Below are 144,179 nucleotides of genomic sequence, written 5' to 3' on the forward strand. Positions count from 1 at the left end.
TGAGATTAAAGGTGTGTGAGATTAAAGGTGTGTGACTTAAAGATCAGATTTAGAGACAAGACCTAAGGGCATGATTAAAGGTGTGACCAAAAGGCATGGCTTAGAAGTGAGACATATAAAGGCAAGAGACAGACAGCAGAGACATAAGAGAATCAGACACTTTAGAGAGTACAACTTAGAGAAACATTTTGGAGCAACAGAGATTCAGACACTAGGAGTAGGAGTAGACATTAGACACTCGGAAGAGAACAGAATGAGTACAACTAGGAACTAGGAACTAGGAACTCAAGACTTGGGACTTGGACTAGGAAGAGAGACTGAAGAATAAATGGAATTGAAACACACTCTGTCTGGTCTCCATTCTTCGAGTCCATCCTCACTCTCTCTCTCTTGCTGAACCCCGACCCGCAGACTGGAGCGGCAGCTTGGGCTGGGATACAGTGGCTGCCAAGCACGGAGTGGAGAAGGCCCCAACATTTTAGGCCGCCCAAAGTGAGGCTCCAGCTCGGGCCCCAACACAGTTGTCTGCTCTCAGAGTCTCCATACAAAGAAAAATAAGCACAAATGTTGATGAACAAATCACATAGCTTATAAGCTCACAAGCTTCAGTAGTCTCACTTACTCTTCCTTGTTCAGGAGGTTCATGAGTCTTTACAGTCTCATGCTCAGACTTCCTGGTAGTTCTCAAGCTCACTGTGCCTTGTATTCCTTATGTTCAATTTAGAAGTCAGAAGTATGTGGCAGGAGTTGCTTCAGAATCTCTTCAGCGGAACTTTTTTTTGGCCACCTTCTGTACTCAATCCTTCCTCATGCTAAAAGAAGTTTTCTGCCTAACAGTGAGTGATATCTTTATGTACATTCTGGTTATCACTCCATTCTGTGTAAGTCCCTCTGCAGCACCATAATCCACCTTTCTATTTTACCAGTTCCAATCAGCATGCAAGCATGGTGTTCATGTCCCTTAAGTTAAAATACATCATTCTTTGACATCCATGTGCTCTCGTCTAGCAAGACAGTTCTCTACTCAATTTATGAGCCCTTGTCTTCATTCATTTCTCTCTCTCTCCCTGCTCACAATACTCTTTAACACACACATGTGCAGCCTCCGTGCCTACCACTTTATGGAACCAGTTCTTACCAAAGAAAATAAAAACCAGCAGGTTTTCAAATCCCCCATTTACTCCCATATTCTTTGGCTCATGGCAATGTTGATTCATTTGCTAACCATTTCCCTTTTGCCTCCTCTGGCTAAGAACCTTCTCCTTTTTACTCTTGCTTGCTGACTATTCCTCTCTATATTAAAGGGATTAGTTCTTGGAACTTAGTTTTATCTAAATTCTTTATACCATAGGTGATCTCTCTGTTTCTGTCTCTCCCTATCTCTGTCTCTCTCTGTCTCTGTCTTTGTCTCTCTCACATCTCTTTACCTAATATATATAGTCTATTACTTGTGGCTACTTATTTTTACCCTAAAATACAGATACATGACTGGCTTTTTAACTGTAACCTGCATTGAAGAAAATTTCAACACCTGCCATTTTCCTGCATGTTTCCACAAATAGAACTGCCATCTTTCGAATGACATTATCTACAAATGTGGTGTCATTGTTTAATAGTGTCTTCACAATATTTCTGTGTGAAGTACTCAGACCCAGTATATCAAAATTTGGCCTTATTTGAACAGTAGGCTTCTCTATCCATACAGCCTTCCTCTCTTATCCACCGGGGAATGTCGGAAGACCCACAGCATATTCACGAACTCTTGGACAGAAGTTGCTGTGGAGTCAATGTAGTTTTTCCGCTCTCCCATTGCTTCATTCTGTTTTAAATATATTCAACATCGTGAAGTATAAAGGATGAAAGCCAATATGAATATAGTATTTAAGTGACTTTGTGAGGTGACTAGAACTAGATAAACTCATTAAAGTTAAAATTGTCCTGAGTATTATAATTCTATAAGAAAGAGAGTCAGTGTTAATTTGGTCAAATGTGAGCACTCCACTCTTCTTCCCATGTCATCCCTTCATCCTTGAGGCTCTGCCAGCAAGTTCAGCACACATTTCCTAACCTTTGCTGCCTATAATTCCAGCCACAGGAAATCTGAAAGTATTTCCTGGTTCTACCAGTATGAGTACACACACACACACACACACACACACACACACACACACACAGAGAGAGAGAGAGAGAGAGAGAGAGAGAGAGAGAGAGAGAGAGAGAAAGAGAAAGAGAGAGAGAGAGATACACACATATACATATACAAATAAATAATAAATAAATCTTATAAAGCAAAGAAATTGTGTGTGTGTGTGTGTGTGTGTGTGTGTGTGTGTGTGTGTGTGTTATGCTAAGCTAGATTCCTGAAGTTTTGCTATACAGTACCAGCATCAGTCTGTCTTTCCATGTTTTTGTCTTGGTGCCTCTTTCTGTCATGATTCCTCTTGCTTTGGCAGGTAGCATAGACAGTGTAAATATGACCAACAAAGGGATCATTCCCATCTTGCACATGAAAACGTGAGATTTTTCTCAAAATATTCAGAATAACACACAAACAAAGACTTAATGAATTTTGGGAAGAAGCATAAAGTTGAGTATCTTTTACACTCTCAGAATAACCAGCATGATGGAAAGCTTGATCTAAGACTACACTCTAGAACAGCAATACAACACATTCCTCTTGCACAAGCCACGAGCTAAATTGTTAATCTCCCATTTATATGTCAAAACTAATTTCCAATGCTACTGTATTCAGAAGAAGATCTTTGAGGAGGTAACTAAAGTGAAATGATATCAGATGAGAGGGTCCTAATGCAGTAAGTAGGGTGTGCACAAAAGAAGCCATGCTAATACAGAAATCTGATGCTGGCTACAAACCCCAATTCTAATCAGGAATGATATTTGTAGACACTGTGACCATGGAATTCTAGCATTCAGCAGTGCAAGAAAGCATATTACTATTGTTTAAGTCACTCACTTTATATGGTATTTTATTAAGTGGCCCCAACTAATAAATTCAGATAGTCAGTTGGTGACTTGCAGGAAGTAACATACCTAGGATATCTCTGGCTACTTTCCTTTTTCCTAACTCCAGACAGCCAACCATAAGACATATCCTTTTAGCTTTGCCTCCAAATTCTGCCTAGAATCCTTCTGCAGTGTATTTCCAAAGAGCCATCACTATCCTTGTATGTGTTCTTATTATTTTTGCAACATTTCTTTGAGACAGTGTCTCATTGTATAACTTTAGCTCTCCTGGAACTCATTATGTAAACCAGGCTGTCCTGGAACTCAGAGATCCTCTTGCCTCTGCCTCCTATGGAGTGCTGGGATTAAAAACCTGTGCTACCATGCCCAGCAACTTTTCTCACCTTTAAAACTGGTCTTGTTTCTTTTCTTCTTTGTATATTTTTATTTTTCATATTTACTTCAGTCCCTTCTCCCTCCTCTCCTCCAAGTGCTCTCCACTTTCCCCATTCCCCCTTCATTCTTCCTTCCTTTCTCTTCAAAAGCATTCAGGCATCCCAACCCCAGAAAATCAAGTTGCAGTAAGACTAGGCAACTCTCCTCCTATTGAGGTTAGAGGAAGCAACATAGCAGGAAGAAAGTGTCCCTAAAGCACACAAAAGAGTCTCACTGCTAAGAGTCCCACATGAAGATCAAATCACAGAACTGTTATATGTGTGTAGAAGGATTAGGTCAGATCCAGTCAGGCTCCCTGGTTGGTAGTTCAATCTCTGCGAGCCCCTGTGAGTCCAGGTTCCTTGATCCTGTGGGCTTTCTTGTGGTGTCCTTGTCCTCTTTGGCTCCTAAAATTTTTCTTACTCCTCTTCTGCAGGATTCCCCTGGCTCTACCTAATGCCTAGCTGTGGGTTTCTGCATCTGCACCTATAATTTGTTGGATAAAGCCTCTTTCATGGCTTTAGTAAGCTTTATATTCCCATTGTCTATGCAGTAACCAAAGTGGTCTCCATGAGGTGTGTTGTATTGTTGTCTTGTCTGAAACTCTCCACAGCATTTTGTCATACTTACTAGTTATTGATAATATATAAGAAATGTGTTTTCTAAAAACTGGTTTGAATACATCTATCTTGCTAAAACTTTTCTTTAAAAGAAAACAAAAACACCCTGGTGAAGTTTTATCATTTCCAGTATAGTTCTTTCCCTGATCAAAAAGTATCCTAAGAACACAATGTCATGCCTGGAAGCATTCATGAACCCCAAAAGACCACCAAGGAGCCATTTCAGATTAGGGTGTCTTTATTACACATTTCAGATTAGGGTCTCTTTATTACACACTTGGGTTTGGGCTCTCCTCCAACTCAACCCTGGCACAGGACAATGGGAAGGCAGAGCAATCTCGAATCCTCAGCAGGACAAGATTTTATAGGGAATGGGAGTAAGGGGTGTCCAGCCTGGCAAGCATCTAACAGAATGACTATTGTAAACTGAGAGGTAGGTTCCCTGAAGCAAGACTGTGGACAATCACAAATGGTCTAAAAGTACATCTGAAACAATCAGACTAATCTTTGATTAACTGTTGCTATGAATTATCTAGGGAGTAACTCTGGGGTATAGGCAAAGGACAAGCCATGGGGTCCTTCCTGTTACTTGGGTGCAGCTTAGGTTCAGCTGCAGGTCAAATTCTCAGAGTTTTTTCTTTAAAGATGGAGGCCAGTCCCAAGATGAAGTAGGTTTGGCTTCTCAACAACACCATATTTATTTGCACATATATTTTGGTTTTTGAATAAACAAATAAATAAATGCTCTTAAGCAGGTTGAATATGTAGCTATTTAGTTTATGACCACAGTCTGAACAAAAAGCATTATAAAATGAGAATAGAGATTGGTCTTTCCTCTTTTCAGATTCCAGAGAACAAAGTAGAACATTGTTACATGTTTATTTTTTAACAAAACAAAATGAAAGACATAAAACTCTAATGGCAGCACATAGTAGCTTTTAAATGAAGGTAAACATGATGGAAAGGCCATTTCTAGCTAGCTTTTGCGGGTTTTTCCTGGATTTAGACTCAATATCAATATCACAAGGTAAAGAAGCAAGGTGGACATTAGAAGAAGCAATTTCAGTGAGGCTCAGGAGCTTTGAAAGTACAGTGAAGCTGCCTTGCTCTTTGAGCTGGTATGCCTTTGAATTGGCTGTTTTTTTTTTCAAATATAAAGGCAGTTAGCAAACATCTTTCTGATCCTTGAAGGGAAAGAGAAGACTTTCTATATTTAATACAGATGTAAAGACTCACTATGGACAAACAAAACCATACATTTATTTACATTTAAATTAACTAACAAAAACATACTGAAAAAGAAACAAAAAAGTCAAAGGGTGAGACATATGGACAAAATATTATGAAAAATCAATAAAAAAAAAAACCCTTAGATTCGTTAACTTAGGAATTTTTATCCAAATGATTCGTACTCCACTTTTAAGAGGGAAATACATATTTCCTGTGCATCATCATGAATAGTAATTGAAAATGGAAATACTAGTTGCTTGGAAAATTTGAAGTCTCTATACAAAAAAAATAGTTTATAACAATTTAAAAAAATCTTTTAAAATAGTAAAATATGCTCAAGGTACAGAGTATACTTATATGAAAATACTCTTGTATAACCCAATGGTTTGTACAATTAGTACAAAGTACTGAACATAATTTATCAGTTAAAAGTGAACTCCTTAAAATAACTAGAATCATGTAATTAAATACTTAAAAATTTTTATTGGTAATTTTATTTATTTACATTTCAAATGTTATCTCTCTTTACAATTTCCCCATCACAAACTCCCTACCTACCCCCTCCACTGCAATAAAATACTTTTAATTTATTAGTAGTATTAAATTATGTGTATATATGATCTTTTAGTAGAGATGAGGAACTTTGTTATTATTTGCAGATTCTATGATCATATTTTCAATAAAACCAAAGATGTGTATAGATTATTTCTATAAAATTAACATGTTTCTCACAGACCAGAGATAATTAAAATGGTAAGAAATCTTATTCACAATTGTGAAAAACATATGGATGTATGCATATACATATCAATTATATAGAAAATATTTTTATTGGATATTTTATTTACTTACATTTCAGATGTCATCCTCTTCCCATATATCCCCTCCCTAGAAACCCCCTATCCCATCCCTCCTCCTAGTTTTTGCTTTTATACCATTTTAATTACATGCAAGTATTAAGGTCAGTTCTAGGTTGAGGAACTAGAAATACAATAGATGCAAATAGTCAAGGAACAAGCAAGACAATAAACACAAATAGCCAAAAAAAAGCAAGGCAATAAACAAAGTCCCATGATCCATGATCACTGTTTCTAAGGACTTATCAGGATGACCAAAGTATCTGAGCCTACTTCCCTGTCCTAGCCCAAAGTCATTTTCATCTCTGAAGCCCACTTCCTTGTTCTAGCCTAAAATTTAGATTTCTGTCTGAAATTACTTCTTAGTTCTAGCCTAAGATTTAGATTCCTGCCTGAAATTACTTCCTTGTTCTAGCCTAATGTCAGATTCCTGCCTGAAGCCTACTTCCTTGTCCTTGGCCAATGTTATATTCCTGCTAAGCAGCCCATTTCCTTGTCCTTGGCCTATGTCAGATTCTCGACAAGCAGCCCCCAAATGCTCTCCACCTCTCCTCCTTTTTATTTCATAAACAAGAATGTGTCTTAGGTCGTTCTGAAAAGAAAGCCTTCCTTACCTGTTGTGGAATATGCATTATCAAAAGCAATGCACTTCAGTCTTAGGTTGGTAAGGCTTTGTGCAGAATCTTACCCGTCGTTGGCTTGCCAGCCTGTTAATTTAATAACTCTCTCTGGGGATCTATTTTCAGTTTCAAGCCATGTACTTTGGCTTCCAACATGTTAATGCTGTTAAAGACAAGCTTTAACATAATGGGCAGGAATAAAATTATTCCCAGGACAAAAAAGGGCTAACATGATCAAGCTATATATGCCATTCTTGAAGTTTGACCAAAATAGAAATACTGACCTCAGGCCCTGGGTAATTTTATCAGCAGTATCTACTGCATCAACGCTCAGCAGAGCAGCATTCTTTGAATTCATAATCTCACTATGTAACGTTAAAATATCCAGAGAGGTGTTAGAATTATGCCAAATACACTGCAAGTGTCTTTAAACTTTTTCCTAATTATAATGACTACCACTGTAAATTTTAGAACTAACAGGAATCCAATGGTATTTGGCATGACACTCAAGATGGCTCCTTACTCTTAAACTATAAACCTCCTTCTAATAATTTGAATAGGATAAAGATCATCAATCCAGTATTCCAAATACCTATCTAAATCCTCTTGTATATTCAACACATTAATAACATTTTTTACTAAAGGATTAACAAAAGTAGCTCTCTTAACTTCATCAGCTCTGCACCCAATCCCCTAAAATACAGAGAAGGCTGGACTCCCAGGAGCTCTACCCCTCCCAGTAGTGTAGGTGAGTAGGCCACAACCCCCCCAACAGGGAGTAATTTGGGACCTGTGAGGATCCAGGAACTCCCTCAAGGCCAGTGGCACAGGACCCTCACAGTCTGTGCCTGAGCCTGGAGCAGTCATAAGGTGTCAGCTCTGCACACAATCCCCAAAACCCAGAGGAGGCTGGACTCCCAGAAGCTCTAACACACCCAGGAGTATAAGTAAGTATGCTGAGACAGCCCTCTCCCCTCAAAAAACAGGGAGTAAGTGGGGCCTGTGGGGACCCAGGAACTCCCTCAAGGCCAGTGGAGTGGAACCCTTCCAATCTGCACCTGTGTTCCAAGTAGTCCTAGGGTGCCAGCTCTGCACCCAATCCCCCCAAACTTAGAGGAGGTTGGACTCCCAGGAGCTCTAACATGCCCAGGAACATGGGATAATAGGGTCACAGGATCTCAGGAGCTTGGGAACACTAGGATTTCAGGAGCCCAGAAATAGCTTGACTCCTAAGAGCTATCACAACTAGGAACTCAGGATCACAGGATTACAGAGACAGCTGGACTCTGAGGAGTTCTGACACAAGCAAGATAACAGGACAGACAGGCTCCAGTCAGAGACAGTGAGTGCAGGTAGCACTAGAGACAACAAGATGGCGAAAGGCAAGCACAAGAACATAAGCAACAGAAACCAAAGTTATTTGGCATCATAAGAACCTAGTTCTCCCACCATAGCAAGTCCTGGATACTCCATGAAACCAGAAAAGTAAAATTCAGGTTTAAAATCACTTCTCATGATGATGATAGAAGACTTTAAGAAGGAAATAAATAACTCCCTCAAAGAAATACAGAAGACATGTAAAACAGGTAGAAGCATTTAAAGAGAAAACACAAAAATCCCTTAGAGAATTACAAGAAAACACAACTAAACAGGTGAAAGAATTGAACAAAATGATTCAGGACATAAAAATGGAAGTAGAAAGAATAAAGAAACCACAAAGGGAGACTACCCAGGAGATAGAAAACCTAGGAAAGAGATCAGGAGTCATGGATGCAAGCATCATCAACAGATTACAAGAGATAGAAGAGAGAATCTCAGGTGCAGAAGATACCATTGAAAATATTGACACAACTGTCAAAGAAAACGCAAAATGCAAAAGGTTCTTAACACAAAATATCCAGAAAATCCAGGACACAATGAGAAGACCAAACCTAAGGATAATAGGTATAGATGAGAGTGAAGATTCCCAACTTAAATGGCCAGTAAATATCTTCAACAAAATTATAAGAGAAAACTTCCATTACTTAAAAAAAAAAATAGATGCCTATGAACATACAAGAAGCCTACAGAATTCCAAATAGACTAGATCAGAAAAGAAATTCCTCCTGTCATATAATAATCAAAACATCAAATGCACAAAACAAAGAAATAATATTAAAAGCACTAAGGGAAAAAGGTTAAGTAACATATAAAGGCAGACCTATCAGAATTACACCAGACTTCTCACCAGATACTATAAAAGCCAGAAGATGCTGGACAAATGTCATACAGACCCTAAGAGAACACAAATGCCAGCCCAGGATACTATACCCAGCAAAACTCTTAATTACCATAGATGGAGAAACCAAGATATTCTATTACAAAACCAAATTTACACAATATTGTTCTACACATCCAGCCCTACAAAGGATAATAGAGGAAAATCACCAACACAAGGAGGAAAATTATACCCTAGAAAAGGCAAGAAAGTAATTCTAACTAACCCAAAAGAAGATGGCCATACAAACACAACTCCACCTCTAATAAGACAAATAACAGGAAGCAACAATCACTTTTCCTTAATATGTAAACATCAATAGACTCAATTCCCCAATAAAAAGACATAGACTAACAGACTGGATATGTAAACAGGACCCAGCATTTTGCTGAATACAGGAAACACACCTCAGTGACAATGACAGACAGTAACTCAGAATAAAAGTCTGGAAAACAAGTTTTCAAACAAATGGTCCCAAGAAACAAACTGGAGTAGCGATTCTAATATCAAGTAAAATCGACTTTCAACCAGAAGTTATCAAGAAAGATAAGAATGGACACTTCATATTCGTCAAAGGAAATATAAACCAAGATAAAAATCTCAATTTTGAACATCTATGCACCAAATGCAAGGGCACCCACAATCATAAAAGAAATCTTACTAAAGCTCAAAGCACACATTGCACCTCAAATAATAATAGTGGGAGACTTCAGCACCCCACTCTCATCAATGGACAGATCATAGAAACAGAAACTAAATAGAGACACAGTGAAACTAAGAGAAGTTATAATCCAAGTGGATTTAGAAGGTATTTATAGAACATTTCATCACAAAACAAAAGAATATACCTTCTTCTCAGCACCTCATGGTACATTCTCCAAAATTGACCATATAATTGGTCACAAAACAGGCCTCAACAAATACAAAAAGATTGAAATAATCCCTTGCATCTTATCAGATCACCAAGTACTAAGGCTGGTCTTCAATAATAACAAAAAATAATGGAAAACACACATACACGTGAAAACTGAATAGCACTCTACTCAATGATAACTTGGTCAGAGAAGAAAGAAAGAAAGAAATGAAAGACTTTTTAGAATTTAATGAAAATGAAGACGCATCATACCAAAACTTGTGGGACACAATAAAAGCAGTGCTAAGAGGAAAACTCATAGCTCTAAGTGCCTACAAAAAGAAACTGGAGAGAGCATACACTAGCAGTTTGACAGCACACCTGAAAGCTCTAGAATAAAAGGAAGCAAATTCACCCAAGAGAGTAGACAGCAGGAAATAATCAAACTCGGGGCTGAAATTAACCAAGTAGAAACAGAAAGAAGTATACAAAATATCAACAAAACCAGGAGCTGGTTCTTTGAGAAAATCAACAAGATAGATAAACCCTTAGCCAGACTAACCAGAGGGCACAGAGACAGTATCCAAATTAACAAAATCAGATCTTAAAAGGGAGAGATAACAACAAAAACTGTGAAAATTAAAAACAAAATCATCAGATTCCACTACAAAAGCCTATACTCAACACAACTTGAAAATCTGGATTAAATGGACATTTTTTTTAGACAGATACCAGATACCAAAGTTAAATCAGGAGCAGACAAACCATCTAAATAGTCCTATAACCCCTAAAGAAATAGCAGCAGTCATTAAAAGTCTCCTTATCAAAAAACAAAACAAAACAAAACAAAAAAAAAACAGGACCAGATGGATTTAGTGCAGAATTCTATCAGACCTTCCAAGAAGACCTAATACCAATTCTCTATAAACTATTCCACAAAATAGAAACAGAAAGAGCACTACCCAATTCGTTCTTTGAAGCCACAATTATGCTTGTACCTAAATCACACAATGACCCAACAATGAAAGAGAACTTCAGATCAATCTCCCTTATGAATATCAATGCAAACTCAATAAAATTCTCACAAACCGAATCCAAGAACACATCAAAACAATCATCCACCATGATCAAGTAGCCTTTATCCCAGGAATGCAGAGATGGTTCAGTATACAGAAATCCACCAACATAATCTACTATATAAACAAACTCAAAGAAAAAAACCACATGATCATCTACTCACTAGATGCTGAGAAAGCATTTGACAAAATTCAACACCCCTTCATGGTAAAAGTCTTGCAATGAACTGGAATTCAAGGCCCATAGCTAAACATAGTAAAAGATTATTATTATTATTGTGTGTGTGTGTGTGGTCTGCATGTATGTATGTGCACCATGTACGTGACTAGTGCACACAGTCATCCGGGGTCATCTGATCATTGGAGTTACAGTTCTGAGCTGCCATGTGGGTTCTGGGAATTGAACTTGGGTCCTCTGCAAGTGGAATGAGTACTCTTAACCACTGAGCCATCTCTCTAGTCCTAGATTAACTTGGATCCAGCTCATTAATGGTGTACTTTTAGATTTACAGAAAACCTAGCACTCACTTTGATTCCTCCATGTTTTCTCTGAGTTGCTAGATCACCTCCTTTGTGTTATTAATATTTTATTGTATGGCACTGATGTAGTTAGCAATTCCACTCACCCACTGAGGATCTTGTTTGCTTCTGAGTTTTGCTCCAGGTATTAAGGAATCAGAAGAGAGAAATTAAAGGACGTAGTGGTCAGGCATAGTGGAAAGTGACTGCAATCTCAGTGTTCTGAAGGCTGAGGCAGGAGGACCTTGAGTTTGAGGCCAACCTTGTCTAAAAAGAAAGAGCCTGTCTTGAAAGGCTAGGAGTAGGAAGAGAAGGGGAATGAGGAGAGGGAGGCCTGCAGCACTGCTTACACTTGCAGCAAGTTTGCCTAGCACTGGAGAAAGCTGGCTTTGCAGAAGACTAACTGATGAGGCACTTCAGAATCTCATAAAACTCATTTCAAGCCAAGTGTAGTGACTAAGCCTCTGATGCCAGCACTTGGGTGGTGGAGGAAGGAAGGTAGGAGGATTATCAGTTCCTGGCCAGCCTGGCCTGCATACACAATAAGGTCCTGTCTCAGAAAAACCCTGCATAAATCTTCTCCAGTGTACCTTCAGTGCCCTCTACTGACAAGTATTTCAAAGCCTTACTTCAGCATTGAGTGTGCTTAAAGAAGGGAGCATTTGGAGAAGAGAGGCAGTTACGTGGTGTACCATCACTTGTACATGTAGAGGTTTTAGAAGCCACACTAAGATATTCGTGTTTTGATTTTCCAACCCATTTGATGACTGACCCCCCTTCTCTTAGGCACTGCCTCTACAAGTATAGAGCAAATAAAAAGTCCTTCTGTTCAAACTCCACAAATAAAAGGTTTTCAGAAGGAGCTGGTGTGATAGTTAGCCCTCCACCCAGGTCAGCCTGACACAAGCCAGGGTCATCTGGAAAGAGGAAAGATTCTCTTTTATCAGATTGGCCGTAGGCAAGTCTGTAGGTTTTTTTTTTTTAATTAATGATTGTTAAGTGGATAGACCAGGGTCACTGAGGTTGGTGCTGCCCCTGGGCAGATGGTCCTGGATGGTATACAAAACCAGGGTAAGCAAGCCATGAAGAGCAAATCAGTGAGAAGCGTTCCTTTATAGTTTCTAGCCTTTATGGTTCCTGCCTTAGCTTTCCCTGTTGTGGACTTTTATATGGAAGGGTAAGTCAAAGAAAATCTTTCCTCCCCAAGATGTGTTTGGTCATGGTCTGTATGACAACAGAAAAGGGCAAACTAAAACACTGATTCCTAACCAGAGGTCATTCAGTGACCTTGACCTAGGGATACATTTTGACTAAAAACGTGAGCAAGATTATCTAAAATAGTTGTTTCATATGCAACTTGCAATGTTAGGAAATAAAATACATATACAGGTAATATATAGGAGACATAGATAAATTCCAACTGTGTGTGTGTGTTAATAAGGTATCCCATTCAAATATTTTACCTGTTTTTCCCACATTAAAAAAAATCAGGTTAGTTAGGCTACAATCCATAGATCCAAAGAATCCAGATAACATGGAGGGTCCAAAGGAGGATGGTTGAATCTTTCTCAGAAATGGAAATAAAATAGATATCCAGTGTGAATGGAGGGAGGAAACTGGGTAGGAGAGGGAAGCAGGGGGAGCTAGGTGGGAGGAATCATGTGTAGGGAGAACAGGGGAGATGTCAGAACAGAGTCTGATATATCCCGTAAGGTCTGTCTTTTTCCTATAAGGTCTAATGGCCGCTTGGCAGGCAGGATTAGCATTTTCATATGCAAGTTGTTTCACATAATCTACACCTGCCTCTGCATTGCCAAAAATCCTCCCTGCTGTTGTCATTAATCGATGAACAAAGTCAGAAAATTGTTCATCAGGCCCTTGCCTGACTGCTGTTAAAGATGCACCAGGGTCTCCCTTTACCGGGAGTTTACGCCAAGCCTTCATGGCTGCATTTTGAATTTGAGCATATAAACCTGGGTCATATTGCATCTGGTTATCACTAGAAGCAAATTGCCCTTCTCCTACTAAGGCATCAAAGGACCAACCATTGCCTGCCTGAATGTTTCTCCTAGCTGTCTCTTTACAATTCTCATGATACTCTGATTTCCAAATAAGATAGTCTCCACCACTAAGAACTGCCCTCACTAACATATTCCAATCACTAGGAGTTAGCCACTCCTCTGCAACAGATTCTAAAATTGCAAGAGTAAAGGGAGCAGTGGCACCATATTGAGATACTGCATTTTTTAATTCTTTAATAATTTGAAAATTAAACCCTGTGTGATGTCTCCAAGCAAACCCTTGAGCGTCTCTGGTCTCTGATACAGGAAAGCCTTAGCGTCTCCCTCCTCTGGCTGATCTGTAGCTGAACTAAAGCTAGAGGATAGGGACTGCCTTTGGACACCAGGTTGAGGAACGTGAAAATCCGGGGGATTTTCGCAGTTAGTCTCTTGAGACCTCTTCCCTGTCCTTAATTTCCGTAACTGGTTACTTAAGCCCTGATACTCTTTTTCTAACTCTATCAGTTGTTTAAGGGTAGTAATTTTGTCCTGTAACTCCTTTTTAAGATCTACAACCATTGTCTCCATTGGGGGAGCACTTGGAGGTAGAGGCACATAGAAAGAGGGCATTTCAGCGTCATAAAATTTGACTTCCTCTTCCTCTCGGTCAGCACAATCTGGCTCTGACAAATTGTCATCAACCTTTGGTTGTATTTTGGATTCTAACTTACGCTTCTTTTTATTTTGAACCAAAATGACAGCATTCAAGAACAAAAGCAGAAAATTAACACATGTGAGCAGCAAACAAAACCAAAACAGAGAGTTGAATTCAAGCTGACAAATTTCTTGTCCCATTTTCATTACCTTTCTCGAAACAAACCAAAACAGAGAGTTGGATTCAGGTTGACTAATTTCTTGTCCCATTTTTCTTACCTTTCTCAATGCGGCAGATTCCTGCGGCAACCAACAGATTCTTCTTCCGTAAAGTCCCTCACTGGGTCTCTCGTTCCCGCTGCCTCTGGTTGAGCGCCAAACTGTTGCACTTACTGGAGCCCGATGTTGGACGCCAAACTGTTGCAGCCCGTACAGCCCGTTCCGGTCCGAGGGTCAGGGTCTAGCGAGAGAGAGAGTGGGGATAAAGGGGAAGAGACGCGAAGAATGGAGACAAGACAGAAAGTCTGATCAAGTCTCGTTTATTGAAGGGAATCCTGAGCTATTTATAGGCTTTTGCCACGTGCCTTGTAGGCGCGTGGATACCACGTGCCTTGCAGGTGTTGATATGACGTAAGCCTTACAGGCGTCTATAGCATGGACAGCACGTGCACCACAATGCCTTGCAGGCGTGGATAGCACGTGTGCCTTACAGGCATGTATGGTGTAGATAGCACGTGGACAGCACGTGAACTGCATGCCTTGCAGGCGTGACTACCACGTGCACCTTGCAGCTGGGGCCAGTAAACAGCAACACAAAATATGTGGGATATCAGAGTGTGCTTCAGCTGTTGTAGGCTATTGAAAACCAAATCTTTCGTCAGGGTATATGGTTCCAGATGGCTGCAAAGTTGATCTAGCCGCTTTCTGCTAAAGTCGGCTCCCAACAGGGAGAGAGAAAAAAAATCTGTGATGGGTGGCCAGGGGGCATTTCTTAAGACCTGTTGTCAGGAGCCATCATAGGACAAGCTAATAATTAGCAGGTGATCTTCCTGAAATGACTTTGTCTTAGATTAAAATCTATGATGGAACTCCGGTCAGAGACCTGGGAAGGACGGGAGGCCCCAGGGAGTCTATGAGGGTGACTCTGAGACTCCTAGCAGTGGGGGAATATGGAGTCTGAAGTAGCCACTTCCTGTAGCCAGGCAGAACTCCTAGTGGAGGGATAAGGACAGCAACCCATCTGAAAAAAACCTTTGATCCAAAACGTATCCTGCCTACAAGATGTGCAGGGACAAAGATGGAACAGAGACAGAGGGAATGGCCAACCAATGACTACCTCAACTTGAGACCCGCCCCATGTGAGAGAGCCAATCCCTGACACTATTAATGATGCTCTGTTATGCTTGCAGACAGGAGCCTAGCATAACTGTCCTCTGAGAGGCTCCACCAAGCAACCAATGGAGATAGATGCAGACACCCAAAACATTAGATGGAGCCTGGGGAGTCTTGTGGAAGAGTTGGGGGAAGAATTGAAGGACCCAAAGATGAGAGGAACTCCCCAGGAAGACATATAGAGCCAACTAACCTGGACCCTGGGAGGCTCCCTGAAACTAAACCACAACCAAAGATTGAGCACAGGCTAGACCTAGACCACTGCACACATATGTAGCAGATGTGCCCCTTAGTCTTCATGCAGGTTCCCCAACAACTGAACTGGGGGCTATCCCTGACTCTGTTGCTTGCATGTGGATCCCATTGTCCTAGCTGGGCAGCCTTTTCTGGCCTCAGTGGGACAGAATGTGCCTGGTTCTGTAGTGCCTTAATGTGCCAGGGTTGGGATAGGGGTTTCTTCCTTCTCAGAGGATAAGGAGGGGAGGTAATGGGGGGGATGATCTGTGTGAGGGGGACTGGGAAGAGAGGGGGTACTGAATAAATGAATAAATCAGGTTAGTTTCTTTTTGACTCTTCAGGGTTCTTTGTAAGCCACACATGATGGCACATGCCTATAACCTCACTTTATGGAAGGCAGAGGAAGGAGGAATGTCACCACTTCAAGACCAGCCTGGTCTACACGTCAAGTTATGGGCTAGCCAACAAGGGCTACATAACAAAACTTGCGTGTCAATCTCTGTGTAATTATCTCAGACATACAAGACAGAAGGCTTTTCTCAGCCAGAGGTTCTGGTGGACTTCCTAAAGAACATGTCATATCACTGTTGAGCCTGGTTCGGGAGGACTTTGGTAGTCCTGAGGTGATATAAATTCGAACTGTATGGCAGAGAGGTCGTTAGGGACAGTTTGAACTTCCCCACCTCTGCTCAGAACCAGTGCAAGTCTCCTTGAGGCCCTCTGACATTGCAGTTGGATGGGGTGGGAGGTGCATGGAGCACTGAGCAGAGCAGACAGAAGCCTTTTCTATCATCTCTCCTCTTTGTACTTTTGGTTGTTGTAACAAATCACCATGCAATATCCGCATGGTGTATTCTGGAGGGCAGAAGTGAGATATGTCAGTCACTTAGATAAAGTTAAGGATTCTACAGGGCTAACTCCTTTTGGGGATAGCAGAGGAAATCTGTATCCTGGTCTTTTCTAACATCTAGATGCTACTGAACTTTCTGATCATACCATCTCCATTCTCATAGACAGCTGGGACAAGGTAGGCTTTCTCAAGTGGCAAGACTGACACAGTGTCTCCCTCTTATACTTTTAAAGACACTTAAAGCTATGTCAATGAAACTTTGAGAATAGTCTCATCTCAAAGTCAGTTGATTACTTTTGGTTAATCAGCTTTTCAGAGCTGTGACAAAATACTTTGGAAAATTAAAGGAGAAAAGATTTATTTAGGCTCATCCTGCCCATGGTTCAATCCATGCTCACTAGGCTGGATGGTTATCTTGACCTGTGGTGAAGCAAAAACTCATGGTGAGAGGGTAGCCAGCAACAGCAGAGAGAAAGAAGGAGGAGGTAAGGAGGCAGGAAGGGAGGGAAATAGAGGGCAGTGACCTATTTCCTGTAATGTCCCCCATCTTCTAAAGTTTCCAAAACCTCCTGGTAGTCCATCCAGCTATGAATCTGAGAATAGATTAACTCCACTGGTGAGGGCAGAACCCTGATGATCTTATCATCTTCCAATTCCCCACCTCTAAACACAGCTGCATTGAGGATCAAGCTTTTCACAAACACGGTGAGTTGGGGGTGGGAGTAGAGGCAGTTTAGATCCAAGTAAAACCAACTTTAATTCTGTCTGTAATTTAATTTTCTCACTTTGTTACAGGTTCTGGAAACTAGGATATTTTGGTGGTTTGAATAGGAATGGCCCACGCAGACTAATGTGTTTGAATGCTTGGCCCATAGGGAGTGGCACTATTAGGACATGTGGCTTTGTTGGAGTATGTGTGGCCTTTTTGCAGGAAGTGTGTCACTGTGTGTGTATGGGGGGTTTAAGGTCTTAAGCTCAAGTCTGGCTGGTGTGTTTCAGTCTTTTCCTGCTTGCTGCCTGAGGATCAAGATATAACTCTTGCTCTTTCTCCAGCCCCATGTCTGCCTGGATGCTGCCATGCTTCTGACCACAATGATAATGGACTAAACCTCTGATACTGTAAGCCAGCTCAAAGCACACATTGCACCTCACACAATAGTAGTGGGAGACTTCAACACCCCACTCTCATCAATGGACAGATCATGGAAACAGAAACTAAACAGAAACAGCGAGACTAAGAGAAGTTATGAACTAAATGGATTTAGAAGATATTTATAGAACATTTCAACCAAGACAAAAGAATATACCTTCTCAGCACCTCATGGTACCTTCTCCAAAATTGACCATATAATTGGCCACAAAACAGGCCTCAACACATACAAAAAGACTGAAATAATCCCATGCATACTATCAGATCACCACAGACTAAGGCTGGTCTTCAATAATGATAAAATCAATTCGAAGTCCACATACACATAGAAACTGAACAACACTCTACTCAATGATAACTTGGTCAGGGAAGAAATAAAGAAATTAAAGACTTTTTAGAATTTAATGAAAATGAAGACACATCATACCAAAACTTGTGGGACACAATGAAAGCAGCTAAGAGGAAAATTCATACCTCTAAGTGCCTACAAAAAGAAACTGGAGAAAGCATATACTAGCAGCTTGATAGCACACCTGAAAGCTCTAGAACAAAAAGAAGGAAATGCACCCAAGAGGAGTAGATGGCAGGAAAGAATAAAACTCAGGGCTGAAATCAACCAAGTAGAAACAAAAAGAACTACACAAAGAATCAACACAACCAGGAGCTGGTTCTTTGAAAAAATTAACAAGATAGACAAACCCTTAGCCAGACTAACCAAAGGGCACAGAGACAGTATCCAAATTAATAAAATCAGAACTGAAAAAGGAGACAACAACAGAAACTGAGGAAATTCATAAAATAATCAGATCCTACTACAAAAGCGTATATTCAGCAAAACTGGAAGATCTGGATGAAATGGACAATTTCCTAGACAGATACCAGATACCAAAGTTAAATCAGGAGCAGATAAACCATCTAAATAGTCCCATAACCCCTAAAGAAATAGCAGCAGTCATTAAAAGTCTCCCCACCAAAAAAAAAAAAAAAAAAAAAAAGCTCAGGACCGGTTGGTTTTAGTGCAGATTTCTATCAGACCTTCCAAGAAGACCTAATACCAATTCTTTATAAACTATTCCACAAAATAGAAAGAGAAGGAACACTACCCAATTCATTCTATGAAGCCACAATTATGCTCATACCTAAACCACACAAAGACACAACAATGAAAGAGAACTTCAGACCAATCTCTCTTATAAATATTGATGCAAAAATACTCAATACAATTCTTGCAGACTGAATCCAAGAACACATAAAAACAATCATCCATCATGATCAAGTAGGCTTTATCCCAGGAATGCAGGGATGGTTCAATATTTGGAAATCCATTAACATAATCTACTATATAAACAAACTCAAAAAACCCCATATGATCATCTACCTAGATGCTGAGAAAGCATTTGACAAAATTCAACACCTCTTCATGGTAAAAGTCTTGGAAAGAACAGGAATTCAAGGACCATACCTAACCATAGTAAACGCAATATAGAAAATATTTTAACACTAGAAAATTTAGTGAGGAACTTTAAATAAGACTTCAAAATGTTGCCTGTAAGTGAGATATATTCTACTAGCTGGGCTGCCTTGTCTGGCCTCAGTGGGAGAGGAAGCACCTAGTCTTACAGAGACTTGAAGTGCTATAGTGGGGGAATACCCAGGGGGCCCCCACCTGCTCAGAGGAGAAGGAGAGGAGGCTTAGGGGAAGGAGTGTGGGAGGGGTGACTGGGAATGGGATGTAAAGTGAATAAGTAGAAAAAATTTATTAAAAAAGACTGGGAAAATACAAAGGTCCATTAAAAGCTTGACAGAAAGGAAATATATATGTATTAGAGAGTTCTTAAGATAGGGTATTGCTGTGTAGTCCAGTCTCACATCATAGTCCTGGAACATTAAGAATCTTGAATGTTGAGGTCCTGAAAGCAGAAACCCTGAAAACTACAATCCTTGCAGGTTTTAAATAACAACAACTATATTAGAAATATTTACATCTGAATTTTAGAGAGATAATTACTGTGTTTTCCATTTTATACAGAATAGTTTCCAAATAATTCAATGGGGGACTAATATGTCCCTCCACAGAAAGAATCATGGAAAGTATACTGGCCAAAACAAAACACCCTTCCCCTTAAGAATAAAATGAATCTGCTAAGCTGAATGACCAACCAATGTTTCAAAGTCCATGAAGTGGTGAGCAGAGCCCATTCAAGAATTTGGTAAAAGAAGACATTTGGTGTGTTGTTAATTGAAAACAGGTCTCATGTATAATAATCAAACATTATATCTCTCAGCTAGTAGCCACTGTTTGTCCTTCCTTCCATCCGTCCTTCCTCCCTCCCTTCTCTTCTTTCTTTCTTTCTTTCTTTCTTTCTTTCTTTCTTTCTTTCTTTCTTTCTTTCTTTCTTTCTTTTTTCTTCTATTATTTGTTGTATTTGTGTGTTTTGCCTGTATGCAGGTCTGTGCACCACACACACAGCTGGTGCCCAAGGAAGTCAGAAGAGGTAGTTGGCTTCCTCCTTCCTTTCATCTCTTTTCCTGCATTCTTGCCTTTTTTCCTCCCTCTGTTTCCTCTTCCTTCCTTCATTACCAGTAATGTTTATGCTAAATCTGTGTCAAAATAACACTTCAACACTGCTCACAAGATTGAAAACTTTAATAGAGAATATTCATATCCATATATATCAATTCACAGAAAAGTTTCCAAAGAGAACAGTGCCTGGCAACCATAGCTGCTTACATTCACAATGCAAAGGCTCTGTCTGACCTTTGGGCTTCAGTCCTTTCTTACCTTTAGCTCTTAGAATCTTTACACCTCCTCTTAACAGATTCTCCCATAGATTAATGCACCCCTCTCAGTTCTCATCAGAGAACATCCTGCACTAACTGTCATGGTTCACTGCAAAAAGAAACCTCAGTGATGAGGGCTGAGAGAAGCACTCACTATGTGTAGGAGGACAGGTATTTTCAAAACAGCTTGATACTATGACTGTTTAGCAAAACAATAGTGGTAGATTTTTCCTTAGGACCTATAATCTCCTTGTCCATGAGTTCTTGTCTAGGATAACAATTACAGGCTTGTTATAAAAACAAGATTTTTTGTTTGTTTGTTTTGTTATAGTTTTTTTTTAACTGTAGCTGTTGATTAAAACATAACAGTCAGCATCTCAACATGGATTTGGAAGGTACTAAGGAGGTTCACACCTAACTCAGAAGCAATTGGCAGTTGATGATTGGAGGAGGGAGAACAAGTTTTCTTCAGGCATGTGAACCATGGTAGTTACCCATGCTTCAATGGACAGCTCCAAATCCATGCACATACCAACAAAATTAACTATACACAGTGGGTTACAGGATGAAAAAAGAAGAGGGCATAAAGTTAGCAAGCAAACAAAAAGTTAGTAGCTCTTCACAGTGCAGGGAAGGATTGAGAGTAATCTGTTCCTATGGCCTGCTTCCACACAGTTGCCCTTTCCCTGTCTCTGTAATGCACTCTACCACATTTTCCTTGTTTATGGACTTTCCTTGTTGACCAGCCCAATTTGGAATACATCCTATGGGCAGGCAGCAAACCCTGATACTATTACTGGTGCCATGTTGTGCTTGCAGACAGAAGTCTGGCATGGCTGTCCTCTGAGAGGATCCACCCAGTGGCTGACTGAGACAGATGCAGATATTCACAGGCAAACACTGGTCTGAGGTCAGGGTCCCCTATGAAAAATTAGGGGAAGGACTGAAGATGCTGAAGGAGATGGCATCCCCATAGGAAGACCAACAGTATCGACCATGACTCCTCAGAGCTCCCAGAGACTTCCTTGCTTCTTGAGCCCATTTATTCTACTTTGTCAAGAGAAGCAGAACTTGTTGGTAATATACCAAAGGCAGGCGATGGGTGAAAGTGGAAACTATGCATCTCTGCAATGACATGCCTTCCAAGCTTATTTGAAGGCTGAGATAGCCATAAAAATTAACAATGCCATTGTATCTTCCAACCAGAATGGAAGACGGCAGACAGTTTGATTGACACATAATAGATATTCAATTAGAATTGTATGGGCTTCTACTTCTTGGCCATTGTAAATAGTGCTTCAGTAAATGTAGAATTACAGGTAGCTCTATTGAGTGTACTCACAGTATCACTATATGCTATGGAGGATATTCTGTTTTCAATTTTTTGAGCAACTTCTACATTGATGCAACAATGACTGTGCTAATTTATATTACCATCCACACTATTGAAGGGGTCCATTTTCTCCATGTCCTTGCCAAACCATGTTATCAGGACTATGGTGTATACATACAACAAAATATTAATTTGTCACAAAACAAGGAAATCTTGTCATTTGAAACATAAGGCATGAGCCCAGGGAAGTTATGCTAAATGAAAATAGTCAGACACAGAAAGAAAAGTATCACATGCTTTTGCAGATGCTGGGTACTAGGGGTTAAGCTGGAAGAAGAGAAGTAAAGAGAATGGGAAGATGGTGGTCAAAGGACACAAGGTGTTTTTTGGTTTTTGAGAGTAGGGATTGTTTTGCAGATCCACAGTGTAGCCTGGTAACTACAGGTAATAATATGCATTGTATTCTCACCATATACCAGAAAAAAATGTTAATAGTAAATTTTAAGTGTTCTCACCATAAGCAAACCATAAATTTATTCATTAGCTTAATGTAGCCATCTCCTAGCATATATTACTTGCTATATTATTCATTTATTTTAAAAGGAAGAAAAGGTTCAAGGGCAGCTCTGAAAAAGGGCTGAGAGGCTGCATGAAGCTCAGAGACTATCTCTTGTGGTAATGCTTAGTGGTGAGGTGATGTGTAGGACAAGGTAGCCTGAGGGATCTATGAGGCTGTGGGGTAAGGTCACAGTTGTGGACGCTGTATCCCTTAGGTTCACAATGAATTCATGACATGGGGTGAGCAGTTGTCAAACAGGCTTCAGGTTGTCAGACTTTGTTAAATGCAGTTAAAATCACCACATTTTTGATGATTCTGTGTTGACCCTGTGTTCCTACTTCCTGACTTATTGCTCTGCTCACTACCATAGCTGCTTACTTCTGTAAGCAACATCCTTCTAGAATCTCCCTATTGTGCATCCAGCTCTCTAACAGGCAGCTAGAGGACCTGTTCACCAAATCCTGCCTCTCATCAAAATCTTGCTCAATCCTTACATTCTGCTGTATGCAGCCAGAAGTCCATAATTAGTTGTGTGAATTTTTTCCTTGAATACACACACTTTTCTGGTAATCCTCTGTCATTTCCTTATACTCATCTGGCAAAATCCCAACTCGGAGTCTGCACCTGTGCAAGTGGATGTGGCTTCAGAAATCAGCACACTGAATAAATACTTTCATTTTAAAGTAAGGGCCATTAATCCTCAAGTGGGTTCTTAATGCAGCCCAGCAATCATGCCACAGTTTCAGAGAGCATGAACTCTTCTGTCTCCTAGGAGACTCAAGTTTTCTCCCCTCAAATAACTAGCCTATACCCCTCCCTTCTGAATGTTCCACTGGGCTGGCACTCATATCAAGTTCAGGATATCCTTAAACTCTTTCTTCTATATTAATCTCCCAAGGGAGGGCTTGGAATAATAGGTGCCCCGTCCCCAGTCTTCCTGCTACCATTGTTTGTTTTCCTCCATATCCTGGTGGTTTCATCTCTTGCCAGCTCATCCTTTCATTCTGCCTTTTGCATTTGCTCCTCATCCTCTATTCTTCCTTGAAATATAGGAATGTTCAGGGCTTAATTCTGAAAGTGTTTTTCTTTCTCCATATGCAGAATCTTGCTAAAAGTCTCTCTTGTGGCTTGATACTAACTAAATGATAACCTTTCATTCCCATCTCCAGTTCTGATATTTACTCAGGACTATAGACTTCTGCATATAACCAGCTTCATGTTATCTTCTGCATCTTAGTTAAAGCACTTCCATCATCCCTATATATTTGACTCTTGTTTGTATGTCTTCAACAAATTCTATGCTGTTATCTAATATGCGTGTATCTCCTATCAAACTCCATCCAGAATTTGCTTTCCTTCCCACTGCTTGATGCAAGTCACCATCATCCCTCTCCTGGATTGTTCCAACAGCCCCCACAGAAGTGTCCTAGAGTTCACCCATGACATCCAACTTTCATAAGGAAATCATTCTGATAATTTACATGAAAATAAATAAGTTTTGATACTCTCTAATCCAGAGCTCTCAGTTTCTTTCCACACCATTTAAACTAACAGTCAAAATCACTCATGATGGCCTGGGAGACCTTGCATGATTCTTGCCCTATACTAGAACATAGTAGATGAAATTCTGCTTTTGGGGTGCTTACTCTTGTAAATCTGTCTATTCAGGACAAGATAGTTCCTCTTGTCCTTCAGTTTTCAACAATAAGAATATGCTTTCAGCAGATCCCTCCCTAATCACCTTACTGTGCTTAAATTTTCTCTATAGAGCCAGTCAGGCATCACTCACTATCCTACATATTTGAATTCCTGCAGAGGGGCTTATGTAATGACCTTGAAGTCATAATGCATGTTTAGCTCATTGTCATCTGTATTCTTAGGTCCTGGAATAGCACCTGCCATATAATATCACTGAACAATAAAGGCTTTGGGATGTCAGAGAAAACTCCCCAAGTACAGTGATGAGAATAGAAATGTTTTTTTTTTTTTTTTTCAGTTTTCAAAGGTAGAAAATGAAGTTCAAGATGTTGGCAAGGTTGGTTCCTTTTTCTCTTCTTGGCTTGTAGATGGCTGTCTAGAGTGTTCTCAAATGATCATTCTCTGTGTGATTGTGTCTTAGCGGCACTAGTGCCTACCCCAAATTCCTCATTTTACCTCAGTTTCCTCATTAAAGACATTGTCTCCAAATACAGTCACTGTCTGAAGTAGTGAGGCAAGGGCTGTCATGTAAAGGACTGAAGGCACGATTGAGACTACAATCTAACCAGTGTATAGTGTGTAGAGGGTGAAGAATGTGCAGAAAAAATGGAATCAAGATCAGTGCTTCTACTTGAGTGTGAAGTGAGGCTTGTAAAGGATGGGCAGGAAGACTCACAGAAGGGTTCAATTTTTATGAATGGGCATCAGGAAAATAATTAATGTAGCTACAAATAGGTATAGTACAAAATGCAAGGTGGGGTAAGGGAGAGAAAAACTGTGGAGAGGAGGAGATGGGATTGGTGAAAATGAAAGACAGGGAAGAACAGGGTACTCAAGGCTGGCAAAGGGAGGAAGCAGGTCCAACCTCATGGTGGTGATTTTATAGTGAAACTTGACTGTAGCTTACTACTTCTGATATACCAGGATTTAGCAACAACCTATTGTGGGTGAGCCTCTGTACTGGATGCTAGTGATGTAGGAAAATACATGGTCCCTACTTCCAAGACAGAGGAGGCACCCATTGCACAGGATGCAAGCCAGAGTTACTGTGTCTTAAGCTCATTTGTAAACACCAGGCACACTTTAACTTATTACCTCAATGATCCTCTGAACAATACTTTGAGCTGGCACTGTTAGTCTCATTCCTATTTAGCAGATAAGCAAACTGAGGCACAGGGCTCTGCTCTTGAGGTCCCTCTTGTCCTCCTTCCCCACCCTTATCACGCACAGAGGCCCCATGCTTCCAGTCCCTGAAGACAATGGTAAGAATGGAATGGTCAGTGTGGGAACGGGTAGAAGGCCATGTAAGACTTCACAGTACAGATCTCATTGGTACTGTGTGGGCAGAATGAACGAAGTGCCCTGACCCATAGTGGGAGGAAAGGCATCTGAGTGGAGAAGGAACTAGAAGTAGGCTGGTGTTGCTGGAGCAAGCAGCTCAAGTGCAGATGTTGGGAGGACAGTAGATGTTACATACTCTTTTCTGTACATAAATACACTCCACTGTCACCTTCTTTGGGGTTGTGTACCCAAGGACCTGAGGTTGAAATGAGCCCAGGAGCATGCTGATGGTTTGAAATTACCTTAATCATTTTCCCTTTTACTACTTTTACTCTTTTACTGTAGATGTCAGAGCATCTACACACAGTTGTTTGCATCAAACAAAGGCATCCTCATCCACAGGGCGCCTTATCTTTCTTCGTGTAACCTGCCCTTGGGCATTGCTGACCTCCTGACTTTCCAAGGGTTAATGGTTACAGAGGCTGTCTTACAGGCAAGGAAGGCTCCTGAAACATAGGGAAAGGAAAAGGGAGGCCTCCGAGTCCATGGGGCAGATGAAGCACAATGGTATGTCAAAAAGAGAGAAGTGTAGGTCTAGGAGAAACAAAGAATCAGCCTCGGAAGCTAGAGCAATAGGGACCCTGGGACGTTCTTCCATCCCTTCTCATAATATTGGACTTACTCTGGCCCATTCCAATTAAATGCAGTGCCTAAGGGAGGGTGGTAACCCTAGGCACAGTGCTGTGCTGAAAAGAGCTCTCTGTTAACCCAGTATGGCACACTGGGCACTTCCTATGCTTCCCAAGACCCACACCCTAATTATCTTGCCTCTCTCTATGGTCCAACCTCAATTCCTAGACTAATGCTTCTGGCCTACCAGAGCTTTCTTTAGTCAGGCTGAACCTCCCATAGACTGAGGTGTATTCCACTCAACACTCCTTGCAGGCCTATGAGCTTGCATCTTCTTTTTCTTCTACTCCTTCAAGGGGGTGCCCATTTCCTTCTCCTTCTAGCTGCAGACTCGTGGGAAAAAAGCAGAATTCTCCCCATTTCTCAGATTTAGCAAGAGAAAAGCCTGCCATTCTCAGGCAGGGTGGGGGGTGTAAGTGAGAAAACCAAGGTCACTCAGTCATTGGCAGAAGGAACAGGGCCTGTTCTCTGTGGACCTGAGGAGCCTCATAAGGTGGCCTGGGCCTACTGTTACGCGCCCCTCTTCTCAGCAGGCACCCAGGCCAGGCTTGCTGGAATAGCAGGTGAGCCTGGATGGGGCCCAGGAGGCAGGTCGGACTCTGCGGCTCCAAGACGCCTGGAACGCGGGCCTTGACGTGGCACCTACAGAGTCCGGTCTTCTCAGGGCTCGCGCCACCTGTGGGACAGGGTGGAGGCCGAGGGTCCCCAGGGAGCCCCAGGCCTGCTGGCCAGGCCCCGCCCCCAGCAGCACGGGCGCAGGCAGGGGCGGCGCTGGAGGAGTTGGGCGCGGGCGCGCGGTGCTTGGTGCGCGCCACCGCCCCTCGGCCCAGCTTGCCGGCCTTCTCCACCTAAGCCCTAGGTCTCTTCAGCCGGCCCCACCCCTTCCTCCTCTCCTGGCCCGGAGGCCTGGTGCGCGGCGCAGCTCGACCATTGCGGCCTGGCTATCGGGCAGTTCTCGTTTTGGCGCTCGAGAGTGGCACGCCAGGCGGGGGGCGCGAGGCCAGAGCTGGCTCGGCAGAGTGCGGGGGGGAGGGTCTGGCGGAGCCCCCAGAGGAGAGCAGGGGCAGGCAGGGGGTGCCGAGGTAACGGACAAGGCCTGAGCGCCTGGCTGTGAGGGGCGGGGGCTCCAGGCGCTCTTTGGCCGGGACCTGGCGGGAGTTGGGGCGCCAGGGGCGGTGGGAGGGAAACGGGACAGGGAGGGACGAAGGGAGGAGACCGCTGGGATGGGTCGGGGGCTTGGCCGACGGGGAGCAGGTGGGCGGGGACAAGGGCCCTGCTCGAAGAGAAGCAGCAGAAGGTGGCGGGCTGCGTGCGCAGTGCGGCCGCCTCCTGGGCCCGGAGAACGGTGAGGCCATTTGGTTGGATGCCCGGAGCCCCGAGGGCATGGTTTGGTGTTCAGGGCCACTGAGCTGGGAGCTGGGCACTGTTGGGGAGGGAAGATTTGGAGGTCAGGCAGGCCAAGGTGTTTGGATTCTGGAGCAGATCCCAGGAGTATAGTGTTGCTGGGCCAGAAGCAGGAGTTCTTCACAAGGGCGCTGGTGTCCAGCGAAGGTGGGCGAAGCCAGGCCTTTTCAGGGCCGGCATAAGTGGAAGGGTGGAAGGGGACAAGAGACCCCAGAGTTTGAGTTGAAGCACCATTTGGGAGTTGCCTGTGGTGAATTGATGAATCACGAGATTTGGAAATCGTAGAACCCTTTCCTGGCGAGCAGTTCTGAGTGATGGAAATCACTCAGAACTGGAGGAGTGGCTTGGGAGGCCAGGTTTTGGTACACTAGGTGCTCAAGGGGGCCACCAGTCTTTGTGGGAGGTACTTTTGGAGCTTTGACCCAGAGAACTGGGATTCAGAGGCCTCAGCCTGGGGTGGGGTTAAGGAAAGTCTTTGTGGTGGCCAGTTCTCTGCCTTCCTTCCTTTCTAGAACGTCAGGATTCAGCTGTGTTCCTGTGGGGAGTGGGTTAAAAATTCTCTCAGCCTACAGTCAGCTAGCTGTACAGTATCTACCAGGGGCTGGAGGGACATATACATGCATGACTGCAGCTGCGTTTTCTGTCGTGGAGCCCTCATGCTTTCTTACTGTTGCCATGGTAACTGCCTATCGATGGTGTATTTATAGGGGAAGAAGCAGGCACTACATTTTGGGCAGGGAGGAGGAGAAACCCTCATAGCAGCACCAGCAGCAGTAGTGGTGGTGGCTACAGAATTGCTAATACAGTAGTCCATGACTTGGGAACTGTCTAGGGGGAGATCCTGGCTTCTTTGAGGCTCGGAAATGACCTAATGGCTTTTCCAGGCCAAGATAACACAAACTTGGGGCTATGATGTATGTGTGTATGAATGCACGGAAGTCCACTGTTAGGTTGGGACCAAAGATGGCTGTATGTGAAATTCTTATATAATTTTTCCATGTAATTTTTTTTGAAAACTCCGCAGTTCACCTCAGTAAGCAATGGTATGTGTTTGCTTTGTAATTAGTGAAAGCTTTGCTCATTCTTTTCAAACTCTGTCTGATGTGACAGCTTTATTTTTCTTTAACCAAAACACCTCTCCCTAATCCAATTCTCTCTGCACCCTCATCATATGGACACCATAGGTTTTTTGATTGTACTCTTTTTGTCATTGTGAAACTTGAGGTATTTGAGTGAGGTGGTCTGTTGGTATTTTTCCATTTGCTCTAAAGAGAAAGCCCTGTGATACAATGATAGTACTGATGGCTGTTAGATCGATTACTTTCCCCATCATTTAACATTTATTCATGATTTTTATCCTCCTTATTTTCCAGAGTAGAAGCCATATATTAAACACACAGCAGTAATAAACTCTTAACGAATAAATAGAATACTGTACCAAGTTGTGGAGAGGAAAGCATATGTGCATAACAGCTGGGCTTCTAGAGCACTTGTATTTGGTCATCAGTATTAACACTGAACTTCCTGGCAGCCTTGGCAAAAAGGGTAGCATAATGGGTTACAAAGCTCATGAGTCTCACATCCCATTTGTCCTCAAACATGAGCTTCTGCTTGGGGAGGGGGACTGAGGGGTGATTGCTCCCAGATGTTGATGGCTTACACAGTGCTTCCGAATATGTGTGAATATGTGTATGAGTAGGAGAGTAGGATTGGCAGAAAAAGGCTTTATGAGGGTACTTCTTGATAGAGGCTCCTCCTCTAAATTACCGTCACAGATTTATTGTGTTGTGTTGTACTTATGTGTTTGTGAGCTGTGATCCTGAAAAACAAACCCACGTTCTTAGATATGCTTGGAACATGCTGTATGAGCAAGCTATACCCCCAGACCTGTGTCTTCATTTTGAGCTTTTAAATATGTTTACCAAGGTTCTCTGCTGCAGTAGTCTTTAATGCTAAGAGAAAAGATGTGCTTGCCCCCAGAGAAGTTCAAACATTTCTCTCTTTTGGGGGAAAGTGAGCTGAGCAGATTTCTTGAGTTTGGGCACAGTGGATTGGATCAGGGAGTATAAGACTGTATTAATGTTATACATAGTGGGTCTGACCCTGCACAACAGATATCCATAGATTACTGTAGGTCAGCCTTAGCTAGGCTGGGATATTTGAGATGGCTGTTGTTGCTGCATTAAGTTTAGTATTCAAGGAACATTTTCATCTCTAGAGGTATCTAGGACACATCTTCACCATCAAGTTCAATTCCAAGTCTTGTCTCTGGGTCAATTTGCTTAACCTTGTCTTTACTCGACCCCATATCTGGGCTTAATTTCTCATCTGTCTCTGGGGTCCTTTCTATTCTGAAGGGACAAAGATTCATTGAAGGGATAGAGTGTTAGCTCAGAGATGTTTTTCTTTACAGGAGAGAGAGAGAGAGAGAGAGAGAGAGAGAGAGAGAGAGAGAGAGAGAGAGAGAGAGAGGAGAGAGAGAGAAAGAGAGAGAGAGAGAGAGAGAGAGAGAGAGAGAGAGAGAGAGAGAGTGTGTGTGTGTGTGTGTGTGTGTGTGTTTGAGAACAAGGCTCTCCTGAGCTCTGGAGAAGGTCTGTTGGGACAAAGCAGAAGCAGTAGAGTTAGGAGTGGCTGTATGAGGGTGCTGTGCCTCATGGGATGCTGCTTTGACCCTTTAGCCGGGTTTGTGTGAGGTCACAATCTAGACCTTAGAAGGTTTTACCATGACTTTCTTTTCTCCCTTGACAGGCAAGTGAGACACTGGAGCTGAGGAGGCATCATGGCTGGTGAGTGAATGTTTCTGGAACCATTGCAATAGTTTATGGATCATTGGAAAGAGGACTTGCAGGCCAGACCTGTTAGCCTAGGCATAGAGGGGCATCACTTACTGTGAGGAGTAAGCAGACTCACCATTGGTGATTGCTTTCATCCTCCAAAGTCATAGCTCATGCCTGATTTTAGTCCCACCAGTGACAGCTTGGAAGAGGAAGAGCTCTCATGGTAAGATCTCTGTCTTTCCTGTTTCAAGAAAGTACGGAAGTTACTGGATGTTTTCTATCTAAGACTACAATACATAGAGTTTTTACTGGTCCTTCTTCCCATTCCACCTGAAGTTCTTTCGCAGTTGGGTCTCATTTTCCTTTGTATGGGGAGGGACCTTGGCCATATTGGAACCCTGAGCTCCTGCTGGAGAGCACAATATCATAGAGAGACAGCCCTCCTGTCACCACTGCAGTAGACTAGGCCTTTGCTTGGAGTCCTGGCTTTAGGCCTGCAGGATTTACCCTATTTCCCTTCATTACTGGGCCAGTCTGGTTTGTACAGACTGAATTGCTTCACTGTGGTTCTCTTCTTAGTGTTTCTGGAAGCCAAAAATGCCCATGCAGTTCTGAAACGATTCCCTCGTGCCAATGAGTTCCTGGAGGAGCTACGTCAGGGCACCATTGAGCGGGAGTGCATGGAAGAGATCTGCAGTTATGAAGAGGTCAAGGAAGTATTTGAGAACAAAGAGAAAACGGCATGTACTGCCCTGGGGCTGGGTTCTGGGAGGAGGTATAATCTTGGGGATAATGAGAACAGGTCAGAAAAGGAAAGACTATCACCGCAGCCTATATCTTGCCTGTTGGAGCCCAAAAGGAATTCTGGGGTGTCCCTCTAGGTCTGTTGCATGATTCATGTGGACTTCCTTGTCTGGGAGCTTTGTTTCTCAACCTTGGTGGATTCAGTAGACTCTCTGAGAACTCTCTCTGGCCAGTAAGATGGCTCGGGGTGGAGAAGGAATCACAAGTCTGTCCTTGGTACAGGACTTGCTGGAGGCCTCCGATGTCTAACACATGGATGTCAGGTGACCATTACCTGGTGTCTGTCTTCCTCAGGATTGAGTGACCCTTCTTCTTTTGCAGATGGAGTTTTGGAAGGGATACCCAAATGCAGTCTACTCAGTCCGAGACCCGTCACAAAGCTCAGATGCCATGTATGTGGTGGTGCCCCTCCTGGGGGTAGTCTTGCTGATTGTCATTGCCTTGTTCATCATCTGGAGGTGCCAGCTGCAGAAAGCAACTCGTCACCACCCTTCCTATGCTCAGAACCGGTACCTAGCCAGTCGTGCTGGGCACAACCTTCCCAGAGTTATGGTGTACAGAGGCACTGTGCATAGCCAGGGAGAATCCTCTGGGCACCGTGAGGCAGGAAATAACCCACAGATAGTTCTGGGGCCCAGCCGGGGAGGCAGAACCACTGTCAGGCTGGAGAGTACTCTCTACCTCCCTGAGCTCTCTCTCTCCAGACTATCCAGTGCTACCCCTCCCCCCTCCTATGAGGAGGTGACTGCCCCCCAAGAGGGCAGCAGTGAGGAGGCCAGTGTCTCTTACAGTGACCCTCCCCCAAAGTATGAAGAGATTGTGGCAGCCAGCCCCAGTGCAGACAAGTAGCTGAATACAGGCCCTGGCCTGTATAAAAGCCTCTGTTGGAGGTAGCCTGCTTCCCTTGGACTTCTGAAAGACTGTGCCACCACAAAACAGCCTTAGCCTCCTTGTTGCCAAATAATTCCCTAATTGTGGATTTGTAGGAAGTCAGTTGGTAGAGACAGTGTGTGTGTGTGTGTGTGTGTGTGTGTGTGTGTGTGTGTGGTCAGGGGAGGCATAGGACAAGTGCATGAACCCCCTGGGAAGAGCTACAGACCTGAGAGTCCAGGTCTTCCAGACGTCCCCCTTGCCACCAAGTCCCTACTATCCTGTCCTGTCATTAGGGACTGGCTTCTCTTATGCCAAAGGAACCATTCAATAGCATTGATTGTGATTAGAATGACCACAGGCTCATCCCCTGGGGCTGTGGGGCTGTCTGTGGATCTAGGGCACAGAGATGAGGGAGTCAACACAGCCCTACAGTTACTCTTTTTTCAACAGTTCCATCCTTCCTGTTCTCACTTATGAGGACAGAAATAATGATTGAACTAGGAACAAAGCACAAGTCATAACAAATAATGAACCATAGATGAAAACAATATCTCCTGGACCATCTGTAGCCCTCCAAAAGACATCAATTGAACAGACCTTGGCACAACCTCCCTCCAACACCCACCCCTATGCTCCTAGACAGGGTGAAATCTATGTGGAGAGCAACTTGGCAGGAGGACAAGGCATGGAAAGGAGGAGGGAAGGGGTCTGGGTGGCAGAGCTCCTTTTTCCAGACCAATCAAGGGGCCCACTTGAACTCTGCCATCTTGTTTCTGGTGTGTACCATCTGTGTTTAACCCCCCCCCCCACTGGCATTAGTCCAGGCATAGCCTTGGAGTACTCTGTTGTGGGGAAACTGATGACCCCTTCCTTTATGAAGTCTGGAGTCTCTCCCTGGCCATTACAGACTGGCATAGAGAGCTCAAGATTCTTCTTTTGTGGGGTTGATCCATCTATAGGATAGTTAAAACCATAAAACCACGAGCTCCACCTCCTTGGCACTGTGCTATCTGGCTTTGAAGTTTTAGGATACTTCCTTTTTTGTTTTGTTGTTGTTGTTGTTGTTGTTTGTAAATAGGTGCATTGAACTTGAACTTTAGATTGTGATTTCTCCTAATGATGGTGCCCTTACAGGGAGAAGTTCCCGAAGTGTGTCTTAAAGTTTTTCTTAGTGGGGAAGCCTATGACCTGGGGTCCAAAGCCCACCTGGGGTTTGCTCTGCCATAGCCAGGAGCTGATCTGTTTTCAATGAGGCTTTGGAAGCCGTTGGGCCGAGGTGACTTGCTCTTTAACTGTCAATGATAAAGTGAAAGACACAGTTGATACCATCTCTACCCACCCCAGCTGTATTCTCCTGGCCTCTATGCCAAATCATTCTTCCTCTGTGGTGCTTTAAAATATGTAGCACATTTTTGTGGGGCTCAAAAAGAGTGAATAGCGTGGGTCTACTGGCAACTGCAGTGGTTTCAACCCACAGAGTTGACAAGCTTCCTTCTGTCTAAACAGCCCTCCAAGGCAGACACTGAGATACATTCCTTGAATGCACTTCTGACTTGAGGCCCCAGATGACTTCTAGAGGCTGTTCCAGTGCTAGGGACTTTCCCAGGGGTGTGTTTCTAGTCAAGCTTATGTTCTTACCCCAGTGAGGCTGCCAGCTTGAATAACTCAATCCTGTGGCTCCCCTACCTCACCAGCCCATTAGAGGCTGACAGAGCTAAAGCTTGTGAAGTGCTTGAAGCACCATGGAACCAGTGAAGTTTGCCCATAGTGAGATTCTTTTAGAAATAAGTAGTAGCTGCAAGGGACTGGTTTTAGCAGAGGGTTTCCAATGCCTCTGATGTTGAGTATCAACCTGAAGAGTCAGTCTCTTTCCATTTGACCCTTTGTGGGCCTTCCTTTCTCCCCAGAGACTTTCCCCCCTTTCCCTCCATTTGGACTTCCTTCCTCTGTCCATTCCTGCTTTTCATTCCTTTGTGTCTTCCCTCTTCCCTTTTCTTTCCTTCCATTTTTCCTTTTATTCTTTCACTCCATTGGTCTTCTAGTATTGCCTTTCTGTATGGAAAGATTTGGGGCTCAGAAGTCCCCTGCTTTTTTCATGATAGAGATTTGGATCAATCCCATCCAGACATGCTGGAGATTCTGGGGAAGGAGAAAGCTCTGGGGCCAGCCCACCATCTCCCAGCATTTTTTAAAGCTGGTGCCTGATTGTGACCTGGGATACATGAAAACAGACTTACCCCACTATGATTCCTCCTCCATCTAGCAGAGAGTCAGACATAGGCTCCATTTACCAGGGACACAGAGAGTATGTCAAGTAATTCCCACTGCCTTTGGCTTGTGTTGAGGTTTTTCTGTTGGGTTGCCTGGCAACTAGAAGCTAAGGATGTGTAGGTAAGAGCAGGAAACTGACTCCCAAGGCCTATAGAGAGTGACATGTAGCCCCCAGGGGCTGAGAACTGGATGCAGGGTGAGTAAGAAGCAGCTCCTTGGACGTTGCCTGTGGGTTCTAGGTCAGGTGCTTCACAGAGCTCTTCCAGGTGATTTGTGCCAAGGCCTCTGCAATGGTTTTCACAGCACAGTATTTAGTCATATGTAATGGGCATAATTCCTCAAGGTGCACACTTGGCTTTTATGAATGCCCTGTATATAACTTTTCAAACTCTGTCTTTGTATAGACACTGATACAATGCTAACACTTCACTAGCCACATTTTGTTTGCTTAAGGTGTGTGTGTGTGCGCGCGTGCGTGTGCATGTGTATGTGTATACATGTAGGCATGTTGTCTTTTCTCATTGCTTCTATGAAATGATAGCTGGTGTGTGATTCTATTTGTCCCAGGAGAGATCTGCTCTGGAGAGAAGACTGTTTTCATCTTGTGGGGCCTGCATTCTGTGGGACCCCCTCCCACTCACATGTCTTTTGGGCACAGTGCCCCCCTGTTTCTGTAGATGTCAGCAACTAAAGGAAATCTGAGCACTCCTGTGTGTGTGTGTGTGTGTGTGTGTGTGTGAGAGAGAGAGAGAGAGAGAGAGAGAGAGAGAGAGAGAGACAGACAGACAGAGAGACAGACAGAGAGACAGACAGAGAGACAGAGAAAGAGACATAGAGACAGAGATAGAGCCAGAGAATGAATGTGTGTGTGAGAGACAGGTAAAGAATGAATGTGTATGTCTGTGTGTGCTTGTGAACATGTGTGCATGTGTGTGTGTATGTAGATGTGTTACTATTGACTTTGAGAATGGTGGGGGTAGTTACTTAGATACTTTTCACTAAAAATGAAAAGGCTTTAAAATATAACTGTCACTTGTTTTCAACCAAAACCTTTTTAAGACTTTTTAAACAAGAATGGCAATCCCGTCTGTCCCCTCCCAGACTGCCCATCACTTTGGGTTTTCAAAATGAAAGCACAAGAGAAAGAGCGGGGCGCACAGGTGCCTGGCATGTGCATACCCTTGCACAGCTGTGTTGCGCCCTGGCTGAGCAGTTCCACCCAGGAAACTGAGGCCTCCTCTGCTACTTGCCAATTCCACTGCCATTAGTGTGAATTCCTTAGGGTGCTCCAGCAAACAAGCATCTGCCCAATTGTTTAGATATTGTCTTTTTGGTAGTCCAAACATTAGGAATTAGGGACAGCAGTGTTTTTTTGTTTAAGCAGTTAGAGCCAGATGCTTCCTCTCTCCCACTTGATAGTAACTCCCCAGATCCCAGACAGAGTTGACTGATCTTTTGTTGACGGATCTTTTGACAAGCAAATGGCATCCCATGAGAAAACCAAGAAAAAAATCCAACATTGTCACTAGATTGTCTTTTAATTCAAGTGAGAGGAAGATGGTGGAGAGAGGTTGAGTTGCCGGGACAGTGCTTTGGAACAGAGTGTGTGCTCTGACTGTGTGTCTGCTCAGTCAAGCCTGAGCTATTGGGCCGGGCTGCTTTTCAGCTTGACAAGTGCTGAAGCTCCATTCACAAGCATCACTGATTCCAAAACAGTTACATCTTCCACACTGAAATCTCCTAATACTAATCAGTATAATTAGCCAATTTTAGACTGCTGCAATCAAACTGCTTCCAAGTACAGTAAAAGCCCATTAATTTGAGCACACTAATTCAGAACTTAGAGGAAATCCAAATTTGAGATAATTCACAGTAACTGCTATTCTTGCTATATAAAAATGTTTGAAAGTGTCTTCCCTTCATTCAGTCTTCATCTGTATAAAAGGAATTCTGTTTAAAATGGGTACCCTTTTCAAAGGAAATGTTCAAGGTACCAAGGATCCCTTCATTGTGCCTTCAGCTTGGAGTTTAGCAGTTCTTGTGTGTAAGGCTCTTTCTGTGCAGGGTGATCCCTTGTTCTCTTTCCATTGTGGGTATGTTAGATATTGCAGCCTTTCACTCCATGTCTGTATTTATCCTGTGATTTAATTAGTTTGTGATCTTGACTGCAATTTAAACACAAGTATGTGTCTTTGTAAGTGTTCTGTAAAGCAGACGTTGCACTAACAGACTGCCTGCTCTAATTCATACCAAGTCTTCAAACTTTAGAGTGTCTCCTTTCCCAGGCTGTGGAAGGAGAATCTCTCTAGCAAGAATTTCTGTGACAAAGATCTCCAAATAGCACACGCCCTCAGCTCCATGCCTCAACAGTTGTTTCACTGTACTGCTATCTGACTGCTGAACGTGCCTGCCCTTCTCCAGCCCCCAGTGAGCATAAAGATATGTAGGATTGGGACCAACCCTCCAGCTGCTTTTTGCCACCCAACCTATATTGCCTCTCTGATGCCGTTTTCCCAGGCCTGAATCCACCTGCTACTTCACTCTGGCATTGTGAATTTGTGACAGTGGCAACCCTGAGCTTTTAGAAATGATTACTGTAAAATGGATTAATTTTGGTACCACTTGAAACTGTGCTCATATTCATGTGTTGACTGATGTCAGCTGGGGCATCTGTACATTCAGTCATATGTTGGGATTGCAAATGGGGCCTAGGGGCAACAAACCAACTTGCTTCTGACCTTTCTCATGCACGCTTTTTGGCTCCCTTTTTACAATTGTTGAGTTTAGGTGTTAACTTTTGTCTCTTTCTGTACAAGAAAATAATGATTAAAAATAAAGATCAAGTGGCATCCATTGTACCTTGTCCTGGTCAATCAGAAATCCTAGAAGACTCCCCATATTTTGCAGAGTGTGGAAGTTTGGTGGTCAAACTTGTGTAACCCAAAATCAGATTGTATGGATAAGGAAACAGCCCAAACCAGTTTAGGAGCCAGTTAGAAGCAGAGATAGTCTGGATCCTGAAGCTTGTGCTTACAGTGTGTAACATGATCTTCTGACTCATCCCCCTGTGGGATGAGGTTAGTAAGATCTGTCACAGATCTTGTTTAGCAACTTCCTAGTCACCGGATCCCTGGTTAAGTGAAGACTGGACTCAAGTTGTGAAGCTCTAAGTACTCTCCCCAAAGATAAGTACCTTAGGGTTGCAGGCTAGCACCTGCAAGGAAACTAATACACCAAGAGGCCATGGACTTCTGAAGTGTCCATAGTAAGGAGGATGCACGGGCCATTTCTAAACTATCACAGCCAGAAATTATTGAATACCTAATTTGACACGCCCTGTACCTATGTGAACTGAACCAGTCGTCCCAAGACATGGGATTTATAATCAAATCTTATTTCACACCTAAGGGAAGAATAGCTTGATTTGGCAGGCTATTTAACCAAGGGCTTATGGGAAGTAGGTGCTAGGCTTATCTCATGATTGTAGATCTTTCCTCAATTATCTTACCTCATGCTATTCTGGTGGCACTGTAGGGCCTTCCTCAGAGAAAGTACTGAGTTTAGCTTTCGTGTTGATTGTCCATTCCTTCAGCACATCCCTGCCTTTCCTGTTGTACTGTTAACCTCAGAAGTGCAGTAGCCATGTAAAAAATCTTTTCCATTTCTTCCATAGAGCACAGCATGGTCCTTGGCTTACAGTAAGTGTTCAATTAAAAGCAAATGTGTTGACTAGTTATGCTCTCTAATTAAAGTCTCAGTGCCATGACTTAGCTTTCTAGGGCTGCCATCACAAACCTACAGAGTCTGGTGATATATATGAGAATTTATTTCCTCTCAGTTTGGAGAGTGGAAGTTAAAATGGACATCACTGCAAAGTTCAATTCTTCTATCTCCTTGAGTTATAGATGGTTCCCTTTGCCCTGTTTCTCCACACAGTCTTCTTTCTGTGCTTATATGTATTCTAATCTCTTTAGGAGGACCAGTCACACAGGCTCAGGAACACCTTAACAAGTTCATTTTATCCAATTTATCACTTGCAAGATCTTAACTTCTAATATTGTAACTCAACATATGAATTGGGGGTACTGTTCAGTCCAAAACACTCCACCCATGACAAGGGGAGTCTTTGTGCTTCCCCCCTACCCCAACCTGAGCATACCACACACACTCCACAAAAGCAGTAGGGTGAATATCATGGCTTCTCTTTGATATAGTCAAAGATGTGTCTACCTGGCTACTTTCAAATCAGACTCTGGAACTATTGCTTTCCTGATAGTGGTGGACACACTCAGGACAACTACCAAGGATCACCATGAGCTAGTGATGCTGGGAAAGGAAGAGGTCTTCAGAATGATTTCTTTCCCTTGGACCCCTCCTGGGATATAACATTAGAGCCTAACACCCAAAGAAAAAAACAAGAAGGACCCCCCCATGAGTTTTCTAGATGACAAATACTGTTTTCAAGAATCACATGTGTAGGAACTCCAATAATAAGAGTGACTTCCTGCAATCTTACCAAAGATTTCAAACTATGGGATTATTCAGTTCAACTAGTATGTGTGTTGATATTAAAAACAAGATACCATGGAGCTAGAGAGATGGCTCAGCAGTTAAGAGCACTTCCAGAGGCTTCTCTTCCAGAGGGTTCAGGTCCAGGCCCCAGCAGCCACATTGTGGTTCACAACCATCTGTACCTCCTCTTGAGGTTAATTTATAAAATGGCTGCACCCAGTCTGGCTTGTTCTTAAGCAGCAGCCATGTTCCCGACTAGACAAGGCCTGAGGCCAAGAGCAGCGGGGTGCTCCTGCAGCTGCTCGGCTCAGACTGTGACTCAGGGCAGCCAGAAGCACCACCCCTGGCAACCACGAGACACCAGCATGGGAGATATGCTCTGTCTCTACAAAGCTTGGCTGAACCCCAGAATATCTTCCATGCCCTCAGTACCTGGTAGAATGAAGATTCTTATGCTTAAAGATTATCCAATATTTATATATTTGGAAATGCTCAATTAACAAGATGCCCACACAATTAGAATTATTAACCCAATTAACTAACTTAGATATGAATTGTTACCCAGGACTGTTCTTGATGTATCTGTAGTTTTCCATGGCTGCTACATCTCCCCTCTCTCCTAGCTCCTCTTCACTTCTCCTCTTCCTCTCCCTCTCTTCGCTCCTCCCACATTAGCTGCTCCCCAATCACCATGCTTATTGCAAATAATGTAGCAGCAGCAGGAAACCACCCTGCTACACCTCCAGTTCCAAGGGATCTGACACTCTCACCCTTTTCTGGCTTCTGCTGGTACTGTTCCCATGTGGCACACATACTCGCATGCAGGCAAAACATTCATACATATGAAATAAAGTAAAAGAAAACAAGAAACAAAAGAGTGCTCTCTATTAGGTGGGTGGTACTGTATCCCAAGAACACAATGGGTGTGGCAGTCAGTGATGATACCTTAAAGCTGAGAGCACATAAAGGTTAGGTGCTGGTATAACATCAACAAGCTAAGCTTCAAGGTTCCAGAAGGTGTATAGTGCAGCATGCCAGGTCCCAGCAACTGTCAGCACTGAATACTACTGAAAGTGGGACATAAAATCCATAATTTGAATATATATTAAACTTGGAATGTAGGGAAAATCACTAAGGCTAGGTGTGGAGGCTCTATGAGAAAGCCTTTTTGAGGACATCATGACCAGCTCAAATAATTATTAGACATAACTGAGACAGAGAACATGGGAGTGAAGACAATGGCAGGAGGATAATATATGAAAAGCTCCAGGGTCTAGGAAACTCATACTGTTTCTAAGGAAATGGGATGCCAGGCTTGCATGAGAAAAAATCCTGTACAAGATGAAGTGCAAGGCCATTTAGCCCTTGTTCAGAATGGCTCTGCCATAGTAATAATGGGAGGGCATAGAGGAGTTCTTTAAAGAGCAGAAAGACCTGTCCAGCTGTGCCCTTATCTGCTATATGAAGAATGGGCTGGAGAAGATTTAAAAAACAAACAAAAAACAAAACTACAAGTGGCCAGGTAAGTAGGCCAGGTGTTTGCAATTATCCTGACGAGAGACGGCAGCAAGAGGGGACAAAGAGAAATATAGTAATTATAAGGTTTTGTTATAGCCACGTAATGAACACTGTGAAGACTTTGAAGCCTCGGGAGGGTTTTGGGACCGTGAATTTGTTACCCAAATGAGCCCATTTGATTCTTTTGTTGGAATCTTTGGTTCACCCTGGAAGAAATGTATCATACTATAATTATGAGGCAGAGCCCTGAAAGGGAACTGATAATTGGAAAGGGGAGGATACATTCAGATTTAGAGGGTGTGGCCATTCACTATGAACAGGTTTACTGGAGGACCAAAAGGTTGAGGGAAACACAGATTGGAGATTCACTCTGAGACAGGTCATGGGTATGATGTGGAGGGTGTGGAGCTGAGGAAGGCATCCTGTCTTGGGACAGGAACTATCAGTGTTGCTCAAGTTAGCAGAAAGATAGGCAGAGAAAGCTTGAGGAGAAAAGCCATATAAGGGAGGGAGTACTGAAGTTTGGTGTTTTAGAAACCAAAGGAAGAGACTGTTTCTAGAAGGAAAGATTGGGGAATGATGTGAAATGCTTCCAAGAAGTGAGGAAAGGTGATGCCTACAGATTCAACAAAGGTATCACAGTGACTCTAGCAAGGGCTGCTTTTAGCTCTATGACAAAGCAAACAGGATTACAATGAGTAATATGGTGCCTTGGAGATGAAAGAATAGAGATAGCATGCATGGTGGAGGCCAAGAACGCAATGGTATGAAAGTCATTCTTACAACATGAGCAACAGGTCATCCTTTGAAAGCACTATTAAGGTCTCATGCACTACGTAAAACTTATAGCAATTCACATGTCCTAAGTGTTAGGAAAACTATTGGCTCAGGACCCCCCACCCCAAGTCCAACTTCTCTGAAAAAAAGAGATTTATTTGCCCCAGAGGTACAGAGGGCAGGGAATGAGAGATGAAAACAGAAGGTAGAGAATGAGAAAGAAGGGAAAGGGAACAAGGGAGGGTAGAGGAGTATTTGTTCCAGGGGGACAAAGTGGTGCCCCTGGACATAGAGGAGACAGACTTGGCCCATAGGCAAATAGAAGTTTATAAAGGTAAAATGGGGAACCCCATGCTAGGATAAGGTGTTTAATTTTGATTGGGTATGTTAATTAGGTGAGTCAAAGGGGGCTTTTTAAAATAATATGATTCTTTATTATAACATCCTTTGAAAGTCCCAGTTTTTTAAAATTTAATTTAATTTAATTTTTTTTTTTTTTGAGACAAGGTTTCTCTGTGTAGCCCGGGCTGCCCTGGAACTCACTCTGTAGACCAGGCTGGCCTCAAACTCAGAAACCCACCTGCCTCTGCCTCCTGAGTGCTGGGATTAAAGGCGTGCACCACCACTGCCTGGTTTAATTTATTTTCTTTTTACTTATTCATTTTACATCCCACTCACTGCCCCCTCCTGGTCACCTACTCCCACAATCCTTCCTCCATGCTCCCTCTGTAGCATTATTTTTTTTCAAATCCTATTTTTAATGATGATTCTTAAATGCTTTAACCTCCCTTGTAGCCCAACCCCCACCAGTGGTAGTGGAAAAGAAAGGATACAGGGGAAGTGGACCTGTGTAGCAACTCCCATCTGTGTTGTCTGGAAATTAGCAGTTCAGTCCACAAGTTAGCAGGCAGTGCCAGCTCGATCCACTCACAGACACCTCACAGATATACCAGCAGTTTACTTCAGTAGAGTCTAGCAACAGTTGTGGCACAACCTAGCAGAGACAGCCAGGCCTCAGCCTTGGCTTGAGTCAGCAGAAAGGACCAGAAGGAAAGCCAAAAGTTCTTTGCTGTGCCTATCTCAGATCAGTGAAGTTGTGAGACTCACAAGTATTGCACAGCTAGCTCTATAAGCAAGCCTAGCTCAGCCTCTGTCACTGTCCATCAAGTCCTAATTATACCCTCCAAACATCATGAGTCCTCCTCGTACCTTGCCTTAGCATGGGTCTTGCTTCAACATGTGCATCCAATAGGCTTGAGTCTGTGGAGTCTCAACAAATGGAACTCAACTATGCAATGCAAGGTAGATCAATACATATATGTCGTTAGCAAAGAATCCTTCATCATGTGTCCTTTCATGTGTTTGCTTTAGCAGAACATCCTCTCTCCTGTGTCTCCTTCAGTGAAATGTTTCTTCACAAGTTTGTCTTAGTCTTTCACCTGTGCTCACTTCACAAAAACACACCTTCATGTGCTTGCCATGAAGTACATGAAGAAAATTTTTCATGGTAGAAAAATACCATCTAACACAACTGATTTGCCAAAGAACCCTTAAAGTTTCCCCTATCCCCACTCCCCTTCTCTTCTGAGTGGGTGGGGTCCCTCTGGGTATCCTCCTACCCTGGCACTTCAAGTCTCTGAGAGGCTAGGTGCTTCCTCTCCCACTGAGACCAGACATAGCAGCCCAGCTAGAAGAACATACATATCCCACATATAGGCAACAGCTTTGGGGGTAGCCCCTGCTCCAGTTGTTACACATGAAGATCAAGCTGCACATCTGATACATATGTTCAGGGAGGCCTAGGTCCAGTCCATATATGCTCTTTGGTAGTTCAGACTCTGAGATCCCCAAAGGTCCAGGTTAGTTAATTGCACTTATATTGGTCTTCCTGTGGAGTTCTTATACCTTCAGGGCCTGCAATCCTTTCTCCTATTCTTGCATAAGAGTCGCCAATCTCCATCTACTGTTTGACTATGGGTGTCTGCATCTGTCTGAGTCAGCTACTGGGTAGAGACTCTCAGAGGACAACATGCTCCTGTCTGCAAGCATAACAGTATCATTAATATAGTATTAGGGATTGGCACTTGCCCAAGGAATGGGTCTCAAGTTGAGCCAGTCATTGGTTGGCCATTCCCTCAGCCTCTGCTCTATCCCCCATGCCTACATTTCTTGTATACAGGATAAATTTTGGATCAAAAGTTTTGTGGGTGGGTTGGTGTCTCTGTAGCTCCACTGAGGTTCCTGCCTGACTATAGGAGGTAACCTCTTTAGGTTCCATATCCCCAATGCTCTGAGTCACAGCTAAGGACACCCCCATTGATTCTTGGGTGTCTCCCTTATTCAAGGTTTTGTCCTAGAGATGCCCCCTACCTCCTCACTCCACCCTGCATCAAGTTGCAGATTTCCATTCATTTTCATGGCTATCTAGCCATCTCTCCTGTCCTTCCCCACACCTAATCCTGAATCCCCCATTCTCCTCCCCATCTCTCCTCCATTCCAATTCCTTCCCTCCATCTGCCTCTTATGACTATTTTATTTTTCCCTTCTAAGTTAGATTCAGGCTTCCTTGCCTGAGCCTTTTTTCTTGTTTAGCTTCTTTGGTTCTGTGGAGTGTAGCATGGTACCTGTAATTTATGACTAATATTCACTTAAAAGTGAGTATATACCATACATGTCCTTTGGGGACTGGGTTACTCACTCAAGATATTCTGAAGTTTCATTTATTTGTCTGCAAAATTTGTTGAGAAACGCACTAGTCCCTGTTCAGGTGCCAAAAAATGTTGGGGCCTAGGCTGGCCCACTTTGGGCAGCCTAAAATGTTGAGGCCCTCTACACTCCATGCTTGGCGGCCATTGTATCCCGGCCCAAGCTGCCGCTCCAGTCCGCGGGTCGGGGTTCAGCAAGAGAGAGAGTGAGGACGGACTCAGAATGGAGACCAGACAGAGTGTGATTCAGTCCCGTTTATTCTTCAGTCTCTCTTCCTAGTCCAAGTCCCAAGTCTTGAGTTCCCAGTTCCTAGTGCCTCCTGTTGTTCTCTTCCGAGTGTCTAATGTCTACTCCTACTCCTAGTGTCTGAATCTCTGTTACTCCAAATTGTTCTCTAAGTTGTATTCTCTATTCATGATGCCTTTGTTTTCAATAGGTGAATAGTATTCCATTGTGTAGATGCACCACATTTTCTTTATTCATTCTTTAGTTGAGGGATGTCTAGGTTGTTTCCAGTTTCTGGCTAATACAAATAAAGCTGCTATGAACATAGTTGAGCAAGCGTCTTTGTGGGATGTTGGAGCATCTTTTGGACATATACCCAGGAGTGAAATAGCTGGGTCTTGAGGTAGAACTATTCTCATTTTTTTCGAGAAACTTCCAAATTGATTTCCAAAGGGGATGTTCAAGTTTGGACTTCCACCAGCAATGGAGCAGTGTTCTCCTTGCTCCACATTCTCAACAGCATGTGCTATCACTTACATGAGTTTTTGATCTTAGCCATTCTGATGGGTGTAAGATGGAACCTCATAGTTGTTTTGATTTGCATTTCCCATATGACTAAGGACTTTGAACATCTCTTTAAGTGCTTTACCACGACCATTCAAGATTCCTCTGTTGAGAATGGATACAGAAAATGTGGTACATTTACATAATGGAGTATTACTCAGCTATTAAAAACAATGATTTCATGAAATTCACAGGCAAATGGATGGAACTAGAAATATCATCCTAAGTGAGATAACCGAGTCACAAAAGAACACACATGGCGTGTATCACTGGTAAGTAGATATTAGAAAAAATACCTGGAATACCCACAATATAACACACAGGCCATGTGAAGCTCAAGAAGAAGGAAGACCAAAGTGTGGATGCTTCAGTGCTACTTAGAAAGGGGAACAAAATAATCATAGGAATTAGAGGGAGGGTCCTGGGGGGGAAGGGGAAAGGAGAAAGGGGAGAGGATCAGGGGTGGGAGGAGATGGGGAGGGAGATGTACAGAGGGTCAGGAAATTGAACATAGGTGTACAGCAATGGGGATGAGGAACTTGGGGTAGCCACCAGAAAGTCCCAGATGCCAGGAAAGCAAGAGGACCCCAGGAACCAACTGGGATGACATTAGATAAATACCCAACAAACAGGAGAGAAAACCTGTAGAGACCATATCCAGAGGTTAAGCATGGTCCCCGGTTAACAGATGGGGCCACCCAACCATCTCAAAAATTTTAATCCAGAATTCCTACTGTCAAAAGGAAATGCAGGGACAAAAAGTGGAGCAGAGACTGAAGGAAAAGCCATCCAGAGACTGTCTCACCTGGGGATCCATCCCATATGTAGACACCAAACCCAGACATTATTGTTGATGCCAAGAAGTGCTTGCTGACAGGAGCCTGATATAGCTGTCTCCTGAGAGGCTCTGCCAGAGCCTGACCAATACAGATGTGGATGTTTGCAGCTAGCCATCAGACTGAGCATGGGGACCCCAATAGAGGAGTTAGGGGAAGGACTGAAGAAGCTACAGGGAATTGTAACCCTGTAAGAAGAACAATATCAACCAACCAGAGCCCACAAAGCTCCCAGGGACTAAACCATCAACCCAAGAGTACACATGAAGAGACACACGGCTCCAGCTGCATATGTAGCAGAGGATGGCCTTATCTGGCATCAGTGGGAGGGAGGCCCTTGGTCCTGTGGATGCTCAATGCCCCAATGTAGGGGAATGCTAGGCCAGTGAGGCAGGAGTGGGTAGGTGGGTGGGAGAGCACTCTCATAGAAGCAAGGGGTAAGGGAATGGGATGGGGGGGTTGTGGAGGGGAAACTGGGAAGAGGGATAACATTTGAAATGTAAATAAATAAAATAACCAATAAAAAATTAATCACAAAAAACCCAAGATTCCTCTGTTGAGAATTCTGTTTAGCGCTGTGCCCCATTTTTTAATTGGGTTATTTAGGTTGTTGGTGTCTAACTTCTTGAGTTCATTGTAAATTTTGGATATTAGCCCTCTGTCAGATGTAGGGTTGGTAAAGATCTTTCCCCAACCTGTGGGCTGCCAATTTGTCTTTTTGACAGCATCCAAAGGGGGCTGTTGATTGCTGGACTTCAATACTTTGACAGCTGAACTTTGGTAGTCAGTCTCAGGAGGACTGACTGTAGGAATGTAACCTAAGGGTTTTTCAGCAAGGCAAAGGGAAAAGGGAAGAAGGGCAAGGCCTGCCAGAGTCATACTTGCCATGCTCAGGACAGCTAGAGTCCACAGTCACTAAACATGACTTCTGTGCTAGGAACAGAACCTTTTATATTACATGGCCCTTTATCGTTTGAAAGCTGAGCTCAGCAGATAGGTTACAACAGTTACAGTTTGGAGCTGCTAGGATTGGGAAAATGGGGGTGGTGGTGGAAGGAACTGTTTAAGCACAGTGGGGGAGCTGGGAGAAATGTCTGAAGGGGTCTGGGATGGAAACTGGGAGGAGGGCTTGCAAGGAGTGGGGCTGCTTACCATTTGTAAGAAAAGGAGAAAAGGGGAGAAAACCCACATTTTACATGTGTGTGTATTTCACATGTGTGAGAGAAAAGGTCATGTTTGTTTTTTCCAAGTCTGATGCATTTCTTTCAGCAGAGTAACACATTGTGAAACCAGCCCACAAATATCAGCATATGTATATATATATATATATATATATATATATATATATATATATATATCAACAACAAACTGAGAAAGAAAAGACTCTCATTCCTAGTAGCCTCAAAAATACCATACAGATAATTTGACAAGAGAGGCAGAAGCACTTTTACCATAAAAGTTTAAAATCCTGGAGAGACTGAAGAAGACACTAGAAGTTGGAAGGTCTCTTATGCTCATGGATCAACAGAATCATTATCATGAAAAGGGCCCTGATATTTTTTATCCCTCCACCTCTGCTCCCAAAGACCTTCCTTCTCTAGGCCAACTTCAGTTCTTTGCAGCTTGACCCTGAGCTCTTTTGTTTGTGTATCCTGTCTCTTTAAGGCTTCCCTGGGCCCACTTCTTCTTCCTGTCTAGTGGGGGTAGCTTTCTGGGGCTTGAAGTGTGACATCAGTACCAGCGGAAGAATTGTTTACTGGTCTCTAAACTACATTAGCTTCCAGGATAGTATGATCTGCTAGGTTCCTTTGCTTAAGCTGGGGTATGCAGCTGTCTAAGGTGGGCTGAGGGCAGGCCTTGGAGGCAGGATGTCATTTCATTAAATGGCATTTGGGATTTCTCTCAAGACCTTTGCCTGAATTATTACATGGCATTATGGTTAATATTGTCAGCTTGAAACAGTCTAGAATCACCTGGGAAGATGGTCTCAGTGAAGGACTGTCTGCATTCGGTTGGCTTGTGGATGGTGTCTGTGGTGGATCATCTAAATTAAAGTAGTTGATGTAAGAATGCAAGAATTGAGCTGAGCACAGCATGCATGCATGCATTTCTCTGCCTTTGGCTGTTGATATGATGCAATTAGCTGTTTGAAGTTCATGAGTTGAATTCCCACCAATAATGGATTCAAATTGTGAGCCAAATAATCATCCCTTTCTAATCTAAGCTGCTTTTTGACAGGATATTTTATTTCATGGACATAAATGTAACTAGAACATATAAGAACTCCAAAGAAGAAAGTGTTAAGATCACAGTGCTCTGTGAGGAGAAAGTTTGGTGTCTATAAAGTCCTGTTTTCTCCCAGTGCACATCTGTGAAACTACAATACACAGTTTGAAATTCTGGTTTGGCTCAATCTTCCACATGAAGATGGGAAGCTGAGGTTTAGAGAATAAAAAGAAGCAGCTTATCCAAGATGCCCCATTTAAAGGCTAAGAGTCACTTTCTGGAAACTGACTCCAGGCCTGGGTTTCTACCACTGCTGCCAAAGCAGGTGGAAACAGGAATCTGAGTAGAGAAGTCAGCTTGTTTAACAGCTGGAAGAGGCTAATGACTGAGAGGCATTGTTGGAAGCAGGTGATGAGGTAGCCAACACAGACACACAGACAGACAGACAGACAGACAGACAGGCACGCGTGCACACACACACACAGAGAGAGAGAGAGAGAGAGAGAGAGAGAGAGAGAGAGAGAGAGAGAGAGAGAGAGAAAGAGAGAGAGAGAAGCTTGTGTGGTTAAATACCTTCTCTTTGTAGGAGCTGAATACCTACCAGGGTTCAGCCTGAAACACCTTAAGGAAAAAGGTGACATGTTTCCTGTGAAGAAGCTTGGCTTGAAGGGAGAGCATGCTTTCACCGTGTGGGTCCCTTAGTGATAATAACATAGCTTGTATTTTAATAAAGATTCAAGCCCTCCAGCAGATAGTTTATAGGGAAGAAATGCAGATCAATAAACAAATGAAAATGGCTCAGGCTTATTCATAATTAAAGCATTATAAATTAAAGCAACAATGAGATAGATATCATTTTCACCCATTATAATGATGCCTGTTTAAAAAATCCCATAATATCTTTTGTTCATTCTTCTGTAAAATAAACGCATTATATTTCCCTTGGTGGGTCCTGCACACTGATAATATTGGCCAGTACAAGTCAAAGTCATTAACACACATGCCTTTGAACCCCACAGTGTCACTTCATGTTGTATGACTGCATGCCTGTGAAGAAGAATGCCCAGAAACACCCAGTCTTACTGCTTTGTAGAAGCAAACAGCTCTGGACACTCATGGGGTTCACAGGTGAGGGGAAAAATGTAGTTGGCAGAGTTGAAAAGAAATTTGATACTTTTGTTGTGACACAGCTGGGGAGCCCAGAGCATACTGTTCTCTTACAAAATAAGTTGGCTAATAGCACACTCCTCAGATGAATGATTTTAGAGTGAAGTCTTTGTACACTGCCAACTTAGAGATTCACCTCTAAGCAAAAAGTGCTCTTGTCTCTTCCTTCCCATTCCCAGGAACATCTGTCTAACTTCCAAGTGAGAACTTCTTGGCTTCTCTGGGATGTACCATTGGTACTGGATTTCTGCAGTCCACTTGGCACAGTGGCCATGGCCATCTTTCTAGACCTGGGTATGACAGAAGACTTAGAAGAACTATAGACCTTTGAAATTCCAAGATTAACACAATAGACCCTGGAAGACTTTCAGAGCATTTGAATTACAAATTTAGGGACATTTCAGATGGAAATTATGCTATAGCTAAAGTTACATAAAGGTGAACATATTAGACATATTCTATGTAAAAAATTTAAAGTCATGTAGAGGATTGTGTCTTATCTTGCAGCCATTTTTGGCATCCAATACAAGAGAAGAAGGTACGGAAGAAGGTTGAATGCTAGTGTTTCTGGGTGACATTGGGGGCCCAGGAATGGCAAAGGAAGTCTCTCCACTCTTGCTATGATTCAGGTGTTGGGTTGCTATGCCACCAGGGGGCAGTGCCTCCAAATTCACACGGATCATTGTCTCTGTTACCAGAAAGCCCCAGTGGGTCAAGTTGGCAGCACAGGTAAGGAGCCAGGGAAAGGTACCTTAGCTCAAGGCCACATGGCAAGTCAGTGCAGCTGACTTCTCAACTCTTCTCAATCTAGCCACCATGTAGGGAGAGAAAACTGTTAGCTTCATTGTCTATCAGACAGACTGGGAACAAACAATAGCATTGTTCAACCAATACTGAGATCTTGAGGAGGAAGGGCAGGACATGGTTGTCAAATAAAATACAGGATATCAATTTGAACTTGGATCCTGAATTAACATGAATAATTTTAGTGTAAATAGATTCCAAATGTTGCATGGAGCACAATACTGATGTTAATAACAACTTTTTCTTATCTAAAGTTCAAATTTATTGGTTAGTGTAGTTTTATTTGCTCAATCTTGCAACTGTGGTTGCACAAAAATGTAGGCTCAGCTTATAGAGCTTCTGGGTTTTACTGAAGGCAATCAAGACCCACTTATATTAGTTTTGAGTTGAACAAGTGAGCTGGGGGGGGGTAGGGGTGGTCAAGTCACACTCTCTCTATCAGTCTTATTTCCTCCTCTTCCTTTCTTCTTTTCTTTCTCCCCTTCTTTTGTCTCCTCTCTTCCTCTTTCTAGCTGGGCCCAGCTGTGATTGATTCCTTTGACACCTAACCCCTTCTTCCTTCAGTGGCCCTGGGACTTTAGAGGCAGGGTTTGACCATTAATAATGATATCAGCCTAAGGTGCTACAGAGGAACATAGCAGACAGGATGCATGTGCAGATTTGTAAGTATATAGGAATTCACTTAAACAATTGGCTCCTGGATCTTAGGGGAAGGTAGCTGGTGGGAACTCAGGCAAACATTGTTGCTGCAATCCTGGATCAGAGTTTTGTATTCCTCCTTGAGGCCTTAATGTTTGCACTGGATTCTTTCAGCAGACTGGTTGAGTACTAGCACCTGACTGAATGGCACTCCATTTAAAGTCCACTAGAGATAATAATCACAGTTACAACATAACTTTGCAGACATATTGAGAGCTGAGTGTCTGATGGACTCACTGGGGGAAAGGACCTGACAAGATTTACACATTAAGCTGGTCTAATTAGTAGGAAAAGTGAGGCAGGGCTGAAATTTGCATCAGTGTACCCAAGCCCAGCATGTCTCTCTTACCTCTCCATACATCCTGCCCAAAGTAAGGATCAGATAAGGTCATTTGCTTTGCCTGGTGACTCTGCATTGGAAGAGGCAGGATGTTCTGTACAGAGAATCTCCTCTGATAGAGTGCCATACCCTAGATTATTAGGCAATGCTGGGCTTGTGGGAACCATGATAAGCCTGGGATCTAACAGTGACTTGGGCACTTATGGATGTTTCCTGGCACATAGGATGGCCCTATGCCAGTCCTAGTCTCTTCTTAGACCATGATGGAGGATGGGCCCAACCTACCCATGAGTAGCAAAATCAAGGGGTGGTAAATCAGGGCAGTTACCATAAGCAACAAGTCTTGGAGTTCTATCTCTTCTCCTAAGTTGCTTACATAGCAGCAGAAAAGAAAGCCACGAGCTCCACCAACAAGATACAGTGGCATCACAAGGTACCAATCCAAGGCCTGAGCAAAGAGAGGGAGACTCGGCTCCACCCTCTTCTGATAATATAAGTCCCTTGCACTTCTACCCCTGGAATAGGAGCATTTCCAAGTGTCTTCTCTGTGCCTTCCACCCTGAGCACAGTTATAAATGAATACCTGATGGTGATGGAAAGAAGTTTCTCCTGTGTCAAAGAAGAGTTAGAAATGTCCACTTCTGAAGATCTGGGAAATGGAAACACTGAACAAAGCCAAGAACAGCTGGTGATGCCAGGTGAGAATCCCCTAAAAGGCTCCTTGGATATAATTAATCATGTGGATCTACTTGTGATTCTTCTACAACATCCCACAGCTATTGTGTATGCTGTTTACTTCATCTGGAAGGCTATTTGTCTTTTTTTGGATGCTCAGTGTTGATTCCTGCTTTTCTCCTGCCATAATAGCCTGTTTGGATCTAAATTTACACTGATAAATTCTTTTCTTATTTTTATTTCCTATTCTCCCTTATACAGAGATGGTTGATGGTTGATCAGTGATCACTCTACAGAATCCTAGGCCCAGTGTCAGGTCTTCAGTAAATACATACTGAATTTTTGAACAGATGATAGGCTGGAGTCAGAAGTGAGTTGGTACTGAATGATTTCTAAACCTTTGGGGCATTCTTCCTGCAGTCTCCAATATCTAGGAAGTCCAGGTACAATGTTTAACTGTATTCACAGAAGTATTTGTTCTTCTTTCTAGAAGTGATAGACCGTGAATCACTTTGGGGGGAATCCAAAGACATTCAAGGGCAGAGCAAGAGCCTTCTGGATCTGGTTCGGGCCAGTCATTTTGGAATATGACCAGACCTCGTCCCAAGAAATGGGGTATTGACATATGGTAGCTAGGTTAGAGTGGGAGTAGTTACTTTTGGGTTTCCTGTCTGCTCATGGTAGATACAGCTACAAGTTGATTATTGGGAGGAGGAAACTTCTGTATTCTAAGAAAGCAAATGAGAGCAGAATAGTCCATTGAAAGGTCAGGGCTGTCCTGTGTAATGCTAGGGCTTGAATGCTGGGAATCTGCAAACCAATAGACATGTTTACTGGAGAATACATCTACAGTTGGCTCTCTGCATTCATAGGTCTTGTAACCATTGAGTTAACCAACCTTCAGTGGACAGTATCTGAGGCTGGGGGTTAGGCAATCATATCTGTAGAGAACATGTACATGTGTTTTTCTTGCCATGGTTCTCTACACCATATAGTATAAGACAGCACTTACATTTTATTAAACATTATAACTAATATAAAATTATTTCAATTATATAAGAGGATATGCTTGTGCTATAGTATGATATTTTTCATAAGGGACTTGAGAATCTGCTGATTTGGGTAACCATAAGACCAGGGTCTAGAAACAGTTCCCATAAGTACCAAGGGATTACTATGCAATTTTTTATAAATCTCCATGGTGTGAAATGGTGTTTTCTTTTAAATTATTTAAAATGAAGTTGAGGGGTTATATTCTTCTTCAGTAGGTAACTTGGCTTTTCAAAAGACATCTGTATGTAAAGGTTCTACCAGATGACAGAGAAGTCAGTCACTGTACTACCCTTGCCACAGCATGCAAGGCTAGAAGCAACCAATAGGTATAGCGTGGGTGGGTAGGAAGATGATATGGCATTGTGGGACTCCTATCTGGTGGGGTGCACTGTTGATTCTGGCACAATGTGGGGGCTGAACAGGTGATTTGGAAGGGTGTTTTCTTTTTTTCTGTAGGAACATCAGGTGCAGATGCCCGTGGTGCCAATAGAGCAGAGCCATGGTGATGCCCATCTCCAGGAGTTTCCCGGCAACTTCCCCGGGGGGGGGGGAATTCCCTTATGAGTAGGAAGGGATGAATTGCCTTGTCACTGACTACCTGAGGAGGAACAAGCAGGGGGCAGGGTCATAGGGACTTCTGAGCATCCAGGTCAAGAAGCAGTTGTATGTATGTGAAGTATTGAGGTACTACTGGCTCTTGGCCATTTGGGATCTTCATATGCTCTGGCAGACCCTCACACTTCTTTACCACACAAGGGAAAGACTGGAATATTTATTCAAAAAGCTTCTAGGCTTACTTGATTGTTCTATAACTTGTCTATGACCACCAGCACCTCTGACCCTTGTGCCATTTTCTTCCAACAGTCTGGAGGTAGATATAATGGCAGAGATTGGCCTGGAAGAGCCCAATGGCCTGGAGATGGAAGTCATGAGAAGGCAGGTAAGTATCTGCTGTACAGGTGGAGGAAGCATCATAGTGCCTTGGCAGCTGTGAACAAAGCCACCCCCTGAGTTTTCATAGCCTTTTTCATAATCATATCCTGTAACAAATGAGGTGAGGTCAGGCTCTTTTCTCTTCTTCTCAGGCCTTGTGGCTTGGGTACCTCCTTGTTGAACCCTTGATATTCCTCTTTTCTGGACTTGCTTGATGGGAACTGGGGAAGAGAAAAGGAGATGGAAGGGGGAACAAAGGCAATACAATTTTATTTCATTTTAAGGTCATATTTGCACCCTACCCTTATACATTGCCTTTCCCATAAAAGCGATTTCTGCTCACCAGCCCTGTGTTTGATCCCACCACAGATGCAAGTGATTTCTGGTCGGCTTCGTGTCCTTGAGGACCAGGATTTGACCTGGCACCACAAGGAGACTGTGCTCTTTACTCTATTGGTGTCTGTCTGCATAGGCCACCTGTGGCTTTGGTTACTCCAGTGAAGATTTACAGGCATCAGAACCCTGATGGAGCCATCCCCTCTTCCCTCTTTCCTTTGCTTCCAGGGATACCTTGCCTACCCCTTTCCCAGCAGCCCTCAGGTAGCAGTTGATTTTTTACCTCTGATCAGGCCTCCTGCCTGGAGATGAATTCACACTACTGTGAGATTTTAGCTGCTAGAAGGCTAGGTAATCACTGGGTAGCATCACACAGGTGTGTCTGGGTTGGGATGTCACTCCTTTGAATGAATTGGAGGATGATACCAGCCCTGACAGAAACACCAGCATTAGATATTACCACCTGCCTTTGTCACCCAGAATTTCTTCTCTTCCATCTTCTGTGAGCAGGGTTTGGCTTTGTATCCCTCCCTTGTTTGCTTCCATACCACTCAAGCTTTTGCTCAAAGAACATGCTCAATAAACACTTCATGACTGCAGCAAAACCTGGCACCAGGAGTTCTTCATATAAAATTTGCTTTTGGCAGGGTTAGGAAGGTGTACAAGAGGCTAGCCTTCTGGTCCCAACCTGAGACTGGGTTGCTGCTATTGCCCCAGGGTTGCTGCTATTGCCCCAAGGTTCCTGGTATTCACCATTGCCTACCTTCCCCTACAGTGACTCTAGCCCAAGCAAGATTTCACACAGTCTTTCCAATTGATGCCCTGTCAATGATTGATTGCAAGACATTTCAGAGAAAATGTCATGAAAAGGACCAGAAATCTTTCCATTTTCCTGGGAAAAATAAGTTCCTGAGAGGGAAAACACATCTCTGGCCTTTTCTAGCAAGACAGAGAAAGTGGTGTGTCTAAGCTAGGTTCTCCTGAGTCTTAGGTTACAGAGTGGCCTGCTTTCTACTGAGTGTCTGAGAAATGAAGTTTTGAAAGAGTTAGAGATGTTACAGCCCTACCCTTCGTATCTATATCCCTAGAAATCACCTCTCAGATGGTCTAGCCATTGGGCAGGCTTGCCTGGCTGCTAGTCCTTTACTGGGACCAAGTGGTTGACAAACATTTGAGAGTTTTAAGGTTCATTGTTAACTGGCTTGGAGTTAGCACTGATACTATCAGAATCCAGTTCTGTGTACCTGTGAATTGTTTCCTGGGATGCTTAGCTCATGAGGGCTCTGATATAATGAATGTGAAAGGAGCTCAGTGACAAATCTTTCTGGGTGTGGGATCCTAGAACTTTTACATCACCTTTGCAACTAAGTGGAATTTTCCCAGACAGCCATATCTATCAATATTTCTCTATCCAAAGGAGAATTCTGTTACCAAATATAGAGAGAACTGAGTATAGGGGCTAGGCTCCACAATGCAGAGAGAAGATGCTTAAGAGAAATAGGTAGCTGGAGAGATCTAGCTGTTCACACAAGGGCAGCATGTGGCACTCCTTGCTACCACTACAGTGCCCCCACTGCCTTTAGTGGTACAGAAGGCCATCCCAGGGTAGAGATGGGCTTATGAACTAGATACCTAGAGGTCTTCCCATACATGTCTATCTTATCCTGTCCCAACTGAGCTCCATAGGGAAACTCCAAGGAAGAGAGGGTGTAACCAGGCTGGGCTAACTGTCCTTTGGGACCTGGGTGCTCCTGTGCCTGTGCAGACAAGACATGTTTGCAGGAAAAGTCTGGTTGAAAATATGTTGTGAAACAAAGACTCCCTCCTGGGAGCAATTTAGCTGAGTTGCAAACAAACAGCCCAGTGACCCCTGGAGGAACACCTGAGCTAGGTGAGCTCAGGTGGAGTTCTTGCATGTGCTCTGCCTGCCTCCTCTCCGTCTGGCCCACAGTGTGGCTGCTTGGTTGCTTGTGACAGGACTAGGAGCAGGTTTCTTCTAACTGCCTGCCCCACCTAGGAGGTCTCCTAGATCAGACCCGGACACGGTGACTTTTGACAGAATCCCTTGCTTGTCATTTAGGCTAATAACCCATCTGGATCATTTGTTCTCTGATTATATTTCCTTCTACCCCAAACTGTGACTTTCTCCAAGGAGAAGCAGTGTTTCCAGTGCACATGCATGTGGGAAGAAACTCATTTACACCTGCTCACAGGGGAGGGGACTCTTCTACATCATTCTGCTAATCCCCACAAATGTCTTCCATGTTACCTAGGCCTGGGATTAGAAGAACATAGCAGCATTTTACTGATTGGTAGCTTGTGAGGGTGTAGGGCCTAGTTTTCACTGAATTCTGCATCGCTGATGCCCAGCAGAAGGAAAGTGCTGGTAGAAGACTCATTAGTGTCCCCAGAGAACAATTTTTTCTGAGGTTATACACTTGGTCTTTAAGGAACACTTTCTATGCAAAAGTCTCCACTGAAGAATGTTCATTCTAACTACCACTGTTTTGTGGTACACTTCACTATGTGCCATCCATGCTACATTTTCAAAATATTCAATTGTACATGTCACACATGAATACAGTCTCCTGAATAAAGGTAGACATTAGCTAAAACAATCCTTAACTTCTCCTGCCAAGCCCTTCCACGTGGTTTAAAATGTGTCCTGCAAACTCTCCATGCTGTTCCATGCAGATTTTATGTGTATTTGTGTTTGCACTAGGCTTTAATCTCAGGACATCAGTTAGAGACTTTATGGCTACTCACTTTGGAAGAGCCTAGTGGTCCAAATAACACCTGCGCAGGTGTGGAAACTGAAGGCTCCCAGCAGGGCCCTCCTCACTAGTCTGATTCCCAGTCACAGCCAGTCCTGGGCAAAAGCTGAAACTCTATTTTTTGTTGTGAGCCTAGCCTTTAACGGCTGAGCCATCTCTCCAGCCCAAGCTGAAACTGTATATTGCAACATTTCTTTTGCAGGTTGTCCTCTTAGCAGCTGGGGGAAGAAGGTGTTGTGGGAACTGGAAGGCAGAGGGCAGGGACCTAGTACACCTAGGAACAGCTTAGAATCCTGATCTCTTGAAAAGGAGCCAAAGGTTGACTTGCTCTCTTTCAATTCCCAAATCCTGGCCCCTGTGAGAGGCTTAAACCCATTGATTTTTCCCTCTTTGAGTCGTTTCTCTTTTCTCTTCCAGATTTCTCCCTGATTTAGCTTCCAATAAGGTGGGTTTCCTGGAACACTGTCAGCACTTTAAGGCAGCGATTTGGTGGCCATGAGCTCGCAGTGTTCAATCTCCAGATAGAAAACTTTGTACCTGCTCTGTGCAAGGAAGAGTCCCTTAGGGAGCTTGGGAGGGGCCAGACAAGCAGCTTCCACAGAGAGGCAGCCTAGTATCTAGTTCTCAGTTGTTGATAGCCATGGGTGTGCACAGACTACATTGAAGACAGCTTCTCCAAGGGCCAGGGGCACCCTGAACTAGGCTCGCAATCTCACCTAGCTGTGGCTATGTGCTCCATTGCTCCTCTGTTGGCTTCCTGGGCTGGTATCAGACAACGTGGGATAGATCTCTGATTGGGAGGCTGCTGTTGTTTGTTTGGGTCTCAGAGAACCTTGTCTGGCTAGGCAACAGAAGAAGCAGGAAATCTGCAAGTTTCAACGCTCATGAGCTCCCAAGAGCTTCTCTTTGATTGGAGCTGGTGTGGACAGAACAACAGATGTTGATTTGGGCCCCGGGTCTCTGAAACCATCTGATTGGTGAGCAAAATGGGGAAGAAGGGGACATGCTCAACTTTCTGGTGCCCATGGGCTGGAGGGGCTTATATGGAAGTCGGGGCTAGAACTTATGAAGATAAAACCCACAGACCTTAAAGCTGTGATTGACAAGGGCCCTCCTATGCATGGCACCTTAGCAGGGTAGAGGTAACTGGCTACTCATCCAAAAAATTGAACCCTATCAAAGCAGCCAGGTGAAATATTTGGTCCCCTAGGAAGGTGGTGGCAGGGGCTATCACACCAGACTTTCCCCGAGACACCTGAACTTTGTTCTCTAACAGGAAGAAGATAAAGAGGATGAGAGAAAGCTTAGCTAGGCATTGTTTTTGCAGGAGAGTATTGAGCCTATACATCTTCCTATAATACCTTTCTCCTCGTTCTTTCTGGCCTATAGCATTTCTAGGCCTACAAGCCTTAGAGCACAGGGAAAGTATAGCTTGCAGCGCTGTGGCTGTCTGTGCCATGGTGAGGGGAGGGGTTACATGATGCAGTAATACTACTGGGATTTCAGCCTTTACTTTGGCTGTTGGAGAGTCATTCAAGCCTGCCCGATAAATCCTTAGATTAAAGTACATACCCCAGGCTCCCCAGACTTGGGATCAAGACTTTCTGCCAGTTGGATCATGCATCTGCTGGACCTTCTGATTGAGAGAAGGTTCTTGAGTCAAGCCATAGGCCTAGGGCAGGAACAGACTCTGAAGGGCTGCAGCAGGCTCAGTATCTTTGTTTTGACCTTCTACCTGAGTCCAGGAAAGGATGTGTAGGTTCCATCCACATTGGATTGAAACAATAAGAGTTGACTAGTGTTAGAATGCTTTTATTCCTAGATTTTCTGTCAACAGGACCTCAGACCCTTTCTTCTCCCCAAAAGGACCCTTTCCACTTTTCTCTAATTTTACTTGTTAGTGGCTGCCTCCTTCAGGGAGAGTAAAACTGAGAGCTTTCATGGCAGGTATCTATAGCTTCAAGTTGAGGTTCAACTGTGGTAGATCAAAAGCAAGTACATCTTAGGTCATGATTAGGAGATATTACGTTTATAATATAGATGTGAGGCAAAGTAGGCATGAGACAAGATGTGGAGTTGGAAAAGTGCAGAACAAGTTTAAAGAATCCATTTAGTCATTCTTTAACTCATTCATTCATTCATTCATTCATTCATTCATTTACTATATATCATGTTTCTATTGTGTGATTGTAACTGAAACAGGTTTAAATGAAATAGGCTAAATGGAACAGAAATGTCCCAGACTTTAAAGGCTTCTTTTTAGGATAAAGTTTTTCTGCATGGCTTTCAAAGTGAGGGTGATAGTTGGGTCCAGGTGTGCACATACCAACTCACCTGTCAAGGAAGGTGGATAAAAGGAAAATCTTGGGGATCTAAATGCCTAAATGTAGAGAAACAAGGAGCCAAATCTATGCCAAGGGTATAGATAAACCCTGAGGTAGCAAGTAGTCAGGAAGAATGGGGAAGAGAAGAGAAAGTTCAGCAGTAGAACAAGCAATATTTGGGAGTTTAGTGGGAGGTATCAAAAATAATGAGTAAGTTTCTGGATTGGAGACATGTGAGGAAAGATAAACTTTTCTCAGCTGAGACACCAGAGAGGTAAGACAGGAACCTGATCTCAGAAATACAGTGTCGTATCAGTATCAGGTTGGGATATACATTGTCCAGGGGCCCATTGTCTCTTCCCAGGAGACATAGACAGCCTGTAAGTACCTAGGGATATGAGGATAAGAAGGTTTTCAGGAAAAATCCAATTGCTAGGGGTCCAGCCTCCCCTGCGGCATGGACTGTGCATAGCTGGGCCTAGGTGTGTCACTCCACCCTCATCTTTTATTGTAAAGATGTGAAGTATGTCCCGAAAAAGGCAGACCAGACACACATTTCCAATACCAAAGAATCCTACACTAGAAGTGTCAGCTGCTTGTTAAAGGAATAAGCTACAACTACATTCGCTCACTAGGACTCTTTGACAAAGCTTACATGCTGTGCTGAGGGTTTTATTTATTGTAAAAGGAGTCAAGCAGTGTCAGTTTCATAGAGGTATTGTCTCAAGCCTGGCCTCGGAACAGCTAATGAAAATGAAGGCAGGCTCAACATCACATGCTTTCACCTGCCCAGTGGGTCCACATAATGAATACCTCACTTACCCTCCTCCTACCCTCAGCTCACCTGGCTATCCTCACAGTTGAGCCCCAGACAACTGTTCTTCCTGGGTGGCAGCAACTTCAGCTCCACCTTCAAGAGAATGCTACCCCTTGTAAAATTCTGGCCCTAGCTTTCCCCTTGCTGCTGATAAACAACTCCTTGGCATTATGTACTTTCTAAGTTCTTCCTGTGACTGAATGTGCTTTCAGAGCCAGATTGTCTAGCTGTGAATCTGTGCAATGGGTAGTATAACACCAATCTTGTGAGACTGTCATTAGGATTAAATAAATTGATTTAAGTCAATGGCTTAGCACAAGGTAAATGCACAGTAAGTGTGACTTTGATCCTGAATTGTGAGATTCCAGCTGCCTGATGGGAGATCCATTGCTTCTACTTGGTGAGCCACATTGCTTTGTGGTTGCCAGCTTGCCTTGATGTTCCACTGCTTACTGTGTAAATGATATGGCACTTGGTACCATCCCTTGCTCGCCACTCAGGACTTTTCCACTACAGTGACTGGAGATGGGGGCTAATTTCTAGCTAAGACCTTTTTATGGAAGAGAACACAAACATTGTGGGAAATCTTGGCTAGACTCAGTTTGAACTTGAACTAGAAGTCAGAGTGAGCTGAACTATGAGAGACTACTTTCCCTTACCCCATGGTTCATGATCAGCATTTCCATTCTCTAAAGTCTTTCTTCTGAGAGTCCACAGAACCTCATCAAGTTCTAGTCTCTATGCCTTACTCCCTCTATCCTTCCCTATATTCATGCCACACTTCTTGAGTTCTCCCTTCTGTTTACCAATGTGCATGACTATTTTGCTGGCGGCAAAACAGCACTGGGTAAGGCTGTTTGCCTCCAGGCAGTACATGAAAGGTACTTTCAATAAGGATAGTATGGTCTTGATATGGCCGTCACTATTGGACCTGGGAAACTTGGTAGAAAATTGGAGATATAGAGGAAGAGATTGGGCATCTTTTAACAGAGAAGTCTGCATGTCAAGCCATCCTGAATGCTGGCAGTTAAGAATCTTGAAGTCCTGGCTACTCATAAATGTCTGCCTATCAGAGAGCTGAGGGGTGTGACCAAACTCACTGGGACTTGGGATGAGATGGATGATACCTTCCTATAGGCAACCAGAGAAAAATTGTTGATTGAAAGTTGGAAGGGAAGCCTGAAGTTTAGTAGAAATGCTTGTGTTGTAATGACACACATGATGTTATTTATTATGCTTGTCACTCAGTGTTTAATATACCTTATCTCACAAATTTTATTTTAAAATGTCCCATTATCAATGAATTTGGACAATTTAGTTACACTTTGCCTAGGTGTAGTTTTCTTCATGATATGTGTGTGTGTGTGTGTGTGTGTGTGTGTGTGTGCACATGCTCACACATACACACACATGTCATTGAGCTTCTATCTGTACATTTATAGCTTCATCAATTTTGAAAAACATTGAGATATTTTTCAAACTGTCTTTTTAATTTCTTACCCTCTAGAAACTTTATGAAAACCTACAGCATGCCACTGAACTTGCCCCATAGCAATACTAATACTGATTTGCTCTTTTCTTGGATTCTTATAGCATTGGCATTGAATAACTTATTATAAAGCATCTAGAAACATTTTAAAGAATGTGGAAAGAGCAGGAGAGGTGGCTTAGCAGCTAAGAGCACTTGTTTCTCTTGCATAGGATCCTGCTTCAGTACCCAGAACCTACATGGTGCTTCACAGCCTTCTGTAATTCCAGTTTCCTGGTTGCAACACTCTCTTCTGACCTCTGTGGTCACCAGGCATGCACGGCGTGGTGCACATACATGCATGCAGGCAAAGCACCCACATACATAAAATGAAATAAAATAAAAATAATTTGTTTTAAAAGAGCTTAAAGAATATGGTAGAACCTGCATAGTTTATATTCAACTGTGGTGCTAGACCTTTCCTGCAAAGAATCATCATATTTCTGTCAGTAGGGCCCTGGATCCAATCACCCATGAGCACTGAAATACCACTGTGGTGCTTTTTATTTCATAAATTTATTTTAAATCTCTAGGAGTCTGACAAGTATTTTTAAACATATATTCCATATTTAAGCATGAATTTTTGAATATAGGTAATACAATTTCAATAATTTAATGTGTTGTCTGTTAATTCACCAATTCTTTTTCCAATTAATAACTTGTTTACTTCTTGTTATGGGGAAATTATTGGCATATGTTGTCATTTTAAAGTGAATACAATATATTATGAATTTTTTATCTTATTGAATGTTGGAATATATATGTATATAGGCACGTATACATATTCACACACATATTGAAAATAGATCCTTATCTCATACAATACATCTTTCTCACAGTTTCCCCTCCAATTCCCTTTTCCCTTTTATTCACTACCATTCTGTTTCCTCTTCAGAAAAGAGATAGCTAGTTAGGACAAAACAAGACACAATAAGACAAAACAACTCCCCCCATATCAAGGCTGGATAAAACAAAAATAATCAATAAAAGTATTCTTAATAATAATAATATTCTGCTATAATCATTGATTGATGCTTCATCCAGTTGTCATCCAAGAGGCTTCCTCTGAGTATATGAGAGCAGGTGCAGAGACCCATACTATGTGGTGAGAGTCTAAATTTGAGATCTCCATCAGGTCTCTCCCCTCAGACTTGGGGAAACTCCATTGAAGAGGGAGAGGGAAGATTGTAGGAGTCAGAGGAACATAGAGAACATGGCCCTACAAATCAACTAAGCAGGGCTCATATCAGCTTACAGAGGCTGAAGCAGCAAGCACAGGACATGCATGGGTCTGTATCAGGTCCTCTGCCTAAATGCTATGGCTGTTAGTTTGGTGTTTTCCTGGGGTCCCTAAAAGTGGGAGAAGGTGTATCCCCAACTCTTTTGGCTTTTTTAAAATAACATTTTGGGGTGTTTTAAAATATTGCATTTTAGTTGCTTAGGAAGACTGTAATGCATTTGGGTTTTACTTTTAAGAGTTTTCAATAGTATCATGTTACTCAGTGGTAGGGACTACACACTCCTTACTGCTGATATTTGGATATTCTACCCAAGACCCCACAAGCAATTAGGTTTTCTAATCTGACAGGTGGCATCACTCCTCATCTGAAGACTGAGACCTGTAATATTTGGATTTAGGAGAATGGTACATCTCTGTCTATGTCTCTCTATCTTCGTTTGTCTGTGTCTGTCTGTCTGCCTGTCTGCCTGTCTGCCTGTCTGCCTGTCTACTCTTCCAATGTGATGCTCTGCAAAGCCCAGCTATTCTGGTCTCTTTGGAGTCTGCTCTTTCCTCAGCCCAGGGAATCCATTAAGGTCTAGTTTCATTTCTCCCTCCATATTATGGCCTAAAAAGATCACAGGGAAAATGAGTGTTGACTACAAGACTGTTTTATTTGTTTCCTTACACCTAAGAATTACAGCTATTTGTTGCCTAATGTTTAAAATCCTGCAAAATGTTATTTCATATCTTTTCTTTTCTATGTATGGTTATTGCATTCTGGAGGGTATACTCAAGCTCTGTTATACCATCTTACCCAAGACAAATGTATATTCTTTCAAAGTAATCTAATGTAAAAGAAGCATAACGTGAATAAATGAGAGAGAGAGAGAGAGAGAGAGAGAGAGAGAGAGAGAGAGAGAGAGAGAGAGAAAGTGGAGGAGTGAAGGAACAATTAATCAACAAACTACCTAAAGCTCATTCATTTATTATCTACAATGTCAAGCACTAATAAAAGTTAGTAGCTTGGATTAAATTAATCGTGATAGAGATAGTGAGCTGGTGCTTTGAATGTTTAGTGGGACAAATGTGAAAGGAATGGACAAAACACAAATGGTTTGGACCCACATTACTAGAAGAATGCAGATTCATATAAGAAAGTGTTTGGAGGGAAAGATCAAGAGCATGATTCTAGACATATTAATCCCGAGGTACCTTTTCCATCAAACTGAAGTTCAGAGAAGAAGTTGAGCTTGTATTAGAGGTTTTTAAATTGTCACCATTCAGATATATTAAAAGCTACCTCACAACAACCGAAGCTTTAGTATTGAGAAAAGGGGGAGCAAGTCTTCAAAGAAAAGGGAAAACAGAGGGTATGGAAGGAGCAGGAGAAGGAGGCAAGGAAAGCTTATTATTTCAAAGAGAAAGGAAAGAATTACTGATATTTTGCTCAGAAAAAGAATTAGAACATGAACAGAGAATGGCTTCTAAGATGGACTGTGTTCCTTTGTTGTCTCCTTAGTTCACCTGGGAGTAACCCTGATGTTCCTGTAGACTTTGTTAGACTACCATCTCTAGCTTTAGTACCCAGCTCAGGGATTGTCTCCCAGTAGGTGACTGGTGTGTGATAAGTGAATAAGAGATTTGAGCAGCAGTTCATATTTTAGAGAGTTATGAACCAGAACATCTAGCCTTGGTTTATGATAGATTTGGACTCTGTCTTTCTGGCTTTTGCATCATTATGCATACTCTGAAGAAACTCTGGAAATACTTTCAGCCAAAGTTGAAGAAATTTCTTGTGCCAGGCTGGGTATCTATATACTCAGCTAGTAGATGAGAAGAGGCCCAGAAGGACTTGATGATTGAGACTGGGCTTTTTTGAAAATGGCATTAACGTGCCTTACTGTAAGTTTGGAAAGCACTTTTCTTGGGGCTCCCACTCTTCACCTCAGATCCCCGTCCAGCTATTTTCTCTGCAGCAACTATGTGGCCTGTTGTTTTTCTTGCCAAGCTTCATTTTGTCCTTAAAATCCTTTGAATCCTCTTATTTATTCCTATTGAAAACCTCGCCTCCTCCAAAGTTTGTAGCCAAGGCAGCATGGCACCTCTGAAGGTGGAGTCCTCTCCCTCTTCATTTATAATGCTTATGTTTGCAGAAGTGAATTGATTCTCACTAACCCCACTTCTTCCTAAATTAGCCAGGACTTTCTTTCCTTATTGTCCGTTGGTAGCCCTTCCTAATGCACTTGCTAAATTTTAATCTCATTCCTTTGGCACCTGACCCCACCTAACACACCCAGTTTCGTGGGCTTTACTTCTAGTAGAATTGGTCTCAAGCACAAAAATTAATTTTCTACTGAATTCTTTCTCAAAACTGCTAAGCTTGCTTTGTTAACGCCTTGATGAAAAAATAAAAACAACAAAAATGGCAACACAAAAGTAAATTTTAACAATAGCAGCACAAAGAGAACATTTCTCAACCATACACCCTCTTCATTCTCACTGTGTTTCTGTCCTTTCTTGGCCAAGATTGCAGACTCACAATTATGTCACAGTTCTATCTCTTGTCCCTCACCTCCTACTCATCACCTCCTGAAACATAATTCCTTGATGCTCTTCTTATTGCTCTCCCACAAAGGACCTATCTTTTGTCCCAGCTTTTCTTCCATCTCTCATCTCATGGGGCAGAAGTATGGACTCTCTGTGAAGTCCACCGGGCATTGGCCTTGAGAGATAGCCATCTTCCTTGGGAACTCTCTTCTTGTGCTTTTCAAGCCTTCTATCTGTACCCATCCTTGTCTTCCTTTTAGTTGGATACTTGGAATATTTGCATAGCTGTAGCCATTTTGAACTCTGCCTCTATTCTCTATTCTTGTACATTCATGATATGAGGATGGATTTGTACAAGAGTAACTCTCTTGTCAGGCAAACTGTGACAGTGTCCAGGCCAAACCCCAAGGAGTGCTGACCTGTAAGAGCCTATTGCAACAGGCTTTGGGAGTCATGGTGAAGGCAACATTGGCAGATTACCGACAGATGCTTGACACATTGAAGGAGGAGGCATTAACTCTTGAGAAATGCTGCTTGGCTGTCATCAAGGAAGCAAATCATTATGGTGAAATCCAAGTTTCTGACTTAAGTGACTTGCCAGAAAGAAAGCCCTGTTAGGATACTGGCAAACTGAAAAAAGTGGCTAATTTATAGGCATATGTGGCAAATGTGGTTTTGGTTATCTGTGCTTTGAGGGTCAGACATCCCTCAGAGGAACTGGTTAGTAGACAACTAAAGGTATGGGTGTGGAAGCTGATTAGAGACCTGTTGGTAACAAATGCCTTGGGAGTAGATGATGTTATTTGCAGAGTGTGACATTGAGAACAACCACCTGGCTAACTGTGTGAGCTGAGGCAATGTTTAGCTGCCTGTTCTGGTTCCCCTAAACAGACAGTTCTGATGAAAGGACATGCATGTGTGGTTAGATGATGTCACAAGGGAGTCAGAAAAATAGGAGGGCCTGTTTCTGGTAGAGAAGTTGCATAGAGTCACAGGGGAGGAATTTTTTTTAATGTCAAAAGCTTAGAGAGAGAAAATATGTGTTATAGTGTCCTCTGATCTGCAAGCTTGCACTTCAACACAATCAGCTCTGAAATTGATCAGTGTGAATGGCCCTGGATTTATTTCCATTGCCTGGAACATTTTTGTCTCCATGGTCTGCTGCCTCCAGGGTCCAAGCAAGTACTTGTGGATGCTGGTTTCTTTCCCTTAGGTATCCTCATTAGCATCCTGATGCCATAGTCCCACAGAGAGCACCAGGAAAGCATCTGAGGCTGCTTGACGTGACTGCCATCACCATGGTGACAGCTTCAGATGCTGGAAGAAGTGAAAGAGGCTGGAAAGAGGTCAGAGTTGAGGGCAAGTGCTGGGGTTCAGGCATGACCTAGAGTGCATTCTGTGGGGATGGATGTTCTTACAAGATCTCCTGTGTAACAAGAAGAAGATATTCAAAGAAAAAATGGAGGTTGTGTTATCAGGCCAGGCCAGAACAAAGGCTGCTATACACATCTTGATTTCATTCTTGCTATTGGTTATTTCATTTATTTACATTTCAAATATTATCCCCCCTTTCCAGTTTCCCCTCAGTAAACCCCATATTCCTTCCCATCTCCCTGCTTCTATGAGGGTGTTCCCCGACTCACCTACCCACTCCTGCCTTACTGCCCTACCATTCACCTATGCTGGGGCATCAAGCCTTCACAGGACCAAGGGACTCCCCTCACAGTGATGCCTGACAAAGCCATCCTCTGCTACATTTGCAGCTGGAGCCATGGGTCCCTCCATGTGTACTCTTTGGTTGGTTGTTTAGTCCCTGGAAGCTCTGCGGTGATCTTGTTGGTTGATATTGTTGTTCTTACTATGAGGTTACAAACCCCTTCAGCTCCTTCAGTCTTTCTCTAACTCTCCATTGGAGTCCCTGTGCTCAGTCTGATGGTTGGCTACCAGCATCTACCTCTGGATTTGTTAGTCTTTGGCAGAGCCTCTCAGGGGACAGCTATATCAGGCTCCTGTCAGCAAGCACTTCTTGGCATCAGCAATAGTGTCAGGGTTTGGTGTCTGCATATAGGGTGGATCCCCAGGTGAGGTGGTCTCTGGATGGCCTTTCCTTCAGTCTCTGCTCCACTCTTTGTCCCTGCATTTCCTTTATGCAAGAGCAATTCTGGGCAACAGGGATGACATTAGCTGAAATACCCAACAAAGGGAAGAGAAAACCTGTAGAGACCATATCCAGAGGTTAGGCAAGGCCCATGGATGAGGGATGGGGCCACCCACCCACATCCTGATTTCTAAGTGGAGCTTTGGCTGTGTGATGACAATGTTGGAATCCTATATGTAGGCTGTTAAGAATATTCTACCTTCCCTGGTATTTCTTTCATATCCAAGTTTGAAGGTACCACCTTCCCCTGCCCACTCCAAGATTTCATCATGAGAGTCTTGATTTATTCAACTCTCTGGTCTGAGAATTTATAGCAGTGATGTGGAGTCAGAGGTAGTGTGTCCAGCAGTAGAAGCCATGAGAAATCTTGGAGCATGTTGATCATATCTGTCCACATATAGTGAGATACATAGATCAACCTTAGAACAGAAAAATTACTCTTAGGCCCTCTGACCCCATTCTTCCTGACTGTGGTGAGAGACACTGTAGTACACAACCTTCTTTCTAACTTGTGGCTGGCTCTTTCCTCAATTTCTTTTTCTCAGTATATTTTGTGGACATGCCTTCTATTCTGTGGATATGTCAACTCTCCCATGTTTGAATAAATCTTATAACCTGCATACCTGCCCCCCCCCGAATAATGATTGCTATACCAATATGAAGGTATGAAATTCAGCATTGCTTCAGGATATAAGGACCAAGGAAATGATTATAATTGCTCACTCTGGTGTGGTATTTAAAATCTAGACAGTGCTAACTTATATAATGCAGTTTTCTTTACTGTGCCTTAGTGTATTTTTCACACATGAACTATTAAGGTCAGTGGGTCTGGTTCTATTCTATTCTCACTCTGTCCATCTCTAGCTCTCCTGCTCTCTATGGGAACTATAGTCAACTGGTTATTGCTTTGTCAGGTGAGAGCCCTGGATATACATGGATGATGACCGAAAAATCCAATGGTGTGAAGAGCTCTCCAGCTAATAACCATAACCATCATCCTCCTCCTTCTATCAAGGCCAATGGCAAAGATGACCACAGGGCAGGTAGCAGGTGAGTCCACAGAAGTTGGGTGAGTTTTGTTTTCCTTCTTTTCTTTTCTTTTCTTTTCTTTTCTTTTCTTTTCTTTTCTTTCTTCCTTCTTCTCTCCCTTCCTTCCTTCCTTCCTCAGCTCATATTGGGTGATTCTATCAATAGCCCACAATCTATACTACCTCCTTGAAGCTCTGACTTACAGTGACAAAGCAAGCTGCATTGGCTGTAGGATATCTTCAAAAAGGACTATGAGATGTTTAGGCATGTCCTAAGAAAAAAGACAACTCATACTAAGAAAACTTGTGTCAACTCTATGCCTTTTTCTGCAGACCACAGTCTGTGGCAGCTGATGATGATACTTCTTCAGAACTGCAGAGGCTGGCAGAGATGGATACCCCACGGAGGGGGAGAGGTGGCTTCCGAAGGTAAGTCATCCACTTAAACTGACCTGCCACCTCTTCTGTTCTTGGGACCTGTCAAATGGGTACTAGGCCCTCCTCTTAGCTGCACTAGACTTTTAAATAAGTCTCTTGAGCAGCGGTTCTCAATTTTTGGGTCAAAACCCCTTGGGGCATGTTGAAAGACCCTTTCACAGGGGTTATATATCAGATAGCCTGCATATCAGATATTTACATTACAATTCATAATGGTAGCAAAATTACAGTTATAAAGTAGCAATGGAAATATTTGGGGGTCGCTACAACATGAGGAACTGTATTAAAGGGTCTCAGCATTAGAAAGGCTCAAAACCACTGATCTAGATGCTTTTCCAAGGCAAGCTGAGAGTAGGAAGGAGAGGTTTCCTTTCATATTTGGCTGCCTCAGCACTGGGAAGAGGGGATTCTTTACAGCAGAAGGACCTATATGTAGGGTCTCAAAGTAGTAGGCCTTGTAGGGAAATCAGGAAGCCTGGGACAGGCTTTGTACCAGCCTGTTCTGATTCTTTACAATCTCTATCCTGCCTTGAAGATCTGTTTGTGCTTCACAGTGAACTGAAAAGTCACATTACACAGGAAATCTTTGGAAGGCCATCCTCCCCCACAGGATGTACTTGAGATCACACTTCAGTCCTAATACTTGCCCACAATGCTGGCTTTTTTCCAGATCTTAGCATACAGGAAATCATGGCCTGGGCTATTTCCCTCTTCTCTTTCTCAACAGGCAGTGAGCATTCTTAGATAGGTCTTGTTATTTAAACAGCACAAGTTTGTTTGTTTGTTTGTTTGTTTGTTTTGGCTCTGAATCCTTTCTTCCCTCTAGGATTGTCCACTTGGTGGGGGTCATCAGAGACTGGGCCAACAAAAATTTCCGCGAGGAAGAACCAAGGCCTGACTCCTTCCTAGAGCGCTTTCGTGGTCCTGAGCTCCAGACTGTGACAACTCATCAGGGAGATGGCAAAGGCGACAAGGACGGCGAGGGAAAGGGCACCAAGTACACCTAGCTAGCCTTTGGCAAGAGGGGGAGGCTCCAAAGATTCCCGAACCTGCCATGGCAGATTCTAACTATTATCAGGGGCAGTACAGGGCTGTGCTAAGCTCTGTTATAGTAAAGAACTGGGGAAAGATGACTTCCTATGTTTCCTTTTACTCTGAACATTTCCATTGTCCTCACCCAAGGCCTCCACAACAGCAGTGATCGCCTTACTGTGGGAAACTGGAATATATTTTCTCACCATAGTAAATCCTTTGTCAGACATTCTTTTGCTGCCCATGGAGTGAATTTGGGCAGAAGAGGTGCTCAGCCCAAGCGTCAGAAGTCAGTACATGATGATCAAGCAGGGAGGCTTAGTAACAAAGTACTATTGAAGCCATGCCTGTTCTAGCTCCACTAAGGTCACAAAAGCAGATTTTTGAACAGACTTATGTGGGAGCCGGGGGCATGAGACTCGGGTGATTGAGAAGAGGGCAGTGAGAGATGGGGAAGTAAAGAGTAGAATTGGAGGGTCTGATGTTTGAAGAATAAGTAGATAATAGTGGATGTCTGGCCAACATTCACCATCTCTGGTTAGTGGAGGGAAAATGTTCTTGCCAAGTTAAGATGAAGCATCTGGGAAAGTGATTTGGAGGCTGAAGGTCAGAGAACAATAAGGGAAGATGGGGAGGAAGCACATACAGACCACTAGCCAGGAGTTTCTCTCTTTTTCTCCAAAGGGACTTTGCCAATAGGCTTAAAGCACTTTTATCATCCTGAGGTACATACTCCTCAGAGCCCTGAAAGCCTATCTGGGCTGAAAGTTCTGTCCTTGATATGTTTTCTAGGCAAGGCCCTTTCAGAGGCCAGGGGAGCAATGAACCTTCCAATGATCAGAATGGATCAGAGGCCTGGTATTTGCCTGTGGGTCTCTAAAAAAGGAAAACTTAAGACTACATACTCCACAATCTACCAATATTCTTAATTCATTGATGTTTTGGAGAATTTTGGCTTCTGAAAACTTGAGTTCTAGCATCATAGTGATCTCTGTTTGTCTCTTCAGAAAGAAATTTGAACTGTTTGTTTTGGACCCAGCTGGAGACTGGTATTACCGTTGGTTGTTTGTCATTGCCATGCCTGTTCTTTACAACTGGTGCCTGTTGGTGGCCAGGTGAGCATGGAGGGGCCTGGGTGGGAGTGATCACAGAAGCATAGTCCACAGGAAGTGGGATTAACATCACAACAATCTCAACTCTAGACAGAGAGTATGCAATAACCCAGTGCTCCTTCTACATTTTCTGATTCTTGCTGAATTCCTTTTTACCTATTCTGTTACCCCAGTGCTCCCCATTAGTCACTATACCATCAAGTCTTCATGCTGCTCCTTTACCTGGCCCTTTAGTGTAATCTTCAGCTACTTTTTTGTGCATGTCAGTGCAGTCCTTGGTAAAGCCATCCTCCTCCACTCTCTCTGGAAAAGTTACAGTAGTCTTACTTCTGTGCCTTGCAGGTACACTTGACTCTTAACAGTAAACCTGCCACACTTCCAACTGATATTCTTTGTAGAAAGCAGGATCTTGTTATACTACTCTTTCTTCTAAAACTATTCAATGGCTCCCCATTATTCACATGATGGAGCTCTAAGGTTAATCTTCAAGGCTGACTGATCTTGGACTGAACAGCAGTCCAAATAGCATTGTACCCTATGGCAGTCCTTCACTCAGCAAGGGTTGCCTGCATACTTACTGAGTTTTCTGCTGGGTGTATGGTGAAAAGCAGGACAGGAATAATTACTGCTTTTTCAGTGGTCTCAGCTAGACTGAATGTAAATATGCAACAAAATAAATGAACAACAGAACTAGGGACTCCAGGTAGCAAGTTAGCAGACAATTAACCATCACAATGGGTCTGTCAGAGACCTTAGCTGAGAGCTTGGTGCGAGGTAGCAATCTGTTCAAATATGTGAAGTTGGCAGAAAGAGCATTCTGGGCAAAAGGAATAACAGGAAAGAGGCCCCTATCTCTCAATGTCCCAGTATGGCTGAAGGTCGCGGTCCAATTTGTTCTGCACATTGTGGGGGAATTCGGTTCTAAATGTGACCATTCTGCCCTTGGACTAGTTCTACCCATTCATTGACCTATTTTGCCAATTCTTCATACAAGGCTCCTATAGCCACTAAACCTTTTCTAGTCTCACTACCTCTAGCTTAAACCCTACTCCTGTGTATAGATAGTCTCATCCTGCAAGGGTTCAGTGATGTGTTCAATAGGAATCTATTGAAGGAATGAATAAAGAAGCTAGTCAGCTGTTCTTCTAATGACTGATTTCTTTATTCAACTTATACCACTGATAACTTTCATTCTGGGGCCCTGAGCCAGGCATATGGCATATAGTCATGACTAAGATGTGTTCTGTTTCTGGATCTCAGTCAAAAACATAAGGATGATGATCAATGGTCATTGGTGATATACATGCAGTGATGTTTATTTAGTAATAAGAGTTAAGGTAGAAGTCACTAGTCATTGTCACTAAGCTGTGACTCACTCATGTCCCTGGTGGCCTCACAAAGCTCTCCCTGCAGATATGGTATATAGCTTAGGACCACTACGGGGCCTTACCAGGGTCTGTGAATGAAGCCAGTCCTGTCTTCCTACAGAGCCTGCTTCAGTGATCTACAGAGAAACTATTTTGTGGTGTGGCTGGTGCTGGACTACTTCTCAGACACTGTCTATATTGCAGACCTTGTCATTCGGCTGCGCACAGGTGAGTGAGTACCTGGGATGCACAGGCGGCAGCTGGACTCCTAAGTTCAAAGAACTGAACCCAAGAAGGTAGACCTCTGCTAAGATCCTCTTTAAATCTTACAGCCTTACATACTTACAGAGGTTAAATCTGGCAGGGGTTTCTTAGGGTTCTTCTGATCTGCCTTGATATGTGGTCTGTAGAAAGGAAGGCTAAGTGAACAATTTGTTCCTTGTTGAGAATTATCTTATAGGGAGACATAGGACTAAGGATAAAAGTGACGTGTTGGCTTATATCTCTATCAGGCTTCCTAGAACAGGGGCTCCTGGTCAAAGACCCCAAGAAATTGCGAGACAACTATATCCACACTTTGCAATTCAAATTGGATGTGGCTTCTATCATCCCCACTGACCTCATTTATTTTGCTGTGGGTATCCACAGCCCAGAGGTGCGCTTCAATCGTCTGTTACACTTTGCCCGTATGTTTGAGTTTTTTGACCGCACTGAGACACGCACCAGCTACCCCAACATCTTCCGAATCAGCAACCTGGTCCTCTACATCTTGGTCATCATCCACTGGAATGCTTGTATTTACTATGCTATCTCTAAATCCATTGGCTTTGGGGTTGACACCTGGGTTTACCCCAACATTACTGACCCTGAATATGGTTACCTGGCTAGGGAGTACATTTACTGCCTTTACTGGTCCACACTGACCCTCACCACCATTGGAGAGACACCACCCCCTGTAAAGGATGAGGAGTACCTATTTGTCATCTTTGACTTCCTGATTGGTGTCCTCATCTTTGCCACTATTGTGGGAAATGTGGGCTCTATGATCTCCAACATGAATGCCACACGAGCAGAGTTCCAGGCCAAGATTGATGCTGTTAAACACTACATGCAGTTCCGAAAGGTCAGCAAAGATATGGAAGCCAAGGTCATCAAATGGTTTGACTACTTGTGGACCAATAAGAAGACAGTAGATGAACGAGAAGTCCTCAAGAACCTGCCAGCAAAGCTCAGGGCTGAGATAGCCATTAATGTTCACTTGTCCACTCTGAAGAAAGTACGCATATTCCAGGATTGTGAAGCTGGCCTGCTGGTGGAACTGGTACTGAAGCTTCGTCCTCAGGTCTTTAGTCCTGGAGATTATATTTGCCGTAAGGGGGACATTGGCAAGGAAATGTATATCATCAAGGAGGGCAAGTTGGCAGTGGTAGCTGATGATGGTGTGACTCAGTATGCTTTGCTCTCAGCTGGAAGCTGCTTTGGTGAGATTAGTATCCTTAACATTAAGGGTAGCAAAATGGGCAATCGGCGCACCGCCAATATCCGTAGCCTGGGCTACTCAGATCTCTTCTGCTTGTCCAAGGATGATCTTATGGAAGCTGTGACTGAGTATCCTGATGCCAAGAAGGTCCTGGAAGAACGGGGTAGGGAGATCCTGATGAAGGAAGGTCTATTGGATGAGAATGAAGTGGCAGCTAGTATGGAGGTAGATGTTCAGGAGAAGCTGGAGCAGCTAGAGACAAACATGGAGACCTTATACACTCGCTTTGCCCGCCTGCTGGCTGAGTACACTGGGGCCCAGCAGAAGCTCAAGCAGCGCATCACAGTGCTGGAGACAAAGATGAAAGAGAACCATGAGGATGATTACCTATCAGATGGGATAAACACTCCTGAGCCAGCTGCTGCTGAATAGCCATAGGTGCCTATCCAACCACGCTTTGACCCCAGGAGTTAGAAGTGCTGTATACAACTTCACATTTACACCCATTACGCTCATGCCCCTCTGAAGTCTCCCCAAAGCCTTGCTGAGGCTTAAGGTTTTGGCTACACCTTGGAGTCCTCCTCCAAGTTCAGCTAACAGCCAAGCTTGTGGGCGATGGAGATCATGTGGGTTGAATTTCCAAGAGCTTGACCTCCTAAGCCTGAAAAGAAATCAGAGGATAGCTAAATTGTCCTTCCTGGGGCCTTTCTGGGACTAGATAACTAGACAGTGTTCTCTGAAGAACACTGTGTGCCACAATGCCTGACTCCTTTTAGCTTTATATCTAGTCACTCCCTACTGCATTCTGCCCCAAATACCTTTTTAATGTGTTCTCTGAAAAGCTTGTTTCCATGCACATGTACGCATTTAATAATTGGTTGCAGACACTGGACCCCCTACCCTGTCTCCCAAGACATGCAAGTGCCATGAGGGGAGTGGTAGGGTGGGTTTGAGTGTGTGTGCTCAAGGTAATACTTCCTTGTCAGACAGTGTCACTCTGAGAAGGAGGTGGCTGGCAGCTTTGGCTGTCACATGGCTGTCACACCTTTATGCACACAGGTTCTGAAGAGTTTGTGAAGGCTAATGTTGGGTGAGATACTGTGAATTAGAGGCACTTAAAAGTTAATAAACCCCTTTCAGCTACTTGTGGTTATTACTCAACTCTCTTTCTTTGCTCAACTCTCTTTACATTACATTTCCCTTCCCCTCAACCAAGAGTTTCCCACTGGCATGTATTTAGGTATCTTCCTCTGCTCACCTGAGCCTCAATGCTCTTTTAAGACTCATGCCTGAAATGAGATCTTTGTAGAAAATTCCTTTACCTGCACCCGCTCCCACACTTTTCAGAGTACCCCCTTTCCTGGTTCTTATATTGTGTGTCCAGTTTTGACAGACTTGGTTGCCCTTCCAGACTGTGGGCTTTATGGAGCTAAGGTCAAGGCAGTCTCCCTCACCGTTTTAGGTTTAGCATTGGTGACGTGTCTTCCACAGAGGAGACATTCAACGTTTACTTATCTGGAGAGTAAAGGAATGCTCAAGTGAACGAATGCGGAAAAGAAAGAATACAAGTGACCAAAAATTATATGCTTCTACCTGCAAGCAGCCACATCCTCAGAGAAATACTGACCCCAGTTTCCTGTTCAGGCATGCTATTACCTCACTCACTCACTCACTTACTCATCTGCTTCCCATAGGAAAAGCGTATGTGGAATTTATCATCTGAAACGTTGTATAAAATCAATCATCAACCCTTTCTCATATTGAGAAACTCAGTATCCACTAAATAACTTCTTATTCCACCCACCTAGTTCATGACAATGGGCATCCGATTTTCTAGAAATATGGCTGCCATAGGAATATCATATAAATGAGATCCTGTAGCACTTGTTCTGTCAGCTTACTTCACATGGTATCATTAAAATGCATCCATGTTGCATCACATGCCATATTTCCTTTCCTTTTCAAAGGTCAAATAATATTCCAGTGTATGGATATGACACATTTTATTCATTCAGCCAGCAACTGATGAGCGTTCAGTTTCTGCCTATAAACATAGATATGCAAATGTCCTGGGATCCTGTTTTTAGTTCTTTAGGAGACAAATTTATTGAAGTGGAATTGTTGGGTCCTATGGTTTCTTTTATTTTTAGGAACTGCCATACTGTTTTGTTCAATTTTAATTTTTTTCCATATCCTTGCCAACATTTACTTTCAGGTTTTGGATATGAGCCCTCCTCCTGGGTGTGAGACAGTTCTTTATTTTGGTTTTGACTTGCCTTTCTCTTATGAGTTATGACTCTGTACATTTTCACATTTGTTGTATGTCTTCTTTGGAAAAAATATCTTTTCAAATTCTTTGGCCACTTTCAAGTCATCAGATTGTAAGTGTTATTTATGTATTATAGATATCTTTACCACAATTGCAAATATATTTCCTGTCCCTCAAGTTGCCTTTTCACTCCCTTGACTGTGTCTTTCAATGCATGATTTTTAAAATTCTTTTAACTGTGCTTCTTTTAAATTCAGTGTAGTTTCTTTTCTCATTCCCTGGCTTACAGTAAAAAGCCTTAGCTAGAGGAAGTCTCACAGAAGGAATCTGTAACATCACACAGACTCGGGTCTTGGGCCTAAGGTGGTACCAGTAGGGAGTTAGCACTGGTGATGATGGATCACTGCTTTGTATGTACTTGGCTTTTTTACCATGCTATTATGCTAGAAAAAAAGACTGTAAGCCCTTCAGTTTAAGAGAGGTCCAGCCAACAGGAAGAGAAGCTCGTGGATCTGTAGCCCTGGACAGCTGCTTGCTGTGATGCTTGTTGCTAAGGCTGCACTGAATTAATTTTTCTTACAAGCACTGGAACCTGCACAAGACGTTATTCTTTCAAGCTTAGAAGAACACTGGTGCCAGAAACAGGTGGATGGCTGTATTGAAAATGATTACCTTCCTATCAGCCAGAAAGAGGTAGTTTTTCTATGGAGTCTGGCTTACCTTCAACCAAGCCTCATAGCTGCTTGCTTTCACAAAGCAGGGTATCCTTTTGGCTCTCTAGGTTTAAAATACAGACTTTAAGGCTCAGCTTCCCTTTCCCCAGGCATCCTTATATTTCATCTTCCACAACGTTTGCTCTGCATTAGATATCTATGTTTTCTTAATCCTGAGTGAGGTGCATGTGCGTGCGTGTGTGTGTGTGTGTGTGTGTGTGTGTGTGTGTGTTGTATTTGTGCGTCTGTTTGGGACATGGCACAGACATCCGGTGAGCCTTTGGACGTCAGCCTAGTCAGACAGTGTCTATTTCTGACCAAGCCCTATCCACCCCCTTTCCTCTGTTCTCTCAGCAAGATCGTGACTCTCTGCTGCTTGTTGCTGGCCACCACCCCCGCCTCTCTTTGTAACTGGGTGTAGTGTAAACGCTGAAATATATTTCTCATTGTGTGCTATGTTTATTCAGTATAACCTGATGTTCTCTGCTCTTAGTTTACAAATGTTTAAATTGGAATGGCTTTATTTTCTTTTGAAAATATCCACAGAAGATAATTTGCCCCATTTGTGCATGGCCATCAATTTTCATTTGTATTGGTGACCTATAGAAAACAAAAGCTTCCACTGCCTCCCACTCCTCCCCTTTCTGTCTGACCCTTGTTGTCACTGCTTCTCTTACAGACTGCCACTCCCATCCTGGCTCAGGCTGAACTCCAGCCTCAGCAGCATTAATCTATCTATTTCATAGCCTGAAGCTGAAAGATAGAACACTTGTCCCATCCTTTCTTGGAGGGAGGTCGATGTAGAGGGATCTCCTACTGTTTAGTCTAGGAACAAGGAAGTCCTTGGGGCACATAAAAGGAACCCAACCACCAGAGGGCGCACTGACATCAAAATGGGGTGGTTATTCTGTGTTACAGCCTTTTTACAGCACACACAGACACACACACACACACACACACCAAAGGGACCCACCCCACAACCAACTAGTCCCTGCTTCAGCAGTTAAGTGGCACCTTTAGGACCTCACATAGCTGTTTCCAGGACTTCTACTCCTCTTGTCCTGGTCTAGGCTATCACCAGGTCTCTGCTGGATAGCTTCAGTCATATCTAAGGTGTGTGTGTGTGTGTGTGTGTGTGTGTGTGTGTGTGTGTGTTGTGGTATATGTGTGTATTGTTTACTTATTCTCTGGAGGGGATCTGCTGATGAGAGAGTTCTTCAACAAGAGCAAGGGAGCTGGGATAAGCAGGGTTGGGATGCCATCTGGTCCCAGCAGGAGGAATGGCGTGCCATGCTGTCCATGGGTTCACTTGTAGGTCACTTTTCCTCTGAAAGAGACTGAGCTACCAGATATTAAGTGATTTTCCTTCTCTCTGAGTTGCCCCTGGAATGACAATCTATCCCTATTTTCAGCACTTTCATTGTATCTCAAGGTGGAGAGTGTTCTAAGAGTCCAAGAATGCTACTATTTTGTTCTGTGGACAGACTTACTCATTTCTGAGAACCTTATACTGGTCTTGAAAGATGTAGTTTGGCAATCCAGATAGAGTGTCAGACCAGTAAGCCAAATGAGCTAAGATGTTGGAGCAAAAGGACAAGAGTCCCTATTTGTGGTTGGGAATGGGTGGAGCCTGTGGCTGCTGGTGGGAGGGGTAGAGCATGAATTGAATTTTTCTTGAGCTTCAGAAATCTGAGAATTATCTTGACTTCCCTAGTTGACCTGAAGAAATTGATTTGTCTTTTGGACTCAGAGTTTCTCAGGGCCCTTCACAGCCCTTCTGGACTCAGGAAGAGAATCTATTTGTCTTCTCTCATATCCTCGTATCACATTGCTGAAGTGATAACTTCCAGCAAGGCCTTTGGAGTTGCCAGTTTCTGTGGCTCAATGTTTTTAATTAGTTGGGTTTTCTTGTTTCTCCCTTATCGGATTGAGTAAGCAAATTAAATTGAGCAATTTGTTGTTAGGTCATTTAAGTGCCAACTCGATTTCATAACCTGGTCTTGTGCCATATACAAGTCCTTCCAACTTCTCCTGGAATGATGGAAGCAGACAGCAGCTAGAGGAATAGGTATCCTGGGGATGTTGGGTGTCAAGTCCATAGGACATAGCCCAGCTCTCCTCTGTGGTCTAAACATATCATTAAGGTGGGTGGTTCCAGGACTTTAGAGCCAGGGTTAGATGAGAATAGTAGTGAGATGCTACTAATCAGAAGTTCGGTTGCCTATGTCATGGCCTCTGTTTCCCTGTTTAGTGTGTAACTCTCTTGAAACTCTGGCATTTAGTAGCACTCAGGCTCTGGATTAGTGGGAAATGTTCAAGTATCACTAAAATGCTACTGGTTTGTTTGGTACTGAAATACAGATCTTGGGAGGTCAAGCCAGGTGGGGTGAGCATGTTGCTTGAGTAGAGCCAAACGCCACTTTGGTCCTCTAACTAGCTAACTACCACACAGTCGAGTTTACCCTCGACTCTAAGCTCCAGAAACCTATCCTCTGTGCTGTTCTGTTTCTGGCCTCAGAGTATACTGGGGGAGCTCTAGCGCCACAAGTAGAGCATGCAGGCAATTCCAAGCCCTTGCCGGCTCTCCACATCCTGAGAGCCCTTTTGTGTGACCGGATTTCACTGAGGGGGCTTTCACTAAGACCCTTAGTTATGGAAGCATTAGGGAAGAGCAGACACAAGCACAAGGTGGATCAGGAAGAAGTTTTCCAAATGTTGGCTTTCAATCTTCCTATCATAGTGTCTCCAGTGGTAGAATTTTGCTCTCTGTTCCCCTCCGCCCCCATCCTCTCGCTGCGGGGATCTTTGGTCACATACACTAGCAGCACAAGGCCATGCTGTAACACTGTTTGTGACAAGTCTTTCCATTTCTTGTCCTAGAACACAAAGGATTTGTTTAGCTGTGGACATTTTGCCTCTCTGATCTATTCTGGGACGAGTATGGTTGCTGTGTGCTCTGGGAGAGGGTAGGGTTGGTGGCTGCCGTTGGAGAGTAGAATTGGAGACTCTAGGCTATATTCCAGGCTCCTGGGATGCAAGAGTGAGCCGGCAGGTCTGCAGACAGGCTGCCAGGACCTGTTGAATTCAGAGAGGCAGTGACAAGATGTGACATACATACCAGGACAATGGCTGGAGGGCTCCTGTAAGGGCTGGGAACAGGCATTAGGATCATAGGGCTTGGTAAATAACATTAACAAGGAAAGCATCTGGGCAGGCAAATTGGTAATGCAGACAGAGATCTGTGACTGCACTAGCTGTCTGCCTCTGAGTCACTGCTGCAGATCGATTTTAGCTCTGAGCACTAGGATATGCAATGTGCTTCAAAATTGCTGCTAGGTTGGAGCCCTTCCTTGAAGAGAGGAACAAGCAATGGACACAGCACCAGTGACCCAGGAGTATTGCTTCTTCACTATAGGCTTCAGTTAGGGCTCATGCCTTTTCACCTTTACCCTCTTGAGTAAACTTGGTTTCCATTTTCCGGAGATTCCTCTGAATTCTACTTGACCAAGCTGCCTATTGCTGTCTGTATCTGTTCAATGCTTGGTTAAATTTAGATGTCAGCAAATGCTTGTTGAACAAATGGGGAGCCAAGCATGTTTCCTGTGTCTTTGTATATGTGTACATGTTTGTGTTCTTGTGTGTGTGTGTGTGTGTGTGTGTGTGTGTGTTGGTGGAGGGCATGTTTCATATGTGGAGGAAACCCTTTGGAATTTGATTCTCTCATTCTATCTCATGGTTCTAGGAATTGACCTCAGGTCCTTAGGTAAGAAGCAGGTGCTTTGTACCTCTGAATCATCTTGCCGACCTCTTGATTTCTCGCTGTGTAGATTTGTCTATTTCCTATTCCATTTATAAAATAAAAATATAGTCTTTATGAAACAAATTGTATTCATAACAGGAAATCATTTAGGCAATAGATGAGATCTTGATGACATGAGCCAGTGGGTAGGTGGAGATTACAGAGTATGAGAAAGAAGAAATAGGCCTACAAAGAGCCCCAGGAACACAGTTCATGTTGTAGGTTCAATATTGCCCTTACTTTTCTGTTCTGATTACAGGTCTTCTTGGGCAAAGGAAATGTGTGCAAGGCAGTGAGGGTACAAATGGCTAAGGGCTGACAGTTCATGCTGTACTTGTTGGCTTAATTTCTGCCTGTAGTACATCCTTGTGAAATGAACAACCTTAGATATGTGTCCCCCAAACTGTTTTGAGTCCCCAGATGGTATCAACAGCCCCTCATTTTGAGCCTGAGACTGGGATTTCTGATGAGGTGTTAACCCAGTTGTAGCCACATTGTCAACTGCAGACATTTGAGACTTTTGATTTGAAGCTGGTTTGAACTTGATTTTTGTGTGTTCTCAAATATCATCATGTTAGATCATTTTTGAATGCTGTGAAAGTCATATCCATGTGTTAATATGTTTGCTTGTAATTTAAAAATACCATTATTTTAAATATCATATCAAATATCAGGTTTCATTCTGGTGTTTTTATATATAATTTGTTTTTGTTAAACTTGAACTTGCAACTTATCCCACACCACCCCTTTCCCCATTTTTTCTTTATTTTTAAATTTAATTTTATTAGATATTTTCTTTATTTATATTTCAAATGTTATACCCTTTTTTGGTCCCCTCCCCAAACCCTCTATCCCATCCCCCCTCCCCTGCTTTTACAATGGTGTTTCCCCACCCACTTACCCACTCCTGCCTCCCATCTCTGGAATTCCCATACACTGGAGCATCCAGCCTTCACAGGACCAAGAGCATCTCCTCCCATTGATGCCTGACAAAGCCATCCTCTGATACATATGTGGCTGGAGCCATGGGTCCTTCCATGTGTACTCTTTGGTTGGTTGTTTAGTCCCTGGGAGCTTTGGGACAAGGGGTCTGGTTTGTTGATATTGTTTTTCTTTCTATGGGGTTGCAAACCCCTTCAGCTCCTTCAGTCCATTCTCTAACTCCTTCATTGGGAACCCCATGCTCAGTCCAATGGTTGACTATGAGCATCCCCTCTGTATATGTCAGGCTCTGGCAGAGCCTCTCAGGAGACAGGTATATCAGGCTCCTGTCAGCAAGCACTTCTTGGCATCTACAATAGTGTCTGTGTTTGGCGACTGTATATATGATGGATTCCCAGGTGGGGCAGTCTTTGAATGGCCATTCCTTCAGTCTCTGCTCCACACATTGTGTATGTATTTGATCCTGTGAGTATTTTGTTCCCACTTTTAAGAAGAATGGAAGCACCCATACTTTGGTCTTCCTTGTTCGTGAGCTTCATGTGGTCTGTGAGTTGTATCTTAGGTATTTCAAGCATTTGGGCTAATATTCACTTATCAGTGAGTGCATACTATGTGTGTTCTTTTGTGATTGGGTTACCTCACTCTTTCAACCCTTCATTCTTTGCTGTTTTCACATCAAGTGTGCACTATTATATCCCTTTTACTTGGTAGCTTTTTTCTCTCTTATGATCACACACACAGCTGAAATCTGCATACAAGGACAGAAATGTGATGTTTGTTTTCTGTGTTTGGATTACCTTAATATATTATTTTCCAGTTCTGCCCATTAACCTGCACATTTCATGCTTTATATTTCTTCACAACTGAATAAAATTTTATTGTATATACAACATCTTCATTAACAATTCATCAATTGGTGGATGTCTAGGTTAATTCTATTTCCTAGCTATTATGAGCAGAGCAATAATAAACTAGAATGTTCAAGTACTTCAGCAATAGGATATAGAGTCCTTGGTAGTATGTCTAGAAGATGGTATAGATGGATCATATAGGAGTTTTATTTTTGAATTTTAAGAAACATCTATATTGATTTGTATAATTTTTCCTGTGATCTTTAGAACATGTTTTTTTTTTTCATGTTCAAGGACCATGCTTAGATCTAAGAAGATCTAAGAAGACTTATTTCTTTGGACTACTGGCCATGGAAAAGATCCAGAAGGCTGTACACACACACACACACACACACACACACACACACACACACACACACACTCATGTGTTTTCTCCAATGCAGACCTGGGGCTATGGTAAGGCTATGGTCCATTCTGAGTGAAGAAAGTAAGGAAAAAATGGAAGCATGGTAAAACCAAAGAAAAATGGAAGAAATGGAGGGAGGAAGCTCTAAAGCATGGAGGGGGACATCTAAGCTTTTATCCTGATGGCTCATAGTTACATAGACACATATATTCATATATGTAACTGTGTTTTATTTATTTTGGCTACCCAGTTATATTCTTTTTCTTTCTGTTTCCTTTTCTTTTCCAAATAGTCTTTCCTCTGCAGACATTTTATTAATTCTTTGAAAATTTAATGCAATGCATTTTGGTCATATTCACCCAACTCCTCCCTTTAACTTCTCCAAGATCTTCCCCCAGCATCCTGCCATCCTAATTTTATGCCTTTAAAAAATTTAATCACTCATCAACATCAATTTGTGTTTCTCATATATTCATGGCTGTGGGACCACTCACTGTACTATGATTAAACTACAAGGAGCCATCCCTTAAGGAAAACTGAATACTCCACCACCAGAAGACATCGACTGTCAAGAGCTCATTAGTTAGGCGTGAGGACTCATGAACTGCTTCCCCTTTCATTTTAGACACTGATACACTGCAGTCCTCCCTAAACTCTGTCTCTTAGAGCTTGGCAGACATTAAGGCTGAAAGAAACATGGACAGTAGAGGCCTGGCTCATGAAGTTTCAGAGGAGAATGTAGGTATTCTATCAGGAACTGAGACACAGCCATTCTTGCAATCTTTTGACTAAGAATATGACTTCATTCTTCTACTGTCCTGAGAACTTGAATGAAGTTAAATTTGAAGGAAATTTCCAGATAGAACATTCCAGTTGTTGCTAAGAAAGCAGATATAATTGTTACAGATAACAGTACTGAAGAGAAATCTCATTTGCTGCACTGGGACAATAGAGTGTTCAAAGGGCAAAATTCTATTTATCCGAGGCTCCATTTTATGTAGATGCATTTTTTAAAGGAAGAAAGCCTAAATTGAAGGGCTTCTCTGCTCTTCAAAGCTATTTAGGAAAATGTTTCCCTGGGGTAAACACAGCTGATGCAGCTGTGACCCAGGCACACTAGTCTCCAGTCCAAGTTAGTAGCACAACTTGGCAATGTCATACATGTGGTACTTATTTTGAAGGAATGAAAGATGCAAAGTTGAGACTGTCATGGAGAGTAGTTCAGGCAATGTGAATCTGGGTCATAATTCCTGCCAAGAAACCTTATTGTACCTTGAGAAATATCCTTCATGGGTTTGTGTATTTGAACACTTGATGCCTGTTGATTGTACTGTTTAGTATAGTTAAGAAACCCTTAGGAGCTGGAGTCTTGCTGGAGGAAGTATATTAATGAAGGTTATAGCTTTACTCCATTTTGTGTTATCTCTGCTTCTTGTGTGTAGATGAAATTGTGATCAATCAGCTTCCTATTCTTGTTACCATGCCCTTCTGTCACCATACCCTCCCTTCCATTATGGACTCTATGTCCCTGGAATTGTAAGCCAAACTAACTCCCTTTCTTTTCTAACTTGCTTTTGGTTATATTATTTACAGGAGCAAAAGAAAAGTAACTAATAGAAGTCCAGGTAAGCATCTGTGTAAGCTGTGAAGCTTCAGTTGTAATGGAGGCTCCAGAATAAGATGCTGGAGAGTTCTGCGAAGTTGAGCTGTGAATATGAAATGGGGCCCAGCTAGGAGAAATGGAGAGGTCCAGGCAATTTCATCATGAGCCCCAAACAGAAGTGCTTGAACTTCCTAATGTCATGATTTAGTTCCTAATGTTATGATAGATTATAACTTAGAACTGTGAGCTATATAGTCCCTTTCTCCCTTAGGTTGCTTTTATCACAACAACCAACATCTATCTGTTGGTAGGTTATCTATTTCCAATGTTTGGATAAAGAGGAAACACACAATTAAATACTGCTTTTTAGGTCTGGAGAGATGACTCAGTAAAATCCTTGACGCACATGGGATCTGAGGTTGTATCTCTGAACACTCATATAAAATATCGGTATGGTGATTCATGCCTATATAATGCTAACAATACTGACGAGCTGAAGACAAGAGGATTTTGGAGACTTAATGGCCAGTCATTCTAGCTGAGTTGGTGGGCTCCAGGTTCAGAGAGAAACATTATTTAAAAACATAAGGTAGGAAGTGACTGAGGAATACAGCTAAGGTTGATTTTTGGTCTCCATATAAATACACACAAACAAACATACATGAACCTTTATGTCTGCATGTGTAGATGCATGTACTCATGTGTACATACACACACACACACACACACACACACACACACACACACAGTTCTAATGAGGTTGTGTTTTCCTAGCAAAAAAAGAACTAAAGAGAGGAGATGTTAACAATCTCCCTGTGAAACAAGAGTCTCTGTCAAGGATTCTGGGGAAAAGTGACCTTTGAAGAGTCATTCATGTTTGAGAGATAGATTTTAATCCCCACCACCACTATCACCATCATCAACACCACCACACACAGTATAGGTCTCTCAGTTGTTTTAATTTGACATCAGGAGGGATGACCAAATTTTTGGTATGCCTTGGAAATGAAGAAGATTGCAATATTGCGTCTTCAAAATACCAAGTCACTGAAATGGAAATTGGCTGCCATGTCAGAAAAGAAATAAGGGAGAGAAAATTGCTTTGTGAGCAATTCAGCTCAGTCATAAATATCCTCAATAATCCTTCATACTTTGCTGTGCGTTGTTGGGCATTGAGCTGTTTTTCATCCATCAGCCCACTCAGTAGTCACGTTGTATCTGTGAGGTAAATAGGCCTAGAATTAGCTACCAGAAATGGAGAAAGACATGAGTACAGCAAGCAGAGCTCACAACCTTAGCTCTGATTACTGCAGTTCATGTCAAAAGGTCCTTGTAGTATAGTGGGAAAGCTGGCCTCAAGGCTTTGCATGAGGGGAGGAGACAAGGGCTGACTGAGCTCCAAGGAGTCCAGACTGTTAAGCTCCTCTTACCTTTTACTAGCTTTTATAAAGCATACATTTCAATGGCTTGTACTATATTCAAAATGATGTATAAAATTTTGGTGTGGTGACACACATCAATAATACTAGAACTCACAAAAACTCAGGCAGGTGGGGTTCTATGAGTTTGAAGCTAAACTGGATTATACACAGACTTTTTTGATAGCCTGGACTACATAGGAAAATCTTAATGCTTTTCCAGAACACAGGTTCAGTTCCCAACACTAACGCTCATTCTTAGATTTCATATCTGACTACTTATAGCCACTTGTAACTCCAGCTCCATGGGATCCAATTCCATCTTCTGGCCTCCCTAGGCACTTGCACGTGTACATGCGTGCGCGCACACGCACACACGTACGCACACACACACACACACACAAATTAAAATATAATTATCTAAACATCATGACTTTGTGATTCTAGAAAAAAATTATTTAGCACTCCCCAAAACAGCAATTCATTCTCCCCTTACTCTTTATTTTCTAGAATTTTATTGTTGAAACTTGTTTGTGGACTCAGGGTGCAGAGTTGAATTACTCTATCTACTGCTCATTTCAAAGTTGGCTGCAAGCATTAACTATGGCATTGACAAAGTCTCTGCCATCTGAGTTTCCTCTTCCTATGTATCCCAGTCTTTACACCCTTTGCTCCCTCCATGAGTGTGCACTCTAATGCATTTGAGATGAGTCACTGAATATGTATGCCTTCTTATAAAATAATAGTGTTGTTTTGGGGTATGTGTTTTTAATTTGCATAAATGTTATTGTGCTATAGATCTTGTTCTGTTTCTCACTTTAAAAACATCAGCACTATAATTTGGAGATCACTTCATGTTCTGAATATATCTGCTTACTTCAAAGTACTGCTTAGTATTCTGCCAGTCTAGTCATCTAGCTAGGAACCTTGCTTTCTAGAAGATGGTCAGTTTTTACTCCTTATCACTCATAACTTGGAGAATTTGCTAAGGTCATGGTCATAGATTTCATGGAATTTCCACTGCATTCGGTTTCTATATCACCGTGAAATGCTCTCCAATTCCAATTATCTCTTCCTGCACTCTTCCCTTTCACCCTCCATCCTGTGCTTGATTCCCCCCCCCCCCATTCCCATTCCCACTCTCCCTCAGTCTACCCAAAAAATCTATTCTATTGCCCCTTCCCAGGAAAATTCATGTATCCTCCATTGATCCCTCCTTGTTACTATGCTTCTCTGGGTCTGTGAATTGTAGCATGCTTATCCTTCACTTTAGAGCTAATGTCCTTATAAGTAAGTACATGCAATGTTTGTCTTTATGGGTCTGGGTTACCTCACTCATGATGGTATTTTCTTGTTTCATCCATTTGCATGCAAATTTCATGATGTCATTGTTCAATAATGGAGTAATACTCTATTTTGTAAATGTACATTTTCTTTATCCATTCATAGGTTGAAGAACATCTAGGTTGTTTCTAGTTTCTTGCTATTATGAATAAAGCTGCTATAAATATAGTTGAGTAAGGGTCTTTGTGGTAGGATATGAAGGGTCCCTTGGGTGATATATCTGGGACTTGAGGCAGATCAATTCCCAGTTTGTTAAGAAACCACCAAATTGATTTCCAAAGTGGTTGTACAAATTTGTACTCCTACCAACAATGGAGGAGTGTTCCTCTTGCTCCGCATCTTCACCAGCATGAGCTGTCACTTGTATTTTTACCTTAGCCATTCTGACAAGTGTAAAATGGAATCTCAGAGTTGTTTTGATTTGCATTTCCCTGATGGCTAAGGATGGTGAACTTTTTTTTAAAGTGTTTCTCAGCCATTTGAGATTCCTCTGTGTAAATCTGTACTCAATTTTAATTGGGTTATTTGGTTTGTTGATATCTAGTTTCTTGAGTTCCTTATGTATTTTGAAATTAGCTTTTTGTTGAATGTAGAGTTGGTGAAAATGTTTTCCTATTTTGCAGGCTGTGATATTTTCTTGTTAGTGGTATCCATTGCTTTACAGAAACTTTTCAGTTTCATGACATCACCTTTATCAGTTGTTGATCTTAGAGCTTGAGCCATTGGTGTTCTATTCAGGAAGTTGTCTCTTGTGCCAATGTACTCAAAGCTATTCTCAACTTTCTATTCTATCAGGTTCAGTGTATTTTGTTTTATGTTCAGGTTTTTGATGCACTTGGAATTGAGTTTTTTTGCGTAGTAATACAAGGTGATAGATATGGATCTATTTAAATTCTTCTGCTTTCAAACATCCTGCTAGACCAGGACCATTTGTTGAAGATGCTTTCTTTTCTCCATTATAAAATTCTGGCTTCTTTGTCAAAACTCAGGTGTCCATAGGTGTGTGAATTTACATCTATGTCTTCAATTTAATTCCATTGATTGACTTGTCTGTTTTTATGCCAGTACCATATGGTACCCTGTTACAAAACTCCTCCCCTATTCCCCTTCTTCTCTGAGAAGGGGGAGGCCCTCTGGATACTAACCTACCCTGACACATCAAGTCACTGAAGGACCTGGCACATCCTCTCCCACTGAGACCAGACAAGACAACCCAGTTAAGGGTGTAGGATCCACAGGGAGGCAACGGAGTTGGGGACAGCCCCTGCTCTAATTGTTGGACAACCTGCATGAAGACCAAGCTGCACATCTGCTACATATTTAAGGGGGGGTGGTGGTGCTAAGTCCAGCCTGTGTATGCTATTTGGTTGGTAGTTCAGTCTCTGAGAGCCTCCAAGGGTCTAGGTTAGTTGACTCTGTTGGTCTTCCTGTGGAGTCCCTACCCACTTTGGGTCACTCAGTCCTTCCATCAACTTTCCACAAGACACCCCAGCTCCATCTAATGTTTGGATGTGGGTTTCTGCATCTGTTTCCATTGGCTGCTGGGTAGAGCCTTTCAGAGGACAGTTATGCTATGATCCTGTCTGCAAGCATAACAGAATATCATTAATAGTATCAGGGATTGATTCTTATCCATGGGATGAATTTCAGGCTGAGCCATTCATTGGTTGGTCATTCCCTCAGTTTCTACCCCATCTTTGTTCCTGCACATCTTGTAGACACGGACACCTTTTGGGTCAAATGTTTTGTGGCTTGTTCTTATACCTCCACTGAGAGTCCTGCCTGACTACAGGAGGTACTCACATGTAAGTGGATATTAGCCTCAAAGTATGGGATAACCACACTACGATCCACAGACCCAATGAAGCCAAATAACAAGGAAGGCCCAAAGGAAGATGCTTGAATCTTACTCAGAAGAAGAATAAAACCGATATTAGAGGTAGATGAATGGAGGGAACTGTGTGGGAGAGGGGATAGAGAGGAGAACATGGCTGGGGAGTCATGTGTGGGGAGTAGGGGTAAGGAGAATAGAAATCAGGAACAGGCATGGTGGGGAGCATCTCTAGGATGTGCCAGAGTTCCTGTTTGGGAGAGGTTTTAGGGAGTTATGAGGCTGGCTCTAGCTGAGACTCCAAGTGTGGGAGGTATGGAACCTGAAGAAGGACTATTTTTTGTTAACTATATTAATCCTACTGATCTGTGAGTCTGAGGGAGCTTTCCATCTTCTGATATTTCCAATTTCTTTCTTTAAAGATTTGAAGTTCTTGTCACACAGATCTTCCACTTGTTTGGTTAGAGTTATCCCAAGATATTTTATGTACTTTAGGCTACTGTAAACGAAGATATTCGGCCGATTTCTTTCAGTTCCTTTATCATTTACATATAAAAGGGCTACTGATTTTTTAAGTTAATCTTGTATTCAACCACTTTGATGAAGGTATTTATCAGCTGTAGGAGTTCCCTGATAGAATTTTGTGGTTGCTTATGTATTCTTTTATAACATCTACAAATAATGATACATTGACTTCTTTTCCAATTTTTTAATTCCCTTTTTCTCCTTTAGTGGTCTTATTGCTTAAGCTAGAACTTCAAGTACTATATTGGACAGATATGGAGAGAGTGGACAACCTTGTCTTGTTCCTAATTTTAGTAAAATTGATTTGAGTTTCTCTCCATTTAATTTGATGTTAGCTATAGGCTTACTATAAATTGTCTTTGGAATGTTTAGATATGTTCCTTGTATTCCTGATCTTGCCAAGACTTTCATCATGAAGGTGTATTGGATTTTTGTCAAAGGCTTTTTCACCATCTAATGAGATGATCATGTGTGCTTTTTCTTTCAGATTGTTTATATGGTCAATAACATTGAGATGCTTCACCCAGCATCTCCAGGATGAAGCCTACTTGATCATGATAGATGATCTTGACATGTTCTTGGATTCAGTTTGGGGGTGTTTTTATTGAATATTATTTGCATTTTTTTCATGAAGGAAATTGGTTTGTAATTCTCTTTCTTTGAAGAATCTTTGTGTGGTTTGGGTGTCAGGGTGACTATGATCTCATAAAGTAAATTTGGCAATGTTCCTTCTGTTCATATTTTGTGTTATAATTTGAAGAGTATTGGAATTAGTTCTTATCTGAAAGTCTGGCAGAATTCTGAGCTAAAACTTTCTGACCCTGGAAGTTTTTTTTTTTGTGTGTGTGTGTGTGTGGGAAAGACTTTAATAACTGCTTCTATTCCCTTAGGGGTTATAAGTCTATTTTAATTGTTTATCTAATCTTGATGTAAAACTTTGGTAAGTGGTATATATCTAGAAAATTATCCATTTCTTTTAGATTTTCCAATTTTCTGGAGTATAGGTTTTTCAAGTATAACCTAACTACTCTTTGGATTTCCTCAGCTAAACAAAGAATTCTCAACAGAGGAAACTCGAATGGCTGAGAAGCTCCTTAAGAAATGCTCAACATCCTTAGTCATCAGGGAAATGCAAATCAAAACAACCATGAGATACCACCTCACACCAATCAGAATGGCTAAGATCAAAAACTCAGGTGATAGTAGATGCTGGCCAGGATGTGGAGAATGAGGAACACTCCTCCATTGTTGGTGGGATTGCAAGCTGGTACAACCACTCTGGAAATCAATCTGGCGTTTCCTCAGAAAACTGGACATTAGATTACCTGAGGATCCAGCTATACCACTCCTGGACATATACCCAGAAGATGTTCCAACATATAATAAGGACATATGCTCCACTATGTTCATAGCAGCCTTATTTATAATAGCCAGAAGCTGGAAAGAAACAAGATGTCCCTCAATAGAGGAATGGATACAAAAAATGTGGTACATCTACACAATGGAGTATTACTCTGCTATTAAAAATAATGAATTTGAGATTTTTTTAGGTAAATGGATGGATCTAGATATTATCATCCTGATTTAGTTAACCCAATCACAAAAGAACACACATGGTATTTACTCACTGTTAAGCAGATGTTAGCCCAAAAGCTTGGAATAGCAAAAACTCAACCTGCAGACCACATGAAGCTCATGAAGAAAGACCAAGAGGGGATGCCTCAGTTCTACTTAGAACGAGTAACAAAAATGTTCAAGGGAGAAAATATGGAAACAAAACATGGGACAGAAACTGAAGGAAGGGCCACCAGGAGACCATTCCATCTGGGTATCCATCCCATGTACAGTCACCTAAGCTAGACACTGATGTGGATGGCTGGAAGTGCATGCCGTCAAGAATATGATATAGCTCTCTACTTAGAGGTCTGCCAAAGACTAACACATTCAGAGGACGATGCTCACAGCTAACCACTGATATAATCAAAAGTTTCCCACTGGAGAACTTAGAGAGAAGACTGAAGAAGCAGAAAGGGCTTGTGACCCCAGGAGGAAAGCAACAATACCAAACAACCAGAACCCCCCAGGGTCTAAACCACCAGCCTGGGAGCACATAGGGAGGGACCCATGACTCCAGCAGTATATGTAGTGGAGGATGGCCTTGTCGGGCATAGGTGGGAGAGGAGATTCTTGGTCCCATAAAAAGCCAACACAGAGTGGGGGGGATATGAGGGTGGGGAGGTGGGAGTGGGGGGGGTAGATGCCGGTACTACCTCATAGAAGCATGAGAAGGGGGGATGGAATAAGAGGTTTCTGGGTGGTGGGAGGAAGTGGGGTAAGGAGATAAAATCTGAAAGGCAAATATAATACCCAATTTAAAAAAAATAAAAAAAAAGAAATGAAAAACGTGAAAAAAGGAGAAAAAAGGAAAAAAATAAAGAAAAAAAAGAAAGAAAAAATAGGAGATTTAATAACACAAAGGGAAAGATTTAGAAATTTAGGAGGCAGATTATGTTAATGGAAACAGCATCATAGAAACTGGAAAATCACACCCTCATAGAAGCATAAGGAGAGGGGATGGGATAAGGGGTCCCTGGGTGGTGGGGGGGAATGGGATAAGGGAATAAAATTTGAAATGTAAATATTACAACCAATTTTAAAAAGGGGGGAAAAGAAAAGTTGTTAGAATCAACATCTTTAAAAAATGTCAGCCCTCTAGGAAAAAATTTTTTTGATACTAAAACTTGTTCTGAGAATTGTATATTGCAGAATACACAGCCTTGGTGTATCTTCTCATCAAGCAAGCTGAGCAGACCTTCCCAGACCTCCGATGTCCTGGAATTCCATCTGGATGCAGTGAAGACACAGCGTCAGAGGCTTATCAATTTACTCTCCCCCTCCCCACCCCTCTTCTAATATCTCAATGCCCATAATCAGCTTGAAGAAGTTAAAGAAGAGTCAGTGCCCCTATTCCCTGGGCTTGGGGACTAAGGTCGTTAATATTGGTCTGTTTTTCTAGGGAAAATAGTGGTTTTGTTGGAACAGGGAGGACTAGCTAGGACTTATTGCATAGTCATAACCTATTAGTAGAAATCTGTATAATTAATATCAAGATGAAGCTATAATTTCTTAAATGGTATGAAATTTACTTTGATTTCAAATTTATGGTTTTCATTGGTACGAGTCTCTTATTAATATAAAAGTGAGATGAATATTGATACTCTCATGGGCATTGTGCCTATATAACACATTTAGGAATACAAGGCTTAGACCCAGTCCTTCTTTAACTTTTTTAACTGATTTGGGACGGTTAGCCTATGAGTTAAGGGACTATAGCAAATTCATGGCTTTGAGTTTACTGTTAGGGTGTTTTCCATATTTTATTTAGAAATAGCTGAGAGGTGTTAACAGACAACAGTCCAGGTTACCTTACTTGGATAGTTGGTTTTCAAAACATCAGAAGTCCATAGAATTGATGTTACAAATATTTCTATACTAATGTTCATTTTGATTAGAGACCTGTCTGCTCCTGACAGCTTCCTGTCGTGGATTCTAAGAAGAAATTGAGCATCCTTGGAGATACTTCAGTTGTGGGGAGACAGCCACTAGGCAAGAATTGCCTCTTTCCATCTACAGACAAATTACTGTCCAGAAAAGGACACACTTGAATAGTCGACTGATTAAATCTGCCTACACAGAGTAATCAACCCTTAATAATTCTGCATGACCAAGGTCTGTCAGATGATTCTGGGCCAGAAGGCTGAAGATTTGATGCTCCAACGTTCTGTAGTATAGGGGTTTTCCAGGTGTTCAGCGGTCTCTATAAATTGGCTAAGTCTTAGAAGCTATGTTTAGTGTTTCCCATAATTTCAGTTAACTCAGTCATTCTGGATTTCTGATGGGGTTGAAGACCTATAGTCACATAGCCAATTTTGGCTATTTACTTTGAGAGAAGAGATCTGAGTGGATGAATTTCAGCTGACATTCATTCTAAAGCCAAGAAAAAAGCCAGGTTCAAAACTAAGTGTTTTAGTAGGATAGATGACAGAGGTTCTGGTTAGTCAACAAAATGATGGACTGGGTATTAGGACTATCTTGTACCTCACTGGTACAAATTGGCATAATTATGCTCTAATTGTATTTTGAGAGAAAAGTTTTATTTTAACAGGAAGGGTGATATGTAGGAGGAGCTAAAGGGGAAGGATTACTGAGAGGAAGAGATAGAGTAAGGAGAGAAGAAGATGAAGGAGAGGAGAAGCTAGGTGATGAGAGAGAGAAAGAGAGAGAAAGAGAGGGGGAGACAGGGAGGCAGATGTTCAAGGGTCTCCACCAGTCAAAGATAGTTTATATATCTAGGTTGAGTATTGGGTTACACTTCTGATTGAGCATTACCAAACTTATAAAGCCTTTGATTAACATTTTAAAAAATGTATTAAAGCAAGAAGGAAAAGGGGGCATGGGATAGGGGTTTTCTAGGGAGGGGAAATGGGGAAAGGGGATGGCATCTGTAATGCAAATAAAATGTAAAAAAAATTAAAATAACTGGGGGCTTGAAGGATGGATTAATGATTAAAAAAACTAGCTTCTCTTCCAAAGAACCTGGCTTCTATTCCCAGCACACACATGAAGGTTCACAATTGTCTGTAACTCCACTTCTAGAGGATCAAATGCCTTCTTCTGACCTCAGCTGAGGTCATTGGAAATGCCTGTATGTTTGCATTTACATGTGCTTCACAAACATCTATGTAGACAAAGCACTCATACACATACAACGATAATTTTAAAAATTAAAAAAAATATATCTAATAGGAAATCTGTTGGTGCTTCAGGGAGGAGTTTGCAAATACTCACAGTTTCAAGCTTCAGGTTCCCAGGTCCTGAGATCACTGTGAAAAGAAACAGAAATGAGAGAGAGGGAGGGGACAGGGGGAAGGAGAGAGAGAGAGAATATGACTAATGTAATAAAAGAAAATCAGAGACTCACTGGTGTGCTACTCTGTAGAGACAGGTGAGGCTCAAGAAGCCAGAGAGAGATAGAGATGATGGCAATGAGAAAGACTCAGAAGCACATTAAGAATCTTGATACATATAGCTAGTATGCTGACTTCCTCATGTTTTGACCAGTGACTTCTTTTTAGTGAAAGGGATTATATAAAGTCTGGAGATGGAGCTTAAGGAGGTGAGAATAAGTGGCTAACAAAGCCAGGTGGAAAATAAGCTTGTTATCTAGTTAATAAATTTACCAGTAAGGTTTTTTGTACCCATCCAGTTCTTTGTTTTGTGTTCATCCTGTGGAAATGGCATAAAAAGGTAATTGTAGAGGCGTCTCAGCCTTAGAGTGGTGCTCAAGATAGTTAATGGCAGTTTGAGTATCTGGCAAAAGGTTTGCTCACTATATATCTAGGCTACTAAGAGTATCATATAGATTCCACCACTAGCACTTAGCTTCAGTCCAGTGACCCTGTCCTCAGTTTGCTTAGGGTCATTACTGAAGCATCCGGGCATCCAGCTCCAAATACAAATAAAGAAATAGAAGGATCACTGTGAGTTCAAGACCAGCCTAATTACATATCAAGTTCTATGCTAGTTGGGGCTACATAGGCAGACCTCATTTCAAGAAAGAAGAGAAATGAAATTATCTCATTTGTAGGAAAATGGATATAAACTTTCTGGCTTCCCACTGCTGCCCAAGAGTAAGCTCAAATTTGAATTGCCCGCATCTCTCCCAGTGTCTTCCAGCTGGTCTATACTCTATGATTCTTAGCCTGGTTGTTATTTGTCTATTGGTCTATTGTGTGTCTGATCTGTGTGTCCCTGCTGCCTATGATATGTGTGTGTATGTGTGTGTGTGTTTGTGTGTAAATCTGTGCCTGTCCCCAACAAATGGTTTTGTTCTGTATTTATTGAACAACATAAGAAATGTGGTATGGGAAAGGAACAAGGAATTCTTTATAGAAACCACTGAGTTTTACAAGAAAAGCAATTATTTTACTGACCCAGAATAACACTGAAAACCACAAACAGATGTTATACCCACATGTTGCTTCCAACATTATGGGATATTTGTTGTATAAGGTTGCTTTCAACCTCTTGACTGCTTTTAGCAAATTATTACCACAACACACACACACACACACACACACACAGAGAGAGAGAGAGAGAGAGAGAGAGAGAGAGAGAGAGAGAGAGAGAGAGACCGTGTTGGACCATGTGGACACACACGTACATACACACTAGTCTGGGTCAGTGGCAAAGAATAGTATATACTTTAAAATTAAAGCTGTGCATTTAGCTTAGAATGTAAAAGATCGATTTGGTTTAGTAATCCAAGGCATAGTACGGTTGGTTACATTGTTTTCTTAAAGGTATGTTTAACAGACTGAGTACACAGTAGCATAATGTGTTAAGTACATAACCCTAAAGGATCTTAGGCATATTATTAATTTGGCTGCAAGGTCTAGAAAAAGTTCAGTCTCTTTGAGTGCAACAGGACATTTTCAGGAAACTGTATCATCACTTGAGCTAACTGATTATACCAGTGACTAAACTCACAGTTTTCTAAGCAACAATTTTAAAAGGATATTCAAGCATAATTGGGGTTTAACACTTGGCATATGTATTAAGGGACATGTTTCAGAACTTTGCTCTTGAGTTTAATCAGTCTTAAATTAGTATAAATTCAAATGAAGACATAGGGTAGTTTTGGTGAAGGCATAGAAGTTACAAGTCTTGGGGAGGATGATATAACCATTGCCCATTGTAGTACCTTAGCCAAACACAATAAGATGAATTTTAAGAGGGCTGTGAAGAAAAGCATAAAACTGTTCCTAGTTTGGTAGATCCTAAAGCTCAAAAGAGGCCTGTAGTGCACTCTTATAGGACTAGTTGCCATCAAAGTTCATTGCACCATTCAGAACGTAGGAAGTAAAGAGTGTCCTCCAGAGTCTGGAGCTCAGTTCTGGACTGCACAATTGATGACGCAGAAGACAGGCTAATGTATGTGAAGCAAACTACTAGGACAAACAAAATAGGAAGGAAGCGTAGGACATGTTCAGTAGAATAAAGAGTTAATTTCTGGAGCAACATAGCCACCCTCTGGAGGCCAGTGACCATATGTTCTAATGAGGAAGTGCCATAGCTCATCAGCTTGTGTGCCCAGAAACTCTGAGGGGAGCCATTATTGGCCAGGTAGTGTAAGAGGTTAAATACCAAAAGGCTAGACTTTTGTCAACATAAAAAATGTCTTCAGTGAAGCCAGATGCCAGAAATAGCCTGGGATGATCTCTGAAGCTTTTCGAGATGGAAGTTGGAGAAAATGTTGCCAGATGACTAGAGGTGAAGGTTTTGTGGATAATGCAAGCAGTAGCTCTTAGAGTCTGAAAAGACATTTGGTTATGTTGTTGTTCATTCCTTTGTTTTACCTATTGGTTATTTACTCACTCACTCATTTATTCAGGAAGAAAATGCTGTGGATAAGGTGTTTCATGTCCAGAGAGTTTCCTTTGGCTCCAATGACCCCAGAGCAATGCATTAGTAAGATTGTCCTGGGAACAGAAAAGTCTTTGTACATGATGTTCTTCCTCTGTAGTCTTCCATGCTGGAGACAGGAGAAATATACCTTTAGGATGGTTGAATGCTTCTAGGAAGGGACACAAAGCCCCATGGGAGCCATGCTCAACTGCATGCCAGGAATTAAGTTGTGATTTTTATCATTATTCATATCACTGTATTGGCAGCATTGCTCTCCCACCTCCACTTTGTCAGAATCATGGTGAACTTGGTGGCACCACAGGCAACAGAGACAACAGGGAGCCCTCCCTCAAAGACGTGTGATTAATCAAGCATGAGAATCACCAGATTGCAGTGATGTAAAGGTCTCAGAGATAAATTTGCCAATTAGTATAGGCATAAATGTGGTCCCAGGGGAATTCACAACCTGAATTTTTCAGTTTTAGAACATGAGGAATTTTGGAAACATCTTAGAGTCACCCCCCAAAAGCAGGCAATTCATGGTGGACCTCTTGAGATCTAGTTGTTGAATGAGCATGAGTCAATATTCCTCATTGTTTAGCTGGAAATTTATCTACTTTGGTGGAAGTAGATTTGGTTACCATGGATGTAGCAGAAAACCCACAAATATGGCAGCTTCCATTATTTGTTTCTATCTCAAAAGGGATACCCATTCTCCCTTTCCATTGGTGTGGATCTTGTAGAGACAGACCTGGGTCCTCACCTAAACCTTTTATGTAATGTTCTGTTTTGTTTAAGCTGCAGCATGGCTGGCTATGTGAGTTTTTGTGGTGACACCCATGTTTGTCCAGGATTAAAAGAAAATGGGTTGTAGGGTTGCTATATTAGAACTCCAGCATCTCATGGTATCAGCTGAATTCCCTGACCTCCTGCTTCTTGAGAACCCAGGGAAGTGCTGTGCTACTAGTAAGTTTGGATGTACTTCCAAAGATCTGAAAATTATTTCTTCAGGGCCTGGGCTCCCTGCACCAGGAAGACCTTGCTGGATGAGTAGGTACTGCCTGTACTAAGGTAGCTTGGCACTTCTGTGTCTGCTGTGTATGCCATTTATCAGCCTGATAATTTTTTATCTGTAGCCCAAGCTTTAAGTGTATTCATGGCTATAGACAGAGGCAAAAGGAGATCCATAGCTAGTCGTATGAAGGTAGGTGATAATAAAGGTATCTTTATGATCAGCATGAAAAGCTCATGTTTCTGTGGATCCTTCAGTGTGGTGTGCTGTATTTAAAAGGCAGAAGATATCAAGCATGCAATCAGGCACCAGGACTAGGAAGAGTATGAGAATAGAGGCAGGGAGGAGAGCCTTCTGGGATAAACAGTAGTAACTCTATCATGCCAAGCCACCTCCTTCTTGCCCATTCATACCTGTCATTTCAATTACCAAAGACATCACAAGAGCTGTTTGTACTCACCAGGATGTGCTTATATCTACACTCAGTGTCCTACAGAGGAACGAGAACAGAATAGCCACAGATACAGAGTCAGATTATTTGCCTGCCCTTTCTAGAAAATAGTTGACACTTGGCAAACTGGGTTAATGGGCTATAGGATCAGCAAGTCTCTGCCTTTCACAGGAGCTGTGTGGAAATAAACTCACATATGATTCTAGATCCTGGAGGTTCCCTTATACATGGGTGCATGTTTCAAGTTTCCAAAGGTAGCTGCCGTCAGATAAAGTCCCCTATGGAATATTTAAGATGGACTCCAGTTTTTCTGTTCCTTGTACTCTTCCCATCATTAGGCAAGAGGGACAATGAGGGATTAAGGAGCCTTAAAAATACAGCTGAGATGCAAACAGTTCCTGGGGCTATCAAAAAACTTATCTCTAAATTGCACTATTAGCTGCTGCTCTGTCAAACTGATGAGAACAAATGCTGGTTGTGTGAGGATATAACACCATGCAAAACTTGTGAAAGACCTTACTTAAGGCTTCAGAAGTAGCTTTTGTGGGCCACTCACTTAAAGCCTGTATAATTTGTTTGATGACAAATAGTGGGAGGTGAGTGGGTGGGGACCCACTTTCATTTAGAAAATTGCCTCTTTTTAGGAACAACTGAAACTAATAAAAGTGTCTATTGATCTATTTAACTCAGGGTAACAAAGCTTCTGGACTAAATGGCTTTCGAATCCCCTTTCCACTTGGAAATTTATTTTTTTTATGAGAATTCATGTGCTATGAATAAATTAAAAGACAGCCTACATTTCCTTTGATGTACTTAATGTTTGTAAAAAGCAAAACTGTTCAAACCTAGAGGCAGTAACCCAAGCACCATCATTCCCCCAAAGTTTATTTAAACTGAAAAAGGATTAGGCAGTACCTCACATTTTCTGATAGGTTCATCTTTTAGATTTGAGTCTTAGAAGGGAGGATTAGGAATTTAGTAGTGATCTTTCCCCCAGCTGTCTATTCACTGACCCTGTGGGCATACTTGTTGAATAAGTGAGTGAATGAATGCCCAGACAATTATCCCAACCATACTCTTTCCTAGGAAGTTAGACTCTTTCTCGAAATATCTTCACCTCTACCAGTGTCTGCACAACAGAATGGGAACGAGAGGAAGTTGTGTGTCAAAGCCATCAAATAAGTCATAAATTGTACTTCTTTTGTTTCAAACTCTCCCATGAGTATTTTGTTACTCCTTCTAAGAAGGACCAATGCAGTCACACTTTGGTCTTCCTTCTTAAGCTTCATATGGTCTATGAGTTATATCTTGGGTATTGCGAGCTTTGGGGCTAATATCCACTTATCAGTGAGTGCATACCATGTGTGTTCTTTTGTGATTGAGTTACCTTACTCAGGATGATATTTTCTAGTTTTATCCGTTTGCCTAAGAATTTCATGAATTTATTGTTTTTAATAGTTTAGTAGTACTCCATTGTGTAAATGTACCACATTTTCTGTATCCATTCCTCTGTTGAGGGACATCTGGACTCTTCCCAGCTTCTGGCTATTATAAATAAGGCTGTTATGAACATAGTGGAACATGTGTCCTTGTTATATGTTGGAGTATGTCCTGGGTATATGCCTAGGAGTGTTATAGCTGGGGACTCAGGTAACACTATGTCCAATTTTCTGAGGAACTGCCAGATTGATTTCCAGAGTGGCTGTACCAGCTTGCAATCCCACCAACAATGGAGGAGTATTCCTCTTTCTCCACATCCTCACCAGCATCTACTATCACCTGAGTTTTTGATCTTAGCCATTCTGAGTGGTGTGAGGTGGTATCTCAGGGTTGTTTTGATTTGCATTTCCCTGATGACTAAGGATGTTGAACATTTCTTGAGGTGCTTCTCGTCCATTAGAGTTTCCTCAGTTGAGAATTCTTTGTTTAGCTCTGTACCCCAATTTTTAATAGGGTTATTTGGTTGGCTGGAGTCTAATTTCTTGAGTTCTTCGTATATATTGGATATTAGCCCTCTACTGGATCTAGGATTGGTAAAGATCTTTTCCAATCTGTTGGTTGCCCTTTTGTCCTGTTGACAGTGTCCTTTGCCTTACAGAAGCTTTGCAATTTGATGAGGTCCCATTTGTCGATTCTTAATCTTAGAGCATAAGCCATTGGTGCTCTGTTCAGGAAGATTTCCCCTGTGCCAATGTATTCGAGACTCTTCCGTACTTTCTCTTCTGTTAGTTTCAGTGTATCTGGTTTTATGTGGAGGTCCTTGATCCACTTGAACTTGAGTTTTGTACAGTGAGATAAGAATGGATTGATTTACATTCTTCTACATTCTGACCTCCAGTTGAACCAGCACCATTTGTTGAAAATGCTGTCCTCTTTCCACTGGACTATTTTAGCTCCTTTGTCAAAGATCAAGTGACCATAGGTGTGTGGGTTCATTTCTGGCCTTCAGTTCTATTCCATTGATCATCCTGCCTGTCACTGTACCAATACCATGCATTTTTTATCACTATTGCTCTGCAGTGTCAGGGATGGTGATTCCCCTAGAAGTTCTTTTATTGTTGAGAGTAGTTCTTGCTATCCTGGGATTTTTTGTTATTCCAAATGAATTTTCAAATTCTTTCTAACTCTGTGAAGAATTGATTTGGAATTTTGATAGGGATTACATCTGTAGATTGCTTTCAGCAAGATGGCCATTTTTACTATATTAATCCTGCCAATTCATGAGCATGGGAGATCTTTCCATCTTCTGAGATCTTCTTTGATTTCTTTCTTCAGAGACTTCAAGTTCTTGTCATACACATCTTTCACTTGCTTGGCTAGTCACAGCAAGTATTTTATATTATTTGTGACTATTGTGAATGGTGTCATTTCCCTAATTTTTTTCTCAGCCTGTTTATCCTTTGAATAGAGGAAGGCTACTGATTTGTTTGAGTTGATTTTATATCCAGCCTCTTTGCTGAAGTTGTTCATCAGGTTTAGGAGTTCTCTAGTAGAAGTTTTAGGGTCACTTAAATATCTTATCATATAATATGCAAATAGTGATATTTTAACTTCTTCCTTTCCATTTTGTATCTCTTTGACTTCCTTTTTTTTGTCTAATTGCTCTGGCTAGGATTTTGAGTACTATATTGAATAGGTAGGAAGAGAGTGGGCAGTCTTGTCTAGTCCCTGATTTTAGTGGGATTGATTCAAGTTTTTCTCCATTTAGTTTGATATTGGCTACTGGTTTGATGTATGTTGCTTTCATTGTATTTTCTTTTCGTCATTGCACCTGTCCCTTTGTTCCTTCAGAATACTCCCTTCCAACTAACTTTATTCATATACATATATTATAGTGCTCCCTTCCAAATCAAACATCTTTTGTCTTCATACAGACAATATCCTCTCTTTGATATATTGGTACATTTCCTACTTCATGTTGAGTGTAAAAAACCACCAAGATGGTAGAGGCCTCTGAACTCATACAACCCCATTATATAGTTCAGAACACTGATCCCAGAGAATGTAATGAATGCCTAGTACCATGAAGCATATCGGTAGAGCAGCTGTGACCCAAATTTAGCTTACCTGACATTTGCATTATCTTATTCTGTTTTGTCCTCTTCACCTGGTTGCCATCTGTCACTAAACAGTAGAAATAAAGTAAACACAGACAAACTTTCAGTGCTCAGGAGGATCAAAGAAACATAGGAGCATAACATTTCATAATATTAACTAGGGCTATCTTTGGGTACTTAGGCTGTAGATGACATTTTCTGCTTCTTTTTTCTTATTTAGAATGTTTCAAAGTTTCCTTAATGAGAGTGCATTGCTGGTAATTTGAAGGAAATCAATACCTGTGCAGAGAAAGATGAGAAGGAAGAGGCAGATAAAGAATAGGAAGAGGGAGAGGAAAAGTAGCAGGTGCAGAAGGAAGATGGAGGAGAAGGAGATAAAGAGGAGGAAGAGGGACTGCTGCAGAGCCAGTGTAAGTATAGGAATACTTTGGATGCTTCTTTGACAGGTTTTATGTATCACTTCTGAATGGAGGACAGCAGCCAGCCAGTTCTCTTTTGAATTAAAAAACATAGTGCTCATCCCTGAGGGAGACTAATTCTCCCTCTCTCAGCCATCATTAATTTCTTGTAAATGGGGCCAATACCAAGAGGCCAGCCCTACATACACATACATGCAAACAATACTAAATGGACTTAATGGTGTGTGTCTCTGTGTGTGTGTGTATGTGTGTGTGTGTGTATGTGTGTGTTGTATGTGTGTGTGTGTGTGTGTGTGTGTAGAAACAAAGAAAAGGAGGGCATGAAAAGCACAAATTTGAGAAGGAGTGAGGAAGAGGCAACATGGGAGAGTTTGGAAGGAGGAGAAGAAATATATAATTACATTTTAGTTAAAAAACATTCACTTCTCTCAAAAAATTATATAGTTCTCACATAAGCCCCACCCCTCAGGCTAGCCAAAAGCTGTGTCCCAGGGAAAAAGATGCTTGTCCAAGAATTGGTGATCTCTTGACCCATATCTACATTGCTGACTTCATACTTCATCTGCATAGGCTTTTTGGATTACTGGGTTCCCTTGTGGACACTGAACCACCATGGACTCAGAGCCAGGTTCTGGGATGTAAACAGTGGGATGAGTGTGATAGAAATAGGACTTAGATGTAATTACTATTTGTAAGGGCTTTCACTTAAGTGAAAGACACAGATGTGCTCATAAATAAAGCAAAGAAAGTGTAGGGTGAAGAGAGCTGTCAAAGCCTACCCCATATGCCTGGGGAATGACATCACATCCTCACTGGGACACACAGCTGTCTTCAAGGGATGATATTGCAACAGCTGCTTTCATGGCTGCTATATTCATTCTGTTGGGTGTGGGTTGGTTGTGGTGGGTCTCAGAAGCATGCGTAGAGCCTCTTCAGAAACCTTCACTCAGGGGCAGACACCTCATCCCTGTGCCTTCTATTTCTATCATCAAAGTGATAAAAGGGTCTTCAACTGGATCAGGAACTAGGTTTTCAGAACAACCTCCAGGTCATAAGCCAAGAATATGCAGAGTGTTCTCAGGAAGCAGAGAGGTCCCTGACTGAGCTTTCATCTCCTCCAGCATGCACACTACACATTTAGCAGTTTCCATGGCATCCTCTTTTTTCTTATTTCTTTTCCTCATTCCTTCCTCTTTCCTCCTGCTGATTTATAAGCTGTTTTAGTTCCAGCAGCTAGCTCTCACACTGTAGCAGTAAGGCCCTCTAGCAGCTGGGCAAGCAATATGTAAGAGCTCACATTTAACTTCTCAAAGCTTGAGCACAATAGCTCCTCAAAACTGCCATTTCCACTCTGTGACATGTTCCTGAGATTCCTGGATGTTTAATGGTCAAGTATACACATGCTATCATATTTGAGAACATTGGGAAGTGTGAATCTTGGAGCACCAGCCTCGGGCAATCCAGAGGTACAGTACCAAAATGGGGAGGGGCAGTTGTTGATTTTTACTTACTTCTGGAAATGAGCCTTATCCTTGGTTTGAGGTTATTAACAGCTCTAGAAGAAATGCATATGGACCTGACTTACACACTTGAGGGCAAGGGTTTTTCTGCACAAGTAATCAGGCCATATGTCATATGTTACTTACAGATAAACATCATGGACAAAAGTCTAGCCTATCTAAGACTTGCCAAAGGCCCTTTTTGAGTTCAGAGGTATAGAAACAGGAGTAAAGACTCCTGTCTCAGGACAGATTTAAAAAGAAAGAAAATAAACAGGAAGGAAAGGGAAATGACTTGCTTCTCACTAGGCTTTAATGGCTTAAGAATCATGCTTTTGTTTAAGATTTCTTATAAAAATTGAATGTTGTTCTCTCAATATTTCTATGTTAGAGTTCTGTGTTTTGAGATGGTGTTTTTTAAAGTAGTGATCAAAGTAAAATGAATATGTTAACATGGGCCCTAAGCCAATGTAGCTGCTGTCATTATGAGAATGGATTAGTTTTGGGACCCGAGCTGCCCCACGCTTGGGGACCAGAAATGTTGAGAACTGCACTACCCCAAGTTTGGGGGGCAAAATGTCTCGGACCATTCTGTCAATGTTGGAACCCACACTGCCAAAAGCCTTGGGGACTAACTTGTTACTACCCCAAGCAGCTCTGGTCTGCGGGTCGGGGTTCAGCGAGAGAGAGAGTGAGGACGGAGTGAAGAATGGAGACCAGACAGAGTGTGATTCAATCCCGTTTATTCTTCAGGCTCTCTTCCCAGTCCAAGTCCCAAGTCTTGAGTTCCTAGTCCCTAGTTCCTAGTCCCTAGTGCCTCCAAGTTCCAAGTTCTTTCTCCAAGTGCTAGGTGCCTAATAATTCTTCTTCCGAGTTCTCTAGTCCAAGTGTCTTCTTCCTCAATGCCTAATTCCTACTCCAAGTTGTACTGAACTCTTCTGTCTTCCTCTTGCCTTTTATATGTCTCACTTCTAAGCCACGCCCCTAAGTCACGCCCTTAAGTCACACCCTTAGGTCTTATCTCTAAATCTGATCTCTAAGTCACGTCCTTAAGTCTCGGCTCTAAATCACAGCTTTAAGTCTTACATACCCAAGGGAAGATCCTGGGTATCTAAAACAAGATGTTATCAGAGTGTGCTCAGCTGTTGTAGGCTAATGTAATCAAGTCTCTTGCCAGGGTATATGGCTCAAGATGGCTGCAAGGATGATAGCCGATTTCTGTCGGCTCCCCACAGATTAGGTCACAAAGAGAGAAGCTCTATATGAGGGTACAAGAATTTGAACACACCAAACCAAAGACATGGGCATTATAAAAATCAACTCTGCTCCTGATTTGGTTTCCCACCTGTAGCCTCTGGAACTGTGGGAGAATGGATGTATGGTTTTGTAGTCCCTGGTCCATGGCACTTTCATGTTTGCCTGAGGAAAGCAAAAACTTTTTGAGAGGAGATTTGAAAATTGGCAGCTAGTTAATATGAAAATTCATCTGCTCATCTTCCAAAGTAGGGATTTGGTAAGCCTGAGATGGAGCCCCGAGTCTACTTGCACAAGATCTCCTTAGGGAATAGTGATAGTCTTAGGCCATACTTTGAAAACACAGGGCTAAGATTCTGGACTTGGACTCTGATGTGGTAGAAATGAGTCACAACTCTGTCCAACATCACTCTGGGACCTTGGATAGGAGATACTTTCTGGACTTGGTTCTTTACTGAAGAATAAGGTCTAAACTATGGTTGATTCCTAGGCTGCAGAGTTGATGATAAATAAGCATGTAGAAGCCAAAGACTTGGCTACTTATTAGAGGTATGTTAGTTTGGATTCTGGAATAGAATGCCACAAATTGGTGGGTGAAACAACAGATCTTTCTTTCCTTGCTGTTATAAACTTTGGGAAGTCCAAGATGAAAATGCTATCATGGTTGGTTTATGGTAATAAGTATCTTAATTTTATTTAGATAGCCATCTTATTCCTTGTTATCTATAGTGGATTGATTCAAGGACACATTTCTACCATAAATAACAAAAGTTCTGAGATGCCCCAGTTTCTTATGTCAAATCACAATGTTGGCACATCACATATACAATCCTGCAATCCTCCTGTGTACTTGGAATCATGTTTGGGTTGCTTATACACCCAAATACAATGCAGATGCTGTGTAAATAACTACATAGCTAGAAAAATATAGAGCTATATTTCTCTGAATCTTTTTTCAACAGCAAGAGGCTAGAAAGAGGTGATGATGGCAGAGCTGGTAAGAGAGGCAGTGGCACACACCGAAGGTGAATTCTCAAAAAAAAAAAAAAAAAGGCAAGATATTTTGAAAATCTATTTCCTACATATCATCCTGTCTCTCCTGGAAATTTTCAGTGAAATGGTTCAGTAACTATCAGTGCATTTGCTGTTGGAGCTGTTATTTGTAAGGATTAAGCCAGATGCTAATACTACCCTTTTAAAGGACATGTACCATGAAGACTGTTGCACCTTGGCACTACATAAAAAAAGGTTAGCCAACAAGGAGAAAAGTTGACATACAAAGCAGTGAGTTTCAGTTTGGGAATGTAGCATGCAGGAGAACCCTAGGTTTGAGTCTTTCCCAGTACCACATAAACCAAGCATGGTAGAACACACCTGTAATCTCAGCAAGAGGATCATAAGTTCAAGGTCTTCCTCTTATATATAGCATGTTCCAGAACATTTTAGTGAAAGTTTTGTAGTGTAACCATGAAGACCTAAGTTTGGATATATATATATATATATATATATATATATATATATATATATATATATCAGGACAGTACATACTCCTAATTCTAAAATTGGCGGGAGGGTGTGAGAGATAATGAGATCCCCAACTAGACAGTTTATCTGTGGTAGAAGGGTTGAGGTTTAGTAAGAGGCAGCTTCAAACTGTAAAGTAGAGACCATGACCAGGTTGACTTTCTCTTTGAAATATCCACATCTATACACTAATAACAAACATACAGAAAAAGTAATAATAGATACACTCCCATTCACAATAACCTCAAAGAAAACATACAGAAGTAATTCTAACTACAGAAGTGAAGAACCTCTACAATGAAAATATTAAACTTCTAAATAAAGAGATAAAGGCAAGACCCAAGAGACTGGAAAGACAGCTCATGCTCATGGATTGGTAGAATAACATTTTGAAAATGACCATTCTATCAAAAGCTTTTTACAGATACATTACAATACCAATCAAAATTCCCATCTCATTCTTCACAGAAATAAAGTTATCCTAAATTTCATATGAAATCACAAAAGACCAAGATAGCAAAAACATCTTGAGCAAAAACTATGTTATAGGAATTATAATTCCAGATTTTAAGATGTATCACAGAGCCATAGTAATAGAAGCAATATAATGTTGGAACAACTGCAGACATGTAGACCAATGAAGCAAATTTGAAGACCCAAACATGAAGACATATAACTCCAGCCACTTAATATTTGACAAATATATCAAAAACATAAACTGAAGAAAAGAAGGCATCTTCAACAAATAGTGCTGGGATGTTGAAATACAGAAGAATGAAATTAGACCTGTATCTATCACCTTGAACAAACTTAACTCTAAATGGACCAAAGGCCTCAGTGTGAAACCTGAACCACTGAAACTGATAGAAGAAAACATAGGCAGGTCCCTAGGTGATATAGATGTATGATAGGACTTTCTGAACAAGACTCCATTTGTTTAAGAATGAAGGCCTAAACTGACAAATGAGACTTCTGCACAGCTAAAGAAACAATCAACTGGGTAAAGAGGAATCCCACAGAATGGAAGGTAATCTTTGCCAGCTATACATCTGACTGAGGATTAATATTCAGAATATATAAAGAATACAGGGTAAAAACCATGATCCATTCAAAAATGGGGCTAAGACCTGAAAATAGAGTACTCAAGACAAACAAACAAGCAAACAAACAAATAACAAGAACAACAACAATAAAGCAATGACTAAGAAGTATCTCAAAAAAATGACCATTGCCTCCAGCAATTAGGAAACTGAAAATCAAATTAACTTTGATACTGTATCTTCCCTGAGTTAGAATGGCAAAGATTAACAAAACAAATAACAATAAATGTTGGATGGATGGTAGAATTTCAAAGTATGCAGCCATTATGAAAATCATTATGGAGAATTCTCTAAGAGCTAAAAATAAATCTACCATATGACCCAGCCATGACATTCTTTTTTGTACTTTAAGTACATTTTTTGATACATTATTTATACTTTAAATACATTTTTTAAATTTTTTATTTATTTACATTTCAGATGACATCCCCTTTTCCCATTTCTCTTCCCTAGAAATCCCCCTTCCCATCCCCCCTCCTCTGTCTTGCTTTTATACCATTTTAATTACCTGCAAGTATTAAAGTCAGTTCTAGGTTGAGGAACTAGCAATACAATAGATGTAAATGGTCAAGGAACAAGTAACACAATAAACACAAATAGTCAAAGAATAAACAAGGCAATAAAGAAAGTTCTGTGAACACCCCATGATCACTGTTCCTAAGGGTTTATCAGGATGGCCAAAATATCTGAGCCTACTTCTCTGTTCTAGCCCAAAGTAATTTTCATGTCTGAAGCTTGCTTTCTTGTTCTAGCCTAAGATTTAGATTTCTGTCTGAAATTACTTCTTTGTTTTAGCCTAAGATTTAAATTTCTGCCTGAAATAATTTCTTTGTTCTAGCCCAATGTCAGCTTCCTGACTGACGCCCACTTCCTTGTTCTTGGCCCATGTCAGATTCTTGCCAAGCAGCCCCAAAAGCTCTCTGCCTCTCCCCCTTTTTATTTTATAAACAAGACTGAGCCTGTCTTAGGTCATTCTGCCAAGAATGTCTTCCTTACCTGTCATGGAATATGCATTATCAAAGGCAATGCACTTATGTCTTTGGTTGGTAAGGCTCTGGGCAGGATCTTGCCTGTCCTTGGCTTGCCAGCCTGTTAATTAAATAACTCTTGTCTTGGGGTCCAGACATGACATTCTTTACGGTGGTTTTCAACCTGTGAGGAGCAACCCCTTTGGCAGTCCACAAACTCTTTCACAGGGGTCACCATAGGGGTCATCTGTTTTCATTGAAAAACAGATATTTACATTATGATTCATAACAGTTACAAAATTACAGTCATTAAGTTGCAATGAAATAATTTTATGGTTGGGGATCACCACAACCTGAAGAACTGTAGTAAAGGGTCTCAGCATTAAGAAGGATGAAAACTATTGTAATAGATTATATACAAAATATTTGACATTCCATTCCACAAATACTTACTCAGCAACTTGTATAAAGTTTTTAATTGAGGCCTTGTTTAGTTTTATGGGTTTAGTCCATTATCAAGGCAAGGAGTATGGTGGCAGGCAAATGTGGTGCTGAAGAAGTAGCTAAGAGTGGCATCTTCATCCATACGCCGAAAAGAGAGAGAGACGGGGGGGGGGGAGAGACAGAGAGACAGAGAGGCAGACAGAGACAGACAGATACGGAGAGAGACTAGGCCTGATGTGGGCTTTTAAATCCTTAAGGCCTTCTTCCAGTGGAATATTTCCTCCAATAAGGATACACATTCCAACAAAGCCATACCTCCTGATCCTTCTCAAACAGTGCTACTCCCTGGTGACTAAGCATTCAGATATATGAGCCTTTGAAGACATTTGTACTCAAACCAACACAATGTGTTCAATAAACAGGACAGCACACACTTGTAATCTCAGAGCTGGGGAGGCAGAGTATGGAGAATCCTCATTTAATCAAGGTCTTTAAGGAATTTAAGTCAGAGCTGTTACTCAACTCTACCACTTTAGAGTTCAAGTCCTACTGGCCTGGGGAACTAGATGTGAGGCCAATTAAAGGTTTGGCATGTTTAAATTTAGACCTGAAGATAGAAAACAACTTTTTCACAAGGAGAGCAGAGTCATGGCAGAAAGATGTAGTAGGTATATTGGTTCACTTAAAATTGATTTGTCTTTATCTTTATTATTTTAAACTATTTGAATGTATGCTGTCTGTGTGTAAGTTTGTGCAAGTGGGTATAGGTGTTCAAAGAAGTTGTAGATATCTCTGGACTACTGTAATTACAGGTAGTTGTGGACCACCCAACCTGACTGTTGGGAATTGATCTCAGGTATTCTGTAAGAGCAGGATGTACTCTTAACTACTGTGCCATCTCTTTGGTCCCACAATGGTTCAGGTTTACTTGTGACTTGGCCTTATGCTTGGTGTTAGATAAATGACCTCATTCACCCCCAGTTATCTAGTAAAGGAAGTGTGGGATACTAAGGATGCAAACTGACTTTTCCCAGTTAGTACAGAGGTGTAAATGCTTAAATATGTGCAACTGATCTTCCTGTAAATCCAGCTTCTAGGCTGGAAGGTATGTAGCAGTACTGAGAAGCAGAGAGAAATCTTTCTATGTGTAATCCAATTGTCCCATCCTGATTCACAGCTGACCAGGTTCCCAGTCATCCTGGAGTGAAATCAGAGCTGGGAAGCAATAAAGTATGAATTTTTCTGAGGTGAAAATGAAAGGGTATGTTTTAGGAATCTGAGCTTGGCAGAAGATTTGTGGTTTCTTGCTCCAGAGCCATTTACACACTTTTGCTTTGATGTTTTGGTGTTTTTTTTTTTTTTTTTTTTTTTTTTTTTTTTTTTGGAATGATCCAACAGCAAGCACTGTGGGGCAGCAAAATGCATGGAGTTGGGAGTCTGAAAAGCTATGCTCAAATCCTGGCTTAGATTACATCTCAGAACATGGCCTTCAGCATGGCCTAGTTTCTCCCTAAGCCTTCTATGTCTTCCTGATGGGGGGAGTCAGAGCACCCCACTCAGGACCCAACAGAAAAGGGCCAGCAGTGCCTTTTCATACAAAGGTTTTGCTTGTGTGTACAGTGGCTGACCGTGTGCTTGGCTATTTTCTCACAGAGTATTGTCAGTAGCTACGAAGGGAAAAAGTTTCCTGGTTGATGCATCTTTAGCCCAACAACACTGAAATACCCCTGGACTGGCAGGAATATAAAAAAATGATGAGGTCTTCCAGGGTGGTGGTGGTGATAGAGCTGAAGTCAAGGTCAGAGATAACATGGTCATAAGGAAAGACTTATGGGTCTTGATTCTTTTAGCATCTTGATTAATCCTCAGAAATTAACTTTATAATGATCCACCTTAATTTTGGAGCAGAAACTTTTGTAGTAAGTTGTTTCCTCTGCATGCGCAGAGCTATAGACACAAGACTGGCTGGAGGTGGGGCCTGAGGGAGAATGTAGCCACAAACCTGGCTGAAGATGAGGCCTGACAGAGGACTCTGAGAGTCAAAACTTATCATTTGTTTGATTGTTGGAGTGATTTTACTTGGTGTTTTTAAATTTAAAAATATTTAATTGATTTCTTCTTTGCCTGTGTCTGTCTGTCTCTTAGAGTGATTTTATTTTATGTTTTTAAATTTCAAAATATTTAGTTAATTTATTCTCTCTGCCTGCTTCTCTCTCTCTCTCTCTCTCTCTCTCTCTCTTTCTCTCTCTCTTTCTTTCTCTCTCTCTCCCTCTTCTTCTTGCCTTCTTCTTGTCCCTCTCTTCCTTCTTTTAGATAGGAGTCTAGGCTAAGAGTACAAGGAGTACAGAGATGTACCATGACATGGGGTTCTTACTTTGATTTAGAATCAACATAAATTTTATAAATTTGATGAGTATAGTTTAATGGTTTTATTCATATGGGCATTATATAATAATCCAAATGAGAAATAATATTATCTACTTAAATATTAGTCATTTATTTTTGTCATGTAGTTCTGGTTGGCCTCAAACTCACTCTATAGATGAGCATGGTCTTGAAATCCTGATCCTTCTGCCTTCACCTCCACCTTCACCATAGTACTGGGATCCTAAGCATATAATACAATTTTGGGAAAAATCTCAGCACTTTATTTTTGGTGTTACTGATGATATGATCAAACTTTGTGCTGTGAACATGATAAACATGTTTTCTGCTATTGAGATATATTTCTTAGCCCTTCTTAAAATTGCTGAATAGAATTCTATTGTGTATATGTGCATTCACTGTGACCATTCATCCAGTGATAGACACTTAAGGAAAAAAGTAAAAGTAATGCAGGTGAATATGAGGAATTAGGAACCTGCATGCACCATTCATCAAAATATGAATTTAAGCTACTTTACTTCCTGCTCATAAGCATCACATGGATCCCATCATAGGAAGAACTAAATTAATCTGCCTCATCCTCATTCCAAGGCCCTTGGGATTCTGTCCCTCTTCACTAAATCAACCTAATATGGTGCCATCTTCATGTTATTCTCTGTATGCTACCATGTCTGGTTTCATTCCTTCTTTTTCTTCAACTGGCTAACTTCAGTCCATGTGTGGAGCCATGTCATTTGCTGTCCATTTGCTTATAAATCCCTGCATTTCAAATCATTAGATTACTGGCTTGTCCTTTTGTTCATTTGTTTCCACTCCAATGTCATTGTTTTAGAGGCCTTCTCTAAATCATCAAAAGTGAAGATAGATATATGCCACATGTCTTTAAGCTTTTCCTTATTGTATGGCACTTGTCATTCCTTTAGTGTGTGTGAGTATACATGTATCACTTACATGTAAAGGGTAGGCTGACATCAGGTATCATCTTCAGTTACTTTCTGCCTTATTTTATTGAGACAGGGTCTACCATTGGACCTGAAATTTACCAGTTTAGCAAGTGAGACCCCTCCTCTGAAATTAGGGTTAAACACACATGCCACTGTGTTTTGTTTGTTATGTGGGTCCTCCTGCTTGTGTGGGAAACACTTTGTCCATGGAGCCATCTCTGCAGCCTCACATATTACTCTTTTGTACTCTCCCCTCCATGAGCAGGACTGAGAGACCTTGGTTGCCACAGCAAGGTCAAGTGACGGGATCTAGGTGGAGTTACCCACCTTGGCTGCCCGGGACACAGAAGCAGAACTGCCCCTGGGCTTGCCTTGAGACATCTCCGGCCGTGACCTGGAATGGACTATGGATTATCCCACCCATCTGAAACCAGGAGGGGTTGTGGGTTGGGTCTTCCCCTTTAAATTGAGAGCTGAACATTAAAGCTTGGGGCCTTGATCAGAGAACTTTGTCTTGGCCTCATCTCTTCTCGCCCTCTTTCCCCTTTCATTCCCAGCCCCCCTTTCAGGTGAATCCAGTTGACTTGTGGCCGCGGGCGGCTACACTCTTTGAATAGTGTTTCTTGATTATACTGTTCTTATTTTATTATTGTCCATCGCTTTTACTTTGCTACGAGATCCATGGGTATAGGTCATTGTTGCCTCGGCTCTGGTATCTTATGTACCTAACACTAATCAGGCACTCAGAAGATGTAAAAAGAATAGAAGAGATTGAATTCTGGGTATACACTATGTGTTAAAAGGCAATGTTGAGGAAAGCAGCTCTGTCTAATTTCCAGAGATTTGTTAGACTTTGTGGTATGATCACAATGTGTGATAATATGCATCTAATTATGTCCACCCCTTCAACAGATGGTAAATCTCATGAATCCAAGATCATTTCTTTATAACTCCTTTATTGTTTTCATTGTATTCCATTTTCTTGGCACATAAAGAGACCCAAACAATAATTTTTGGTGAACTAAATGCCTGAATTGATCCTCTTTTTTTCCCTGCAGCATAGAAAATAATGAAACCCAACACATCCATATTTCTACAAAGGGGGAGAAGTGAGGTTCACACAGACCCAAGCTAGGTCACAATGCAAGTCTTAGTGGGAGGACTATTTTTCTGTAGATGAGTCAAAAATTGGCCCAAACAAGATGTCTTTTCAAAGTTGAGCAACTAAGAAAACCAAAAGTTAACTCATCACTTTTTCTTGAAGATGAAGGGGATCTTGTTACAGAGGCAAAGGTCATACTCAATGATATGTCACATCATCAGTCAGTACTCAATTATCTTAGACAAGATACAAGAATAGAGCAGCTGTCTCTAGCTCTCTGGAAAATATCTGTTCCTACTAGTAGTGGGCCCATAGTACCAACAATATCACTGTAACTTTATTTATGCCCTGTATAGAGTGATGTGATGTACATGGTGGAAGAGATTGTACATTGATTGTGTCATCCTTATTGATGGGTTATGATCAAGAGTGAGAAGGCAGAGCAATTTAGGTCTTTGTGTGTGAGTGTATGTGCTTATGTATGTGTGCATGTGTATGTGTGTGAATTGAATGGGACTGACCTTATGTGAAAGTAGTCTGACTGTGATAATATAATGTAGCAGGCCTTTTGGAAGTTCTAATTCATAAAGTCAGCCCTAGCATAGAACCCACAATAGTTGCAGAGTAGAGTCACAAGTATGTACATATATGACTATTCCAATTCAGGTTCAGTGACCTAGCTAACTTGTCTCTAAACTATTATGAATAGATTTGGGCCAGGAAGCCAAATGCCTTCTTAGTCTTTGGCTTGTTTATTAGAAGTCAAGGAAGAAATAAGATTAAGGTAGAAAACGTTGGTCTAGGAGGCACTGTTTGAAGATCTTGCCTATGAAGGAGACAGAAACAAAGCTTGCTACTTAGCTGCAGCCTGAGCTAAAAAGTACTACCCAATCAAAACAGACTTTCTCAAACACCACAACTGGATCGAAAATATGATTATATGCTAGAGTGGCTTCAGGGCCAACTTGGCCAAAATTGTCTCTCTATGTTTGTATGTTGTTTATATCTAAAATAAAAGTTAGCAAATTTCTAAAATAGCCAGATCTGCAGACCTTATTCATGCATAACAACCATAAATATAGCCAGTTCTCAGCCATGCCTATTATAAAAGGCAGAGCCAGTTACTCAGAAGTTGCCAATGGATTGGGAAGAAGTAGGTACCAAATATGCCAATGTCTGATAAATAAATTTAGCTACTACCTGGCATGATTTTATTCATTTGCTTTACCCTTCTCTTTGTTAGCTCATCAACATCCTTTGAATTTTCATTGCTTCATACTGATTATACTTATTATTATTTCCTTAATTAACATTTTTAAAGTAATATAATTTGTTCTCACATCTGCAAAAATGAAATCACCAGCATGGTCATGCTTTCATGATAGTTTTTTCACAAATTTGAAGTGCTGATCTCTAGAAGTTTATTTAATCTTTATCTATCTTGGTTTCTTGAATACCAGTTAACTGGAGCAGACATTTTATCTTGCTACTAAAGAAATCATGCTATTTTAATAAGATTGGAATTGCAGTCTCCATCATTATTTCTCTTTCTAGGTATTTCTGTTCCTCAAATTTCTCTTAGTCCTTGTCTCTTCAGCTTAGCTAGAACAATAAGATAAGTGAAATAGATCAAGAAGATAAAAATATGAAAGGAAGATATCAAAGAATCTTTACTAATGACCCTAAAAATTCCACCAGGAAATTTCTACAGAAGATAAATATTTTCAGGATACAAACGTATAGGATAGGATAAACATGTAGTAAGATACAAAATTAATACACAGAAATTAGCAGCCTTCCTACATACAACCAACAGACTGAGAAAAATGAGAGAAACAATACCTTTTGCAGTAGTCTCAAGTAAAATATATCTTAGATAATCCTAACCAAGCAAGTTAAAGACTTGTATAACAAAAGCTTTAAGAAATTGAATAAAGACATTGAAGAATATATCATATGTAGTGTCCTTGAGCACACCACACTTCAAGGGCTTCTTTATTGGGTGTTTTTTCCCTGAGATCTTTACCTGCTCGTGCTTTCCTTTACTCTTTCCATGGCAAATAAAGTGTAATTTTCTCAAGAAGCCCTTCTCAAATTCTAAGCCCCCTCATATTATGTACATTAAAGAATGCAATAATTTAGAACTTTATATTTAGAGCAACCTAGAATCACACCAAGAACCTCTAGCAGATGGTTCAGTGAGCATTCACCATCCTAAAACATTGACCCTGTTAGTCTCACCTTTGTGTGAAAGATGATAATAATGGACTAATGCTGTATTAATATATTAACAACACTCAACAGTCTATTCAGACTTCCTGTTTTTATCCTCTATTCTTGAATTTTAGGATGCCACACCATATTCAATTGCTTTGACTTGTACTAGTTATGAAAAAATCATTCACACTATTTTTTGACTTTGATAACCATGACAGTTCTGAAGGGCATTGATTATACAGTTTATAGAATGGCCAAGCTTTGACATTTGCCTGATATTTTCTCATTGTTAGAATAGCTTAAAAATTTTTAGGTGGGAAACTACAGAAGTATAATGACATCAAATAAAAGTAATATAATACACATCTAATTTATCACCTTACTCACCCATCAAAGTATGTGTCTAATTTCTCCACTGTGAAATTACTCTTTCTACTTCCATATTGTACTTACCATAAAAGGTCACTATGCACAAGCCAAACTTGAGGAGGGGATAGTGTGATCTTCTTCCCTTAGGCTGGAGGGTTTATATAATTTATTAGAACTATAAATTGAAATAAAAGATAAAGTTACTTAGTGCTTCTCATTTATGAATTTATTCAATCTTTCATGTCAATTTGGACTTATAACATTTAAGATTATATTCCATCATTATTTCATTTACTTTGCTGGTCATAGTATTTCAGCTTTGGACATTGAGAAATTTCTATGTGTTTCATTAACACTGCAATGTGATCTACTCATTTGGGAGCTTTGTTTTGTTTTCAATGCTTTTTTGTTTTCTGTAGTTACAAAATACTCTAGCTTATCTTACATATTTTCTGCTGTAATTTTATAAATAATTTATTCAAGGATCTCTGGTTCTCTTTACTGGATAATAGCATTAGAAAAAAAGACCTAGATACTACATATGCTTGTGTAAGAGTACTTCTAATTAGTTGCATTTTTGCATTCATTCCTGTGATTGTTTAACACGTGCCTTTATCATCTGCAGAGTGTTCTTATAAGATGAAGACCTTGTATGCTTTTGCTGTTGTTATGTTCTTAGAGTCTAGCAAGAATCTGTTAAATAATATGCATTAAATGCATAGTTCTATATGATAGATGATTTAGTTTCAGTGAAATATTAATCCCTTAGGTTATCTAGAGAAAAAGTATTAGGGTAAAATAAATTCCTTTCTTTCTTACTCTCCACAGCAATTCACCCACTCCTGGTGATTCTAATCCTGCAATGCATTTCCTAATTACCACTCTATGGATACATTTATTCCAGCATATATTTTCTATTTATAGTTGCCACGATACCACCACAAGAAATATCCATGCTGCTAGTTCAACCTATATTGCATATTGATATGAAATTAATCCTCCTAAAGCATATATATATACATGTATATATATATATGTCAAAGATACTTTTTAATTAAAATCCTATTGAAGGAATAAAAAACTATGCCACATACATGAATAGGATGATGCTGTTTGTGAGATGACAATCAATTACCAGACATTGATCTATAGATTTGTATAATTAAAGATTTATAAACTTAATATAGTGATGTCATGTTGTGTATAGATTGATAAGCCAGTTCTAAAATCTATGTGGAAATGTAAAGAACCTAGAAAAGCAAGAGTAATATTGAGAATGATGAGCATAGTTGGAGGATGAAACTTTGCTGACTTTGAGTCTTTATCTAAAGTGATATTAATCAAGGTGGTGTGCTATTGGTATAAATACTGACCAATACATCAAAGTGAAAAATGAAGATTCTAGAAGTAGATCCACTTTAATACAGTTAGCTTATTTTTGACAGAGGTATCAAAACCATCTAATTAGAAAGGAAAATTATGCTCACAAACTGTCAACTCAATAACTGGATATCCACATGAATAGATGATCTTTGACCCTACCCTTATACCTTCTACAAAACTAATCAAGTATGAATCATAGGCCTAAATATAAAATTAAACCCATAAACCTTCTAAAGGAAAAACAAGAGAACATTCTCATCACTTAGAATTAGATGTTTTTAAATCTCAGAAGCAAAAAAGAAAATATATTTTTTTGTTCATACAAATTAGAAATGAATCATTAAAAGGACCCTGTTATGAAAATGAATAAGTAAGCTATATTTGGAGGCAAAGGTATTTTAAAAGTCATACATTTGGCTATGGCCATGGAAATTGTATAAAACTCCATAATTTGTTAAAAGTTGAATAATCAATTAAAATGATCAAAACTATCAAATGAACTCTTTAAAAAAGAAGATTGCAAATGCCCAATGAACACAAGAAAGATTTCTCACATCACATACTTCTTAAAAATGCAATTAGAAATGACTAGAAAATGTCACTATTTAACAAAATAGTTAAAAATAAAGATTGACCATGCCAGATGGTAAGCAGAATATGAAGGAATTCTCATACTCTTTTGATGAGAATAAAAATTAAAATGACCACTCTGATGCCTTGCACTTTCTTATAAACTCTGTATCCACTAACTGTATACACAGTCATTATATTCCCAGGCAATTATCTAAGATCAATGAAAACATATATTAAAGAAGAATGTCATGGGAATGTTCAAATAAACTCTATTAACAAGAGCCTAACATTACAATTTTCAGGAGTCCTTCAATAGAACATCTATAGCATGCATGAAAATCTACTTCTGACACTTTATCTAAGAATGCACAGTACATGCAATAACATGGATCATTCTCAAAAAATTCACACTAGATGCAGAAGAACTGAATGATTTAGATTCACAGTTCTACCTTCTCCAGATGACAGGGTGAAAGTGACTACATAGTAGCAGGCTGTGGTTTTTCTTTGTTGTATTTTATATCAACATAAAAAGATGTTAATTAATTTTCACCCCAAATATCTCTCCATTTATCTTAACACACTTGGATGCTGGTTTGTGATGCCTCATCTGTTGTGCACTAAATATGCAGATATTTGAGGCTACTTCCAGGCAGATCCTGTATACTAATCTGTCTCTTCTGTGACAACTTGTGGTAAATTCTGTAACTTTAGAATATATTTTAATACATTAAGGTATGTATTCCTATTTATTTTTTAAAAAGATTTCTATCTAATGTTTTTACTTGTTTATAGTCCAGTTTAACTTTATTTACCAACATACTTGTATGCTTAGTTTAGTTTTGGACTCTTTCCCATTGTGGAATTATAACATGATCTATTTGTACTTTGGTTATTTCCATATTATTTGTCAGACAGAAATTTTCTGCCCACCCCCTTTTGAGACAATGTTTCACTCTGCAGTCTTGAATTTGTTATCTAGATGAGGATATCTTTGAATGCACAACCTGCACTGCTTCCTGAGTGCTGGGGTTAAAGGTGTATGCTACCACACCACCCCATGAGCTATTTATTGAATAAACTAAATATGTATATGATAACTTAGAATTTAGAAACTTTATTATATTCAACTTTTAAATAAAAGTCATTATAATTAGTACTAGAACTGGCCTAAGGATCAACAAGATGACATGGGACCTAAAAGCAAACCTGAAGATCTGAGTCTGATTCATAGAACTAACAATGAAAGGGAAAAAATCAACTACTGAAAGTTATCATTTGACTTCCATGTGAGTGCTATAGCATGTGCAGGTATGTGTGTACACACATATGTTCACGTGTGTGCACACACATGTATTTATGCATTTATGTATGTATGTATGTATGTATATATATACAAATATCATTAATCAATGCTTAAAATATTTTAAATACCATATAGAAATAGCTTAAGGACTGAAAATTCTTATTGGGATTCTTCATGTTTAATTATATGTAGTAACTTTGGAGAAATCTAAACTTTCTTAATTAATAAGGCAGGAAATTTGTGTTAGCAGTCTGCAGCTATGGACTGAGCAGGGAGGTAGTGGCCTGGGGATAAAAAACAAATAAAGACCCCATTTCTTTCTCCATGTAGTCACAGGACCCCTTTCCCTCTTTTCTGGTTTGGTTCCATGAGCTGGTGAGTTATTCATGAGTCATTTGTACACTATTTACTCAGAAGTTCATTTAGAGAAAAGGCTTGTGTTTTGTACCTGCACTGGTCACTGTGGAGCAACTGTGATAATCAGCAGCATTGCTTTCTGCTTAAGTTTGAGACTAAGGATAGGGATTTTGATTATTCATCTAAATAGTTAGGCCATTGGTACCAGAGCCCTGACACCAAATGGTTGTTAGATACCCTTTAATGTCCAGATTCACAAATGATATGAGTAGGCCCTTTTTTTCATCTCTTCCTGGCTGTAGTCCTCAGCCAAGCTCCTGGGACATGAGTTTAGTGAGCACAATGGTAAATACTGGTTGTCAAATTCTTTGGATATCTAATCAACTAAAAGACACAGGTATGAGCTGAGTGTTGTGGTGTACATCTTTAACTCTAGTACCCAGAATGCAGAGGCAGGTGGCTCTATCTCTAAGAGTTTGTGGCAAGCCTGGTCTGCAGAGCAAGTTCCAGGACAGCCAGGGCTATGTATAGAGACCATGTCTCACACACTACCACCACCAGCAGCAGCAGCAGCAACAACAACAACAAAACAAACAAAAATCAAGCCTCCTCCCCTTCTCTTTTTCCGTGGGTCTGGTAGGGCTGTGAAGCTACTTCATGGAGGGATTAACTGAAGGGTAGCACATTTTAGTAGAGTCCCTCATAGAAAGAAATGTAAAGGAAGAGCAGTGTTGCTTGCTCACCTGTTTTCACTTGTTGCTAGTGAGTACCTCTGTGCTGCTGCTGCTGCTGCTGCTGTCCTTTGCCTGCCTTCCAGCATGGACCCAAGACCAGTTTATAGAGTTTCTCTATAAATTCTCCTGACTTTGAGTGTTAGATTGGGATAGCTGAGGCATCTAGGTTCCTGAACTGAGCAGCTACTTGGTTTTAAGGCTCTTCAGAGGACAGATGCCTTTAATTGGGCCACTCAGCTCATATAGTGTGAAAGAAAATTTAATAATTCGTCTTTTATACTACACACTCTTTCTATTGGTTTTGTTTCTAATGTAGAGTGATAACTCTGTGATGGCTATCTAGAAAGAAAGTTCTTGTGGTGGTTTGAATAGGAATAGCCTCCATAGACTCATGTGTTTGAATGTTTGGCCCCTAGGGAGTGGCACTATTAGGAGATATGACCTCAGAGGAGTAGATGTGACCTTGTTAGAAGAAGTGAGTCATTGTGGGCAGGCTTTGGAATCTCCTATGCTCAAACTATGTCCATTGTGACACACAGATTCATTCTGCTATCTCAGTTTCTTCTCTAACATCTTATCTGCCTGCTGCCATGTTTCCTACCATGATGATAATGGACTAAACCTCTAAAACTGGAAGCCAGCCCCAATGAAATGTTTTGTTGTTGTTGTTGGAGGTTTTGTTTTATTTTGTTTTGTCTCAGTGTAACTCTAACCAAGCAAATGAAAGACCTATATGACAAAAACTTCAACTCTTTGAAGAAAGAAATGAAAGAAGATATTTGAAGATGGAAAGTTATCCCATACTCATGGGTTGGTAGTATTAACATAGTAAAACTGGCCATCCAACCAAAAGCAACCTACAGATCCAACACAATTCCCAACACAATTCCTTACAGACTTTGGGAAGATAATTCTCAACTTCATATAGAAAAACAAAACATCCAGGATATCTAAAACAATCTTGTACAATAAGAGAACTTCTGGAGGTGTCATCATCTCTGATTTTAAAAACTGTACTAAGAGAAATAGTAACAAAAAACTGCATGGTATAGGTATGTAAGCAGACAGGTTGATCAATAGAATCAACCTGAAAACCCAGAAGTAAATCCACATACCTATAGACACTTGATTTTTGACAAAGAAGCCAAAATTATACAATGGGAAAAGAAAAGCATCTTCAACAAATAGTTCTGGTCTAACTGGATGTCAGCATGTACAAGAATGCAAATTGAAACATATCTATCACCTTGTACAAAACTCAAATCCAAGTGGATCAAAGACCTCAACTCAAAGCCAGATACACTGAATGGGATAGAAGAAAAAGTGGAGAATAGCCTTGAATACATTGGCACAGGAGACAGCTTCCTCAACAGAACACCAACACCTCAGGCACTAAGACTGACAATTAATAAATGAGACCCCATGAAACCGAAAAGCTTCTATAAGGTAGACACTGTCAAAAAGACAAAATGGTAGCCTATAGAATAGGAAAAGACTTTCACTGACTCCACATTCGACAGAGGGCTGACATCCAAAATACATAAAGAACTTAAGAAACTAGACATCAACAAACCAAATAACCCAATTAAAAAAATAAAGAAATGTCCTTTATAAGAGTTGCCTTGTCCATTGTGTTTTTTTCATAGCAATAAAACCCTAAAAGAGAACTCTTCAGTATCTTTAAGTTCTACTTATTATGTCTACTCAGTTCTTGAGACTTGGGATAAAGGATTTAGATAACTTGTATTTTGTAAGCCTTGCATGAAGGAAGGATTCACAGGACTCTCTAGGGTTTTTTGAGTTGAAAACCTTATAGCCTAACAGAAAACTGGGAAGGACATCTAGAGCAGAGGCAGAGAGGTCTGTACAACAACATTTGGGCTGGGGCTCGCACTAAGGAAAGTATCCAGGAGTCAGATGCTCAGTCTAAACTCTGCAAGTAATCAGCAAAAAGATCCAGCCAGCAATCAAGACCATGAGTCACAGAACAAAAGGAGCCTGGACTGATTCACAGGCTGGGAGTGACACATTGAGACTGCAGCCCTTGTAGAAACTTGACAGGAAGAAGAGGAAGATAAGATGGGGGAAAGGGCTACTATGCTTAAAAAAATCCACAAAGGCCCCATGAAAAGAAGAGATGATGCAGATAGATACTAATCTTCAGTGAACCCAGAGTCACTCCAGAAAGGGATAATCATTTGCTTCAATGAAAAACCCACTTCCAGGTTTTCTTGGAGCAAGCCATCTAAAACTAGAGGGCAGCTGAACATCTGAAGCCATAACTAAATAAAAAAGAAAAAGGTTAGTAGACAGACTATACATGGGAGATAGGGACTACTCTGAATCTAGCCTGGAGCTCCAAGTTTCTAATTGAGACTGACTAGTGGCCAGCCCAAAGTGAGAAGACTGTCACACTATCCATGGAAAAATGCCCGCTGAGTTGAAAAAAATTGTGGAATCTCAGGCCAGTCTACAAACAGGGCATAACAAAATACAATTCCCAAAGCACAGCCTTGGATCTGGTAATAGCTCTGGCACTTATGTCTTTTTCTGGGAACACCAGCCTCCGTCTGCTTCATTTCCTTTCCTTTGTTCCCTGATTTCACCTTATCCATTCTTCAAATAAAGTCACAAACCCCTGTATTAAGCACTTCTTGAGAATCTTTTAAACTTTTCACTGGTCTTTTGATTTAAGTCCTTCTATTTCTCAAGCTTCTTCTGTAACCATGCTCAGTGTAGCATGTTTTAGTATCCATGTACTATACCATCATATGTGAATCTTGATGTCTTCATTTCCCAAAATTTCCTCATTTCATAGATTAATGTTTTCTTGCTTCTAAACCCATCTTTCTAGTCTGTGGTCTAAAAAACCAAATGAAAACAATGGATGTCTATCTCCCAAAAAGATTCAAGTGAGCCTTTCCAATTTAGGGTTTATAGATCAGACTCAGGAATCCCTGAGTCTGTATCATTAGTCTGTGGAAAATGTCACTATTGAGCTATTCTTAACTGGGAGCCTCAAACAGAGCTGCAATGAGGTCTATTGTTGGGTCTGATTTTGCAGAACATGTGGAAAAAACATTTATGTATACCTATTTAGAAATATGCTTATGGTCTTGGAATATTCTTTTAAACATTCCATTCTGGCATAATTCACTTTCCTATGTCCAAGTTCTAACAGAAAACAGTCTGGGGAGTAGTAATTTCTAAGAGACAATTGAGCATATGTTATGAATACCATACACTCTGGCTTTGGGGACAAGGGAGTTAGGTTTAGAGAAGGAACATTTAATTCCCTGATTCAGGAAAAATATATTCATAGGATTTCATGCTGGGAAGTAACCCATATACCGCCATCTTACTTTCCCTTTTGGTGCCTTGCAGATCTCAGAAGATAGAAGCACCATGATCAGAAGAAAATGACACTTTTGATTAATGACTTTAGTAAATGGCTGTTAGAAAAGTCTCACAAAAATGATTCTTCCATATCATGGCTCATGACAAGGTGAAGGTGCTGATAAAAAAGAAAGAGAGATGGTAATGTTACACTATTTCCCTAGATTTTTTTGAGTCATCAGATAGTCAAGCCTTTGAAGCATGCTCAGAATATATCTCCTGTGGTCACTAGAGCATTCAAAGAGTAATACGAGAAAGGTGATACAAAGATTGATGAATACAGATATGTTTCACTAGGTTTCTCAAGGCTGTTGTTTCTCTAACACTTGGTTTAGTTGCATATCTAGTTTTAACTATTCATTGTTGTTTATCTCCATGTTGAACTGTGTAAATAATGTAGTCTTTATTAAAACTGAGTACCACAATTTACTAGTTACTTTCTGTGTCTACTTATATTAGAAAGACATAACCAGGGCTCTGATATCTACTACTTGGTGACAATACCAATTATTACAGAATAATAAAGACCAGTAGTTTTCAACATGTGGATTGTGATCCCTTTGGAGTCCTTTATCAGATATCCTGACATTACAGAATAATATCAGATATTACAATTCACAATACTACCAGAATTATAGTTATGAAGTAGCAAGAAAATTTTATGGTTGGGGGTCACCACAACATGAGAACATATATGAAAGGGTCTCAGCATTAGAAAGGTTGAGAAACACTTGTGTAGAGAGAAGGTAGCTAGGTTCTTAATGGTGGCCAACATTAACTGTTAATTTCCATAGTGCTAGATGGGCCTGGAACCTCTGTAACTTCCTTGTGCTGGTCCGCTATAAGAGACAAAATCTAAGTAGAACAGAACATCTTAGCCATCTCAGCTATGCTACTGCATTGTTTCTGTCTGTGCTGGTGTTGATGTCTGTGCATCCCTTTGACTTAGGGTTTAATCCTTTGCTAATATTCTACATATGATCTTGGAGTTCACAGAAAGATGAAAGGTAATACATTATTCTGTATTGACTAAACCAAGTGAATATGACCTTTTCTGAACAAAGCTATGCATATTTCAACAATGAAGCAGCCACTTGACAGATTAGTCATTGTCAGGTTTGTAAAAGGCTGACCTGCCCAAACAGGACAACTCCTCAATACCAACAAGGTAGACAGATCTTTGTTAAAAGATACTACTAAGTCCACCTCCAAATGGTGGCACAGATTCACTTGCTCATTGTGCTTCCAATTGTGGTGGGGGCTGAATAGAGGGCAGGGCATAATTGGTTGGCATGTTGGCAAAGATTAAGGATAAATTAGGTCATATAGAGTACTGGCTTCAGCTCTGACAGGTGGCAGGCTGTGTCAGACACTAGAAGAAGTCACAAATGGGAAGAAAAACAATTTAGGACACACACTATGCTTAATATTCAGTGGAAATTTTCCACAGTACTCATGGCTACTCACTCTCTAGCCTTGTCTAATATGGTAGAGCCTAGTCTTCCTGGTGTTCTGGGGATATCTTTATAAAGAACTGTTTCCCTGAGCTACAGAGACTACCACTGGACCCTTCTGAGTGGCAATCAGTTCTGCTCTGGTGTAAACAGTCATCTTGAAGTTCTAACAATGGAATATGTCTCATCAATAAATTGGACACTCATGGGAAGGCATTAATTCTTAGAAGAAATCCATACTCCACAACTCCACTGACACCATGAATAGTTGCCAGTTTGGGTCTCTGGGCTCTTTGGCCAGTGTTGTACACATCATTGACAAAGCCTTCTCTTCAGTTACAGTGGCTGATCTGTCCTTCTTCAAAGGCATAACTTTACTGCTGCTGTGCCAAGGTGTTCTAAGACTCCCTTCCTCCAAACCCCTTCCACATACTTCTCATACCTTAAAGGCCAAAGAGGGAAGTATACCCCTTCTGAGATGCCAGCCAGAGACCAGCATTCTTGTCAGAACAACCTTTGTTCTAACACTACTCTGCCATATTACTCAAATTTTGCATTGCTTGTCCTGTCTGTTTAGTGACCTTGGAAAGACTTTGATAATCAATGACCAAAGTTGAACTCAATCCTGTCTCTACAACAGTGTTTGCCCAAATCCTCGTCTGAAACAGCTTTTGGATACATGTTTAGTGGAGTGAAATACTTTCTTCTACCTAGGAGAAGAAAAAGCAAGCATCTTTTTTTTCTTCCTCCAAACTTTCTCAGTTTTGATTTATGGAATTCATTAACTTTAATTTTCTTTTCTTCTCGTCTTTTGTGCTTGGTTCTCAAGAAGGCTGATCTTTTAGTTCCAGTGTGGAATTAAATAACTAACCTTTGTGGAGCACTGTGTAGTTTTCCCAGCACTTTACCATCTACTATCTAATTGATCTCCACAACCACTCATGAATTATCCTCAATTTAGAGCACAGGAAACTGTCTCCTATGTAAAGTGACCTGTCTAGGCCAGAGCAACTAAGTGGTCAACTGGGGATGAGAACCCAGGCTACCTGCCTCTAACTCATGTTCTCTTCACAATCAGCAAACCCTATAAATGAAACAAATTCCATGGACCACAAGCATTTACTGACTTTTCAGTGCCAGATGCAGTGATGCACATATAGCATGGTTACCATGTTTAATTTGGGTAATATGTGTATGAGTGTGCCTCAGGAGTCATCCACCTTGTCTTTGGAGATGGGTCTCTTATTGGCTTGTTGATCACCGATAAGATTAGACTGGCTGGTCTGTGAGTTTCAGGGTTCTACTCCTTCTGCCTTCCTGTAGCTATGATTACAAGCACAGCCTCACATCTGGCTTTCTACCTGGGTTCCTGGTGTTAAACTCACCTCCTCATGCTTGCATGGCAGTCACTTTCCTCACTGAGCTGTCATCTCCTTATCCTCCTATGATGTTTTAATAATAACAATTTTGGGAGGCAAAAGCTATTGTTATTTCTGCCACACAGAAAGGAGTTAAGAAATTCCCTTATTTCCTTTTGGGGGTATTGGAGATTGAACACAGAGCTTTATGTATTCTAGGCACTCTACCATTGAGCTATACCTTCACCCTATACTCAGAACTTCAAAGAGTTTGAGCAGTTAACTACAGGGTACATGGTTGATAAATGGTAGAGTTGGCATGTGTATACACAGTTTCTGAGCTTCCTGAGAATGATTGTAACCACAGTTCCTGAGCCATGTTGTCTCTCTTTGCTGGAAAGATCAGGTTTATTGGCATTGCTGGATACTTTTGTGAAGTCAACTGCCACTTTAGAAGAACTCATAGTGCCTTGGAATCAGAAATTCTGTGCTCCAGTGTTGGCTTAATTATTTCTGGTGAGAAAACCACAGACTGCTTCTGATCCTTAGGTTTTCATTTGTCAGAGAGAATCATGTCTTTTTGTATTGTGACCTTACTCACCCCCATCACCTGCTGAAAACTAACTTCTTTCTTTGTCCATTAACATGTGACCGTGTGCTGTGGTAAATAAAGACTCATATCTTGCTTTCCCAGAAACATGAATTTTGGGCCTCTCTTCCTCTGGCCAAAAGCAGTATATTTTATCTCTGTGTGTTTCATTTACTTCATCTGCAGAACATAGGTAATGATTGTATCTACCTCATGGGTTTTTGTGAAACTGGCACCAAATGATCCTGTCTGCAGGGCTGTCAGCCTGATGCAGAGTACAGGGTATCCTTAAAAGGTACTGCTTTCAGTCCATATGATTTCTTCTCCTGAACCTCACATGTTGACAATTTCTCATCTTAGTATTTCTCATTTCCTGTGGTCACAGCCCCCTGAGGCCCCAGAGCTCTGAGTCATCACCTCCTACGCTTACTTCCTAGCTTTGTTTGTTCTATTACATCCTGTAATCTACAAAATGCTCAGGTATTTCTTAGACTTCCGGAGCTACATCCATTTTCCCTTAACTTTCACTCCAAACATCTGGACAGTAAAGCTTCCAGACATTCACCCAGACTTAGCTGCCAAGTTCAATGGTGCCTTGCTGGCAACTTCATTTCCCAAACCCTCTGCATGGAAATGTTGCACAGACCATCCACTTAGCCATATTGTCTGATACCAGTCCAATTATCCATTCAGCCAGCCAGCATCCCAAGTTACTTCCCACTCCATGTCTTCCTTTTAAATGAAACAAATGCTTTGTTTTCTTTTTTCACTAAACTCAACATGCCTTTGTGCCTATTAGAAACTCTCAGAGGACTTCACAGACAAGACCCCAAGGCAGGACTTCTGCCCTCTTGCCACCCTTGTTGACTCATCTCCATTCCTCTTCCTCACCACATCATCTTGTTTTTTTCCAGTAGTACTTTAAGTACCATATACACACATGATCTCCCCTGGATATCTTTCACAATCTTCCACTTTCTGTATTCAATATGGCAGAGATGGTTCCCAGGTCTCTATCTTCAAACCTGTTACAATCTGAGCCCTAGATGGCTATCTCCACATGAGTGCTGGATGTTCCACCAGATGAAGCATCTTCACACAGCAGAAGAAGCACTGATTTTCTTCCTCACAAAACCTGCTCTGCTTGCTTAGCCTATTTCTGATCATGGCAGCAGCACCTCCTAATCACCAAGGCTTGTGACCTATGAGTCATTCATCTTGTAGAGCCTCTCCCACCAGATAGCAATTTCTAGAAAGTATATTCCTGGAATGCAGACACTCCCTGAGCTTCCCTCCAGGTCCTCTGCTATTTCCTCTTTTAAGTGATACCTGTTCTTGCTCTGGATGATTATGAGAACCCTTATCCTTCTGCCCTAGCATCCAACCTTTCTTTCTTTCAATCTCTACCTCAGTTTCCAGAGGGATCTTCTTACAGGCATATCTGATAATGTTTTTCTCATGATGACCTGCCATTTATACAAATTAAAGGGAAATTGAATTCATATGTATATTTCAAGGCAGCATATATACATGCATATCATTTAAAATCCATCCTTTCCTAGCTTTCTCTGGTCATGACCATATCTATGCATAACATAAAAGCAAAATTAAAAGGTACCTTCTATTAACAGTAATTATGAAGATGAAGTCATTTAAAATTTTTATCTTTAAACTTTTCTTTTTTGATCAAATTTCTTCTATTTTTAGAAGAACATGAATTTTTTTACAAAACAGAAAAGTTTAGGGGAAAAGAAAAGTAGACCATCATTATCTCTAAGAAAAAGTTCAAACTCCTCAAAAGCCAGCTTAAATGGTCCTCAATAGTGTGCGGCTGCCTGAGGACATCTTCTGACTGCTAGGACTTATATAAGGAAAAGTTGTCACCAAGTACAAGGAGTTCAGGGTCTACTCTCTCACAGGTTGTCTTAACACTTTATTTTCTCAGTAGGTTTCTGGTCCCCCAATTTGACACCTTCCTTATAATTCCCCTAATTATATAGTGGCTATGAAGGTAACGCTGTGCTTAAGGAAGATTCATGATCAATAATGACACCTCATTGTGTCCACTGTCTCTTTACCAAAGACAATAGATATATTTCTGGGCATGCATTTGTATAATTAAAATAACAAATTTTAAAATTTAAAGGAAACACATTGGATATCTTTAAGTATATTCTTAATAGAAACAATATATAACAGAAAAGAAGCTCTAGGCACAGACACAAGATGGTGAGTCTGGACAAGTGTTAGCATCTCTAGTAGATGTATGAGATGAGAAACTTGGTTTAAACAAGACCAAAAGCTGCTGCTGCAGAACTGGTTCTTAGTGTAAGGATCAGGGCAGCATGGTGGAAAGATTTTTAACAGAGAAAGACCCTGTTCCTTCTTGAGCTCCAAGGTAATAATGCCAGAATTATGTGAAAAAGAAAGCAGCAAAGTAAACGTCATCAGACAAGGCCCGTAGTCTAGGAAGACAATAGGGCCAGATCTAGGACAGAGAATTAGGACCAATCCCAAGAGAGTAAACACAGCAGTGCCTCTGAGATGATAGCAAGTGATAAGGTCTTAGAGATCAAGACAGCAGTTGGGGCTGGTCTTCGGCAGATGGAAAGATGTACACAGAAGCTCAACATTCCCATCCTGAACAAAGCTGTGTTGTAGGGCTATGGAGTCTTGCAAATAAGAAGCAGTTCCATGAGTAGCTCACACACTACTCTTTTGAATCCTGCTAGCTGCCACTGTTCCTCCTATGCCTTGTTCTATCTTTATAAGGCAGCACTTTGTAGAGATTATTTAACTACTCCTCAGGCACCTCAAACACAATATGTCTTAGACAGAACTCAGCCATGTTTCTTTGCTCTGCCACTACCACCACAAGCTGTTCTGCCGTCTGTGTCTCAGATCACAGCTAATGTTACTACCCATCCAGTTCATCCCTGGCTCCAAAGAGACACCACACTGTTTCATACCTCAGTGCCTTCACATATGCTGTGCATTTGCTTGCAATATCAGTGTTCCCTTTCTTTCACATGGTCCCAATCAAGACTTGATTCAATGATTAACTCTTATGAGAATTGCCCCTTTAGTCTTCTCAGCTTTCTGAAACTGACAGCAGAACCCCTCTTCTGAGCCTTTTCATTACCAGAAACACTTCCTTGCCATACCCTCTCATTCCTATCTGTTTAATTTGTTTGTTTTTGCATTGGAGCTGAAACTGAGTGTGAGAGTCATACTTGATGCCCTTCTGGGTTCTTATTATCACATACAGAATTGTGTTTATACTTAATATCCAGTAAGTACCAATACTTTATTGTATATATTAATAAATCTTAATGAACTACATAGGATCATAAACTCTCAAATTTCTGGTCACTCTTATGCCATGGATTATTTTCTGTGCCTTGCTCCTATCTTCTTAATTACTCCTTGATCTAATCTACTCTATCACATCAGTGCTCAACTGAGTGATATGTCAAAACCATGGATGGTTTTTCTCCGTTCTTCACACAGAGTCCAAACAGATCAAAGTATGTATTTGCTCATTCTGCCCTTCTGTTCAGAGCATTACTGAGTCCTTGTACCTCCAACACAAAGTCCTTGTCTTCAGTTGCAGCTCCTGCCTTTTCAGGGGTCTTAAAACTGCTCTCTTTATTTGTTTATTTTCCCCTCCTGGCCCATCTCAATAGCTCACGTCAGAATTTACTCCCTCAGCAGGGCATAGTGGTGCATGCTTTTGATTCCAACGCTTGAGAGGTGAGGCAGGCAGATATCTGTGAATTCAAGAACAGCCTTGTCTACATAGAGAGTTCTAGGACAGCCAGGGATACACAAAGAAACCCAGTCTCAGAAACAAAACAGACAAGCAAAATCTATTCCTTTTTAAAGCCATCAGTGCAAAATTATCATTCTTTCAGAGTTTCAATGTCCATTATCTTTAATTTTTAAAATTTATTTTGTTTGTGGTTTTTTTTGTCTGCATATATAACTGAGCACCACATGCAATACAATACACACAAAAGCCAGAAAGGGGTGTCAGATCTTCTGGGACTGTAATTGCAGGTAGTTGTGAACTGACATATGAGTACTGGAAACTGAACCTGTTCCTCTGGAAGAGCAGCCAGTGCTCTTAACTGCTGATCTAGGTTACCACCAGATCATAGTCTTGCAAGAGGGATTTAAGACTCTTGGGCCACCTGAGAAAAGATAGGACACCATTTCAGTAGAACCTGGACTGGAACATGGGATGGCTAGATCTTTGTTTTCATCATCCCAGAAAATCTGTAAAGAATGTCATTAACACCTGTTTAGATGCCTTAAAACACCACATTGCTCCTCAGCTGCTGACAAGGCTGTAGGTTTCTATCTCTATGAGAAATTATTGGGGTCTTTGGACCCTTCCTCAAAATAGTCTCACATCAGACACTAAATTCAGAATCTGACTTAGATGAAGTCAAATTAAATGAATTTGATTTGATAATGTCTTTATGTAGGAGATAGAGGAGAATCTGGCTCCTGAAAATTCTCATATAAAGATGAATGAATTAGAGTGTCTAGAAGAATTTCAGCCCAATGGTATACTAGGTCAAAAAATGACAAGGCAGTGGCAGAACAATGTAAGTCTGTCAAGAGCTCCTCTGTCCAGAGCTATTTGTGTGTTTGTCGGGGAGTGAGTATATGTGTACATATGTATAATAAAGTACAAGGGATAAGCATGGGTAGAATTTAGGGACAGTGACATTAGGGATGGTATCTGTTCTTAAAACTGCAGATTTTCTCTGTTTTCATAGTAGTTATGCCCACTTGCTGGATTGTGTACAGGTTCAAGGAGAGAAAGGGTTGTGGTTATACCTTTGTGGAATTTGGACGTGGGATAGACATGCATTAACCAAAGAGTCAGAGAAACAAATCTCATTATCACCTGAGGCAGCATGTGAGTGAAGAACAGATGGGGAGGCTGATGTCTAAGTTACCTTAGCCATGGCAGTGGAGAGAAAAATTCCAGGAGAGCCACATGTCTATACTATGGCTTTCACCTACTCTTCTGTACTTAAAGGTATTAAGAGACCTGTTAAAGCCACAGAGCAAGCCTCAAGAGCAGCTTGTGGCCAGCAGAGTTTGCTCAGTGTGGCATGTTTGTCCTCAGCCTCCACTAAACTCCATGCACTCACAACAGGCCTATTAGCTTGACAGGAAAAGTGAAGAATAGAAAGAGAAATGTATGCACTAAAAGGAAGTGAGCCCTCATGCACCTCGGAAGATCCTGTTTTCAGACTTATTCAGGTTGGAAATCAAAGAGTCAATCAGGTCAGCAAATAGTCCATCGGCCTCAGTCATTAAAACAACAAATTGGTGGCATTATTATTGACAGTCACAGTGACTCAGAGACAGACTAAGAAAGAAAGTCAGAGTCATCTGGTCAATAAAACACTTTGGGCACTGACAATGCAAGTAATTAGAAGCAGCTGTATTTCATTTTTCACCTCCTACGCCATTTTGTACAGGGTACACACATTTCTCAATGAGTAAGGGGGTGGGAGTTTAAGTTATATGTGGGGAGTATGAGAAAAATGCAGTACAGTGACTATTTTTCAAAAACTTCAGACATCAGAAGAAAGAGAAGTTGGAAGGTACTCCCTTCCCTCTCCTCTAAAAGTAGAAAGGATTGTTGACACTCCTTATTTCAAGCAGAAGGAAGTCAAAAGACCACTGCACACTTAAGGTGAGGGAGGGATGGATCCTCCACATTTCAGTGTGGCAACAATATTTTGGGTAAGACCACTAAAACACAGAGAACAAACTCCAAAATAGAAAGTGGGCTTGCATGAAATTACAAAGCTTCATAGCAAAAGAAGCAAGCAATAGAAAAGAGACAATGTACACTGTGGAAAAAATTTCTACAGCTGTATTTCTGATTGGGGGTGAATACTCAGAATACACAAGAAACTCCAAGACACAATAACAAAACCCAAATAACCTGGGTTTACAAAGTAGACAATGGGTCTGAATAGAGAGTTTTCAAAGATGTGAATGTGACCAAACAGGTAAATGAAAAATGCTGCAATATGACTGCTACACTTCTATATCTTCATGTTGACACAATATTTACACATGGGTTAAAATGTGTTGCCTTATTATGTGCAATGATGAAATCAAGGTAATTAGCATGTTCATCACCTCAAACATTATTCATTTTTGTAGAGATATTTGAAATTCGCTTTTTGTGCTATATTGAGATGTATATTATATATTTGGTAAATGTGGTCACCATGCTGTATAATAAGACTCATTCTACATACAGACTAGTCATTCTCATACTAAGTCTCCCTACTCACCAGGTCTTTTGCAAGCATTCTTATATTTTCCATGAAAATATAAACATTTGTTCTCAGATTCACATTTGAGTGAGATCATGTAGTATTTGTCAATATGATCCTGGCTTATCTCATTTTAACAAGATGGTCTAAAGTCTCATCCATGTTGTTTCAAAGGACAAGATTTTACTCTTCTTATGACATACTGGGAATTTCATTGTCTATATGTACCATGTTTTCTTTATTCATTAGTGTACTGGCAGTGAGCATGGGTTCTTCAACATACAAATGTCATTTATTTTGTACATATGGGATTTCTGGATCATAATAACTCAGTTTTGTGTTTTTAAAGATCTTTAAACATTTCTCCTATAATGGCTGTAATAATTTGCAAGCATGTTAGGGCTTTCTGTTGGGCACTTCATGTCACCCCATTGGGTAACTACTTCTTCTAAAATTTATTATTTTAAATTTACTTCTTATTTAAATCATACAATATATTTCAATCATATTGTTTCTCTTCCCCTAAATCTTCCCAGATCATTCTCACCTCTTTTTTTATAATTTATTTTTATTGTATATTATATTTACATTTCAGATTTTATCCCCTTAACCCCCCTTCCCCCCATCACCCAGGGACCTCCGATCCCATCCCTCCTCCTCATGCTTCTATGAGGATGTGCACCCACCTATCCATCCAATCCCACCTCCCCACACTCAAATTCCCACCCCCCCCACTCAGTGTTCATCCTTCATGGGACCAAGAATCTCCTCTCCCACCTATGCCTGACAAGGCCATCCTCCCTTTCATGTACAGGTGGAGTCACGTGTCACTCTATATGTGCTCTCAGGCTGGTGGTTTAGACCCTGGGGAGCTCTGATTGGTTGGTATTGTTGCTCTCCTCATGGGGCCACAAACCCTTTTCTGCTCCTTCAGTCTTCTCTCTAACTTCTCCATTGTGAAACCCTTGATCAGATCAGTGGTTAGCTGTGAGCATCGGCCTCTGAATGTGTCAGCTTTGGCAGACCTCTAAGGAGACAGCTATATCAGGTTTTTGTCAGCATGCACTTCCTGCCATCCACATCAGTGTCTAACTTTGGTTACTGTACCTGGGATGGATACCCACGTAGAATAGTCTCCAGGTGCCTCCTCCTTCAGTTTCTGTCTCACACTTTGTTTCCATTTATAGATGTCAGTTAAGTCCAATTGGTTCATAACTTCTGTTAGTTTCATTGTGTCTCAGTTTAGTTTCTGTTTCCACGATCTGTCCATTGCTGAGAGTGGGGTGTTGAAATCTCCCACTATTATTGTGTGAGGTGCAATGTATGCTTTAAGCTTTAGTAAAGTTTCTTTTATGTATGTGGGTGCCCTTGCATTTGGGGCATAGATGTTGAGCATTGCAAGTCCCTCTTGGTACATTTTTCCTTTGATGAATATGAAGTGTCCTTCTTTATCTTTTTTGATAACTTTTGGTTGAAAAACGATTTTATTTGATATTTGAATCGCTACTCCAGCTTGTTTCTTGGGGCCATTTGCTTGGAAGATTGTTTTCCAACCTTTTACTCTGAGGTAGTGTCTGTCTTTGTCACAGAGGTGTGTTTCCTGTATGCAGCAAAATGTTGGATCCTGTTTATGTATCCTATCTGATTGTCTGTGTCTTTTTACTGGAGAATTGAGTCCATTGATATTAAGAGATATTAAGGAAAAATGAATGTTGTTTCCTGTCATTTTTGTTATTGGCAGTGGAGTTATGTTTGTATAGCTACCTTCTTTTAGGGTTGTTGGAAGATTACTTTCTTGCTTTTTCTAGGTTGTAGTTTCCCTCCTTGTGTTGGAGTTTTCCACCAATTATCCTTTGAAGTGCTGGATTTGTGTTAAGATATTGTGTAAATTTGGATTTGTCATGGAATATTTCTGTTTCTCCATCAATATTGATTTTTTGTTGGGTATAGTAGTCTGGGCTGGCATTTGTGTTCTCTTAGGGCCTGTATGATATCAGTCCAGGATCTTCTGGCTTTTATAGTCTCTGGTGAGCAATCTGGTGTAATTCTTATAGGTCTGCCTTTATATGTTACTTTGTCTTTTTCCCTTACTGCTTTTAGTATCTTCTCTTTGTTTTGTATATTTGATGTTTTGATTATTATGTGACAGGAGGTGCTTCTTTTTTGGTCTAGTCTATTTGGGGTTCTGTAGGCTTCTTGGATATTTAAGGACATCTCTTTCTTTAGGTTAGGGAAGTTTTCCTCTATAATTTTGTTGAAGATATTTACTGGCCCTTTAAGTTGGGAGTCTTCACCTTCATCTATACCTATTATCCTTAGGTTTGGTCTTCTCATTGTGTCCTGGATTTCCTGGATGTTTTGTGTTAGGAGCTTTTTACATTTCACATTTTCTTTGACCATTGTGTCTATGTTTTCCATGGTATCTTCTGCACATGAGATTCTTTCTTCTATCTCTTATATTCTGTTGGTAATGCTTGCGTCTATGACTCCTGATCTTTTTCCTAGGTTTTCTATCTCCAGAGTAGTCTTCCTTTGAGATTTCTTTATTGTTTCTACTTCGATTTTTAGATCCAGGATGGTTTTGTGTAATTTCTTCACCTGTTTGGTTGTGTTTTCTTACATTTCTTTAAGGGCTTCTATCTGTTTACCTGTGTTCTCCTCAATTCTTTGAGAGTGTTGTTTATGTCCTTTTTAAAGTTCTCCAACATCACCATGAGAAATGATTTTAATTCTGAATCCTGCTTTTCTGGTGTGATGTGGTGTTCAGGACTTGCTATGGTGGGGGAACTGGGTTCTGGTGATGCCAAGTAACTTTGGTTTCTGTTGTTTACATTCTTATCCTTTCACCATTTGGTTAGATGTAGTGCTACTCGCACTCACTGGTTCTGATTGGAGTCTGCCTTTCCAGTTATCTTGGTTGTATCAGAACTCCTCGGGGTCCGGATGACTCTATGATCCTGAGCTCCAGCTGCTCTGGGTACAGTGGCTCCTCTAGGATATTTCAGGATATGGTGTCTCCATGGTAGTAGACCAGCTAGGTGTTTGCTGCTCTGAATGTAGTTGCTCCTCTAGGATGCTTCAGGATATGGTGTCCCCTGCTCTGTAGCTCTGTGGGCTGTGTCCTCTCTAGGATGCCTGCAGCTCTGTGGTCCTTGACCTCTCTTGGGTACCTCTGCAGCTCTGCAGTCCGTGACCTCCCTAGGGTGCCTCCGGACTCAGTTTCCAGAGGGGAGCAGATCGGCTGGGAGACTGCTCCAGCCACTGGTATCCGGGCCAGGGGCGGAAGGGCTGTGGTTCTCCACAGGGGCAGGGTCTGGATGCCAGGTGTGCTCTGGGGGCTCCCTACTGCCAGTTGTGCTTCTAAGGCCTAGGGTGGTGTGCAGGTTCTCCTACCTGCTGCTTTGCAGCCTGTGCCCTCCCTAGGGTGCCTCTGGACTCCTATATTTATATATGTTAATGGTGACACATATACAGATCAAAGGAGCCTGACTTCATTATTACATTACTTACACTGGAGTTTTTGAACCCATTTCCCACCTCCTCATCTTGTAGCTTTTTCTAGAGGGTCATGGAAAAAATATTGTTAAAAGAAAACCTGGCCTATCATAATTTGGGAGGAGAAAGGGATCATTATATCCAATAAACGTGCCACCTACCTATTTTGTCTTCCCTCGCTTTTTCATGTCCCCCCCCCCCGTGTGTGTGTGTGTGTGTGTGTGTGTGTGTGTGTGTGTGTGTGTGTGTATACATGCTAGAAACTAAACCTAAGGCTTTATGGATGCCAGGCAACCATTATAACAGCAATCTCCCTCTATCCCCATTCTCTTCATTTTATGTCTGCGTCTTGCCTAGGGTTCTCTGAAGCCTGCTGTCCTATGCCTTTGTGAAAGCACAGGTTCATACTATGAACGTACCAAGAAAATAAAATAACCCCACTACATCTTGCATGTCCCCACTGGAAAGGGTTTTGACAGTACCCAGCTTTTGTTCATACTGCTATCCTCTTTTCCGAGGCATGTGGGAATAGGGATCTCCCTTAAATGCCATCTTCCTTGCTGCACTCATATTTGATTGATGGGATTTGACTTGCCCTGCCTACCTTTCCAAAGAACTTTTGCCTTGACTCTTTAAGGGAAGCTCCTTTTTCATTAGTTTTTTAAAAATATATATAATTTACAATTAAAAAAACCCTACAAATACAATTTTGAGAGAGATTATATTTTGTAATCCAAACTAGACTTGAACTCACTGTGTAGGCCAGGTTTGCTTCAGACTCCTGTAAATTGCCCTGCCTCAGCTTCTTAAGGGCTGGGATTATAAGATGAACCATGATAGCCACCTCTAGGGACACTATTTAGCATGACTCTGAATTGCTGTTTTGAGCACTGAGTTGCTATAGCAAATGGTACATGCTATAAGTAATTCCAGCAAAAAGAAAACCAGTCTCCCCTTGTATTCCAGTGGGACTCCCTCCTGTACTTCTTGCCTCTGGCACCAAGGCTTTCCAAAAAGAGTTTGTGATGTGAGTGATCACCTCTTCAGAACCCTAGAAAAACCCAGAAAGTTTAGTACAGTAGGAAGACTCACTCTGAATGTTTGTAGTAGTGTCCTATGAGTTGTTGTACCTGACCAAGTAAAAAGGAGAACATTAACTGAAACCAGCATTCATCTCTCTGCTCTGTGCACAGTGTCAGCAACTTAGAGCTGTTCCCATTGAAATAACTTCCCTGCCTGAAACCAGGAGCCAAAACCCTTTCTTCCTGGGCTTGCTTTCTTTGGGTGTTTTGCAAAAGCAATGGGAAAATAAACTAATACATATTCCTTTCAGTGAAATGTCTTTGTGAGCAGATTCCCTTAGTGACTAAGCATGTATAATTAAGTCTAGCACATGGTCACATTGTCCACATAAATACCAAGGGGGATGGTAAGATAAGGCTCAAGCAAAGTTAAAGTTGGACCATTTTTGGCTCACCACCCAATTGAGTAGGACCACTGGAGCATGTGGGAAGGTTAGAGATAAGACAGGTAGCTTCTGTGAACGTGTGAGATGATGACCACAGTAGGGATGCACAGAAGAAAATAACTGAAAATCTGATGGGGCTGAGAGATAGCTGAGCAGGGGCTGTGGTGCATAGCAAGCACCAAGGGCTACTTCTAATCTTTGTGCAGAGAGGAGAAAGGAGTGGCTTATGATGATTATCATTCCTTAGACCATAGCACCAGATGTGTGCATAGTCCTGTATCAGGTATTATGGAGAACAAGAGCCTTGTCAGAGCCTTTACCCTATCCCATAGCCTGCCCTTCTTGATCCTTCCGTCACATTTTACTATGGTGTGTTGGCAAGAGATATGGAGACAAGAGATGAGAAGAACCAGGTAGGACTGTGCAGCAGTGACTGGCCTATTTTTCTGTGACAGTCATGATCCAGGAAGGTTTCAGGCTCACCTTCATTCCTTTCAGCAGTTATTTACTATAACAACAATATTGTGACACCATTAAATAGCATTACAGGAAATTTACAAAGAAAAAATAACCCATAATCTCTACATCTGAGTCCATAAGACCTCATTTTCCATCCTTCATTGTCTCTCAGGCCTTGGTTACTTGTGTGTATTCTTTTAATGTTGCTGTAATTACAGTGTATTTACAGTCCTATATTCAGCTTTTTTTGTTATCATTAAATTGTCAGTCTTTTATATGTTGAAACATTGTATTAATAATGGTCATTTTAATAGCTGCATAATATTTCTTGGAGATGATGTTGAACAATTTTCTTCACTAAAGTCTACAATATCTGACATCTCAATTGTATTTAGTTCTTTGTTATTACAGATAATGTGGCAACAAATGATTTTCTGTGTGGGTTCTTATTTGATCTGACCTAGACTTACTCTGATCTAACAGACTGCCCTAGTTTCATCCTCTTAAAGGAAAAACTTTATACAAACAGTCTCCACCTAAGGGGATCAAAACTGCTTCATCAGATATTTTTGTAACATGGAGTTTTATTTTCTGATGGCTGTTTGTGAACTTAAAGGCATTAATATGGCAAGAGGTAGAGGAAGGACTGAGCTCAAGGGTAGAATGAAACAGCTGTGTGTGTGTGTGTGTGTGTGTGTGTGTGTGTGTGTGTATGCATGTGCATATTCTCAGGGATAGAACTCTGGGAGCAGCCTATGGTGATACTGTGTTCAGGTAGAACCCCTGATATTAGTCAAGAGTGGGTACTAAAGCAAAGTCATCATCTTCAAAATGCTACTTCATGTTGTTAAGTATGCACAGAAATCTCAAATCTTCCCAGAAGAATCCTGATTTCTGAGCAGAAGCTGCTTCTCTTTCACCTGATGCAAAGCCATGAGCCAAACAAAAGGTACTGAGTGAGCAGTTCCCACTTTATCAACCAATGGCAATATCCTTCTATACTCCCAGAGACAGCTTTGTTCCTCATGGACAGAAGACTGCCCCTACAGAGAATAAGGTTGGCCAAGGTGAACAGGCAAGAGAAATGACATTACTTTGTACATACCTGGATTCTATCCTAGCTCCTTCATTATTTAAAAAATATTTTATTGAGCATTTATTCTGTACCATGCAATATACTTACTTAGTGCATGCAACCAGACCAGCCATGAAGATGTATACTAAAGGAAATGTAACATGCACAAGATTCTTTCAGTTAGCCCAAATAGGGAAACACATTTCTCATACATGACACCAAAAGCCCAAGACAACCCCCAGGCAGGCAGTGGGAGACTTGTCTCTCAGGACTGCCAAGGAACACCAAAGGTCAATTAGATCAATATTTAAGCAGAATAACAAGAGACTCCAAATGAGAAAAGACTTGTCAAGGTTGCTGACTGCTGGAGGAGACCATCATGCCTACAAATAGGGATGTTCAGCAGGCTGTTTTTTGGTATCTCTGAGCAACCAGGTCACTCTGAGGTGGAACATGAGTTTTTGTTGTTGGTGTTTGAAGTCTCACCATCAGTCTTTCCACTGAAGTGCAGAGCAGTGACTCAGCCCATAATTTCCTCTGGCAAGCATTTCTGCCTAAATAGAAATAGCAAATGTCTTGAGAAAGGTGCTTCTAAAAGGCAGAGAAAATGTGGCTGAGTCATAAATCTGTAATTTGCTTAGAGGACAGTGCTACAGGAGAGCTTCGGTTACCTGCTGCTGCTAATTTACAAACTATCTGAGGAAGGAGAGAGACAGGAAACTGTGGGATTGAATACAAATGACTGCATTCAATTAGAGCAGCAGTCTGTAATTCAGGGAGAAAGACCCTGAAACTTTCACCCCAGGTCTAAGAGTGGGAGGGCAGGAGAGCTGACTCTGCCTTCATTAAGCAGACAAGCCTGGCTGTGTTCTAATTGCAGTTCTTTTTTTCCACTTGTATGATTATGCTGAAGTCACAAGCTTCTCCCTCCAATAAAACATAAAAGACAAAATGCCCCTCTTAAAACAAAACAAGAAGCCACCAAATTCCAAAACCACAATGAATCCTGCAGTGAAGTAATATATGATCAATGGAAGTGAATGAAGACATAATGTCCTACATGGTTGCCATGTCTTAGTAGTCAGGAGTGGGACTCAAATTCTGGTTAATTTCTGGATTGTTAGAAGGAAAGCAAAAAAACCAAAACAGATACACATCTTGATGTTGCAAAAATGAATTGATAAAGCAAAAGGGGCCAATGGTCATTTGAAACTGAAGTGGTGATTTTAAGGTCAGTTTCCCTCAAAGCACCAGTTTCAGAGAGCTTTGTAACTTGGTCATTTTCGTAGCTGTTCCAGGAATGGTAATGGTCATTGTTGAGATCAGGAAGATAGAACTGGTGCTCATTCAAGTCACAGGCTACTATAATGTTAACAGAACAACAAAAGAAAGGGTCATAAAATTATTACAAATATATGAACTACATCTAAAAATAAAATCTAAATCCAACAAGAAATAATGTTGAAATAGAATTTGCCCCTCTAGTGTCATCATTTACACTAATAGACTCAGGAAACAAACTTTATGAGCACATAAAAAACATAATAAAGTCTAAATATCATTGATTTTGAAAAAAACTTTACATTTTTTCTTTACATATTTTAAAGCCAAGGCTAGTTTCAAATGTTCTATTTTAGGAAACTTTTGAATGTGTGGTCCTTCTGTTTACATAGGATTTTATACAATACTGACAGGTGAACCTAGAGCTTCTTCCAAGCTACACAAGCATGCTACCAATGGAGAAATACCTTCAGCCCTAAAATCCTTAATGAAAACATTTTCTTTATCTCTAACAAAGCCTAATAGCAACTATTCTTCATAAAGGAAGTAAGATGACATATTGCTGTCAAATCAAGCATTAAGTCATTCATAATTAGAAAAAATGATATGAAGATTGCACAAGAAGAAACAAAACTAAGTGCATTTCAAAATGGTTCCATTTTTATTTAGAAAGGTTAAAGAATTATACAAATAGTTAAAACTAAGCAAAGTCCAAAATGTTTGTTAGAGGAAAAAATCAATATTGTCATATTGAGTATATTCTTTTTTCATCAATTAACTTATTTATTCACTTTACTTTTTGGTCACAACCTCCATTACTCTGAGGAGAAGGGAAAATACCCCTGAGGTTCAATGCCACCCTGAGACATGTATTCACTGCAGAACTAAGCATACCCTCTCCTACTGAGGCCCAAACAGGTAGTCTAGTTAAGGGAAGAGGATCCAATGGCAGGAACAGAGTCAGAGACATCCCCTGTTCTAATTGTTAGGGGACCCACATGAAGACCAAGCTGCAAATATCTAGGGTGCCTAGGTTCAGCCCCTGAATGATTTTGGTTGGTGATATATCTATGCAATGGAATACTATTCATCTATTAAGAACAAATTCATCATGAAATTTGCAGACAAATGGATTGAAGTAGAAAATATCAATCTGAGTGAGGCAACCTAGACCCAGGAAAACACACATGGTATGTATTCACTTATAAGTGGACATTAGCCATAAAGTACAGGGCAACCATGCTACAATCCACAAATCCCAAGAAACTAAGTAATAAGAAGAGCCCAAGGAAGAATGTGTGACTTTCACTCAGAAGGGAAAATAAAATAATCATTGGAGGTGGATGGAGGGAGGGACCTGGGGTGGAAGAGAGGGTGAGGAGGGGAATAGGAATGGAAATCAGGTATGGGGAAGGGGGTGGAAGGGGATGGGGAGTGAGAATGAGAATTAGTCGGGGGCATCTCTGGGAGTAGCTGGAGTCCTTGGATGGGGGATGCTCCAGGGAATCTATGAGGGTGACCTTAGCTGAGACTCTTAGCAGTGGGGGATATAGAGATTGAAGTGACCACTTCCTGTAGCCAGGCATGACTTCCAGTGAAGAGTGGGGGACACTAAGCCACCTACAAAACCTTAGACCCAAATTTTGTTCTGCCTACAAGATACGCAGGGATAAAGAAGAAGCAGAGAGTGAGAGAATAGCCAACCAATGACTGCCCAACTTGAGACCCATTCCATGTGAGAAAGTCAGTAGCATATTCTACATCAAGAAAATTAAAAATTATAAAGTTGCTTACTGGCTGACAAGAGATAAGCAGACTCCTCTACCATTCTCAGCCACTTCTGTAAAGCTCTGCATCATCTGGGTCCATAGATAATGAAGCTAAGTGGCCATGGATTAAAACTTTTGAAACAATGAGCCAGAATAAATTTGCCTGTATGCTGTTTATATCAAATATTTTGTCAAAGTTATAATGATGAACACAATGAATAAATTTCAAAATGGTGAAGTGACAGAAATTGAGAGATGCTAAATCATACTATTTATTATATACCATTCTTCACAAATTGTCCTAATATTAATTAATCTTTATCACAACTTTATCAGGTAGATAGCAAATTAAAACCTACACAGAAAATCATTTGTTGTCACATTATCTGTAATAACAAAGAACTAAACACAATTGAGATGTCAGATATTATAGACTTGCAAGTCAGGAAATGAAGATGCTGGATAGCTTCCTAACTCCTTCATTCAGTTTTGAATGTAGAGTCTAAATCTTGACAGTCTCATTGCAAAGAGTGTATTCCCCAGTGAACTAGGACAACTTTTATAGAAGGGGTGTCAGGAGACCACAGAAGTTTGTAATCCTTATGGTCTACCATATGTATTTTTTCTTGTAAAGGACCTTCTTGCCTAAGATCATAATGATCATAAAATATTTACAGATGAGAAAAAGGAAGTCAAATGGTTAAGGAACTTGTCAGAGGAAAGGAGTCAGAAGATCACTCTGGCCTTTTGATTCCCATCTTAGCATTTTCTCTGGATGCTGAAGTCAGATGTGCTGTGTTAAAGCTGGCAACCACCTTTTGCGTTTATCTTCTGTGCTGTGAGGTACTTATTTTTGTTTTGCTTTAGTTATTAAAATATGTTTTTAGATTTTCAAACAGGATTGACTAATATCTGAGGAAAATATAATAAAATTTAATTATTAAAAGATTAAAAATAGAGCCACATTATTTTTATTATTGTTATTATTACATTTTAAGAAGTATTATCAAACTACTCTGAAAATTTGGAAGTGGTACTTATTGTTAATGTCTCTTCTTACCTCTATAAGATCAGGCAACGATCCATGGGTTCCACGTACAATACCATTGCTCTATACGCATGTAGCCTTTCAGTGTTCTACTTCAATCCTTTCCTTACCTTGTTTAGAAATCCAGAAAAGCAATCTTCTGTCAGGAGCCATAATGGGACAAGCTAATAATGAGTAGATGATCATCCTGAAATGCTTGCCTCAGATTAATATAAAATCTGCGACAAGTGTGCCCCATTAGCAAAGCTGTGGTAGATGTGATTTTAGGAAAGATTCCTGCTATTAATACGCTTCTCCTATTATTATTATTAAACATATGTAACA

The 144,179-nt window shown here is 41.2% G+C and overlaps 2 protein-coding genes and 1 long non-coding RNA gene across 6 annotated transcripts; all 3 read left to right on the forward strand.

Moving 5' to 3' along the window:
• Positions 1–26,818: 26,818 nt before the first annotated feature.
• Prrg3 (proline rich and Gla domain 3) lies at positions 26,819–37,039 on the forward strand. Of its 4 annotated transcripts, none has more exons than XM_034486120.2 (4): positions 26,819–27,138; positions 30,209–30,246; positions 30,817–30,977; positions 31,363–37,039. In XM_034486120.2, the coding sequence occupies exons 2-4, from the start codon at positions 30,240–30,242 to the stop codon at positions 31,888–31,890; spliced, it is 696 nt and encodes a 231-aa protein (XP_034342011.1). In that variant the 5' UTR covers positions 26,819–27,138; positions 30,209–30,239; the 3' UTR covers positions 31,891–37,039. The 4 variants fall into 4 exon arrangements, with proteins under 4 accessions (XP_034342011.1, XP_034342012.1, XP_076774997.1 ...); XM_034486121.2 differs by lacking the exon at positions 26,819–27,138 and adding an exon at positions 27,301–27,401; XM_076918882.1 differs by lacking the exon at positions 26,819–27,138 and adding an exon at positions 27,408–27,607.
• A 13,463-nt stretch (positions 37,040–50,502) lies between these two features.
• LOC143435606 (uncharacterized) lies at positions 50,503–54,149 on the forward strand. The gene is made up of 3 exons (XR_013106076.1): positions 50,503–51,257; positions 53,152–53,227; positions 53,590–54,149. It is a non-coding gene; the product is annotated as an uncharacterized LOC143435606 (long non-coding RNA).
• Positions 54,150–56,932: 2,783 nt separating this feature from the next.
• Cnga2 (cyclic nucleotide gated channel subunit alpha 2) lies at positions 56,933–74,526 on the forward strand. Its single transcript, XM_034485862.2, has 7 exons — positions 56,933–57,307; positions 67,841–67,976; positions 68,288–68,383; positions 69,219–69,389; positions 70,432–70,539; positions 72,025–72,131; positions 72,416–74,526. The coding sequence occupies exons 2-7, from the start codon at positions 67,864–67,866 to the stop codon at positions 73,813–73,815; spliced, it is 1,995 nt and encodes a 664-aa protein (XP_034341753.1). The 5' UTR covers positions 56,933–57,307; positions 67,841–67,863; the 3' UTR covers positions 73,816–74,526.
• Positions 74,527–144,179: the final 69,653 nt, after the last annotated feature.

The sequence above is a fragment of the Arvicanthis niloticus genome, chromosome X (genome assembly GCF_011762505.2).
Source record: "Arvicanthis niloticus isolate mArvNil1 chromosome X, mArvNil1.pat.X, whole genome shotgun sequence".
Classification (NCBI taxonomy): domain Eukaryota; kingdom Metazoa; phylum Chordata; class Mammalia; order Rodentia; family Muridae; genus Arvicanthis; species Arvicanthis niloticus.

What these genes read in the sequence shown, in the direction of transcription:
- Prrg3 (XM_034486120.2), top strand. An exon ending in TTGAGAACAAAGAGAAAACG is followed by an intron (nt 30,978 to 31,362) that starts GCATGTACTGCC and finishes CTTCTTTTGCAG; the next exon opens with ATGGAGTTTTGGAAGGGATA.
- Cnga2 (XM_034485862.2), top strand. Translation starts at nt 67,864, where the DNA reads ATGATGACCGAAAAATCCAATGGTGTGAAGAGCTCTCCAGCTAATAAC. An exon ending in GGGAGAGGTGGCTTCCGAAG is followed by an intron (nt 68,384 to 69,218) that starts GTAAGTCATCCA and finishes TCTTCCCTCTAG; the next exon opens with GATTGTCCACTTGGTGGGGG. An exon ending in GGCGAGGGAAAGGGCACCAA is followed by an intron (nt 69,390 to 70,431) that starts GTACACCTAGCT and finishes TTGTCTCTTCAG; the next exon opens with AAAGAAATTTGAACTGTTTG.